At 36.9% G+C, this 144,179-nt stretch overlaps 1 long non-coding RNA gene across 1 annotated transcript; it reads left to right on the forward strand.

Annotated features, from left to right (window-relative positions):
* The first annotated feature begins 13,791 nt into the window (after positions 1–13,791).
* On the forward strand, positions 13,792–73,640 carry LOC103661720. The gene is made up of 3 exons (XR_568222.2): positions 13,792–14,076; positions 18,367–18,476; positions 73,596–73,640. It is a non-coding gene; the product is annotated as an uncharacterized LOC103661720 (long non-coding RNA).
* The last annotated feature ends 70,539 nt before the right edge of the window (positions 73,641–144,179 follow it).

The following is a 144,179-nucleotide window of genomic DNA, read 5'->3' on the forward strand; positions in this document are numbered from 1 at the left end:
TCCTTTGCAGAACATATCTATCTATTGACTTTTGTCAATTTGTTCTGAAATGTGATTAAAATAAATCAAACAATGGATACTGTGCTCTTGGCCCTGCCTCAGTTGCTTGGAGCAGCTTGCAGACTTGGAATTGGTTCTGTGAGCTGCAATCAGGAGAGGGTTGGCCAGGAAGGGCATCTTCCTGTGACTCCTTACCCCAAACTCATAAAACTCTCAATGATACGAAGGTTTATACTTCAAAATACTTTGCAACTGTGACTTGGTTACTCACATCTTCATCCCCAAGGGCTCTGAGTAACTTGAAGTTTTGTTTTCCCTTTGTAGTTTGTGGTATTCATTATAGCACTATTTATTTTGAGCTCCTGATCTCGGTTTTATTTGGATATATTTCTCTTGGATATGTTTGTAGTTATTTTTCTTTTTCCTAATTTTGTTGGATGCCCAAGGGGCTTGGGACATGGCTGCCTATAAATTAATCTAAAAATGAACTATATTTGTATTCTTTGTCATCTGCCAGAATGCCATTTGGAAGCTTCTCTTGGAATATGAGTCTCCCAAATACTCACCACAGTGGAATTCAGGTGCAAAGTAAACAGCAGTTCTAGTATCAGCATCCATTTAGCTGGGGGGTGGGGGGAAGTGGGGAATTTTTATGTCTATTATTATTGCAAACAGATTGTTCACTATATGCTATTTGAAACCGAGAGGGAGTGAGTGATTTAAGAATCTGTATTTTAAGTAATCAAATAACTTGCACACCCACAGTCTGCCTTCAAGCCTCGCAAACCACAGCCAAAACAGAAAGGAAACATTTGCCAGGCCAAAAAGCAGTCCAAGGTGCAATAGGTGGTTCTTTTTTTTCTAATTGGCCAAGATCTTTCTCTTACTGGTTTGCACCTACACGAATATTGTGAGAAGATGGCTTCTTGGTGAGTGCTGTGACTACTTAAAAATAATGAAAATAAAACAGAACAAAACTTTTACTCTAACACTGCAAATGATATATGTGTGTGTGTGTGTGTGTGTGTGTGTATTAGCACTAATCGGTGGTATAAAGATGACCAGATGGCCTCTGGATCTCTCAGCAGTCAGGTCGCAGTGAGCCCCGGCCCCCCGCCCCCCCTCGCCCAGGCTCCAAATCCTCTCCTGCCTGTAGTGTGGGTCTGGCTGTAGCAGCATTTCCACATCTGCTGTGTTCACACACATGATCTGTGTTCAACAAATAGCTCTTCCAGTTTCTGGGCCTGGATTTTAAATGTGTGTTGTAAGCTAAAAGGAGGCCTTGTTCCAGCTGGCAATGGTGGGTGAATTGCCAGTGCAGAATTTCATCTGAACTGGGACTAACATTATCCGAAGCACATGTATGTTGGTGCGGGAAGACTGGAGTCACAACAGATAAATTGAAAGATTGTTTCATGATGGATTATACAAGACACTGTTTTTCCAAAAAATGGTTTCTATCACACAAAGGCCAGAGATCACATAACTCCTGTTCAGGACCATCCATCAAACAGGCTTACTCTCACCAAAAGGCTAAATTGCCAAAAAATGGAGCATTGGAAGGGCTTCAGCATTTGGGATTATATGTAATACTTATCATAATCCATTGACACTGAAGATGGCTGAGTGCCCCGCACCTCAGACTGAGATCTTGTTTTATCGAAATCAAGTATAAAGACACCAGAATGAGTTGACCGAATTCAACCAACAGTTGTTTAATGGCCATCTCAGAATAGAAACCTCTTTAAAAGGTGATTTGGGATAAATGAAAGAAAGAAGTGTTCAACCTCCAGGGTACTTAGATTTAGTTGAATAAGGATATTGACAATGATATATATGAATTGCAGTTAAATGTGCTTGATTAATAAGCTCAGGGCCCTGTGGTAGTTGTGGCGATAGTGGAAACTTGAGAATGCAAACTTTTATCAGAGCTGGCGGGAGCTTAATTAGAGGGTCTCATTTTTCTGTGTATTCTCGGTTATTAATAATGTTACACTATAATTATAATGTTACTAAGCACTAAAATAAACTAGTCAGTAATGTTACTGAGTCCACTGCAAGCCGATTTAAACAGTTGACACAATAATTTGGAAAGAAAGAAGAAAATAAGGTCACCTCAATTATAAAGCTAGCTTCTGATGATAAGCAATATATGCTTAATTTGAAATGTTCAAAAAATGTTTTTCCTCCATATTCTATGTGTTTTCAATGACTGTGAAAATTTTATCTTTACATATATACATGTTCTAACAGACATTATAGACAAAATTAATAAATATGAACTTGCTCATTTGCTGAAATTACAAAAGGCAAATTTTAAAAGGGCCATTTACAAGCTGGGGTGGCATTTTATTTTATCAAACTGACTAAATTGGGAAGAAGGAAACACAAATGATGACTGAAAAAGAATGTTCATAGCCCTGCCAGACCAAAATACAAATTCTCTCACTAAATTGCCTAAATATCCTGGTGTAACCCACTTACCAACACTATTTTAAGTAATCTCAAATGCTCTATTCCAAATCAGCTAGAGTTTCACATTTATGTAAATATACTTGGGGGCTCAAACACAGATTACCAAAATTACTTTCTATGATGAAGAATAAATAATTATTAGAGTGGCAAAATGTCATCTGGTTTGACAATGAGGTGTTTTTGGCTTGTTTGTTTCTGGATACCTATCTAGTTATCTTCTGACCTTGTGCTTGGTTTTAATTTAATTAATGGGAATTTAAACAATTGATCTATCTAAATATCCTCAATAATTATGTAAAGGAACCCACTAACTATTTTCTTCTTAAAAGTTCAGTTCTTTATATTGAATGATTTTAATACCAGGAACCAGATTATCCCCAGAGCTTAACAAAAGCCCCTAGACCTTCTGTCTCAAACAGGCAAGGCCTCGTTTCTCATTCCAATCTTCTGGTTTCCACTGACTGAGAGAGATCTTATTTCAAGATTTTGGGACATTCTGTATGACTCAAACTGGGAGATTTAAAGCAAGATGAGGGAGTCTCTATTATTAATAAATCAATTCATTAGTGGCTTCAGGATCTTAGAGGACCATTTTTAATACCTAGTTTTAAAAATCATTAGGGTCTCACAAATTCTAACCCCTTAATTCATTCTCTGTAACTTTCACCACATTTTCATTTTGGGACTAAGTGACTTAGGAGATAGCTGTGGCATAAATAGGATGTAACTGAACTGAAACATTGAAGACCTGGATTCTAGCTCCAGTTCCCTCACTTAAAAGCTGCTTGTTCTTGGGCAGGTCTCTGAACCTCTCTGTGACTCAATTTTACCATATAAAGCAAAAATATTACTATCTACTCTATATGGCAATTGCAAGGGTTAAATATGTAGAGTGTTCAAAATGAAGTGCTAGGCAGATACTAGGTTTTATTTTCTTTGTAGAATGATTGGGAAATAAAACGATATAACTTCAGTTCAAACTAAAGCAATAGATACTTTTTTTTTTTTTAGCATCTACCATAAGTAGTCAATATATAAAAGTCTAGCTCCTATTAAGCCTTGAGATTCGTATTCTTAAGTCATTTCTTTTCTTTTTTTAAGATTTTATTTATTTATTTGACAGAGAGCACACAAGTAGGGGGAGCAGCAAGCAGAGGGAGAGGAAGAAGTAGGCTCCTCACTGAGCAGGGGGCCCGATGTGGGGCTCAATCCCAGGACCTGGTATCATGACCAGAGCCTAAGGCAGATGCTTAACTGACTGAGCCACCCAGGTGCCCCTCTGAAGTCATTTCTTAAATGGAATCCGCTGCCCAAATTGAGACATACTATCTTCTCTCCTCAGATATTCTAATCTCTAACCCATTCTTTTGTAGCTAGGGATAAAATGATGAAACCATAAAAATTTTAACAAAGACACTCAACTTTGTGTTCCTCAGTCCACCTGCTCTACCAGCTTTTAGGGTAGAGTTGTTGAAGAGGGTCAGATGGAGGGAAATCCGCTCTATTTCACTGAGCTGTTCACGCTCAATGGCTGGATGCTGGAGTTCTCTGACGATGACTGAAATATTGGCATTAATATTCAACAAGTGCAGTTCCCTCTTTGACTGTAACATCTGGGCTAGACCTCCAAAACTTCTAGTCCACTTGGTGGTGTTTTGTGGAATGTTATATTTCTGAAATAAATCCTTGGCTCTAGAAGCAAAGGAATGAAATTAGTTTTTCTTAGGTGTTGTGTTGGACTTAATTTGACAGAAAAACAGTTAAAATAGCTGGGTAAACATCTTGAGTGAAAGAAACAGTCTCCACCTTCATAAAGGTTTACCTGCAATGGAACTGCTGCAGTCTTGCTATCATCCTGGTGAGAGCACATTATACACCCCCTCTTTAGAGCACATGCTGGCAATGTAGTACTCAGAGTCTTTGGCTCTCAAGTACCTCTTAAAAAGAACGTGTTTTGGAACAGTATCCTTGTACTTTCCTATCAGGCACTTCCAAAATATCATCCTGCAGTTGACCCATGAGCCTCAGGCTCTGTCATCCCTTTCAGGAATCTCCAGGTGATATGTCTGCCAGCAGATTATACTTGGTTAAGTCCACAAGTTTAATTATAACAAGTACAACAGGGGTTTTTAGTCAGATAGCCTAATTTTCTGTAGAGTGGTATTCTACTAAATGCAATCCATACAGAGAAAGTGCAGGCATTTTGCTTCTGTCTTTTCAATACACAACAAGGCAATTCCATGAAAACCAGCTGCTGGCTTGGTTACAATTTATCAACTTGTTAATCAATAACTTCAGCTTTCTTTCTTTGCATGTGTGAATAAATGCAGCTTATGGATTCCTTTGGGCACATTCCAGTTTGCCAAAAAAATTAATCTGGAGGGAAAACATGTACTTGTTCTTTGGAATCTTGTAGAAGCTTATGAAATGCTAAACGAGAATATTAAATCTGATATTTGAGGGTCATGGTTGCACTGTGCTGAAGAAAGTATTCAAAACTTCTTCCGTTTTTGGCATCAGAAACCTACGAAGAAGAAAATCCTCCACCACCCCCCCACCCCTTTGTCCAAGTCCTTTGTCTTCTGGCTGTTCTCTTAGTATTTGCAGACCTGGCCTCTTGGCCGAAGAGCAGGCCCTGAGAAACTCTGCAATTCATTTTTACAATGTCATCCACAAGAAGTTTATTTATGTAGTTTTTAAGCTGTGCAAAATAGTTTACAGTGTTTTTGATGTTTCTTTCCTTTTCCACTCCTTTCCATTAATTTTCATTAATTTTCTTTTCAGCAAGCTGAAGGAAGGCAAATTGATAGCTGTTATTTCTTCCTAATGCTTGGTAATCCTTTTGGAGAAAAGTTGTGTGGTCCATACTGCTCTTGTTTAGCATTTGCTATAGATTTTGAAATTGAAGAATATAAAATGGCTATTGTATAAATCTATTCTGTAACCCTATCTCCAATGTACCATGCAAAAACAGGAAACATAAGTCACAGTTTATCGAATACAGATTATATTTTATAAAATCACTGAAATTTATTCCACTATAACCACTCCCATAGAATAATTTCCAGAATATATTGTTAGGTATCATAGACAGCAGATCAATGGTTGCCATGGCCTAGAGGTGGGGGAAAAGCTGACTTCAAAGTGGCCTAAGGGAACTTTTTGGCATGATGGAAATACTCTATATTTTTACTGTAGTGATGATTATACAACAGTAGACTAAATTCATAGACATCTACCATTAAATAGTTCTATTGTTTTATAACTAGTTTATACTTCAATAAACAAGAATTAAGGGAAAGCAATCCCTGAATAATGCAGAGAATTGTCCTATTAATGTAAGAAAGACAGAAAATAACACAAATCATCTTGAGTTACACCTATGTCTATGCTTTTAGTCTGTAGCTATGCCCACTTCTGCATGCTTGCTGACCTCTGTCTCTACTACCAAATCCATACACGACCGTATTGCTATCCCTGCCTCTACCTCCACCTGCACTCTAGCTCTGTCATTTGGTCTATTGGGGGACAGTATTACACGGTATTTAAACATGAAATCTGGAATAAAAGTGCTCGGATTCAAATTTCAGCTGGGCCTCTTACTAGCTGTGTAACTTGGACAAATCACTTATTTTTTCTGTGGCTTAGTTTTATTATCTGTAAAATATAGATAAGAATAGCTCCTATTGGGAAGCCTGGGTGGCTCAGTCCATTAGGCATCTGCCTTTGGCTCAGGTCATGATCCCAGGGTCCTGGGATGGAGTCCTCCACCGGACTCCTTGCTCAGCAGGGAGGCTGCTTCTCCCTCTGCCTGCCGCTTGCCCTGCTTGTGCTTTCTCTTTCTCTCTCTCTCTAACAAATTAATAAATGAATAAAATCTTAAAAAAAAAGAATAGTTCCTATTGGTTTACTATAAGACTAAGTGACTTAGCATTTATACAAGAGGCTGGCACAAATCTTGGCACATGGCAACTATTATATAAATTTTGACTCTTACTGTTATCAATATAAATGCATAAAAATGGTTTGTGAGAGTCATCTCTGGTGAGGGCTGGGGTATTAGGGAAAGGTGAATGCATCTATATCTATCTATATTTTAAATAATCAGCATATATTACTTTTGAATTAGAATAAAAGAAGTGAGCAAGCCATTTGTACTACTCGGTTGGGGAACTTGTATTTATCTTTTGGTAACGGGAACTTTTTGGTTTTGCGCTTTGGCCAGATTAATTTCCGTCTTCCTGGAGGGCTGAAAGCCAGCTTACTTTTGTCCTCACATGATGCCAGTGGGACCAGGAGCTTGGGTGTTGTGGACGCTCCCAGTCAGTATAGTTCTCCTGGGGTGCTGCCTCTAGCAAGGTTGCCACTGCTGCCTGTACTCTTTTTGGAGGTACCGCTCGTGAGGCCTTTGCAGTTTTAACCAGAAAGCTCTGTCCATGTACACATTTGGATATACAGGGCACTAAAGTCTGAGAGGCCCTGAGGATAATGATTTTCAGACATAAAGTGGGCTAGATCGGGCTCATGTCCTAGACACATTATAGGAAAAATTGGCCATAGAAAGAAACTTCTTGAAAACACCAGGTTGGAGGAAAGCCTTTTTGGAACAAGGTGGGAGACATTCCCTTTGGTCTAATGCTGATGTGCTTGATAAGCCACAGAGATGGACGGTTGAGCTGTACTTCTTAAGTAATTTGATGATTTTATGTTTTAATCATCTTATTACATATGTATGCATACAATCCATTTATATTATATAGCTCCTCGTCGAAAATGCTTGAAAATGCTTCTTCTCCATTTTAAGAAGAGTTGCATAGCCATGTATACTTCTCAGTTTCATAATTCAATGGGAATTCCTAAGAAAGAGGAATACAAAGAAATGACAGTATTCCACAAACAAAGGAACAAGAACGATGTAAAGACAACATGTGATCCAGCTAAACTTTCACAAAAGACTGTCTAATAATTAATCTTTTCATTTGCTTAAAATGGAAAATAAGCATTTTCAACTAGTAGATATATAATGCCCCAAACATGAAATTCTTGTGGCAAAATGTTTGACAGTTTGATATAACAGACAATGATTAAAATGTGAACGCAGTTGATCAGAGAACTTGATGATGACGACGGTATGGTTTTAAACCCTACGTGCACAGAATGAGTCCAGAAGATGCACACGTCTAATTGGGTGCCATTTGTGTCTTCCAGGGAGGCTGTAGGTCCACAGATTAATATTGCTGTAAAGTCCAGTGAGGAAGGAAAGAGGGCTTGCTTCTTGACATTGTGTCTCTTGCATAGTAACTAGGATCTGGATCAGACAGCACAAAGGATAAAGTGTGGAGTAGGTGACCTCCAGGAATTCTCATATCTTCCACATTCAAAGTCGGGGTGTCTTCAAGGGCTTTGAAACAAATCATCTTAATTTCTAGACATAATTTCATATATTCATTAAATGCTCCGTACTTTGCCTGAGTGTGGGAAATGTAATGTGTTCTGGATGAGCTGAAAGCATTCTATGGCCCTAAGATTATATATATTTTTAACTTTCTGATGGGCTGAGTTTTATCCTGTTTTAGCCAATTGGTGGCTGGACATGTCAGCTGAGAAGGAACTGAATGGAAGTGGATGGATTAAATAGTTGACTTTCAGCAATAAAAACTATCTTAGAAAATATATAACATTTAAGTAAGTCTAATGTAATTATGTATTCAAGGGGCACTCGTAAGTACCAAAGATTAATTTTCATTAAAAGGACTGATATCTCATATTTAAGTGCTTCTACATTTTCATTGAGGCGTTAATGATGAGTCCTAAAATCTCTGTTTTTGGCTGCTTCTAAGCCATTCAGACATTACTTAGGATTGTCAATTACTAATCAACACCACCAGGTGAATGACTCCTAAGTTTCTATGAAGATTATATTGAACAGTTCAGTCTTTGTCAACACAGACTGAATTTTTATAACAGTCTCAGAATGTATTTATACATTTGCAAATTCATGGGAAACTTACACGTTAGAGACAATCCTAGCTTTTAAGGTAATCGCCTAGATTGATAATGCAAAACTGTTTTTTCTTTAAAGTGATTTACTTGATGTGTTTATTCTGTTCTTATTTTTGGCGGATCATGTACAATATAGCAGATTGTCAAGAACTCAAAAGGATGTGTTTTCTGTCGATTCACAGCTAGTGGGGAATTGGTTGAAATTTGAGCTCCTTCATTTGACCTTAATGTAACCCTGACCTGGGAGGACAGTATGTCTCTAGGGGTGGAAGATAATCTAATTTCCATGCATGTCAAGTCCTCAGTTTCTTCTGTGTGGAGGCTGCTGAGAAGTGTCAAATTTTGCAGAATCAGGTGTTCTGTGTTGGAGATGTAGAATACATTCTCCAGGGGTTAGAGTTGAGACCACCAAGTAGACTTCATTTTAAAGCCTTAGGGGAGCCCTGAAATCATAGATTGTGAAGATGGAAAATATTTCTTTACCCTGTAAACTATTCATCTTCCATCTCACTTTTAATACGTGCGCCCATGATAGCGTCAATAAAGAAAGTTCCAAAGGCCACACAGAACATCTAAGTTTATTATTTTATACTTTTCCAGCTGAAAACAATGGTTGAAAATTCCAGTGTGTCAAGCAGTGGAATTTCAGTTTCTAATGCGTTCCCTGTGTTCTTCATCCCCAAAGGGTTGTAACACACTGCTTACAAAGATTAAATGTAGGAAACTCTGCAATATCTACAAGATAAGGCTAATTCCACTCAGCTACTTGAATTTCCTTCTTTTCCCACATATCTCTGGCTTGTGGAATAGTTTATTATACTGTAGAGCAATGAAAATTTCCAGCAAGACCAAAGTTAGTGGCATACCATGATTTAACACTTCTGTGATTCTGAAATCATAGTTATGTACTACAGTATAAGGTGACCTCATCTCTGTTTCATAATGTTAGCCTCTCTGTGGAACTCTAAGGTCATTATCCTCTTGTAAAGACTTCTCCATCCTTGCAAGTGAATTATAGTAGCAAAGAAGAAATGGTTTTAAAATGGACATTAGACCATATGCACCCCAATGTTCATAGCAGCATTGTCCACAATAGCTAAATTGTGGAAGGAGCCAAGATGCCCTTCGGCAGATGACTGGATTAAGAAGTTGTGGTCCATATATACAATGGAATATTACTCAGCCATCAGAAAGAACGATTACACAACATTTGCAGCAACATGGATGGGACTGGAGGAGATTATGCTAAGTGAAATAAGTCAAGCAGAGAAAGACAATTATCATATGGTTTCACTCATTTATGGGGCATAAGAAATAGGAAGATAGGTAGGAGAAGGAAGGGAAGAATGAAGGGGGGTTAACAGAAGGGGGAATGAACCGCGAGAGACTATGGACTCCAGGAAATAAACTGAGGGCTTCAGAGGGGAGGAGGTGGGGGATTGGGATAGGCCGGTGATGGCTATTAAGGAGGGCACATATTGCATGGTGCTCTGGGTGTTATATGCAAATAATGAATCATGGAACATTGCATCAAAAACTGGGGATGTACTGTATGGTGACTAATATAACAAAATAAAAATTATGAAAAAAATAAAAAATAAAATAAAATGGACATTGGATGAACAATGAGTTAGAAAGAAGCAAAGAATAACTCCAGTTGAGAGACATTTTATAAACTTCCTACTGATTTGACCATGGTAGATATCCTTCCACAACAACAAAATAATTTTTTCTTAGAAACTCAAAGGGTAAGATTATATACTTGACTTTATGGGAGAAGTTGTTTAATCACGGTATGCTAAGTGCTATAACAAATGAACCCCAAACTGAGGAAACTTAACAGATTAAGAGTATATTTTCTGCTTTTGTTGAAGTTCAGTGCAGGCAGAGGGACAGAGACTCTGTTGCATGTGGTCACTCAGGGACTTAGGCTCTTTTATACTGTAGCTCTATATCTCTCATCTACAAACTTACAGGAGTTGCTGGGTTTCTTCCAACTCAGTGGTCAAAGAGAAGAGAAGGCATGAAGAAGACACACTTGTCTTAACAGGGAGTGAGGGGGTGGAAAACATTGCAAGAGTTCTAGAGAACTGAAGGGTAGATTTAGTACCTAGGCAAAGGGAAAGCATCGGTGAGCATATACCAATCTCTGTCACAGCTGGCATGTAGCATGGGAAGAAAGTATTTTGGAAAGGGTGAGATTTTTCCCATAGATGTAGGATGGGTGGATGGTGCTGGGAAAATATTGTGTATTTGTGTTCCATTTTTCTCCAAAACCATGACAGCGTTACAAACTTTATCTCTCAGCCAGGGGGGGTGGCAGTGCTTTTTCTGTGGTAAACGTTTCAAACTGTCGCCAGTATTTTCTGGTTAGATTCACGTGAACTCCTGTTCCCTTATGTGATCCCCGACTAAAAGTTGATGAAGACTCTGCTATTTGTTTGGTAAACTTATCTTTTCAAATATCGTTACGTACTGACTTAAAAGACCAAGACCTGTGGACGGATAGAGATTAAGCCTCTGTATACATACCATGGGTTGGTATGGCCTGAAGTAAGACATTTTGGTGACACCATCTTTTTCTGAATGTACATATATTCACATTAGGCCCGAGGTTCAGCTGAGCCCTTTCTGAAGAAGAGCCCTGGAGGAGGACAAAGGCATTTACCAAGGATTTACTAAGAATTTACTAAGGATTTACTAAGGACTTTAAGTTCAAAATAGCAAAATTCAGAGATGAGAAGAGGCTGGATCCAGACTTAGTTCTTTCAAAGGATCCCGAAGCTAAAATGAGTGAAAATGTTACAATGTATTCTGATTTCAAACAGGAAATAGTAACTTTCCCATTTCTACATAGAAGTTATCTTCCTCATGAAACAAAATTGCACATTCTTTCTTTCATCACTTTCTAATTTAATGTACTTATAGAAGACTCTTAGTGACATTCATCCGGTGTCACTGGAGAAGCATTTTGATCCTTTAGTTTTTGCTTGTTAAGTCATTGCCATTTGACCCTAGACATTAAGAATTTGAATGATTCATTTGTAAGGTACTGGGGACATTAGGATCTGTTTAAAAGCACCAGAATGTCTACTTATTTTGATTGCAGTTTTCAAACATCAGGATAAATGTCCTGAAGTTGTTGATACTATGGAAAAGTTACCTTCAGTCAAAATCTTAGGTTTTGGGAAACTAATCTGATTACTATTTTTTCATCATACACATGTGATTTAGCAAGCAGCTGTGTGCCTTCATGTGGTCTCTAGCACATGGTTTTGGGTAACGAATTTACTTTTGCTTTTTGGAATGTGCATTTACTTGTTACATGTTGACAGTAAACCAGTATTGAATATTAAATTAAAAACACTCTTTTTAAGAAAAAAAAGTCTCACTTTGTCAGCCATAGTATTCTTTTTTTTTTTTTAAGATTTTTTATTTACTTATTTGACAGAGAGAGAGACAGCCAGCGAGAAAGGGAACACAAGCAGGGGGAGTGGGATTGGAAGAAGCAGGCTCCCAGCGGAGGAGCCTGACGTGGGGCTCGATCCCAGAACACCAGGATCACGCCCTGAGCTGAAGGCAGACGCTCAACGACTGTGCTACCCAGGCGCCTCTGTCAGCCATGGTATTCTCAAAGCCATATATATTATCATTTGAGGGGAAATGTATTTCCAGTAATGTGATATAAAAATATTAGACCAAAGAATTTTTTAAGTAATTAATTTTTAAAAATCAGAGAAGATTAAGGGTTATGTCTACAATGCAGTCATTTTTACTTACTAGAATTGTTTAATATTAACTTCCTGAGTGTGAAAGCATGGCTCATGGAAAAGAGCACATAATTCAGGTACTAGCTGGTATATTTGTTACAGCTATGTACACTTTTTCCATTCTTAGCAAGCGACAGTGACTGAACAAATCACTGTTAAAATTTGGCTTATAAAATTTAGTGCTGATAATTGTGTTTATAGCATTGCTCACTTTACCGCTCCACATTTTTTATTTTTATATTTTTACTTCTATTGGAGTCTGTGAATAAGTGACTAATGTGAAGATTATCCATAATGTGTGCCATTTCAGAAAACAGGTCTGGACCTGCTATTCTAAGATAGATGTTAGATCTCTGGGAATGTGACTTCCAGAATTGCAGCTGAACTTTTAATGGACAAAACTCTATTATGCTTCTGTGATTTACATTTAAATTATAGTCCTCAATAAAAAATGGTTGATTTCCACTTTCTTTTCATCATCCTTTGTTTGCTATGTTGGTTATAAACAAAAATATTTATATTCATGTGAAACCAAAACAGAGGAAGTATAACACCTTTGAAATATGTTAAAATTGTCCTTCCTTTTGAATTTAATTTAGAGACCTACCTCTACATACATTTCCTCTTTAAAAAAAATTATATATAGCTGAATAACAGAAAACATTTATATTTAAGGGAAAAATGCAAAAATTCAAAGTGAAAGACAATGAAAGTACTTAGTATTAAAAAAAAACTTCTATATATTTAGCCTATTTTCAGACCCCATTTGATTATTTAAAAACATAATATTTATAAAGGTAAAATTTCCTAATAAGGTTAAAAATGTTATCAGTTAGGGAAGCTTATTCAGAAAAACCAGCAGCTATAAAAACTAAAAATGCATTTTTAAAAAAGCATTTTTGGAAATATCTTTGTTAAATTTGAGTCAACTCCTCAAACAGTAATAATTTAGTTGCAGAAGTAAATTTTCATTTCTGGGATTTTTATATTTGTCTTACCAATCTTCTCCAATTACCATCATTTTATACCTTATGTGAAATACATCCATGCTTATAAAATAGATTGTATTTTATCCATGATTATAAAATAGAAACCTTTTTAGTTGCTGGGTTGCTGCATGGCAGATAGATAAATAATGCCACGCCCACCCTTTCCCCCACATGGATATAAGGCTCCACAGGGCATGAGGTATTACAGGGTATTTAAATGTAATTAAATATGTCTATGTGAATAACGTTTGGATGAAAATGTTTCTATTATTTTCAGCCGTGACAAAGCATAATACCTAGAGAGGGAGCATGTGCTGGGGAACTCTATAAACTTTTGTAGCAACCATTCCGTTTCCTTCTATTGTTGTTCAGGACAATGAAGAACTTGGTGCCAAAGCCCATTTTCTAAATAGCAAAATGGAACTTTGATTTATACAGTGTAACTTACTTGGTTTCACATGTTGTCTTTTGGTCTCCTCCGGAGCTCTTCTGGCAGAGCTAACATTTCTTTCCCATTTTTCAGGCTTTCTTCCTGAGGCAGATACCCTTGTAAAAGTGGTGTGACTCACATTTTCTATTGTGAAAAGCACTCATCATCAAATGCCGTGAAGTGTTCATCCAAACACTTACAATTTTACAACCACCATCTAGAGGCCGGAGGTGCACTTTAATGTGATGCAGTGACTCTATTGGCCTCTCCACAGGCCTTGAGATGAAGTAACTCTTCTGCATTATCTGGAATATGGAAATGAAGGGTCTGTGGTCTCTTTGCTGCTGATGAGACTTAAATCCAGAAAAGCATTCTCTCGTGTCTGGCGACTCCATCAGTATTAAAGCAGGTATGCTTAAGTAAATTACTACCTTAGCTAGACCCGCAAAAAAAGTAATTGTGTTCCTCAACTTGTGCCCTTGAGGTATTTCCTTATTCTTTTGTTCAATCATTCTAAATTTTAAGTGGTCATACTCTAGGTCTTCCTTAAATCACATTTATTATTTTCAGAGAAGTCAGGCATTGTGTTGTAGACTAGAGAAGTGAATGGACTGACAGGTGAACAGGCTACGGATACCAAGGGCTTCCTGGCGTAGGCTCTGCGAGATGTGAGGGTGGCTGATCTTGAGATACACAGAGCTTCGTATTTTGGTAAAAGATGAGGGTAATATTCATGGTGTTGATGCTATAGGACTGATGTGGAGAAGGACAGGCACTTGTCATGTAAGATAATTGAGGTATAGGCTTGCATGAAACCAAAGAAATGGGGTTTTGAGTTAGTTCTTTACTAGTTCTCTACCCTTGGGGCTTGGTAAATGTGACACAAATTAGATGAACTACNTCTTTCCCTGGAATTTCACCTCCTTAGAGAACTGGACACCGTTTCAGATGTCCCAACATAGCTGTTCTCCCCGCTGGTTTTCTGGTAAGCTCTCACCCAGTTTCATTTAGGCCAGACAGATTCTTTGCTTAACCAGAGCTTTTTGAACATTAACTGAATCAGATGCTTGCTATTATTCAGCACTATGAAATCTTCAAATTATATGCCACAGAATCAAGAACAGGGTGATCGTCTTGCCCCAGCAATGTAATTTCTCCGGTGCCAAAATATAGAACTTACAAAAACAGAAATAGACTGCTGATTCGGAGTATTTTTCTATCTTTTTTAAATATTAAATTTTGGCCTCTGTTGTGCCTCTTGAAGTGCCATTGAAATAAAATAAAGTCACATGTCTTTGCCAAGCAGGATTTGGCATTTTTCTTCTGAAAACATTCAAAAGCACTTGGTTCTCATTGTATATATTCTGTTACATGCGTATTTTCCATTATGTTTTATAAAAGCCGTCTAACACTCTTGAATCATTTAATCAGAAAGTGCAAAAGTATTCTCAGCAGCCACCACATGAATTAAACAGATGGGTGCGTGGCATTGAAAAGCATACAGAGGGTCGCCTGGGTGGCTCAGCAGGTTAAGCCTCCAACTCTTGATTTCAACTCAGGTCATGATCTCAGGGTTGTAAAATCGAGCCCCGTGTCAGGCTGTGCACTGGGTGTGGAGCCTGCTTAAGCTGCTTTCTCTCCCTCTCCCTCTGCCCTTCCCACCACTCCACCCCCACTCTCTCTCTCTCTCAAAAAAAAAAAAAAAAAAAGAAAAGAAAAGCATACACGGTTCCTGCTTTCCAGAGCCTTACAGTTTAAAGGGGTGGTATTTAAAAAAAAGAAAGAAAGAAAAAGCAGAAAGAGAACCATCATCCATCATCCAACCTCTTTCTTTTTTATCTATTATCTATTATCTATCTATCATCTATCTATCTATCTATCTATCTATCTATCCATCCGTCTATCTATCTATCTATGGAACAAAAACAAGTGAGACAGAGGAGAAGGGAAGAGAGGATGGGAGGAAAGGAGATGCGCAGAGAGAAATACAACAGAACATTTGCACAGATAATGTAGAGAGCACAAAGAGCGTGTCGGTGGGTTGGAGCATGGGAAGGATGCATTTGAATCCGTGCTGATTACTGATTCCCAACTTTCGGACATGCCTTTCTAAGGAGCCCAGTGGAGTGACATGCTTAGTTTCCTAAGAATGTCTACCTCCTGCAATTCCTTTGTGGGTCCACAGCTGATCCTGGTTAAAATGAGGCGCTTTTGACACTTTGAATGCACTCTGGTTCTGAGACAGGACCTTGAGCCTGTCTTGAGCTTCCTCCCTGGAGCTGCCACTCCACTTTGTCCTATTCTGTCATCCACTGACTCCCTCATGAATGATTTATTTTGAAGTTTTTATTTTAATTTTCTCCTCTCACTTTAGCTTTAGATTGATAGTCCTCCTCTCTTGACATCTGTTTTGCCTCACTGAGAAGGCTGTCCAAATGCAGCACGTTACAGTGTTTCTTTATTATCTTTATAGAACAACAGGGTGTAGATGTGTGACTATAACTCAAAAGCTTGCCGGAGGGTGCTAGGAACTGGATGGGGAAAAGGGCAGTACATCAAGGACACTGGAAAGCAGCAGACTGCATGGTGTGGCAGACAGAGAAAATCCAGTACTCTTAGCAATCATTTCCGAGCAAACCCCCCGCCCCCCCAGTTGTCTGAGTCTACCAACAGTGTGGAGAAGTTTCCTGAGTCCTCGCTCTATGTAAAGGGAGAAGCATCTCATGCTAACCATGGTGGGCACATCCAGCAGAGATCAAAGTCCCTTCCCAGACATTTCCTTTGTGACTTTTCTATTGGCCAACAAAGCTACTCTTTAGCTACCACTGTCTCATTTTTGTTTGGTGGTTGAAACTTACATTTTTTCTTTTAATGTGGCAGAGAAAAGTTTCATCGCATTTTATGCTGAATAAAAGTTTAATAGCTCTTTTTATTTTTTAACTGTGTGGCTAATGTTGGATAGAGTTGTAACAGGCATTTACCAAAGGACACTGAAAGGACAGTATATGAAAGACACTATCAAAATACTTGTATGGAGCTTCAGTCCTTGAACGATAGGCCATATGGAAGCATTTGTTAGATATATGCCAATCCCACTGGAAAGTGCTGGGGATTATGAAAGAAACACTTACGTAGTCTGATGGAGTATTTCTTTGGCAATAGCTTTTAAAACTAAATTCCTTGCAGGTATAACATTTTGAAAGGTTTCAGATAATGTTGGCATAATTAAAACCAAGTTACGCATCATATAGTACAACTTCTTGTATTAAAACATAAGCCAGTATTTATATATACCCATATATTTATATGTACTCAAATATTTCAATTTTTCTTGATTATGAAGAATGATAGTATATAATCTTGGTGGTTATAGACTTAACATTCTTGGTTTCAATTTTTTATGTTGATCCTAAAAGTTATGTTATGTTATCATCAGTGATTTTGCTGAGGCCTTCATTGAAATTGTATGCTTAGAGATGCTTCAGATGTAGGAAAGAGACATTGGACTTCTGAGTGAATCTGGTTGACCGCCTACCTTCTTTATTGCTTTGTGGTATTATGTTGTCTCTACTCAGCACCCTATGTGAAATAACCAAAGTTGAAGTGAGAACACTGTCATAAATTTGTGGAGTAATGTGTGTGTAATAAGTCCCTGTGTATAAAAAATGGTCTTGAAAAGAAAGCCAGTTATTAGTCCTTATAGTGGACAAGAATAAAGGGGAGGCGGTCTAAGAAAATGTTCTTTGTTTTTTTTTTCTTAACCAGAAAGCAGAAATTTTAAAAAATGGAATGTTAAGTTTGGTAGTAACCCTAATCTGGACTATGAACAGTGAAGCATATTTTATTTTATGGAAAAAATTATATAGTTATATTCATGAATTCAGGGACTTTTGAAAGACTTCGAATGCATCCATCTAAGTTTTAATTGAATATGAATTTAAATTGATAATTTAAAAAGATATAATTCAACTTTTCTGATTTTCAATTATAATGGAAATTACATTAACATGCCTATGTCATATGTCACATAGGACATACCTAACCTGGTCTAGCATTGAAAATGCACCAACTAACCAACAAATAAATGAGCTGTGGTAGATGGAAAAAGTGGCTATAAATAATCTTTCTCCTGTTATCCATACTTACTGGCAGCACCTCCTGTAGACTCCAGGCTGGCCTTACGACTTGCTTTGTCTAACTGGACATTAACAAGCTTCATGCAGTCAGGGGTTTGAAAAGAGATTGCACACTGGGACTTGTACCCTTTTGCTTCTCTTCAGAATCTTGTGACTGCCACCATGTGAAGAAGCTAAGCTAGCCAGCTGATTGAAATAGACACATTTTCCAGTTGCCCTAGTTGTTCCAGAAAACGAAACAAAACAAAACAAAAACAGCCAACGTTAGGCAACTTCTCAGTTATCCATAAATTCAGTAGTGACCCCAGCTGAGACCAGTACTAGAACCATCCAGGTAAGCCCAGCCCAAACTACCGACCCACAGAAACTTCAGATAAACAATTGGTTGTTGCTTTAAGCCATTAAGTTCTGGGGTACTACTTTGTTATTCAGCAACAGATAGCTGATACAATAAAGTAAACTAATTGTATAATTTTAAAAGCAGTTATATGAATACTTTAAGGGCAAAAAATAAATTTTATCAGTAAGAAAGTAGTCATTAAAATGTTGCAAATACATTTCAGGCCTGGAGTTTTCAGTGTGTCTTCCAGCTGTGTGTTCTGAGTCTCAACTACATTTCAACCTGATCACTTTAAAGCAGAAGAAATATCTGAAGGAGTGTCAAGGGCTTCTGGTGAGTTCTGATATTACTACTCTTGCATTAAAAACAATTTTTTAACATGTATATTTTTCCCGAACTTAGATGAGACCAACTCAGACTAGTTTCATCTCCAGCGAATAGACAGTATGTAGAAGCTTGTTAATCCTTTGTTATTTACTACCACTTAATATTACATCTTTGAGAAAAATGTATGAGATTCTATTAAAAAAAGCAAGTTGGAAATCAGGTAGTATCTACAGCATTCCTAATTTAATACAAATTTGTTTCTATTCATTGCTATATAAACTCTGTAAATCCAGGGAATTGGCCTGGGTTTTATTTGATTCACTGCTATATCCACACTCACATAATAATGCTTCTGCTCTGAGATTAACAAGATTCCTTTCCAAGGCACATTGGTGAGACTGGTGAGAATCAGTGTACCTTATAGGTGCAGGCTGAGAGGTCTTAATGCCGTCTCAGAAAAACAAAATAGAAAAAATATGCAATATTCCTGTGAGATTTTGTAGGATTATTAGACTCAAACATCTATCCCGTATCTTTAATCATCCTTCTGAGATTTAGGTTTTTAAACAGAAATTTATTATGCATTATAGACACAATTGCATCTTGTGTCTTGATTGAATTTTGGCTGCCTAAGTCCTATGTATCTGAGGTATATCTATTAACTCTTCAGTATGGGGTCTTTCCTGAATGACACATTAAGAACACCATTTTTGTAACATTTACTAGGAGATCCTGTAGACAGAGCCTGTTAACGATATAAAGAAGTGAACTTTGGACTGTGAATTAGAAAAACTTGCGTCTGCTCCCAGCTCTTGCATTTGCCAGCTGTATGTCAGGGAAATCCATTTAACCTCCGTCAGCTGCAGTTTCCTCACCTATGTGATATCAACAACAGAGTAATTGATATATTCACCATTTTCTTATATAATATGAAGTGTTGTAAAATGGAAGGCATTATTATTACGATGTCTCTTGACTCAACAAAATTTAATATTTATAATGGCCAAAACAATTCTCTTGCAAGTGAAACTATATCACCACATGTAAGAAAAGCAAGGAGGGCATTTTCTAATATAAAGTTGTTTGTAGTGTAGAAGGAGAGCAGAATAGTTCCAGATGAACTACAGGTTGATTCATGTATTTCAACACCGGCTCAGGCAGTTAATAGTCCTTCAAACTCACGGATATGATTCCATTCAAATGTACGTGGGCAATGCAGTTCAAAAGACTGTCATGTTTATGACAGTCCTCATAAATGTCCAGGAATGAAATCCATGTTGATTTATTATTGCATATTGTGTCAGTTGGAGTTCTTTGGCTAAGTAAGTTAAAAAAAAAATTCCGGGAAGCATATGGGGTAGTCCTTGGAATCTAAGGAAGAGGAACAGTGAGGCCTTGGGGCAGATAGGATCCGGGTCACTCCCTCTCAGATGGGACAGAAAAGAGAAAGGACAGTAGAGATACACTTATTATTTTACTAAAGTCATTTGAATTGGGGGAAGATGGCTTCTAAAAGATAAATTAGACTGCTATTTCCTCCAGAAATGAACGGTTGCTGGACAGGCAAAAACAAAAGGTATTAGATATACTTGTCACGATTAATAAGGATGACTTTAAAAATTTTTTGAGACCTACATCACAGTTATTTAAGCCACTATGTGCTATTTGTTTCAAAAATGATACAGTCAGTACTGGATTTTCCAAAGGCATGTTCAGAGGGAATGGGAACTTTTTCAGGAAATTCTGTGTCATTCCACCTGGATCCAGGTAGTGCACTAGGTTTACTTGAAAGCTTGGTGTTTTCCATTCATATAAAAAATTCAAATTAAAAATAGTTTAAACAAATAAACAACAAGGAATTTTCAGTTTGGTGTGGATTTCATGATAACTGGCCCAGTATTGTAGTCCAATGTAATAAGACACTTTGTGCAGACTACAAAAGTACTCTGAACAAGAGCACTAGAGTTGTGCCCATTTTCCTGCATAAATAAAGCATATTTCTTACTCTCCTTTATTATGAAGGCCTTTGAAAAATTTGATGTTGTTCAGGTTTGTCCACAGCTGATTGTCAATGGTATCACTGCAGAGGGTCAAATACTAATCTGTCCTTTAAATACTTTCCATGTTAACCACCTTTAGTTTGGAAGCTGTAAGGTCCCTGGAATTTTTCATGTCCTTTTGGAGATATTGTGTTTTATGATTTCATGTTTGATTCTACATTTTGATATGAAAATGGATCATGAACTCAACAAAACACAAACTCATAAAACAATTACAAACTCATAAAAAAATCCTAGGAATCACATATCATCTGATACAAAAAAATAATTGAAGAAAGAGCCATGAGGAGACACAACTTCTGATGTCATCCTATGCTTTTAGGTCATTTTTGAACAATTCATCAAATTTATAATTCTTGAGTAAAAGTCTTAAGCATTTCTATATGCAAATTTAATTCTACCATATTTTTATACTAAAGAATTACAAAGCATAATTCTATATTATTGTACATCAAAATGAGAGTATCTCCCCCTAGGATATAATTAACATCTGAATTTATGTTCATTTTTTTATAATGAACAGATAAATGGAAATGTGGTTTTGAGTAAACTGGCCAAAAATACTCTGTGACCCACTGGACTACTTAAGAACAGTGTGACATATAGCATATGATTATATACATTTACAAAGAAATCTTTGTTATTGTGCCACGTTATCAACACAAACAGGAGTGAACCTGGTTGAGATAACATTTAGTAAGTGATACTCCTTGCCTGAGCTACATTTTCTAGGCCTCAACATTGTGACGGCAATTGTCACTTGGGGTGTGCCCAATGCTCAAGGCGTGACATGACATAGCTGGAGATTTTTTTTAACCTGTGATCGCATAAAGCAAATGAATTAATTAGAAATAACCAAACCAGGGCACCTAAGTGGCTCAGTTGGTTAAGCGGCCAACTCCTGGTTTCGGCTCAGGTCATGATCTCAGGGTGCTGGGATCAAGCCCCCTGTCAGGCTCCGTGCTTCAGGATTCTTTCTTTCCCTCTGCCCTCCCCTCCCCCTTACCCTCTCACGTGTCTGCTCTGTCTCTCAAATCAATCAATCAATCAATCTTTACTGTTACATTGTTTGCTATATTGTTCACTTTAAATTGAATATTTAAAAAATTATCTTGAAATATTTTATGTAGTCCTGATATTAATTCAGTTCATTTACTCTAGTGATTTGCAATGGCTTTTAATCTCTATAGAAATTGCTGGTCAAACATGATGAAGCAACATGTCTTCGCTTAGCTCTCATGGACTTCAGGTACTTCAGTGATTCTTCTTTTTTGTTCTGGCTCTCCAAAGTCCATACCAATTATTTTTTTTTAATAAAGGCTTTATTTATTTAGGAAGGCAGAGGGAGAGAGAAAGAGATCATGAGCAGAGGGGAGGGGTAGAGAGAGAAGCAGACTCCCTGCTGAGCAGGGAGCCCAGTGCCGGGCTCCATCCCATGGGAACATGACCTGAGCTGAAGGCAGACGCTTAACCGACTGAGCCACCCAGCTACCCGAAATCCATGCCAATTAGACCTAGAATCGTTACTGCCCTACATAGAAGATATAAATTCAAGTCCACAAGCTTAGAAATACAATGGGGCTAATCTTTATTTTTCATTTAACTGTTGTAACAAGCCTCTATTCAGTTGCAAAATGAAATTAATCTTTTCTTGGGTCTTTTTACATGATCTCAAAATTTTTTCCAGGTTTTCCAGTGGGAGCGGGGTGGAGTATTGGGGAATGCCTCATTTCAGGTGTTGATAAATGGGTAAATGAGGTGAAGTAAATATCATGTCTTGTCTAAGCCAGAATCATTGATTTGTTCTGGCTTTTACTGAGATACCTTTTTCAGAAAGGGTTTAGCTATCTTCCCACAGACTGTGGCTATGTTTTCCCTTATTACCATCACCAAGATTGAGATCTTCAATTTTCTGTGCCAAGCTAATGTTGTCCTTGGGCTTAGGGAATATACTTAACTGCTCCAACACCACATTTGGCTTTGGACAACTCTGTGGGGCTTTCTTAGGCCTCTTTGCCAACAAGTGAAAACCACGTCTACTCTACCACCCTGCCACGCTGGGCACAGGGAATCCTGGTCTGGCCGCCTCCCCTGGTCCTACTCAAAAGTGGAAGGCAGAAATCCCCTCTGAATATTTACAGTGACATATACTTCTTGGTATTCCCCATCTCAGTAAATGCCATCATCATTTGCACAATTATCCAGACGAAAACTTAGATTTATCCTTGATTCTTCTTTTTTTCTTACCCCCATCCAATTTGTTAGGAAGTCCTCTTAAATCTACCTTAAATTATATCCCTAAGCCACTTCTCAACACTCCATCACTACCACTGTTAATTTAGGCCAACACATGGCTTACCTGGCTTACAGTAATAACCCCTTCACTGGTTTTTATTAATTTCCCGCTTCTACAATTGCTGCCATCCTGCCACCCCCCAGAGTAACCTGTTAAAAACTTAAATCAAATCATGCTACTCTTCCGCTCAAAACTCTCCAGTGACTTAGCATCATGGTTGGAATCAAAGCCACATTTCTTACAAAGGTCTACAAAGTGCTGGTCACTCTGCATCTTCAGGTGTGGACTTCTTGTCATTTCTTAAATATGTCAAACTCATTCCTTCCCCAAGACTTTAAAATTTCTGATTCCCTGCTCTCCCCCATATTATTCTTAAATCCTTCAAATATCATCTTAAATGCCAGTTTTTCAGGACTTCATCTCCCCATTCCCTTACCTGACATTTTTTTTAAACAACATCTATTACTATCCCAGATTAATTAGTGTTTATGAATTTCCTGCCTGCCTTCACTGCTGATCTGAACTTTATCCTCCCAACTGCAATCTATAACATCTTATACTTCCTAGTCCATAGTAGGCCATCAGTAAATATTATTTTCAGGGGATAAATGCACTTGGTATTGGAAATACAGTGAGAATAAGACAGTGCTTTATATCACTATATTTATTTTTGAGATGAAAACAGTTTCTAGATTAAAACTGAACTCAAGGAGATTCCTTTACTCACTTGGTAAAAGATATAGAAACAGATACCTCTTATGTGTGATTATATGATTTTACCTCTGACTTTAGCAGAATGTGATTTTTTTACTATTTAACCATGTTATGTCCACAATTGAATAATATCCAGGAGACAAGAAGATATGCATCACCCTAAATCCAGCACCCATGATCCAGAATACTGTTTAAAATAGTAGAAAATCAAGAAATCAGTGACTTGGAAATCTTTCTATAAACCATGGTAGCTGATACGTTCACCAACCTTGCTGAGCATGTGCAATAATACTGGCATGGGGCATCAAGAATTTCTGGGAAATGTGAACAACATACATTACTCATTTATCATTAAGCTGGGGAGGCTTTGTATTACTATTGCCTGTGTCCTGTTAATAATGTTTGACATTTATATACCCCAGGGTTCTTTCAGCTGTAAGTGACTGGAACCCAATTTAAACTAGCTTAAGCAAAGAACAATATTTGTTGGCTGATGTAACCGGCAGGTCAAGGCTGGAATCTGGTCTCAAATGATATTTTCATGGCTTCAGTTCTCTCCTTCTCTTGGTTCTGCTTTTCACAGCTTCTACATGCATTGTTGGCATCTTCTACATGGATAGTCTCACACCCTGAGGCAGAAAAGTAATCCCAGGGTTACATCATTAAGACTTGCGAACCAACTTTTGCAGCAGCTATAGCTAAAGTATCCGTAAGAGGTCAAGTTTAGGCCAGGTCTATAACTCTCTATCATTGTGTTGGGGAGATGCTGTATTATGATTGGATCAAATTTAATCATGTGCCCACCCCTTTGGTAAGGAAAGGAAGGTTGAGGCACATGATTGACAGCTCCTCCAGGAACACATGGAGTAGGAGAAATGTTTCTTAGAAGCCACAGAAGGGGAATGGGAAATCATGTTGAGCAGATAAAACGTTAAAACTATCACCGTCCATACACTCACATTGCTTTATACTTCTTTAGGCCAAAAAAAAGACAATGCATTTGTGAAAGAAAAAAAAAAAGCTTACATACTTTGCCTTACTGATCTCCTTCAGTAACTGGAGATAACGCACTGGAAATGTCAGATATATAACGCTGGCTAATTCTAAGAATCCCAACATCATCATCATCATCATCCTCATCACCTATAATCAAGCTCTCATAGAATTAAGAATGGTTAAAAAGATAAAATAGTGAGATGAAAAAGCAATAGAAATGGAGGGGAGAAAGAGTAATCAGTATTTCTGAAGGAAAGAAAGTAGCAAAGAGAAGAATAATAATCATAAATCTAGGATAAGGAACATGTCTTGAGTTATAGCTCTTAAATTAGGCAAATCATATTTGCATCATATTTTATGTATGAGAAAATATAACCGCCACTTTCCAGCAACCCCTTCACATTTATTCATTGGCTCTCCACATGGGCTTGTTTATATCTTGATTTTCTATCTGTAGTCTACCTAGTTACCTTGTCTTTTGCCATATTTCCCTGTGGAATTGGTGTCCAGCCCTAAAACTAAAATAGAATAATAGAGGCTATATTTTTCCAGTTTTCTTCCCGAGTCTGGATCTTGATCCCTGTTTCTTATTCCTCTCATGCTCTTCATTGTCTTTGTGACCATCCTGCTACATAAAGACAGATCCTATTGAACTCAAAACAGCTGAAGTGGTTTCTGTAATATTCTGGAGTCTAGCTCATGAGAATAACTTTACGGCAACAAAGATGTTTAGAATAATATTGGAGTAATTGGCTCTCCCAGCTGTGTTCCCAGAACCATCTCTATAGCTGCTCGTTCTCTCTGCCTAGTAGCAGGGCTGATGATAAGCAGGTGTACTTCATTGCAACAAACAAGATGGAGTCTGCTCTGATTGGCTTGGGGGGGAGCTGGGGCGTTCCCCTCTGGAAGTTCCTGTGTCTTCCTGCTTCTTCCTAGAACGATGGGGACCTTAGGGAACTGGCCTATATCCAATCTTTTTAAAAATTTTCCTCTTTATCACCATTAGCACAATTTGTGAAGGCTCAGAATGCTTTGCAAGCTAATGGGGGTCACTACAGGTCATTCCAGAGCCTTTTTCTTTACTCAAAAAACAAGAGAAATATTCAGCTTCTTCCTATTTGGTAAGATGATCTTCTGACTTTGGAAGGGGAGTATTCCCGGTAGGTCCCATCTTAGCATCAGACCAATCTGCTGGGCCTGTTTCTGCAGGCCAAAGAAATGGCCAGGACAATGAGCTGAGTGTGACTCCTGCTGATGGCTCTTTCTGGAAATGGGCCAGCTTTGTTGGCTCTGTCTTGATTCAGGCGGTGATAACCAAGTCCCAGACTGGGGAAAACTTCTTAAAGGGTGAGTTTGGATTTGCATGTGATTTTCCAAACTTTTTTTATTTCAAAATGAGGGATTTGGAAAATGCTCGCTGACTTTTGGCCCATTTTACTTGTTTACAGCCTAAGAGGTACATGAAATCTCTTATTACTTAAGTTATGGTAAAGCTGAATACTGGAACAATTAATTGAAAATATATTCCATAAATCAAATAATGTTTCCTATGTCACAGACTGAGTTCATTTTTCCTTTTTCTGTTAGGTTTTATGGATAAGCCTCCTTAGTTACACATTTCCCATCTAACCCCTCTAGCTACAACTCCTACTTTTTTTTTTTTTCAAGTGTAAATGGTAATTTATAGTGTTACAGTTGTCAGGGTTCCGAGGACTTGGGACTGAGGGGCAGGCTAGATTCATCTATCCTCAGGAGACTGGAAATGCACCATGTACTTGACAAGATTTTGAAATTTTTTTTCCCATAAGGCAAGTTCCAACAGACATGTGGTAATGAGCCATGACCAAATACAGACAACATAATCCATAGTTAACTTTATATACACAGCACCAAGTAGGAACTTACAACCCTTGCCTCCAACACTCCTCCCACTGCTAATTGTTTTGTGTTTTGTTCTTTAAGTGTATCAGTTTAAAAGGATGACACCTCCTATGTGTTGACAGGGTTTATTTCTTCCTTCAAGGCAAATAACTGGGATAGTGGTCTCCATTGGAATTCTCCTTCCAGTTAAATATGTGAAAAGGAGGGTCACAAAAATCCACGTTACCCACATACTATAACTTTTCAATTGTCAAATGAAAATTGTAGCATTGCTCTGCACAGTGAGGATCTTTTCAGATTTCGTATTTCTTCTCATTCTCTTCCCAAATTACTAACTTAGCGTGGTTAAAGGAAAATGCATACATGGTAATAAGTTGATCAAATAAGTAATTGAAAAGGGAAAACCGGGTATTATGTTCTCTGTGGAACCTTTGTTAGGCGTGTGGCCTTCAAGGATAAGACAGCTGTGTTAGAGTTAGTCTGACAGTTTGCTCCACAGTTTATATTAATGGATTCATATGCATACACTTAATATGTTGTTTGTGTATTAGCCTGCACCGCTGACAGTTATATTCCGTAAAGTTCAGCATAGGACCCAAGTGTAGAACTCCAAACCAGTATTTTAGAGCAAAGGCTATATATTCAATTAGAAGAAAATTATCCAGTACCACCCTTTATCCTATAAAATAGCAAAATCAAACAAAAAAGGCAGGTTGATACCCACGATGCTTTGCTGTTGCCTGATTCATTGATTCTCTAGATAGCTATAAACTGAGATCTTGCTCATAATGCTTCTCTGACCATGTGTTCCCTAGCAGCCCGAATGAAAAAAAAATTCAAATGTTAGAGGGCTAAAGGTCAGTTCTTGTAAGTAGTGGACTCCAGATCCAAGAGTACACTTTGATTCGGAAAGCTCATGCAATGGATTCCAAAGGGATTCTTTGCAGATGTTATTATGCTGTTTATGACATAATGTCTTTCCAGTATAGTCAGATAACTGAAAGTGACCGACAAAAGGAGGGTGATGTTAGGTGAAGAGGGAGGGTTCATTGTGTGCACGGTTTCAGGAGCAGAGTAATTGGAGCATCACATATTACAGAGTGAGGGCCAAATAATACACATTGGGCAAAACCACTTCTTACTTGCTTTTCCAAGAGAACCTGAAATACAGATGTGACCAGTGCCTTTGCAATGAAAATATTCCTTGCTTGAAAATGAGATGAAAGCTGGACCACTGAGATCCATGAAGCTCAAGTTCTTTGTGGTCCAGTTTCTTTGAGCAATTTTTATAAAGACTTCCTAAGCATTTTATGAGCTATGAAAATAGTGGGGGAAGCCGTGCAGCCAGCTGTAGGGCACAGGCTAAGTACATTGCTAGGTAATATACAGCAACGATGAGGAAGCAGTGCAACTTCCTGACAAATACCGTGGACCTTAGGCAGAGTTCCGCCTCAAGTCGTGCTTGTTAGCCAGCAGGACCACTTTTAGCGTTTCTCTTGTCACTTGCAATAAAATTATGAAGTTACAGAGACACAGGCAAGAGTGTTGCATTCATGCAGTATCATTTTGTTGTCCTTGTAATGTTGAAAGTAAGGAAGAAAGGTATTTTAACTTCTGAAGAGGATTTTTTTTTCTTCTGTTTCTAAAATATGGGTCTTAGTTTAATTTCAGAGATGAATTATTTGGAAGCAAATTATGCAGTAGCTTTTTTCCTTTGTCTTTATGATTTATCTTCTGTAACACTATGTGTTTTGATCCACAGTTAATTTGATTTTGAAGTATTTTGTAACTGGAAGACCTCTACATGTCTTTTTTTTTTTTTTTAAGATTTTATTTATTTATGAGAGACAGCCAGCGAGACAGGGAACACAGGCAGGGGGAGTGGGAGAGGAAGAAGCAGGCTCATAGCGGAGGAGCCCGATGTGGGGCTCGATCCCGGAACACCGGGATCACGCCCTGAGCCGAAGGCAGACGCTTAACGACTGCGCTACCCCAGGCGCCCCATCTATATGTCTTTCCTGTTTTTATCTCCAGACTAGACTGCTGTGGTGTTATTTTAGGGTTCAGAAGCTTCAGTGAAGCAAAGCAAGTGAAAGTACGTGAAGAATGCTTACCTTCGTGACTGTCAGCAGCTTATATTTCAAGTTTGCTTGGCATCACAAATATGCCAGAGAATGTATTTTGATTTGGATATTAAAGCACAGTTGAGGGAGTTAAAACATTAAAAAAAAAAAAAAAAACTAGTTTAGGATTCTCATATCCAACTCCTGTGCTTGGATGCTTCTCTTGAATCCAGGAATCCTGAGCTGGAAAGATCTAATAGACTTTTAGGGCCCTTAGAGATAAGTTCGTCCAACCCTGTCATTTTACAGATGTGAGAACTGAGGGTCTGAGAAGTTAAGTGACTTGTGCAAGCATTACTTCTCACAGATGTTTTGAGATATGGTTAATCTTTTAAATGGACTTTGAAAAAGATCCAATATTGCATACAGTTTTTCATAATAACTGGATACTTAAGTTCTCTATTAAAGTCAGCCTGAATAGAAGAAACAATTTTGGAAATTAGAACCTTAGCACTTTCAAAGTTCACATTAAAAAAAAAAAACAGTAAGATTAAACAACACAGCTATACCATTATAAGAAGCAGAGGTATATATGAAGTTAACCTGCAATGAAAAAATGCCCCAACCCAGTTCTTTGATCAGAGCAGTACAAAGCTAATCTGTAGTAAATGTTATTGTTCTTTCTAGGCATAGGGCTTAGTCTGCTTTAAAAGGACATTTGTTCCCTGTTAGTCTTTTCTGTAGACTTGTTATTCCAAAAAACTGTTCAAGATGTAAATAATAAGGAAAAGAGGAAAAATTAAATATTGTGGAAAGAAAGCAAATTAATTCTGAAAAAGAGTCATAATGGGTGAATAATTTCAAAAGGAACAGTTAAAGAAGATGTTAAAATTGGAGATGATTTCTTTATGAACTCATAGTGCTAAAGAGACCAAGATACACGTGAGCTTTACAGAGATACTGTCCAGTGGCCACAACATGAAAACCTATTCTAAGCAGAAACTCACAGATATTTACCCTTAGTTTAAAATAGAACCTAATGAGGGAACATTAGTGACAACGTGAAGCCTGTCATTGGCAAAACTGGCAAAAAAGTTTTAAAAGCACACATTCTACCGATTATGTTCTTCTACTCACCAAGGAAGGAAACCCAAGACTGAGAGATGGATGGGGAACAAAAATAGGGAGAATTTTTAGTTTTTTTCACAAGCTTTATAGCAGACTGGTGGTGTCAATGTTCTGAAAAAGCTTAAACCTAGTTTTAAAGTCTTTCTTTCTGTCTCTTCAGGCCAGGAAACTTAGCTATGGTGAAAGCTCTCTTTGGAAAACATGTCTGAGCTTGTGACCTGCTCATTTCTTGGAATCCAGTTATCTTTTTCCCCTAAATTTCCAGAAAATTTATGTACATAAATAATGGGTCTTACACTATAGAAGGAAGGCAGTATTTTAGCAAATAAAAGGAGTTTCCTTTATATAAGTGTGAAGGAATACTGGCGGCCGTGAACTGGCTTTTAGTACAACGAAAATGATCCTACTCTACAGGTCATTTATTCTGATGTTTGAATGCTTCTTTATGAATATTCTTCTGTCAGTGTCCTGATATCTCTGAGATCTGGATCCAGAACTCCTGTTGGTTCAAAAAGAAGTCATTTTTTCTCTCTGCAGTAAATTAAGACGAATAAAAATTTGAGACAATCCTTTAGTTTTCATGTATCTTAACAAAAATCATTTTCTGTATAGATGCCTAATCTTGTCCCCATTTACCCAACTGAATCCTTGGGTAAAAGAACTCCATTTATAGGATACTATTATAAACTGGTGATTGTCTAAAGTGATTTTCCAGTGATGCAAATATCAGATAAAATGGCAAAAAGCAGACTCGTGCAGTTTAAAATTAATATGGTAATGTTGTCTAATTTCCCTTGATATCCTTTAGGAGAGCCCAGAAACAGATCTCCTACAAGGGATGTTAAACACCTGATGATAAACGACTTTGCAAGTGATGCTCAGGGATCAAAGCTTCTAGCCAGAGAGGAGTGATGGAAAAACTGCACACTGGTGGGAGAGCCAGAGCTGTTTGGGTCTTGGCCACCACACTTATGCAACTAAAAAGCAAATAAGTTGAAATGGCTCATTCTGGCTGACTTTCCTACCACCTCCCATTCCCTCCAACCTCCCAAACTCACTTTCTGGAATATGGACACAACTGACTCTCTCTGAAAGAAAGAAGACATGGTTATACATGTCTTGCAAATGAAATAAAAAGGGAATCTGGCATTTCTGGAAATCAATGACATTGTACTAATACCTCCTTGAATGAAATCTAACAAACTAAGAAAAAGGTGGAGAACATATATTATAACACATGTGTTATTCTAAGTGGCTCTAGGCCTGTAAAATCATCTTTATTATTTGCATAGATTCTTTTTTTAAAAGATTTATTTATTTAGAGAGAGTGCATGCACGTGAGTGTGGGGGGGGGGCAGAGGGAAAAAATTTCAAGCAGACTCCCTCTGAGTGCAGAGCCTGAAGCGGGGCTCTATCTCATGACCCATGAAATCATGACCTGAGTCGAAACTGAGAGTCCCACACTTAACCGACTGAGCCGCTATGCAAACAGGGATTTGCGTAGATTCTCATGAGGTGGATCCATCTTCAGCAATATCAGGGCTCATCTCTCCAAAAAAATTATCAATAATAATAATAATATTATATACTTTAAATTATTGTGGACATAAGTCAATATATTTGTCTTCTACTGTATTATAATACATTTTATTCTATCTTGCAATGAGATGTGAACTAATACAATACTAGTGGAGATGGCATTGACTAACTTGTCAGACTTAAAACTCAGTTTGAGTTCAAACAGTACCAGTACATTAGTCTCCATGATGCATCTGTCTTCTCAGGTCAGCCATGGGATAACATGGCTGTATCATTCATTTATCTGTTTTTATATGCAAGACCCATGCCAGCATATAAGTATACCAGGGTCAATAAGATGCCTAAATTCTTTGCCCTCACAGAGCCTAGTATTGAATGAGTTTCCTAAACTCTTTGGACATCTGTAAACAAAGGAATTGAATTAGATGGTTTTGAATGAATTTCTAAAGCTCTAAAATGGATGTTCCTAATCCCTCCCATTGATATAGAAAGGAGATGGGAACTATGGTTTCTACACTTGCTCTGATTCCTTCTTTTTCCAAGGTCATGAGGAGGCTGAGGGAGAAACTTGAATGAAAGGTCAGAGGAAGCATTTCTTTTCAGACAGAAAGAACTGCTAGGGAAGAGAATTTTAAAAAGGGAGGAAGAAATCCTAAGCCATAGGATTTTAAAACCTGTGGTTTCAATTTGGAAAGTTTTAAAAATCAGGAACATATTTCTTGGTGTACCTCTTCATGCTGTCTTCAACTAATATTAATCCCATGCTCTATTTGCATAACTGTGTTCTCTTAAGCTATGATTAAGAGGTTCATGAATAATCACTAGCACTTCCTGAGTTTCAGGCACTGCTGAAGTATTCTACTCGCATTAATTCCTACCACCAGCTTAGGAAGTGAATACCATTATTACCTTCATTTTCCAGAGGAGAGTCGGAGAAGTCAAATAACTTGCCCAAGGGCACCTAGTTAGTACATGGTCGATCTGAATGCCGATGCTTGGCGTCTCTGCCTCACACTGCCTGAGCCATCCATTACCTAGCCAAACAGCTACTTCCATTGCCTCATGATTTTCATTACTGTTCATTGAGAGATGTTATAGTGAAAGCTTCTGTTTTAGTCTCTTTTCATCATACACTGATGAATGGCCAGTTGAGATCATGTCTTTCCTTCCTCTTTGCCATTATAAGAAAGAGTAAGTTAAATAATGATGATTTCCATTTGTTCCTGCTTTAGTTTTCTAGGGCTGATGCAACAAATTAAATTACCATACACTTGGTGGCTTAAAACAACAGAAATTCATTCTCTCTCAGTTCTGGAAAGCGGAATTACAAAATCAAGGTGTTGTCTGGGTTAGTTCTTTCTGGAGCCTTTGGGCGGGGTAAGGCATCCATTCCCTGTCTCTCCCTTAGCTTCCGGAGGTTATCAGGAAACTTCGGTGTTCCTTGACTTGCAGATGCGTCACTTCAATCTCCACATCCATCTTCATATGAAATTCTCTCAAGTGATCCTTGTGTCTCAAAACTGCCAATTCTTTCTTTTATAAGAGCACCAGTCATCAAATTTAGAGCCCACCTTACATCCAGAATTATTTTTAACTTAGTCTGCAAAGACCCTATTTCCCAATAAGGTGGCATTCACAGGTACTAGAGATTAGGACTTGGATGGCTTTTGAGGGGACTCTGTCCAACCCAATTTAGCTCTATTGAATGAAATAGTTTAATGGTCAAGATGTTTTTCTCATGCTGTCGATCAATGCTCATTGCATTCTACTGAATTCATTAATTCAACAAATATTGATTGAAAACTTCAGCTATGTCTAGGTTACAGCAGGTAACAGGACAAACTCCCTGTGCTCTTGGGGCTAGTGCTGTGATTAAGAGGGAGGTAGATTGAAAGATACAGCAGGCAGGACAAGTAGCTCATAAATAAACAAGTGCATTTCAGATAATGAAAAATGATATGAGGGAAATTAAACAGGACAATAGATTTTGTTTGATTTACGAGTCCTAAGTATCTCTGTGAATATCAGTTCTAGCTCTTGATACTGTCAATAGTGGTATGATTTATTTTCTAAATCAAATTCTGCTTTGCGTTTTATTTATATTACATAATATTCATCTTGGTATGATAAAGTGGTCAAAAGAAATAACAGACTTATTTGTCATTACTCATCTAACATGTCAAAAAAGTATTTACTTGTGAAAGGAATAACATACTACAGTTTCTGATTTCCCTAGGGAATTGGAGGAAATTGAAGTGGGAAAACATAACTAAAGCATCAATTCACCAGGCATCAATTTCTTCAACTCCCAAGCAGTATAGCATTGTACAGTTCCTACCAAAAATGTCCTCGGGGATCTTTTCTATAGGCATATAAAATTATTGGAAAAAAATCAACTTGCTGTAACTGCTCATATTTTACTTATCAGTTACAATTGCAAGATTTTCACAAAACGTATTGCCAAATGGGTTGGATGTTGTTATTCAGGAAGTAATTCACTGAGTCTAAGATGGCTTCTTAAAACTCAGTCTGAGTTCAAACAGTACCAATATGTTAGTCTTCATGATGCATCTGTCTTCCTCAGGACGGCCTTGTCCCATGGCTGTATAATCAGTGGTTCTAAGAAAAACCTTTGGTGATGTTTTGTAAACTACTGAGAATTGTTCTGACATACTTTTCAGATTTGGGGTTGTTATATGTTCATTTTGTTTCTCCACAAATTATATTTCTTCTTGTTCAATTTCAGTAATTGGGTACAAGCAGCTGGAGTTATTTAATTTAGTTCATGAACCCTTTTATAATGCTAGAAATTAAAAAGGTACAAACGATCTTTCTAACTTGAAATACGAATTCAAGTGAAGGCCTAGTTTATTCTGGTGAAAGAGATTTGGCTGTGCTTAAGATTAAACCAATGCTTGTTTCAGCAAATACTTCAACTCTACACCTTGCTGATTTGCTGGAGAACTCATTTTTCATCATATGCGCAGGAAAGAAAGAGGTTGAAGTCTATCCTTTTATTAGGAGTTTAGACGTCCACTCTCCCATAGGTAGTGAGAAAATGCTTTTTTGGAAGTCAGTTAGCAATAAGTATAACAAAAACTATTGCATGAGACACTACCATTCCAGTTGTTGTTTTTTTTTTTAATCTGCAATAATAAAAGAAGGTAAAAGAAGCAATTAGGAGCAAAAAAAAGTAAAAAAATAGTAGAATACAAAAGGGAAATAGAACGAAAACTGTATTTAATGTTTGTGCTGCTATTCCTTTGGCCAACAATAAGACATGATGTCTGTAAAGATTGTGATGTTTGCAAATTTGGCTAGGTCTACCTCTTGCAGAACTTTTATCCATGTTAAGGTGATCTACAAAGATTGCTTGCTGTGTGCTTGGTGCTGTAGTATATACTTGATGTATGGAGGTGAATTAAACACATATGGTACCCATGCTCATAGAGTTGGGTGGAAGACATTAAACGAAACCATACATGAATAAATAAGCAAATATGTTCATATAGTGATAAGTGCTCTGAAGCAATGAACAGGTTGCAGTGATGTACATTAACCAGCATAGACCTACTCACATAAGGTATTGAAGGAATATTTTCCTGGGAAGGGGTCATTTAAGCTAAGCACCAAGTGCTAAGGCTAGGTGCCAATTCAATTTTTGCATTAGAAGGTCAACTGGATTTTCCTATAACTACTCAGGTATAAGTACAGGTTATTAACCTGTAACCTTGGAACCAAAGGAGGGTAAATCTTCTGTTCTACGGTAGGGGTAAATATGTGATTTTTTTCATCACTTCCTTAGTAGACTGTTTCTATGAAATGGATTGTAATGGCATTCCAGCTGGGTTCACTCACATTATTTGCCTTTGATCTGCTCTTTTTTTGCCTTCCTGATCATAAGAATTCTAATTGGACTGGAAATTTTGCACTGTTTAAACTTTGAGAGTTAATCCATGGATCCATGTGTTAAATCACACTGGTTGAACCAAATCCTTTTTTGAGGGTGGGAGGGTGTTTTCAAGAGTATTGATAGCATTAATGGATGGAATTTTCTGCTTTGAGGTGTCCATTTAGTACAAAACACTTTTCCGTGAAATCTTAAATCATTCTCGGTATCCTCTTCTTTTGTTTTTCATCTTTTTTATCTGCACTATGGATATGAGAAGACTACATACTTACTATTAAGTTATAAAATGCTACTTGCATTCCTAAGAACTCTTGAATTGAGTTGACAAACTGTATTATAAACAATTATTTCAGTGCAAAAAGGGGAATTAGAACTGGAGTTTTAGTCTTGTAGTTGCCTATTATTTTTCTTTGAGGAATTCTTATAATAATTTTGTATTTTTATAATTTTATACCTATTTATACATAGCTACATATCAAAACAGCACTGAGCAAAAACAGTCTTTGAGTACATAAAGCTTATCCTTTTCTTTCCTACCACTCTTCCAACACTATTGTTGGCACACTACTTCCTACACACTCTAATTGCCTGCACTGTTATAATATTGGCCAACATTTGTTAAGCACCAACAATGTGCCAAGCATTGTTGTAAGCACATAATAAATATTTTCTTGTTTAATCTTCATAGTGACCCTATGAGGTAGACATTTTTATTAACCTCATTTTCCAGATATGGACATTCAGGCCTAGGGAGGTTAAATATCTTGCTCAAGTTCACAAAATTGGCAAATGTGACTCTAGAATGTAAGCGCCAAAGCTCTCTAGCCTGCAACTACTACACTTCTGGTTCTTGATTAAAGGATGGAGATCTCCTTATAATTGATTAAGGCACGGGTGTCAGTACAATGCAAAGAATGTTTCCCCAGAAGCTCCGTCATATTGTATCCTTATGCTTTATGAGAAGCAGACTGGGAAAAATTCCTGTAAAGAAGAAGTCATTGGTATTAATAAGATATGTTTATAAGGTGCTAACAAACCCATTTACAAATACATAAAAAATACCAATTGGGTCTCTTTTCACTGAAATCCATTCATAAAAGGACATGACCTTTTTGATAGGTCTTTCCTGTAGATAAACCTCAGAGTGGGGTCAGGTGGTGTAGATTGGATGAAAGGCACATAATAATTATGATGGAAAGGGTCTGTAGACAGGTCAAAAGAGGCCTAGCTCATTTTTATTTAAATAAAACCATAAAACTTAAAATATGACTCTAATTAGATGGATTATTATTCATAATTCTGATATGCAGGAAGTGATTATTCTGAAACACTCATTGTGCAGAATCAGTATTCCAAGGGTGATGGTTTCGCTTCTGGCAGCTTAACTATGAAATTCCTCATCCTTTTAAGATTATATACTCCTGATATAGAGTTTAAAAATACATAATGGAAGGAAATATCACATATTGTTTATACAATTTGAAAAATATGCCCCTGAAAGTTCTGCCAATAAAGCTTGCATTAGATGTTTCTCTGTTTATAATTTAAAAAATTCACCTAGGGATCAGAAACCATTTTAACACTTGGGGAGTTTTCTTTCCCTAGGCCCTTGAAAAATTGAGTTCTGCTGTGTCAATGTGTCTAAGTCTGCCCTGGGCTACTCTTGATGATAGAATTCCTAGAATAAACATCAAAGATGATGAAAGGTAACCCGAACTGAATTTCTTCTGAACTTGAATGAGGTTGAGAGATCATTCTGTAAATTTGTTCCAAGCTGAAAATTTATTTCAGTTGGTGCTATTGCTGTGATCCATCTGTGCATTAAATGGGAGGAAAATTAATGGTAAAAAGTGACTACTTCATAAAAATGTAAGGAATATGAACATTTGGGGAGAGCATTATCAAAATCTATGGAAACACTATGAGACATGTTACAAACATACACACAACATTGATTTGTATTAGTGATATCCACATCTGAGAACTTCATTAGTAGAAGCCATCTCATGAAAAGGCATATCTATCACTTGAAACACCCCAGGGTAAATCAGAAAAAAGCTAAAGGAAGGAAATGCTGTAGCTGAACATTTAAGAGTATGTCTGTAGAGGTAGGCACTAGAGGAAATGTCGATCACTGGAATTCTCTCTTCTTATTTGTATTCAATCTATTTGAAGGTTTTATTAATAGAATATTAATAGATTTTGTTGAAGTCACTGTTTATTACATTGCCTTATGTAGCTCTTCCTGAATTTTTTATTTATTCATTCTTTATTTAATTATAATCCATTTTCCTCTATTAGAATATAATTCTGTAAGAGCAAAGCTTTCAAATTCACTCAGCCCAGTATCCCAAGTGTCCTGGGAACCATGGTAGGAGCAAGATCATTTCTTTCCAGAACCTCCTAGAATATCTGCACAGTGCTTTGTATGCAGAAAGTCAATAAGCATCTGTCAGGCAAATAAAATAAATAGGGATTATAGCATTTCTGTGACCATCAGAGTTAACTGCATGCTGATGATAGGAAAATAACCCCAAATGAGAAATGCATCTCAGAAGGAATCATGGATATTCAGGCTTGAGTTTGTCCTTTAGATTATAAGTCACTGTACAATAGAGTATAGTGGGTGCTTATCAATGAATAACAATGACCAGCAACTTCTTCAAACAAAAAGTATTTGAGGGGCTACTCTATATTGCATGGCCATGGGAGGCATTTATGAATAAATGGTGTTCAGTCTGAAATCTAAAAAAAAAAAAAGAGAGAGAGAGAGAGAGAGAGACATTGGTAAATATATTATGTGAAAGAACATTCTCTATAGGGACAGCAGCTAGTGTGAAGGCCTGGTGACAATGTGAGAGGTACATTTGGAGAAAACAAAGAAGTGTTGCCTTGGATTTTATTACAGTTGTGATCAGAAGCCACCAGAAAAATTTAATAACCTGAATCAGGTGATATAATTTAGGTTTATAAGATCACCGGTTGAGTGGACTAGAGGTTTTAGAGGGTTAAGAATAGAAGCAGGGAGTGCTCGCTTTGGCAGCACATATACGAAAATTGGAATGAGTAGAAGCAGGGAGAGCATTCTGGAGGCTACTTTGATAATGGAAGTGAGATAAGATGGTAGCTTGGACATGAGTCTTAGTGGTGTAGCCAGGACAAAGTAGACAGATTCAGGATAGGTGTGGAGTTGCTCGATTGGATGTGGGAAATGAGGGAAGGAGGAACGCACGAGAATTCTTAGGAATGTGGGATTGGAGGTTGAGTAGGAACTCTACAAGTGGCTGTAAAAGATCTAGGAAAATTTGAGAACAGAAGAAGGATCAACATGGATATTATGGAGACTACTAAATGAGATACTAAAATACTAATGGTAGGGGCACCTGGGTGGCTCAGTCATTAAGCGTCTGCCTTCAGCTCAGGGTGTGATCCTGGCGTTCTGGGATCGAGCCCCACATCAGGCTCCTCCGCTGGAAGCCTGCTTCTTCCTCTCCCACGCCCCCTGCTTGTGTTCCCTCTCTCACTGGCTGTCTCTATCTCTCTATCTCTGCCAAATAAATAAATAAAATCTTAAAAAAAATAAACAAAAATAAAATACTAATGGTAAATATCTATTGAGTTCTTACTGGTCATAGAGCCAAGAACTTCATGTACATTATCTCATTTATTCTAAAAAAATCATGTGGAGCAGATCATTACCTTCATTTTACAGAAGAAAGAACAGATGCTTGGATAAGTTAATTAACTTGCCCAGATCATATGATGAAGAGCAGAGAGGTATAAAATCCTTCAGGACCCTAACTGCACACCTTTCCAGACGCTCTTGGACACCTCCATAGGGAAACATATAAATGAGTCCTTAGAGAACGAATGAGAAATCTCACAAAAGAAGCTCAGGGAAAGTTGCTGTAGCCAGGCTCACACATAAGTCACACACATAAATTTATTCTATTCTCAATAATAATGTTTTAGAGTATTACGGAATTACTAGTATGTACACTGTGCACACAGCAAGACAGTGGCAGTGTGATTGAAAGGGATGGAAAGATGAAAAAGATACTACTTCCAAGGGCTTATAAGCAAATGTGAAGGTTCTTCACAACAGCCTGGTGTATAGAAGGCATTCAACAAATATGTGTTGAATAATCACGAATCCCCCCATCAAAAAAGACTAAGATTGTAAGTAAGGCAATCAACAGAGATCAGTGAGGACTTGAAAGCATGGATAAAAGCTTACAAGATAGATGTGAATTGCTCTAATATAAATGGCAAGGGAAGCATGCAGATAGCTGTGGGAGCTATTACTTTTATAGCCCTTGCCCAGTTACCATGGATGGTGGCTCTAAGGGTAGACTATCATTCCCTGATCCTATTTCCTAGGCATAAACTTCATATTCTTGAACTAATAATATTTTGCACTGTTCCTATCTTGGCTTTACCTAATGGTGCCAGCTTGTCTAAAATGCTAAGCAAATTGAAAGTAAAAAAACAAAGAGGAGTTTGAAAAGCAAATTGAGACTGGGTAAAGTTACATGACTGTGCAGGTTCCCAGCTTTCTCTTACCTGAGATGTTGCAGGTCTTTCTCTGGCCCCATCAGCCGGGGATTCCCTTCTCTCCCTGGTTCAGGTAAATATCTCTATATCAAGGTTAGGGATGCTTCTTCCTGTTTTAGGAAAGAGATGGTAGGTGTAATCCAAGGCTATTGGTTTTCCTCTCTGGTTTTGCCAAGATTTCATTATACTCACTTTTCAAAAGCAAGGCCCTTTCAGTAGGCATCAATGGCAGTATCCTATCAAGGGAACAGCTTCTTTCACAACATTTTATTATTTCATTTATGATCTTCATCAGCAATCGTGAGCTTCCCATTTTCTGTAGTGAGAGAGGCAAGTCAGAAGAGAAATTGGCAAAGAGGAAATTTGGTATGACCCAGTGACTCACAAGTTCATCCCTAACTTCTATTGTCAGATAATGTTTAAACACTTCTTGCTTTTGCTTTCTCTCTGGAATTATCTATAATTTTTGTTCTAAAATCCTTTCACCCTTTACCTCCCTGTGCATTCAACATTTTCTTCTCTAACTTCTGTTGGGAATGAAGATGTCAAAACATACTATTTAGATGAAACTCTGTTATCTTTCCCTGTATTGAATTTCTTTTTTCCTGTTGTCTGTCCATACAAATAGCCATGACTATAAGGCTTTGATCTACTTTCAGTTCAGGCTGAAATCACATTATTGCTTTCCTCTTTTACCTCTTGTCCCCAAATCAATAAATCTGGACAGACTTGTCAGTGATATTATGCAAGCCGGTTTGTAAGATAACCTGGATTTTCCAATAGTTTTTGACATTTGTCTAGTTTGCTTTCTCATCATTTTAAAGACAAGACTTTTTATTAGTTTAAGGTCTACTTATCTAATCTCAAAATACAAAGTGTACGATTTGCTATTACCTGGAACTCCTGTACATTTAATGATATTAAAATTTTATTTCCTATCTGTACAAGAGATTTCTTTTTTTCTTCCAGTAGAGAGAGACTTCCAATCTTCTTCATTTGCTTTTGAAATTTAGCACTTCTATGGTTTTCGAGCTGTAATTTTGGTTTATTACTGTGATCAGACTTCCTTTATTGGAGTCAGTTGAAGATTACTGTCTCAAGCCAATTATGGTAAAATTGAGAAGTAATCTCAGAAACAAGATAATAAGGACAAAGATTTGCTTTATGGAGAGAGAAAACACATAAGACAGTGCTCACTCTCTCATCTCATGGCTCATAAGAAATTGTTCAATATAAGTAAGCAGTAATTTTCTAAACCACACAGACTTAATCCAATTATCAATTATAACCTGCCTTAAGGTGAAAAATAAGCATATGTCACACTCTCTTAAGTCATTTTACTGCCTTCTAATGAACCAGTACATACACCAATAAGTCCATTCTTGTTTTGTTGATGAAATTGGGTCAAAAACACAAAGAAACTCATTCATCTAACCACTCTTTAAAATAGGGGGTCCTCCATCTTTCATCTCTGGATTCTGCTGATTAGACTTGTTGGTGTATAACAAAGCATCACTAACATAAGTAAAGACTCTTGCTTACAATCCTGACTTTCTCTGATTTTGACTGGTCAAATGCTGTGGCAGCTGCAAGAAGCAAATTTTTAAAAAATCTAAGTACAACTCTGGCTTTTCCACTTAAGCTGTGGTACTGTAATAGAAGAGTAATTCACAAGGGTACCTTGAAAACCATAACTGCTGCTGTGGACCGAATTGTGTTCCCCCAAATTCACGTGTTGAAGCCCTAAAACCGAATGTGACGTTGGGATGGGTTTTTGGAGGCAGTTAGGGTTAAATGAGGTCATAAGGGTAGAGTCCTAATCCAATAAGATTGGTGGTCTTACTAGAAGAGGAAGAGAGTGAGGTCTTTTCTCTCTTTCCATGCCCATACACCATGAAAAGGCCATGTGAGGACACAGCAAGAAAGTAGCTGTCTACAAATCAGGAAGAGAGATCGCTCCAGAAACTGACCTTGCCGACCTTGGTCTGAGACTTCTAGTCTCTGGAATTGTGAGAAAATTAATTACTATTGCTTAATCCACCCAGTCTACAGTACTTTGATATGGCAGCATGAGCAAACTAATAAAACTACTCTTAGGAAAAAACCATGTGCAAAAGAAGATACAAATCTTCTAGGAATGAGAAATGTAATTATAATGAAAATCTTCCTGTAAGTTTTTAAGGACCTCTTTCTTCTATCCTTTCTCACAATATGTATAATTGATCTTTCTGATGAATATATGTTCATAAAACTTATTACCTAAAGCACTTCAGTTTTTACAACTATAATCTGGGACCATCTAGCAGATGTTGAGATCCCTCTCTGCTCATTCCCAAGGCTAACAAAAGAGGACTATCCCATGTTAAGTGCCCAGTGATGGCTTTGGTTGGTAATATTGGGTCATTGTCCATGGGTTACTATCAATCTTCATTTTTCTGCAGGTATTCATATGTTCAGCTGTTACTCCATGTTCACTACTTTCCTTCATCACCACCTAAGCACATACAGAGCCAATTTTCCTTCAATGCTGTATTAATTTTTACAGAATCTTTAATTTATTCTAATCTCCAACTATAAGACAAGTTCTCTGAATTTCACTATAATTTCTTTAAAGATATCTGATATATTAGTTCAAAGATACTTAGGCCATTTTTAGAGGCAATGATCAGGAAAGAAGCATGATATTCACTATATAAATGAATGATTTATGTAAAGAGTAATTTGTAGCCTTGCTATTCCTATTTCTTCATTATTTCTAAGGAGCATGGGTAGAAGATGAGGGAGGAAAAATCTCATTTAACGAGCTCAAGGTCCTTAACAATGCCTGTAGCTAGACTGTGATCTCTATATTCCAGTCTTGAAAGATAAGACAGTTATATGGGGTTCTTTATGGCAGAAGTAGTGTTTTTTAAAAGATATTACATAGTCTCCTCATTTCCTCCTAAAAAATAAAAATTCTTTCATTTGATCGACAGGTAATTGGGATATATTTTTATTATTAATGTATTTGTGAATTTTCTATTTCTTTTACCTTAAGTGATTTATTTTTAAAATATGTTAGAGGATATTGAGTGGAAAATTCACTGTGTCCCAGAGTTGTGGTTAAGGCCTCAAATTGTGGACAAGAGGCGCTAAGTATCCTACTTCGAAAGCCAGTATGTAATAGAAGCCAGCCATATTCCCACAGGGCTTGTTAAGAGGTGAAAAGTACACACCACCCTCTGCCAACAGTGACTAAGAAGAGAACTGGGGAGAGAAAAGGGAATCATCAGCCTTGTAGGGTGTACTAGTTGAGAGTGATGCTAACTGCTATAACTGACAAACCTTTATACCTCAGAATAAAATGAAATTTTATTTTTCACTTATGTAATTGAACAATGTGGGTGTTCCTGGTTGGATAGTTTTTCTTAAAACACTCTCTCCAGCTTGTAACTTTGCCATTTTTAGCACATGTCTTCCATACTAGTTCCTGGGGGGAGGGGGGATCATCTCGCTTCCAGCCAGCCAGAAAGGGAGAACATGGAAGATCGCACATGGGAGGATTTCATGGGTTGTGTTAGTTTGCTAGGGCAGCCACAAAAAATTCCACCACAGACTGGGTGGCTTAAACAACAGAAATTTATTTTGTCACAGTTCTGGTGGCTACAAGTCCATGATCAAGATGTCAGCAGGTTTAGTTTCATCTGAGGCCTCTCTTTTACTTATAAATGGCTGCCTTCTGGCTGTGTCCTCACAGAGTCTTTCCTCTGTGTGTATGCATCCCTGATGTCTGTATATCCAAATCTCTGCCTCTGATATGGACACCAGATTGAATTACAGCCCACCCTACTGATCTCATTTTAACTTAATCATCTCTTTAAAGGTCCTATCTCCAAATATAGTCATATTCCAAGGTACTGGGAGCTAGAGCTCCAACATATGAATTTGGGGAGGATGTAATTCAGTAACATGGGCCAAACACTGAAGTGATGATATATATCACTTCCAGTCAATGGAACCTTTGGCTAGAACTCTGACTTACGAGTCTGCCTAATTGCAAAGGGATATAGGAACTGTAACCTACCTGCATACTCAGGAAGAAGAAGGAAAAATAATGGATTTGATCAGGTAACAATCTCTTCCAGATCTGCTCATCCCTGCCTCCATATTTAATATATAATAATGAGGTAGGGACAGAATAACAGCAATAACTTGTCCAAATAAGGAAGAATGAGAGATACACAGCTGTGTCTACCAAGTAGTAATAATGAACGCCTGCAGGGCAGGCATTATAAGGGTCCTCTGCTGTGGCAATTCTTGAGTAGCCCCTTATTCTGCCCTCTGGGGGGACCACTACTGACCACTGTTCGATAAGGCCCCTTTCTCTCCTCTTTGGGTGGGCACTTCTTGTTTCCCATCCTTCATGGCCATGTCTCAAGTGGTCTTTGGGTATATGTTCATTGGGAGTTGTGCAGATTTTGCAACCCACTTCCTGTTCAGATAAATCTGAGCACCCCTGGGTTGTCTGAAGACTTGAGAAGCCAAAGGCATATATGGTTTCTTTGGTAGTACAAGGCCCTCAACACCTTAAGAAGATTTTGATCCACTTGCTTCTAAGCAGTTCCCTATGCCAATAAGCACCACCCTAAATTCTTTCCCAAATATAACTCTCAAATCTGATTTGTGCCTTTGCTGCCTCCCCTCCATGATTCTCTCAGCTTGGAGTTTAAGAGAAACTGTATTGAGGCCACAGGAAACAACTATTTGGAGTAGAAATGAACTATCTCTTTAATTCAATCTCAAAGACAGAGCTGAGTTCCTTGTTCAATTAAATTTTATTGGGCCTCTGTTACTCGAAGGCCCTATCAATTATTTTTATTTTTTTATATTTAGAGTCTAGAAAGAATTAGATTTTCTGAATTTTTGAGAGCCAGGAATTCTGGATTCTTTCTATTCCCTTTCATTTCTGTATGCAGACTATGCAAGCCTTTCCTGATCTCATTTCTCTCTCGCAATACCTTGTTAAAGACAGTAAGTAAAAGCCAAGATATGGTACTATTCTCACTCTTCCAAACCACTTCTAGAATCTAGAATGACTGGGTCAGGTGCCATGGTTCTTCCAGATTATTTTGCCACTGCATACCTACCGTGAGTCTCCAGCTTTCTAGCTTCAATACTGTTTCTTACCACTCTCTGCCTGATTAGATGATGTCTTTGTTTAAGGCAATAGTACACTCTAATACCAATTTTGTATTAGTTATCATAGGTTAACTACTGTAACAGACAGATATAAAACTTCAGCGTTTTAAAAGAATAAAAGTTTATTTCTGCTGACTTAACAGTTATGTGGATTAAGTTTGGGGAAAGGGGAGTTGGCTGTATGTGTTCAGTTAGAGACCCAGGTCCCTGGAGACTCTGCTGTCTTCTGTGCTCTTCCTGGGCATTGATATCCAGCTTAAAGGTGGGGAAAAGATATAGAAAATTATTTCTTAGACATTTTCCTGGGCTATAGCTAAAAGTAGTTCACTTCACATCTGCTCATTGCAAAGAACTCAGTCTCATGGCCACACATAAATGCTAACAAGTCTGGAAAATAAAAAATAGCTTTGTGCCCAAGAAAAATTGAGAACAGATCTGTTAATCAGCCTGTTGTCGGTGCTACTGTAGAATAAAATACTTGTGGGCAAAAGATCTTTCTTCACTTCCTTACTGAAGCTAAGTGAAGAGGAACCCAAGAAGATAACTTATGAAAATTGGTGGTATCTTTAAGAAGGGGGAATGGAGTTCTCTTACCTTCATAGGTGCTTTCTGAGCTTAGAATTCTCCAGAGCATAGAGCATGGTGAGGGCTCTGGGGAGAAATTTAGGGGGCCCAGGAATATAACATGTAGTCTTAAATTGCTCTACTTCCACTCTGGGAAGGGGAGAGTTTAACGACCTAGATAATGAAAGACTGGAGGGCTCAGGGCACCGGGGTGGCTCAGTCATTTAAGCGTCTGCCTTTGGCTCAGGTCATGATCTCAGGGTCCTGGGATCAAGTCCTTCCTTGGGTTCTCTGCTCAGTGGGGAGTCTGGTTTACCCTCTCCCTCTGTCCTTCATTCCCCCACCCCTTCATTCCCCCACCCCTCCCCCCACTTGTGCTTGTTCTCTCTCTCTCAAATGAATTAATTCTCTCTCTCTCAAATGAATAAATAAAATATTTAATAAAATAAAGACTGGAGGCTCTCAGGAATATAAGGGATTGAGGGATAAGTATCATATAATTGTTTGGAGAAGAAAATCAAGACAATTGCTTCTTTTTTTTTTTTTTAAGATTTTATTTATTTATTTGACAGAGATAGAGACAGCCAGCGAGAGAGGGAGCACAAGCAGGGGGAGCTGGAAAGGAAGAAGCAGGCTCATAGCGGAGGAGCCTGATGTGGGGCTTGATCCCATGAGGCTGGGATCACGCCCTGAGCCAAAGGCAGACGCTTAACCGCTGTGCCACCCAGGCGCCCCCAAGACAATTGCTTCTTAATCTCAGGTCTGCAAGGCTTTTGAGAGGTGGCTTCACATGGAAGAATATAGAGGGCAGTGAACGTATATTGCATAGGTAGTGACTGAGAAAAGTGAAAATGCCCAACCTAGAGTTGTTGGGACATATGTATTATTACCAGTAGATGCCAAAACAGACATGGCTTCTCCTCCAACAAGGTCTCTTGAGCAATGGAAAAAGATGCAAATGAAAGCACCCCAAGGAAGCCATGCACACCACCCACATGGGGATACTGATAGCAAAGTCTCCAGTGGCAGATGAAGCCAGAATCAAGCAGAACGGAGGCAGGAATAACGATCAACTATCAACAAGAGTTAAGTCCTACAAAAAGACCACGGCTTCTTTCTTCCTTATCTTTTTCCCACACTAGAGGAATTAGAAATTTTTCCCAAACCTCATCTACTCCATGCAGCTGAGGCTTCCGGTTTAGTTTACACAGGAGGAGGAGAGAAAATTAATTCTGGATCAAGTTCAAGTTTAAAGTTTCAAAATAAGTAAGATTAATTATTTGTTGTTGTTAACAGCTTTATTGATATATAATTAATACACAATAAGCTGTATGTATTTAACATATACATTGTGAGATCTATCTATCTGTTTATCTAAGAAATCACTACAATCAGTCTATCACCTGCACAATTTTTCTCATGTCCCTTTGTAAAGCTTTTTCTTCTGTTTTTTTTTGTTTGTTTGTTTTTCATTTAGCATAGATTCATCCATTTTGTTGTGTCGATAGTTCATTCCTCTTTATTGCTGAGTGGTATTCCACTGTTTGGATATTCCATGATTTGCTTATCCATTCACCTGTTGATAGACAATTGTATTGTTTTCAGTTTTTGGCTATTAAAAATAAAACTGCTATAAACATTTGTGTACAAATCTTTTTATAGATATATGTTTCCATTTCTCATGTGGGATCCTGAAGAGTGAAATAGATGGTATGGTAGGTGTGTGATTAGCTGACTCAGAAATGGCAGAAGTATTCTCCAACATGGTTGTATCATTAAATATTCTTATCAGCATTGCATGAGAGTTCTAGTTCCTTCATGCCCTTGTCATCTTTAATTACATTCCTTCTAAGAATGCATGGTTATGCTCTTTGTGATTTTAATTTATATCTTCTTAACAACTAATGAGGTTCGGCATCTTTTCAAGTATTTGTTAGTCATTTGTATATCTCTGATGAAGTGTTCCAATATTTGTTAATTATTTATTCTTGAGTTTTTGAAATTCTTTATATATTCTGGATATAAGCTTTTTGTCAAGTATATGATTTACAAATGTTTTCCCCCAGTCTGTGATTTGTCTTTTTATTCTCCTAACAGAGTCTTTTAAAAATAGAAATTTTAAATTTTAATGAAGTCCAATTTTTCCTGTCATGGATATGCTTTCTGTGTTATAATTAAGAAATCTTCACCTAATCCAAGATTTTAAAAATTTTCCCCATTTTTTTTCTAAATTTAGTTTTTCAATTTAAATTTCTAATTCATCTGTTAATTTTTGTACATGGCAGAAAGTATACACCAAAGTTGTTTTTGTTTTTTTTTTCTTGCATGTGGTTTTCTAATAGTTTCAATATAATTTGTTAAAAAGGCTATATCTTCTCTTCAAAATTACCTTTGAACCTTTTGCTCATATTAGTTGTCTATATGTATATACAATCATTGATTTATTTAAACCAATATCACATTGCTTTAATTATGTAGCTTTATAATACGACTTGAAGCCTCAGGTAGTGTAAATTCTCTAACATTCTTCTTTTTTAAAGTTGTTTTGACTCTTCTAGAGCCTCTGCATTTCCTTTGCAACATATAACTTCCTACAGATAAGCCTGCTGGGATTTTGCTTGGGATTGCATTAAATCTATACATCAAATTAGGGAGAATTGACATTTTGACATCACCGAGTCTTCCAATCTATGTACACATATATTTCTCCATGTTTTTGGCTTTGCTTTAATTTTCCCCAGAAGTATGTTGTATTTTCCAGTGTACAGGTCCTTCACATCTTTTAAAAATCTATCCCTAAATGTTTTATACTTATGATGGTATCATGGATCATTTAAAAATTTTAAATTTATGATAGTTTCCATTATATGGAAGTAAAACTGATTTTTGTATATTGATCTTTTATCCCACAGCCTGCTACACTCACTTACTAGTCCCAGTAGCTGTTTTACATTTTCCATCAGATTTTTTTTCGTAGACAATTACTTCATCCGTGAGTAAATACAATTTTACTTTTATTTTTCAATCTGGATGTCATATATTTCTTTTTCATGCTTTATTGGAGAAGCCAGAACCTCCAGTACAATGATGAATAAAAGTGATGAGAGATGATATCCTTGCTTTGTTCTTTATCTTCAAGGGAAAACTTCAGTCTTTCACCATACATGTGATGTCAACTGAAGGTTTTTCATAGGCGATCTTTATAAAGTTGAGGAAATTCCCTTCTATTTCTGATTTGCCGATGTTTTTTTTTTTTCTAAATTAAGAATAGACGTGGGATTCTGTCAAAGGATTTTTCTGCACAAGTGATGCAGTAATTGCATCACAAGTGATGATGAAGTGATTTTAATTTTTTAACCTCTTAATATGGTGAATTGTACTGATTGATATTTGAGAAAAATTACATTTTTCCTTACATTTCCTGAGATAAATACCATTTGATTGTGATGTGTTACAATTTGTATATATTTTTAGATTTGATTTTCTAAAGTTTTGTTTAGAATTTTTGCATATTAGATCATGAGAAATATTATTCTATAGCTTTATTATGATGTCCTTGTCTAGTTTTGATATCAGAACAATGCTGGCCTCACTGAATGATTTAGAAAATGTTTCTCCTATTCAATTCTTGGAAGTGTTTGCGTAGAATTGGTATTATCTGTTCCTTAAAAATTTGTAAGAATTCACCATTGAAGCCATCTGGACTGGGTTTTTCTTTGTGGGAAAGTTATCAATCACAAATTCAATTACTTTAATACAGATAAAGCTGTTCCGATTATCTGTTTCTTTTTGGATGAGCTGTTGCAGTATCTTTCAAGGAACTTGTCCATTCCATTTGTGATGCTAAGTTCATTGGCATAAAGTTGTTCATAATACCTCCCTGTTATTCTCTTAATATATGGGGACATTCTAATTGTTACCTCTCCCATTTTTGAGAGTTGCGATTTGTGGCTTCTGTACCCTTTTTTTGCTAATTAGTCTGGGCTAGAAGTATATCAGTTTTATTGATCTCAACAAACCAGCTTGTTTCACTGATTTTCTCTATTGTTTTTAATTTTAAGTTTTAACTGTGAAAAATAACCATAACTTACAGACAAATGTAGTTTGGGCAAGATGTTATGAAGGGACCTGCTACTCAATGGGAAGGTCAGATTTGACATTTGAGAACAGTAATTGGAAAAAATTAAATCATCTCATAGTAAGACTCCTAAACTGGTTACATATATATAATATAATTACATATTAATACTATCATTCAAATATAATTAGATTGTTAGCATGCACTCATGTATTTTAAATATCAAATAATGTAGTACAGAATTTCCCAAAGTGCATGTCACTGAACATTACTTCCTTGAATATTAATGTATATTATGTGAGAAAGGATTTAATCTTCAAATAATAGGAAATACTGGATAAAATGAAGTTGGATAAATTTCTGTTTTTTGTAGGATTTTTCATATTTTTAAATATTACAGTGTGCATATTCAATTTCCATGAGAGGCATATAAAACACAGTATTTCCCAAATTTGTTTGATCTTCTTTTAAATGGAGCATCTAGCAGGACAAGAAGTTAGCAAAACACCATTTGGAGAGTGTTAGCAGGTTGAAAACCTTTAAAGTGAAACAAACCTAGGTTTAAATTCTTACGCCAGAACCAATTTGATTCAGGCAAGTGACTTTAAGCCTGTGGGCCTCAGTTCACCTTCAAAAAGGGAATATTAAGAGTTCTTTTTTGGGGTGTTGAGAAAATTAGCGATAATGACCCTTAAGGACCTGACATGATGCTTGGCACAGAGTACATTATCAATTATTGATATCAATATTATTAATAATAACCTAGTTTCCTATAATACACAAGATATTAAAGTAGAAAAGAGCTACTTCATTTGCCTTGCTAGTGCTGGCATAGATCATTTTGTATAATGTGGAATGATTTATTTCTTAAAAAAATCATAACTGACTCCTCTTTATACCTAGAAATGACACCCAGTGAGGAATGTAACATGCTGTTGGGGCAGAATTGAAATGAATGGTGGTATTTAGGAAGAGTATCGTGAATTTTAGCATATCTTCCTGGTGCTGATTTCTTACGTGATCTCGAACAACTTAAACTCGTTTAGGCTTTGGTTTCCTCATTTATAAACTGGAGCAATTGGACTGGAGTTTTCATAATTGTTTACTTTTTAATATGATATATAAATATTCTTGAAAGATGTATTGCCTTTGATTTAATCTCATTTATTGGGTATTTTAAAAAATTGTGTTATCTTAATTTAATTTAGATTCTCAATCTCTGATCCTTACCACTCAACACTCTACTCACCTCTACCCCAAAATTTTAGCCTTTACAGCTCTAATACAGTTACAGTTGCTGTAAAGACAACTCTTTTAGTTGTCTAGCTGTTTTCCACTTTCCTCTTCTTCTTACTAAAACCTGGATTTATTTAGGTTTATAGCACTTTCCTATGCAGCCATGTGTCTCCAAGATAAGATGACCCCCTCCCAGCTACAGTAGTGTAACTAGTTCCTCTAAGGGTAAGCTAGTTATCCTTGTTAGTGATTGGTCCAAGAATAGAAATGTGACCCAATCTTAGCTAATGAACTGAAGTGAAATCTGTTGGTTCATTTTCTGAGAAATGACCTCAATCCTAAGAAATATCTACATCATAGGATGGTTGATCTCTTTTTGTTGTCTGGATTGGGGATTTGATTCTGCTTCAGTCACCTATCAAACAGTCTGTGAATGAGGTAAAACCTAGGAGGGAAGAAAGAAGAGATGGCAAGAACCTGGGCTTTGATGACAAGTTGGGAGTGCTTAAGTAATTTGCCCTGAAACCTGAACTTTCTCTGAGTTTCTATTATGTGAGATAAGAAGTTTTCTTGGTATTTAAATTTCCTTAAGGTTTCTGTTACTTGTGGCCAAAACCATACTAACTGGCAAATGTTTAGAGTCATAACCTGACAGTTCTAAATTTCATTTTAAAAACCCTTGTTTTCATTCTTCTGCTAATAAAATTCATAAAAGCTGAGCATTTCAAAATGCAAAATGTAACTCTGAAAAGGGAATCTCCATGGTAAACAATTGAAGTTAAATCCCATGGGGTGTTATCATATCTCCAGGTAGTATGTGTTCTCTGTAATGCTGCAACAAAGTAATATTTATGATGACAGGCAGATAGGCTAGGAAATACAATCTGTTTAATGAGTACTTTATTAAAGAATCTTATTATCTGACCCTAGAAATGTTTTTATTTGGTAAAATTTTATTACAAACCCACTTTTGTCACTAGTTTTAATACACTTTTTTTCTTCTTCTAAATGATAGATAGATAGATAGATAGATAGATAGATAGATAGATAGATAGATAGACAGACAATAGATGGGTGGAAGACTATGGGACAATTAACTTCACGTATTTGGCTAACATGAGTATTTCCACAAAAATCTTCTTACCTCCAAGAAAAAAAAAGTCATTTCATGTTTGAAAATACTCTTCATTGTTTATAGAATCAGTGAACAACTCTTGTAAAATGAGTAAATTTTAGAATCTAGGACTTAGGTCTGACATTGATTAACTATGAGGAAAGAGGTGGATCAAACAGATAATTACAATGAAAATGAATTTTATGGACACACTATATTTCACAGGAACAATAGTGTAAAACTCAATTTTAGCAATATTTAAGGTATATTGGATCACTATTTAAATGTATTGGTATAAGACAATTTTGCCATAATCTTGCTATGGAAGAGTTAGCTTCTGACATTCCCACAGCCATTGAACAGTGATTTTACTTACTTGAGAAGGTTCCAATGGCATATTCCTCAAGGATGGAATGTTTCATGCCACTAACTTACTGCATGTGGAGTTGGATTGTTTAAGCACTTAAATGATTCTTGCTTAATGCCTTTTTATAAGTTACTTGGTGTAAACTGTGTAATAATAGTGCTTTGCCAGTCATTGGTGAGAACTCACTTACTCTTTGGGTAAGGCTTCTGTTATAACAAAATATCTTTCATTGTCAGATGATGTTGAATAGTTGCCATGCCAAAGATGAACATGATGCCTTAATAATAATTGTGGGCTTGTGTTGTAGTTCACTCAAACACTGTAAGCTAATCCACCAAGAAACACGATTTGATCCTCATCATTAGGATGGGTGAGTCATGCAGGAGGTCTGAGGTACTTTATGATTAAATCCAAGAAGGTTTGGAAATATAATTCCATGTTTTTCCATGATAGACACAGCCAGATTTCTTAAGAATTTTTGGACTTTTTCAAGACGCGGGTAGCTATCCACGTTTCAATGCTTTTTCTGTTAGAAGATTGGGATTTAGTTAGCTGATCCTTTTTTCATTTTCTCTTTCTCTTTCTACACTGAAAGGAGAAGAAATATCCCACAGAGTCAAGGTTTAATGTCTAGTTGGGGATCTAGATTATCTCCATGACTGCTGTTGACAGAGAGTGTTTCCTAAATTAAGGTCCTTTCTTTCCCTCTAGGGACCCAGACTGATACACAGAATTTGAGATGAGCAATAGCTTCTTTTGGAATACACTGTTGGCCTTCTTTCTTTTGGAGCAGCTTGAGTTTTGGTTTTTTTTTGTTTTTTTTTTTTTCATTTCAAAATCTCAATTGGGGTATAATTTCCTTTTTGGACTCTTGACCAATCACTTTGCAATGCTGAGAACATTTGCCTATGTCTAATTGACTTGTTTTGAGGGATTGTGTCAGAAACCACATAGAATCTGAACTGTAACAAACACATCTGTATTATTTAGGAACACATCATTCTGTGGTACTTCATCTTTCTTTTTGCACATGCATTTCTCTTTTCTCTCTTTACCTCCTTTGGCACTATCTCCCATCACCTTCCCAAGGTGGCAGTCCACTCCAGTGTTGGCAGGAAACGATGGTGCCTGAGAGCTACCCCAAGCCATGTCTGAAACAGAGGAACTACATCAGCTCAGAACTTGGTGTGCTACGTTTACAGAATTAACCGAGGACTATTTTGGCAACTTTTCCAAAGTATATACTGGACTTCATCTTATAACTGATAATCACATTTGAAGGCTATACAATAATTATTTTTTGCTTATAACTATAACTTTGTGAATCTATGCTTATTTAATCTGTGGGATAACCTTTCTGCTACTTGGTAACTTCTGTCTTTGAAACACCTAATATTTATATCTATTTCCTCAATAGCGTGCTATTAATGTTGCTAGTATTGCTTATCATGTTATGTATTTTTTTCTTACTTCCACTAGGTTCTGACCTAGTGAACAAAGATGGTGTCTTATTCTTTAATTTCCAAATGCTAGCAAAGTAATTGGTACAGAGTAGGTCTTCAATAAAGGTTGAATGAGTTAATGTGGTTATGTTCCAAAAATGTATGCAGCCTCACTCAGAAATGGCCTTGAAAAATAGTAGTGATCAAAAATCTCCCAATAGAGTCTTAAGAAGTGCACCCGGCTAAAATATATATGAATCATGGGCAGAGGAAAATGGCCTAACAGGAGCTTGGAAAGAAAAGGATTGGAAGATTGGAGACAAGGTGTTTTGGGGTAGAAACATGCGAATAAACACAGGAGGGGCACCAAGTGGAAAGTTCTTTATATCGGTAGTTCATGCCCACCAGAGAACATTAAGTACAGAAGAGGAATTAAAGAAGCAAGTAGACAATATGCCCTGACCAGTTTTGATGTTAGCCAGCTTCTATCATTGCCTGCTCAGTGCTGGTAGGTTGGGCACATAAGTGCCAGTGACAGAGATAGAGGTCACAGATGGGCCTAATGTCACCAGAAGCTATTGCCTCTGATGAATGTTTCTAATCTGCCAGCAATGAGATAAGAACTGAGCTCCCAATATGGCATCATTTCTCAAGGAGATAAATCATCCCTTGCTGGCAAGCTAATGATGTTATTAGGCTCTTTCCATCCTGGAAGATCCAGTAGTTCATTCTCACAAGACCATATGTATATTCCAGGTATGCCACGCTCCAGGACATAGTGTATACATGGACTCAAAGACCTTGTGCTCCCAATAGGTAAGGAAAACAAGAGGTAGAAGAAGTAGTGATGTACCATCACTTCCAATAACCCACTGAGGCCTTCGTGATTTATATTCTTGCAACTTTGGGCTCTGAATGATTAGAGGTCCTAGGCTTCCAAAAGGGCACACTCTTAGCAGGGAACATAGCAAGAGTGCACTGAATTTTAAGCTACATACTTTGGGCTTCTTGTATCTTAGGACCAGCATGCAAGAAAAGATGTCAACATCTTGGCAGGAGTGACTGACTCTTAATTATGAGGAGGAGGTGGACCTGCTCTTACATAATGAGATAGGAAGGAATATATGTAGAGCCCAGGTGATCCACATGAGTGCTTCTCAGTAGTCCCTCTCCCAAATATTACTGCAAGTAGATAGATACAACAACCCCAGGCTGAGGAATGCATGGTGACCAGGGAACCAGAGTGCTCAAGCATGAGGATTTGGGTTATGGCACTAGGTAAACCACCAAGGCCAGAAGAAATAGAAGCTAAGTGTGAAGGAAATCTAGAATATATCATGGAGGAGAGAAGCCATGAGTTATCAGTTGTGGTCTTGAGACAGCTATAAAGCAAAGACTATTGTTCATCTCACAAAACTCTCTGTTTTAAGATTTCCCTCTGGAAGAGAGGCCCACTAAAATCCTGAAAGAGGATTTTGCTCCCCAAATGTACATGGAGGATTATAGCTGAGTGCTGCAGGGGCTGGGCTGTTGTAGATAAGGGCCCGCACCATCCAGTTCCTCATCCAGGAAAGTTCTTTATGGCAAATGTGGGGAGTACAGTTAGCAGACAGCCTGCAGGTCCCAGCTTCTCAAGATCTGCTTCAGCTGCATTGAGTTGTTTGACTTGTGATCACTCTCTTCCCGGGACAGCTTGCATCCAGTGACTGACTGAAGTGAGTTCATAAAGTCTTGTTCCAATTTAGCTTGATGAAGGATGGCTCTAATGGGAAATATTTTCTTCATGTGTCCCCTTCAGGTTGACCAAAGTTTCATGAGACCTGCATCACAGTTCAACTTTTCCCTCTGCCCAGTCTTAATTTTCCCTCCTTTCTTTCATAGTTGTAGATCCTTTTCATAAGCCTCCCTAGCACAAAATGAGGTTGAAAGGGTATAAAGAGATTTGATTGAGGAGAGTCTTTCTAGTTCATATTGAGGAATTTGGGTTTCATCCAAGGGCCATAAGAACTATTGAAGGATTTTAAGCAGAGGAGTGACGTGATTAAATTTATATTTTTAACAATCACTTTATCTGTGGAAGGGAGTGGATAGGAGTGGGAACATCATTAATGTCCCAGAGTGGAGTCAATGAAATGTGTACAGAGAACAGCTATGATGCTCCTGCAGAAATTTAAGCAAGAGATGTTTGGCTTGGACTAATACTGTGACAGTAGCTATAGATTTGTTATTTTTTGGTTGAAAATGAAGGAAAGTCAAGATCCCTGGCTTGAGCAACTAAGGAAATTCAGTAAGATTCTTCTGCAAAAAGGATACAATTGAATGGCTACATCTACAGCCCACAGGACAATTTCTAGAAAGTCTTTATTACTAAGATGAATACCAGGATTACTGTGTTTTGATGTCGGGGTTTTTGTTTTTTTGTGTCCCTGTTACTGACTTAACACTACTGAGTTCTAACTTACAAGATTTATGGTAAAGAGATCTTGCCCCCAGAAGGACTGTGCCTGACGATCTGCTTCCTTTCCCAGTCCTGTTTTGCTTCCATATCACACTGTCTTGGCTCTGGGCTTCAAAGTGATAAAATAAAAAGGTCATTTGTATTAGGATCTATCCCTAACCAGCTTTATATGATTCAGAAGAGGTAGTTTCTTTTTAATCTTAATAAAGACATTATATCTGAATTTTATTTTTTTTTATTTTTTTATTAAAAAAATTTTTTTTTATTATATTGTGTTAGTCACCATACAGTAGTACATCCCCGGTTTTTGTTTAAAGTTCGATGATTCATTACTTGCGTATAACACCCAGTGCACCATGCAATACATGCCCTCCTTACTACCCATCACCAGTCTATCCCATTCCCCCACCCCCCTCCCCTCTGAAGCTCTCAGTTTGTTTCTCATAGTCCATAGTCTCTCATGCTTCATTCCCCGTTCTGATTACCCCCCCTTTCTTTATCCGAATTTTAATTCTACATCTGACCCATTACCTCTCAGATCAAACTTTGATGAAGTTGAAGACAAAATTGCCATAGCAAATTATATTACCTCCTCCAAGTATCGACTGATGATGAACAGACCACCTCTTTAATGAAATGTCAAGAATTTTTGTTTTATAATTTCTATCTTGGAATGCCTTCATCATATTCATTTTTTTAAATTTATTTTAGAGGCAATTAGATGGAAAAAAGAGAAAGTGCTAGAGGCGGCAGCCAATGATGTATATAGAAAAACAAAACAAAACTGCTGTAAGCTCTCTGAATAGGGAACTAGTTGGTAACGGGCTGGAGTGAGATGCAGAGAGGGATGGGTGTCTTTGATTCAGCATGAATTTCCAAAAGAGAAAAGCTGATAATTTCTTTAGAGGTTAGAAGCCAAGAAGCATTATCTTGTAGTCATGAGGAAAGACTAAGTGATCCATTAAAAAACAGTATGTTCCATACAATTGGAATAAACACCTAATATTTTAGGTATGTGTGGAATGAAATGATCCATGTAAATGTTTTTTCCACATAGCTTATCTGCATTAAGTGCTAAAATTTAAATTTTGAGGGAATCTTTTTAAAATGTGTTAAGCATTTCTCTAGCTTTTCAAAAGAAGAAGTATTTGGTATTATTTAAACATTTTCTTACTGTCTCAGGATTATCATTATAAATGAAAATTAACGAACCATAATGGGACACAATAATATCATCAATCATTATCTTATTTGGGTTGTTTTATACTGACTAGGTATAAAACAGGTTGCTATGTTTTTTTAAAAATTTTTTGCACCTACTACTTTTAATTTTTCTCACTTTTTAAAATTATATTTCATAACAATGAACAGAGTTCTCGTAAGAAATTATAGATTGAAATTATAGATTTATTCTTTCTCTTTGGCTATTTATTTGTTTGCTATGTATTCATTTTATTTGTTTCTTTGTTTAACTTTTTTTTTTTCATTTGCCAATTCCTCATAACATTACTGGTATAGGTTGTGAGATAAGAGATCCAAAGTGGTTTCTTGATGGGATCATACATTGTTCTAGCTAAGCTGAGGAAAATTTTTTTAAATGTTAGAAATGTTCTGGCATCAGATATTGTCTTCATTTATATTGCGAAACTACACAAGAATCAGCATTGGGTTAACATTGTTTCAGGTGTGAATTCTTACATGTTCCAGGGGTTACTTCAGCCTGCTGCTCTTGTGCTCATAAATTCCCTAAGTAGTTAATTGGCCTTCTTAAACCTGAGTTTTCTCTATGAAGTTCAATTCCTGAGGAGCAGAGAAGGAAGCCGATGGCGAAGATCACCATCATAGCAGTCGATGACGGATGCCACATATTTGCCAGGGAAGTGAGTGTATTTTGGGGTAGAACAGCTGGAGCTCAGGGGAGTTGGAAGGTAGCAGAAATAAGCATCACAAATGACACCTGGGGTCTCGCTAATTTTCAGTCTTGCTGGGGAAAGGCTTTGTAGGGGATCCTTTCTTTCCCTTTTTGGAGGAGGGGAGCATCAGGGTCAGGAGATATCTTTTGCTATAAACTTTTGTTTTCTCTCATCTATTTTTTCAAAAGAATTTAGAAAAGCAAACAAAACCTTGTGGTTATGAAGATATAATGGCCAAAAGCTTTGAAAAAGAATGCCCTAGGGATTGTGAAGTTGTTGCAGCTTAGAACACTATGCTTTGAGTATACTGGTCATGAGGGTCCAACAGATTTGGGCTTTAGTACTGCTTCTGTTCTTCCAAACTATATAACCTCAGGAAACAGCCACTTTAAATTGCAATATTCTTATCTGTGAAACGTAGCTAACAATATCTACCTTATAGATTTGAGGAATACAAAGCACATGATTCAATAAGATCATGTGCTTGTTACACCTAGGATAAGCATTCAAAGACTTGTAGCATTTATTAATAATGTACTAATAATATTCAACTTACTGTCTTGGTTTGAAAGCTCAGGTTCCTTTGTAACACCAATAGATCAATAATTGTTACGGACTGCCTTCTCTAAAAGAAAGCTTTCAGTTTTATCTGGGCTTCAGTGGCCCAGAGATCATCACACTACCATTTTATCCTCCTTTTAGAGGCTGAAAATGTGTTTGAGATATCCTCTGTGGTTGCAAGGCAGGGAATTGAGAGAGGGACAGAAGATAATCAAATTTCTTATTTTTGCTATAGTAAAATTTGCTACAAATGGATTTGCAATAAATACTTCGCTTGGAAAAAAATTATTTTTGGACAGTTTTAGCAAGGCCAAAGCAAGTCCTCCGGATACTACATTTCTATTAGTATCTTAAAATTTTTACTTTTATTTGTTATAATAATTCATATTTACATATTTGGCATGTATTCACATATATACATTTTCTTTACTATCTTACAGAATAGTAAGAATAAGAAGTCAAGGCCCATCACCTCAGAGGATCTAAATCTAAGATGTTATTTAACTTTTATACGTGCTAAGGACTGTAATAGGTACCGGGCATAGTCCGTGCAAAGGTTTTAGTACATTGGTCAACATACAATAGACATTTACCAAGGTCAGACATTTGAAAATGAAAGAAGAAACAAGTTCAATGTCTCAATAGAGAAATGATTAAATAATATTATTTCCATACATGGAATGCTGCACAGCTATTAAAAAGAATGAAGAAAAGCCATATGTTCAGAGTTGGAAACATGTCTAAGACATACTAAAAAGTCAAGTCTGAGAACTAAGTATATGGCATGACCCATTTAGGTTAAAAGAAATCTGTATATAGTGTATATGTTAAACATTATCTATCTATCATCTCTCTATCTCTCTATCTAGATTTATATCTACCCCATAGACAATAGAAACTGGAAAAATACACATGACCTGTGACTCTGGGGAAGGGAGAAGTTGAGTATAAGTCAAGGAATAATTTATTGTTTTGCTCTATCAAATTCTGCCTTGTCTGAATTTCTTAGAAGGAAATATCCTTGTTTTACTTCTATATATATTTAAAAAATGAATGGACAACAAACAAATGGGGTAAGATCAAGAAAACATAAATCTCTAAAAAGTATTTTTTAATTGTAGTAAAATTTAAATAACATAAATTTAACACCGTAAGCCTTTTTAAGTGTACCATGGCACTAAGTAGTTCCCAATATTGTGCTACCATCACCACCATCCATCTCCAGAACACTTTTCATCTTACAAAACTGCAACTCTGTACCCATTAAATGGTAACTCCCCATTTCCTCTCTTCCACAACCACTGGCAAGCACCATTCTTCTTGCTGCTCCTGTGGACTTTTTTTTTTTTTTTTTAAAGGAAACAATATGTTTCAATTGTATTTTTCTTTCTATACCGTAACGCCACTTCCCAAGAAAATGATACAGTTTTGCAATTATTTCACAGCCGAAGGAACTACATCTGTCTCTGCTCCTGCTTTGGGTTCATTTTGTACGAGATGAGCTGCTGCCCTCACCTCTTCACTAGGCACAATCCTTGAAGCGCTTTGTGCTGACGCACTGGGTCTGGAATCCCAAGCATAGCGCAGGTGTAGCATGAGGAGACTGGAGAGCAGTGAGGCCCCTGCCTTGCTGCACTTTGCACAAATTGGAACTACTTCGGGAGGGGGTCCCTGCAGGAGCGTGGAGAGTGTGCAGAGGTTAGTTGTACAATTGACTCAGATGTAGGAGAGGGTTCATAGCAGAAGCCATCATTTTCTTTACAAAAGTAGTTGCAGTGTTTTGGTTGAATCTGGAAAGAAGGAACCCAACCCCACCAGGAGACCACTGCCTGGGCACCCATGCCTGCCTCCTTGCCATAAGCTGCACAGTGGAGCTCCGAGACTGAGCGAGGAGTGTCTGCTAAGCACTCCTGTGAATCTGACTACTCGAGGTACCTCGTGTAAGCGGGATCATACGGAATTTGCCTTTTTGTGACTGGCTTATTGCACTCAGAATGTCCTGAGTCTCTGTTATGTCCTCGAGGTCCATGCACATTCTACCACGTGTCCGAATTTACTTCCTTTTCAAGGCTGAATACTACTGCACGGTGTTGAGGTATGTATGCATACACACACCTATATACACCTCACATTTTGTTTATGTGTTACCTAAATCTTTTTAAAGTGATATTTCAGTTGGCTTTAATACACGATATAAATGTGGATTGGGGTGACATTCTGATATAAAATTTAAAGAAGATTGAACACCAGAAAATAAGAACTTAACAAGAATTTGTAAATCTACTGTCATCCCATAGAGGGTAGAATAGTCGCTCTGAGAGTTACAAAAAGCCTTCATTTGGGAGTCATTAGGAATATGAATCAAGAAAGAACTGGAAAACTAAATACTTGCCCCTGTAGATCAGAGAGTGATCTAAGCAAGACCAGACAGGTATGATATAAGTTCACTATTTCAGAGTCTCATGTCAAGCATTTTGTCACATGTAAATGTTTTAGTGTCCTTCTATTTAAACTCCTGAAGGAACCAATTAAATGGACATTTAGGATATTTTACAAGAAGAGTAATTAGGACGACAGGGCTTTAAACTTTGCCTAATTTGCCCTGTATCCGGAGGCATAACTAACATTTTATTATATAAAAGAATGGAGGAAATTGAAAACAGGGTATTGCAGAATGTTAACAAAATATCGTCCCCTTACACATAATATTTATATTGCCAAATGCCAGTAGGAATTTCTTTTGCATTTTATTTTTGCCTAATTAATTGTGTCAGGAATTCTAAAACAATTAGGAGCCCAAAAGGGAAGAAGAGGAAAAAAAGGCAAAACTTTTCCAGTGTTCTTCTTTGTTAAGTACTTGCAGGCTGAGTATCTATGATCCACCGTGAGTTTTCAAAGGATACGTTCAAAGTATTCTTCAAAACTAGTTAAAATCTTTTGTTTTCTTTTTGTATTAATATGAAGCACCTATAATAACTTACTTCCACATATCAGAATAGTATGTAATGTCAGACAAGAATTGCATTCTCTTGGGGCGCCTGGGTGGCACAGCGGTTAAGCATCTGCCTTCGGCTCAGGGCGTGATCCGGGCGCTATGGGATCGAGCCCCACATCAGGCTCTTCTGCTATGAGCCTGCTTCTTCCTCTCCCACTCCCCTGCTGTGTTCCCTCTCTCGCTGGCTGTCTCTATCTCTGTCGAATAAATAAATAAAATCTTAAAAAAAAAAAAAAAAAGAATTGCATTCTCTTTACCAAGGTCACTGCCAGAGTTCATGTCTTTATTCTTTGTGGCATATGCCTCCTCTCTTTTTCCTTTGCCCCGTTTCCCTTCTTATTGTGCTCTCTTCTTTCTGTTTTTCTCATTCAGCCGTGCAGTTACATAGTTTTAGGCTGTGATTTTCCCTGGCAGCAATAGTGTAATTTTTCACTTGTTTTGGCTCAGAGTTCATTCTGTTCTTCAGACTCACTTATCATTTTATCATTAATAATTGTAGCCTTTTCCACTCTCAGAGAGAGGATATGAGAAAAGACAGAAAAAAGTACTCAGAAAAGGAAAATGGCAGCACTGCAAAATGCAAGGAAAACAGTGAAGGCATTGTATAAAAATTTTTATGATGATGAGTTTTCTGATTAAAACACTTTTTTTTCATATTTGCACTTTATTATATGATAGTCTTAATGAAAAGTGGAAATATGGATACATATATAATAAATATATAAATTTCTTGTCATTTAGTAATATGAACCTCAAGTGGAACTTGTTTCTCAAATTTCAGTACTGAGCTGATGAAAGAGATATTCACTAGATATTTAATAAATGTATATTAAGTTAAGTTGATTTGGAAGTCAGAGATTATTGCTTTATAATATACCTAATAACTCCATATGAAACAGATAAGATTAGCTGTGTATGGTGTATGTTCTGGGTCTTAAAAGTTCTCGACACAAGAAAAAAACATAACTATGTATGGTGCAGATATTTAGACTTGTGGTTATTTTACTATATACACAAATATTGAATCATTACATTGTATACCTGAAACTAATATAATGTTCTATGTCAATTATAACTCAATAATATTAATACTGATAAAAGAGTGTGTTCTGAATTCTTCATGAAGGACTTCGAGGGACTTTTTCACATCTTTCTAAGGTACATTGGGATGCATACCAGACTCACTCACCAAACCTTCATTGGTGCAAGTTGTTCTTTATTTCACCTTAGTCTCATCGGTGGACCTGCCTCATGTCCATCAGTTATCACATGTCTTAATTCTGTAGGTCAAATCACTCACAAAACAGCCTACTCCACTCTATTCTTACTACTACTTCCTGACTCGGGGCCCTAATCATCTCTTGGCTAAGTTACTCCAATAGCCTCTGAGCTCAACGTTTTGCCTGTATTTTATTTCACTCTCAGCTTTCCAAGTGAAAATATGGCCATGCTGCTGCCCTGTTGGAAGTAGTTGGAATGGTTCTGTAAGGCTTATGCCACTATCTTCCATTCTTTTCTGATTGCACAGTCCTGTTTATCAGTGAGATAAAACATATTTCCATATAGAAAATAGGAGGATAAAAAATTAAATGTAAAAACAAATTTAAATGCTTTGCCACTCTCATAAACTAATATCTCAAGAGCAAAACTAACCACTAATGATAGTGGATATAAATCCATATTTCAAATAACCTTATTTCAGTTTATTTGCTTGACTTTGTGTCAAATCTTTTTTAATTGAACACATTTGACAGATTACATTGTGTAAGTTTAAGGTGTACCTGTTACTTTGATATATTTATATATGGTAATATGGTTGCCATTGTAGCAATATTTATCACAGTGCATAATTATAGCACAATATTCTTGTTTGTGGGCATTATACTGTGCAGTATATCTCTATGGCTTATTTACTACTCATTTCAAGTGTGTATCCTTAAACATCATCCTTATTCCTCCCCATCCTCCATCACCTCGTAACCACCATTTTACCTTGTTTTTTATGGATTTGATTTATTTAGATTCCACAAATAAGGCATATCTGTCAGTTGTCTTTCTCTGTCTGACTTACCTCCCTTAGCATAATATACTGAAGGTCCATCCATGTTGTAACAAACAGCAGGATAGTCTCCTTTCTCCTGACTGAATAATATTCCATTGTATATATATACACCACATCTTTTTTTATCCATTTATCTGTTGTCGGGCAGTTAGGTTGTTTCCCTATCTTGGCTATTGTGAATAATGCTGCGATAAACATGGGAGCACAGATAGACATCTTGCCCTGTTTCTCTGTTTTCATTTTCTTTGGGTATAATCCCATAAATAGAATTGCTGGATCATGTGGTAGATCTACTTTTACATTTTTGAGGCGCCTCCATATTGTTTTTGATAGTGGTTGGACCAATTTACATTCTCACCAGCAGTGTATAAAGGTTCCCTTTTAACCACATCCTTGCCAGCACCTGTTGTCTCTTGCTTCTTGATGATAGCCATTCTAATATGTGTGAGGTGATATCACATTGTGGTTTTCATTTACATCTCCCTGATGGTTAGTGATGTTGAACATCTTTACATGTACCTGTTGGCCATTTTGATGTTCTCTTTGGAAACCTCTATTTAGTTTTCTCCCCATTTTTAAAGTTTGATTCTTTATTTGTTATTAAGTTGACTGAGTTCTTAATATATTTTGGATATTAACCCCTTATCTGATTCATGGTTTGCAAAATTTTCTCCCATTAGGTAGGTTGTCTTTTGTTTTAATTGTTCCTTTCACTGGACAGAAACTTTTGAATTTGACAAAGACACTTTTTTTGTTGTGTGTTTGTTTTTGTTGTCTGTACTTTTGGCATCATGTCTAAAAGAAGTCATTGCCAATACTGAGAGATCACTCCCTGTTTTCCTCCAGGGATTTTATGGTATAAGGTCTTATGTTTGAGTCTTTGATCCATTTTGAGTTACTTTTTTCTGAGTAGTGTGAGCTAGGGGTTCAATTTAATTGTTCTGCTTGTATTTCCCCAGTTTACCCAGTACCATTTGTTGAAGACTGTCTTTTCACCTTTGCGTGTTCTTGGCTCCTTTGTTGAATATTAGTTGACTGTTTATGCTCTATTCTGTTCTGTTGACCTATGTGTGTATTTTTGTGCCAGTACCATACTGATTTTGTTAGTATGGCTTTGTAGTATAGTTTGAAATCAGGAAGTGTGATATCTCTAGCTTTGCTATTTTTTCCCAAGATTACTTTGGCTATTTGGGGTCTTTTGTGGTTCCACACAAATTTTAGAATTGTTTCTTCTATTTCTGTGAAGAATGCTTTTGGTATTTTGATGGAGATTGCATTGAATCTGTAGATAGTTTCGAATACTATGGGTATTTTAACATTAATTCTTCCAATTCATGAACATGGGCTGTCTTTCCATTTGTTTGCATCTTTGATTTCTTTTAGCGAACTCATGTAGTTTTCAGATCTTTCACTTCCTTGTTAAATTTATTCCTATGTATTCTATTGTTTATGATGCTATTGTGAATGTGATCACTTTTCGGATTTCTTTTCCAGATGTTTCATCATTAGTGTAAAGGAATGCAACTAATTTCTGTGCTCTGATTTTGTATCCTGCAACTTTACTGAAACTGTTGATTAATTCCAACAGTTTTTTGGTTGACTCTTTGGGATTTTCTATATAAAAATATCACAAGCAAATAGCAACAATTTTACTTCTTCCTTTCTGATTTGGATTCCTTTTATTTCTTTGTCTTACCTAATTGCTATAGGTAGGACTTCCAGTACTATATTGAACAGGAATGGTGACATCGGATATCCTTAACGTGTTTCTGATCTTCGAGGAAAAGCTTTTAATTTTTCATCATTGAGTATAATGTTAGCTGTGGGTTTGTTATATATGGCCTTTATTATGTTGAATGAAGTATATTCCTTCCCTGCCCAATCTGTTAAGGGTTTTTATCAAGAAAGGATGTTGTTTTTTTCATCAAATGGTTTTTCTGCCCCTTAAGATGATTGTGTTTTCATTTTATTGATATGATGTATTACATTTATTGATTTGTGTATATTGAACTGTCTTTGCCTCCCAGTGGTAAATCCCACTTGGTAATAGTGTATATACCTTTTAATGCATTCTTGAATTTGGTTTGCTAATATTTTGTTGAGAATTTTCACCTCTACGTTCATCAGGGATGTTGGTCTATGGTTTTCTTTTCTTGTGGTATCCTTATGTGGTTTTGGTATCAAGGTAATGAACACCTCATAGAATTAGTTTGAAGCTGTTCCCTCCTCCTCAATATTTTGGAATAGTTTGAGGAGGATGGGTGTTAATCTCTCATTCACCAGTGAAGCCATTTGGCCCTGAAGTTTTCTGTGTTGGAGGTTTTTAATCATTTATACAATCTCTTTATTGTTATTATTCTATTCAGATTTTCTGTTTCTCCTTGATTCAGTCTTGGTAGGTTGTGTGTTCTGGAAACATATCTATTTTTTCTAGGGTATGTAATTTGTTGCCATGTAATTGTTTGTAGTTGTCTGGTGTAATTCTCTGTGTTTCTATAGTATCAGTTGTAATGTCTCCTCTTTCATTTCTAATTTTATTTATTTGAGTCTTTTCTTTTTTCTTTTTCTTAGTCTAGCTAAGTGTTTTTCAGTTTTGTTTGTTTTCAAGAATCAGCTCCTAGTTTCATTGATCCTTTCTATTTGTTTTTCTGGTCTCTATTTCATTTGTTTCTGTTCTGATTTTTATTAATTTCCTTTTTTCTGCTAATTTGGGCTTAATTTGTTTTTCCTTTTCTATTTCCTTGAAGGGTAAAGTACATTGTTTCTTTGAGATCTTTCTAATTTCTTAATATGTGCATTTATTGCTATAAACTTTCCTTTCAGAATTGCTTTTGCTGCATCCTACAAGATTTGATATGTTGTTTCTTCCATTTTCATTTGTTCTGAGATCATTTATTTTTGTATTTATGCTGTATGTGTCATAAACACTATAATACATTTTATAGTTTTAGTATTTTCAGCATTATTCCTTCTTTTGTAGAGTGCTAAAATTCCATTCCTTCTTTTGTAGAGAGCATTACTCTGCCTAAAAAGTTTTCTGTAGCATCTCTCTTATAGTACAAAATTGCAGGTGACAAATTCTTTGTTTTTATTTACCATAAAAGGGAGTTTTTTTAGTTTGCCTTTTGCTTTTATTTTTAAGGATTTTTTCCTGTATATAAAAACTGTTTCAGTACTTCAGAGATATTATTTCATTTTCATTTGGACTAAATATTTTGTGATGAGAAATCTATGATCATTCTTCTCTTTTTTGTAGCATATTATTCCGGGTTCACCAGAGAAACAGAACCTATAAGATAGATTGATAATTAGATAGATAGAAAAAGATATTTATTATAGGATTTGGCTCACATGATTATGGAGGCCAAGAAGTCCCACAATTTGTTGTCTGCAAACCGGAGGGCCAAGAAAGCAGTTGGTGTAGTTTCAGTGTATATCTAAAGGCCTGAGAACCAGGGGAGCCAATGATTTAAGTCCCAGTTTGAGTCCAAGGATCTAAGAACCAAGAACACCTATATCTGATGGCAGGAAAGGATGGATATTCCAACTCAAGCAAAGGACAAATTCTTCCTCTCTCCACCTTGTTCCATTCAGACCCTCGATCAATTGTATGATGTCCACCCACATTGGTGAGGGGGATCTTTACTCAGTCTACCAATTCAAATTTCATCTGAAAACACCCTTACAGACACACTCAGATATAATTTTTTACCAGGTATCGGTGCATCCCTTAGCTCTGTCAAGTTGACAGATAAATTAACCATCACATGCAGGTAAGATGTTTATTTTCTTTAGCATTTTTTTCTTTTTTCTCTTTATTGCTGGTTCACCATAATTTGATTATGACATGTCTTAGCATAGTTTTCTTTGTGTTTATCCTGCACTGGTTTCATTTAGTGTCTTGATTTTGTGAAATTATAAAATTCATCCACTATGAATTTTATATCTTCAGCATTATTTTTTCAGCATTTTCAGCATTATTCTTCAAATAGTTTTTTTGTCCTGCATCCCCTCACATGTATACATTTTGCAGCTCCAATTACACATATTTTAGGCCTGTTGTCATTGTCCCAAGGCCCTGAGAATCTTTTTATTTTGTTTTCAGTTTTTTTTCCCTCTTTGTTATTCAGTTGGACAGTTTCTGTTGCTATGGCCCAAGGTCACTAATCATTTCTTCTTCAAAGTTTAAGCTCTTATTAGTGCCATCCAGTAAATTTTTTACTTGATATGTTTTATTTTTCATCTCTAGAAGTTCCTCTTATTTTCCATATCCCATGTCTCTTCTGTCCACGTTTTACTTCAAATTTTTAAGCACATGGAACATATTTATAATGGCTCTTTCAAGGTCCTTTACAGCTAATTCTATCATTTTTTCCATCATTTGTGAGAATGTTTTTATTTTCTGATTTTTCTCCTGGCATGCTTATTGGCATATATTATTTTTTCATTGAGTTTGGGACATAGGGAATGTTACATTGTTGAATGTCTGGATTTCGTTCTGGCATATTAAGTTGTAAATAAATTTACTTGCAGATTAACTAAAACTCTTTAAGGTTTATTTTTAAGATTTCTTTTAGAGCATGCTTAGAATGGCCTATTACTAGTTTCATTAATAATTTAATTAATAATTTGAAACACATGTACCACAACGAAATAAAACTATTTACTGAATAAATTTCCATTCTATATTAGATTATATACACTTTTTAGCCAGGGCTCATTTTTAAAAATTTTTATGTCTGTGCTTAAGATAGTATAGGATACAGAGTAGATATTAACAAATGTGTTGAGTGAATGGATATTACTTCAATATAATTGAAATAAAGAAAGAGTACTGTTATACATCTGAGGAAATAATGTATACCAAGATTAGTTAGGGTCTCAATGAGTCCTAGAAAAGGGAGTGTCAAAGATTAATAATTTGTCAGCAGGGGAAAGTTTCCCTAATTCTAATTTATTTCTTATATATGTAATCTGATAACCTTAGGTATTAAAGACAATCAGTTACCTACTGAGGATAATGTTATTCTACCTACTAAGCAATATTCTGGTAGAAATTTGGCTATCTATGTGAATTTTCTACCAACTGGGGAAAAAAAAGAGTCTAGCGGACACTATGGCTGTACATTTTTGAAATTCATATATTATGTGTAAAACAATTCATTAGTATTCTAAATTTGCCTATCCTGATAAAATGGGTCAACTGATAATCAAATTTCTGAATGTGCAAAGTTGAAAATCACACCCTATACTTGAGGTAACCTCAGAAAACTATTCTTTTAGTCTTTACAAAACAGGACACAATGTAATCAGGTAGTGAAATTCCAAGTTCTAGAGCCAGGGCATATTTTCTAATGTAAAAAATGAAATAACATAGAGATCATGGCTTTTCCACAAAGAGGAAGACTTTTTCCAGTTAGTATTTGAGCCATGTGGAAGCTACCTTGTTTTAATTACAAACAGCAGCTAGAATACCTATAAAATGTGTCCCATTGTTGGTGCACAATTCAGAGACAGGGTTCAGATACCTAGACAGAATATGAGAGAGCATTCAAAGGTGAGAGCCCACGTCGTGACTGCGCTTGTACAGAATGTTTGGTGTGGTGGAGACAATTAACCAAAGGACCTGTAGTTAAAAACAGAGATAATTAACACCAGATAAATTATTAGGATATTTATTTATTTAAGATGTATTATTTATTTTAGTGAGAGAAAGTGGGAGGAAGGGCAGGAGGAGAGGGAGAGAATCTCAATGTGGGGCTATATCCCAGGACCCCAAGGTCACGACCTGAGCTGAAATCAAGAGTTGGATGCTTAACCAACTGAGCCATCCAGGCAACTCAGGATCTCTATTTAAAGCCTAACACTTGAGCACATACAAACAGAAAGACAAAAATAGCTTTGAAATCGGTTTTAAAAAATCATGAAAGATAGAAATGTCTATTTTGGCTCAGAATGCTATAGTTCACAGCAGAGGTTTGTGAAAAGACACTGGGGAGCTAGAAGGTGACAGAGACATTTTCCTTAGCTATCACTGGCTAATGTTTCAAAATTTCCCAGTGGGGAAGTTTGAAAATCAGTGCCAAAACCATATTAGCATGGTAGTTTATTAAACACATACATGTATCCACACACACATACACACTTGAATATTTGTGCTGAAGTTAAAAGCTATATACCTAACCATTAAAAACAATCTTTCTTTAAATATAGTTCTGAGTCAGAAGACACCTTCAGATATTGTTAACTAAGTTATCTTAATAAGAAAAGAACTCAAATGAAAATTTCAAACAAAAAATAAGATGTTTTTAGTTGATAGACCTGGGAAGCCTCACATCTCGTGTTTAAATAGTTCTCTCTTGAACTCCAGACCTTACATCCAGTGTCACTTGGGTATGTGGTGGAGACATCAAATTTTCTTTTCCATCAAGACTGCTTCGCCCACGTTCTAACCTCCTTCAGTGTATTTAAATTGCATCTTTACGGTTCCTCATGTCAAAACTTTGGAGTTCTACTCTTTATTTTTTTTACATGCTACCTGTAAACTATCAGGAAATCCTGTTGGTTCTATTAAAATAAAACTAGTATCAGATGACTCACCTCCTCTGCTACCACCCTGTCAAAGCCACCATCATCTCCCACCCGAATTATTGCAAGAGTCTTTTAGCTGTTCTTCGTTCCATCTCATTTTAGTAATAGTTTCACAAGCACTTACAACAATGGTACATGATAAGTGCTCAATAAATGTGTATGGATGAATGAAAGAATAAGTGAAATATCCATATTTGCTGGGCCTATTGTAACATGGGCACTCATGTTATTGCTAAGATCCTCTCAATCATCACTCAGCTGTGATGTCGACAGTTAACTCTAAATTTTTGATGTTAAAAATTATAATAAAATATTTCATACACAGAAGAATATAAAATAATGTCTGTATAGTTTACAGAAAGTAACAAAATAAATATTTAGAAAATAAAACATTACCAATAGCTTTGAAGTCTCCTGTTTAGCCTTCCATAACTATATCCCCTTTTTTCTTCAAAAGGTAGGTACTGCCCTGAATTTTTGTTTATCATTTCCTTACTTCTCTTGTTTAACCACAGACATATGCAACTCTGAAAATATAGAATTTAATTTGTAATTTTTACTTTGCATAAATAGGATCATCTTCAATTATTTCTCTGTAATTCGATTTTTTTCACTAGCTCTAGTTTAAATGTCCTGTGGTATGCAAATTGCTAAATGCACAGACTTTCCAAAGAGTATACTGTCACTTGTTAAAATTGATCTGCCTATAGTAGAGTTTTAGATATTACTTTTTCACCTCTACTTTTATAATAGCCCTTCTTCTACATCTGTCTTTACTATACATTGTAGTGTCAAAATCTTCAAGGATTCAAAGCAGGAACAGTTGGAAATATTGGACTGGAGAAAGTGACTTACTATGTTGAGTCTGAAACTCTGAAGGGTCTACATTGCACAGCTTTGTATATCTCTATATCTACACGCATGTGCATGTGTACACACACACACACACACACACACACAGAATCACGAGACCTCAGGACCAGAGATAGACTTTAAATTACTCGTGGAAAATTCTGCATCATCAGTTCCTCCTGCAGCAATGCCCCATGAGGAGATAAGGATGATTTCAGGTATCACCTGAGCCCACAGGGGCGTTTGTACAATGGAAGAAAGTCCTTGATGGTATAAACCTAGAAGCTTATATAGGGCAGCTGGCACAGTTGACCTGCCTTTCAGAGATAGAGACCTTTGCTCTAGATTGTAAACAAATCCTCTCTAGGAAGCAGACGGGATGTTCTTTAGGTTTACAACCCCTGAAATGTAAACAAATGTCTCCAAGGGAGAGGTCACTATATCTCACTGGAGGTCTCTCACTCAAGGTTTGTCTGCCATTCACTCGTTTTTAATCCAGGTTGCTGGTAGGGTAATATTGTTCAGAAAGCCCTTTATAGGCAAAAATATGAAATATTTATAGGGCATTGTTTTCTGGCAATGTAGTGACTCAATATCAATTGGTCTAAATCTGGTGGGAATATTTTAAGGGAAAGGAGCTGCAGTAGTACCAGCTAAGTCAAAGCTGCCCCATTTTTACCCAGCCCCAAAACAAGCATTTGACTGAAACTTGTTCTTTCATTCTTCTTGTCTTAAAAAAAAAATGTATTATGGGTCACTTAAATTGATCTTTATTAGAAGCACACATGGAAATGGATTGTCCTTTAAAAATAAATTGAACTTCATTGAAACCATGGGTTCAGTAGTAGGCATGAAATAATGAACCAAAAAGCTCAAAAGGCCAGAAAACCACTAGCTGAACCAGCAAATTATTAAAATGGCATCATGCTCATGGCTCCAATTAGTAGTTTACCTACATCTGTGTTCAATTAAACTAGATCCTCAAATTAAATCCCCATCATATTTGTTTATTTCTCTTTTAAGGGGTGGTCTGTAAAGTCCAACTTGCAGGACAGACATTTTTTTCCTAGAGACTTCAGCAATCATTTAAATTAAACAACATTTGGTTATTTGATAATAATGATTAAATGCCCCCTTATTTTACTTATTTTTATCATTCTTTAAGCTCCATTCTAGGTATATAGAAAATAGCATGTACAAAGTGGCTTAAACTTTTTTTTATATGGCTTTTGATGTCAGGACCTTTTTATTTTAGTTCCTAAGATAATGGTCCCCAGAGAATGAACTGTAGGGATGTTATCATTGTATCAAAGATACAGATATGCCTTCAATAGTGCCAAGAGACAGGAGTATACAAACTCATGGAGAAGCAAATACTCTGTAGAAATATTAAAGATTTTTTTATCAATCATCTGTACTTTCTCTTCTTGTGAGCCTTCTGGCTAAGCTAACAAGAACTTAAGGAAAAAGAAGGAAAATGTCAGCTATTATTACCGTTGTTAGGATGTGTTAACACTTAGTAAAAGAGTCAGATAATCATATCAAATAGTGTACATTTTCAGATATAAATGTAATTAGCAAAGCTTGTGCAACCTGGATATTTATTATCTATAATTAACATCAACTCAGTAAATGTTTTACTCATTTATTTACTTATTCAGTAAACAGTGAGCACCCATTTTTTGCCTGGCATTTTACATCTTCTAAGTATAGGATACTTGCTTGGCCCTTTTAGTACATATATGAGACAAATTTCTACCATCAAGGGAGCTACCATTATAGGCACATATAGCAAAAGCATGAAATAACTGAATTATAATAAGGCAGAATTAGATTTGCGTTGAGCGAGATATACTAGCATCTCTTATTCGTGTTATGAGAAATCGCTGTGTGGAGAATTTTCATCAGATTATGGTAATCAGGGAAGACTTAGAACCATACTGCTGAGCTTTAGCACCATCTGACTGCTGACAACAATTTATGTGAATGTCCCGGAAGCATTTTAAACTAAAAACAAAACAAAACAAAACAAATCAATGTTAAATCCACAACCTCCCATTTAAAACTATTTCCTTCTTCAATATTTTTTGGTGGCATAATCTTGTACTCATTTCCTTGAGCTGAAAATGTGGAAATTATCGTTGACATTCAGTCTTCTTATGCCTGCATCCAACCAACTGATTTATCTTCTAACATTTCTTGAATCTCTTCTCACTAATCTTACTACCAATGCTGTGTTGGATACAGCAATCTTCTCATTGAACTTCTTGCCTCATATCTTTGATTCTTGATCCATGTGACAGGCAGCCATCAGATGGATCTAGTTAAAATGCAAGAAAGAAAGAAATAAAATGCAGGAAGAGTTATGTATTTCCCTTTTTGAAATTGTACGGTGACTTAACATCTGCAGAATAAAGTCCCATTCCTTCACATTCTGTGTTGTTTCTTTATAATCTTGTTTTTGTCTAACTCTCCAGCCTCAACTCTTAACAACCATTACACAAAAATTTATGCTTAGCAACACCAGATTGTTTGTCGTATGATTTTACTCAAAATTCCTTTATTCTTTTCAGGGCTCACCAACTCCAAAAGCCTTCCTGTGGCCACTGCCAATCAGGTAAGTGATGTTATTTTCCTGTTCCATCAGAGTACTCTGTCCCACTGTGTTTCTACGTTGTTTCATTATAACGTAGTAGTTGACTACCATGTCTGCCTCACCCCCCAGATTACGAGATATTGAAGTCAGGGCTGCCTTGGTCAGCTCTGTGCTCCCAGTATCTAGTACAGTATCTGACACAGAGTAAGCGCTCAATGAAGTGAGACTTGAAGAATGGGAAGGATTTTAATGAAAGCAGCCTTTCCACTTTCTGTCTTATAATTAGCAAGACAGGATGATGTGCCCTGGAATGGATTAAAGGATAAACATTCTTCCTTTGTTCCTATAAAACAAGGGAAACATTCTCTAAAAATAGCTTTTAAACCACTAGAAGGACTCAGTGAGACTCGTAGTCTAACCTAGATTAGAGAACCAGGTTGATGGAAAGCAGTAAGAATTCCCTTACACTATTATGATTTAATATCATGTTTATCATGGTATTAATATGTTTATCATCGTATTACTTGTTAATTCATTAATTAATTATTAATGCATAGTGGCTAATAAAGTACCTTGTAGGATGCCCCTCTGTTAGAATCTGCCTGATGTTTTTTCTCATGAGTAGACAGTAGTTATGAGTATTGAGGAAGAACACTAAACAGGTAAAATGCTAGTCTCTTTACATCATATTAAGGGCGTGTGCTATCAACATGATTTATCACTGTTGATGTTTACCTTTATCAGTGGGCTGAAGTAGTGTGGGGCTGTTTCTCCACTGTAAAGTCCCTATATTTTCTTCCCCTTTTCATACCATACTCACTGAAAGGAGGTCACTATGTACAACCCATACTTAAGGAGTGGGGAGTTAGAACTCCCCTCTTGAGAATGGAGTATCTACATAAATTTTTAAGAATTTTTCTGTTTGAGTGAATTTTTCTTATCCCTCATATCCTCATTTATTCAACCATTTATTAATGTATGTATGAGTTATGAATGTTTATTGTATATTTTGGGTGGTTATCCAGCACTTCTTTGTGTTGCTCAAATTCTTCCAGCTTTGGCCACTGGGATCTCTTTTATTTGGCTCCTGTTCCTCTTTAACATACCCCAATCAATGTGAGTTTTTCTTTTTCTTATTTAAAGCCCATTCTTACTCTGCGGCACCATGAGATATTCTAGGTTTATCTTGTATATTTCCTGTCCCAATCCTAGAATAAGCTATTTAACCTAGGAGCCCTGCTTCCTTTTATTGAAGGATGGTATTAGAAACCAAGATTTGGATTCTATGCATGCTTTTTGTCCTGGAAACATTTCTTTTAGGCCCTCTGAGAACCTAAAAGCAAAGAAATATATGTGTATATCCTAGCCCCTCTACATATACATACTTATAAATATTTCTATATGTAATCATCTGCATATATATTATGCTAAACATGAGTTCCTATTGATGTCTCCAATTCCAATACATTGCACATGTATCATTCAAAACTCTCCACTTTGCTTATATGTAATTTCCTACTCCCAACAGTGAGAAACCTGGCTACCATCCATCATCCACAAACATCAATCCAATGTTTGATTTAGTAACTAGGGAATAGTGCTTATGTTCAACTCATTTTGTCTAAAGTTTTACAGATACCATGCATTTCCAAAGTTACTTAGGTACAAATCCCCAACCCTTTCAATGAGTTCCTTTTTCCCCATATATTTGGAATACAATTAGATTCTCTTTTCACAGTTGTCACTCCTTCCTGGGATTCTGTGACTTCTTAATTTATTTATTTTTCATTTGTATACATTAAGTTCACTTTTTGTGCTGAAGTTCTGCTGGTTCTCACAAATGCATTATGCCATGTATTCACCATGACAGTATCATACAGAATAGTTTCATCACCACCAATAACCACATTTAAAAAATTATCTTGTTTTTGGTCACACAACATCATTTATAGCCATATTTATGTACTTAACTTAAGGTTCTATAAGTCTAGAGGATACAAATCTAGGCAAAATTAGAAAAAAAAATCAAATGGGAAAAAATTCCTAGAGGCATCCAGAATGCAATTATTTTAACTACTGGTCTTAATTCACAAAATAAAAAATTTTCACTATCAAAATTTTGTTCCCAACTCTTCATGTAAAACTTCCTTGTTTTTCCTGGTAAATTGTAAACCCCAGGGACCATTTTTTTAATTTTACCACCCTCAAATCCAACATGCCCAGAGGTCAGCAAACCAAAATGGAAACAAAGGTACATCCTGTACAAGTTCAAGTTGTTTCTTCACATTGTAAAAACACACCCAGATGGTGCAATACAAATGTTCTATAGTGCTTAACATTTCTTTCTAATTCTGGAAAACAATAGATGATATATTTACTGCAAAGTTTTTTTTAACAATAGATCTCAACAACAGAATAAAATGGAGATGTCACAGATTCAGTCACTGGTCTATGCTCTACATACATTAATGGTCATAACAACTTACTTAATATTTCTAACAACCATATGATGTGGGTACCATTTTTTTTATGTTTTTTTATTATATTATGTTAGTCACCATACAGTACATCCCTCGTTTCTGATGTAAAGTTTGATGATTCATTAGTTGCGTATAACACCCAGTGCACCATGCAATATGCGCCCTCCTTACTACCCATCACCGGTATATCCCATTCCCCCACCCCCTCCACTCTGAAGCCCTCAGTTTGTTTCTCAGAGTCCATAGTCTCTCATGCTTCATTCCCCCTTCTGATTACCGCCCCCCTTTCTTTATCCCTTTCTTCCCCTACCGATCTTCCTAGTTCTTATGTTCCATAGATGAGAGAAATCATATGATAATTGTCTTTCTCTGCTTGACTTATTTCACTTAGCACTATCTCCTCCAGTGCCATCCATGTTGCAGCAAATGTTGAGAACTCGTTCTTTCTGATAGCTGAGTAATATTCCATTGTATATATGGACCACAACTTCTTAATCCAGTCATTTGTTGAAGGGCATCTCGGCTCCTTCCATGATTTAGCTATTGTGGGCAATGCTGTTATGAACATTGGGGTGCATATGGCCCTTCTCTTCACTACGTCTGTATCTTTGGGGTAAATACCCAGTAGTGCTATGGCGGGATCATAGGGTAGCTCAATCTTTAACTTTTTAAAGGAACCTCCACACTGTTTTCCAGAGTGGCTGTACCAACTTGCATTCCCACCAACAATGTAGGAGGGATCCCCTTTCTCCACATCCTCTCCAGCAATTGTTGTTTCTTGCCTTGTCAATTTTTGCCATTCTAACTGGCGTAAGGTGGTATCTCAGTGTGGTTTTGATTTGAATTTCCTTGATGGCTAATGATTTTGAACATTTTTTCATGTGTCTGTTAGCCATTTGTATGTCTTCATTGGAAAAGTGTTCATATCTTCTGCCCATTTTATGATTTGTTTATTTGTTTCTCACGTATTGAGTTTGAGAAGTTCTTTGTAGATCTTGGATACCAGTCTTTTATCTGTAGTGTCATTTGCAAATATATTCTCCCATTCCGTGGGCTGCCGACTGAAAGCAGCTAAACAGGACGGCAAAGGCCTGCCTTGGCTGTGCAGAACCTTTCTATCTTGATGAAGTCCCACAAGTTCATTTTATCTTTTGTTTCTCTTGCCTTTGGAGACGTGTCATGAAAGAGTTTGCTTTGGCCAATGTCGTACAGGTTGCTGCTTATGCTCTCCTCTAGGATTTTCATGGATTCCTGTCTCACATCGAGGTCTTTCATCCATTTGGGGTTAATCTTTGTGTATGGTGTGAGAGAGTGGTCAAGTTTCATTCTTTTGCATGTAGCTGTCCAATTTTCCCAGCACCATTTATTGAAGAGACTGTCTTTTTTCCACCGGATGTTTTTTCCTGCTTTATCAAATATTAGTTGCCCAAAGAGCCGAGGGTCCATTTCTGGGCTCTCTATTCTGTTCCATTGGTCTATGTGTCTGTTTTTGTGCCAGTACCATGCTGTCTTTGTGATCACAGCTTTGTAGTACAGCTCGAAATCCGGCAATGTGATGCCCCCAGCTTTGTTTTTCCTTTTCAACAGTTCCTTGGAGATTCGGGGCCTTTTCTGTTTCCATACAAATTTAAGGACTATTTGTTCCAGTTCTTTGAAAAATGTCCTCGGTATTTTGATCGGGATAGCATTGAAAGTGTAGATTGCTCTGGGTAGCATGGACATTTTAACTATATTAAATCTTCCGATCCATGACCACGGAATATTTTTCCATCTTTTTGTGTCTTCTTCAATGTCTTTATAGTTTCTAGAATATACATCCTTTACATCTCTAGTTAAATTAATTCCAAGGTAACGTATGGTTTTTGGTGCTATTGTAAATGGGATGGATTCCCTAATTTCTCTTTCTTCAGTCTCGCTATTTGTGTATAGAAATGCAACTGATTTCTGAGCATTGATTTTGTATCCCGCCATTACTGAAAATTGCTCTATAACTTCTAATAGTTTGGGAGTGGCTTCTTTTGGGTTTTCCATATAGAGTATCATGTCATCTGCGAAGAGAGACATTTTGACTTCTTCTTTGCCAATTTGAATACCTTTGATCCCTTTTTGTCGTCTGATTGCTGTTGCAAGGACTTCTAGTACTATGTTGAATAATAGTGGCGAGAGTGGGCATCCTTGTCGTGTTCCTGATCTTAAGGGAAAGGCTTCCAGCTTTTCCCCATTGAGAATAATATTTGCAGTAGGCTTTTCATAGATGGCTTTTATGAGATTGAGAAATGTACCTTCTATTCCTACACTCTGAAGGGTTTTAATCAGGAAAGGATGCTGTATTTTGTCAAATGCTTTTTCGGCATCGATTGAGAGGATCATATGGTTCCTGAGTCTTTTCTTGTTGATATGATGTATCACGCTGATTGATTTGCGAATATTGAACCACGCTTGCATCCCAGGTATGAATCCCACTTGATCGTGATGGATAATCCTTTTAATGTACTGTTGGATTCTATTAGCAAGTATCTTGTTGAGGATTTTGGCGTCCATATTCATTAGGGAAATCGGTCTGTAATTCTCCTTTTTGAGGGGGTCTTTGCCTGGTTTGGGGATCAAGGTAATATTGGCCTCATAGAATGAGTTTGGTAGCTTTCCTTCTGTTTCTATTTTTTGAAATAGCTTTAGGAGAATAGGTATTATTTCTTCTTTGAATGTTTGGTAGAATTCCCCAGGAAAACCGTCCGGGCCTGGAGTTTTGTTATTTGGAAGGTTGTTTATCACTGACTCAATCTCTTCATAATTAATTGGCCTGTTTAAGGAATCAATTTCTTCCGGTTTCAATCTTGGTAGTTTATAGGTTTCCAGGAAGGATTCCATCTCTTCCAGATTGCTTAGTTTATTGGCATATAGCTGTTGATAAAAATTTCTAATAATCCTTCCAATTTCAATGGTGTTCGTCGTGACCTCTCCTTTTTCATTCATAATTTTAATAATCTGGGTCCTTTCTTCAATCTCTTCATAATTAATTGGCCTGTTTAAAAAATCAATTTCTTCCTGTTTCAGTCTTGGTAGTTTATAGGTTTCCAGGAAGGCCTCCATCTCTTCCAGATTGCTTAATTTATTGGCATAAAGCTGTTGATAAAAGTTTCTAATAATCCTTCCAATTTCATTGGTGTTGGTGGTGACCTCTCCTTTTTCATTCATAATTTTATTAATTTGGGTCCTTTATTCTTTTGGATAAGTCTTGTCAGTGGTCTGTCAATTTTATTAATTCTCTCAAAGAACCAGCTTCTAGTTCTGTTGATCTGCTCTACTGTACTACTGGTTTAAATTCATTGATTTCTGCTCTAATGTTGGCCAACTGCTTCCTCGTGAGTGGATTAGGCCTGTCCCTCTGTTGCCGTTCCAGCTTCTTGAGGTGAGAACATAAAAACTGCATTTTAGATTTTTCTATTTTTTTGAGTGAGGCTTGGATAGCTATGTATTTCCCCCTTAGGACTGCCTTTGCAGTATCCCATAGGTTTTGGACCGTTGTGTTTTCATTCTCGTGGTCTCCATAAAATGTTTAAATTGATTTTTGATTTCCTGGTTTATCGAGTCATTCCTGAGCAGGATGGTTCTTAGTCTCCAAGTGTTTGAGTTTCTTCCAAATTTTTCGTTGTGGTTGAGTTCCAATTTCAAAGTCTGTGGTCTGAGGATATGCAGGGAATAATTTCAGTCTTTTGGTATCAGTTGAGACCTGTTTTGTGACCCAGAACATGGTCTATTCTTGAGAATGTTCCATGGGCATTAGAATAGAATGAGTATTCTTTGGTTCTGGGGTCTAGTGTTCTATATATATCTATGAGGTCCAACACGTCGAGTATGGCATTCAAAGCCCTTGTTTCTTTGTCGATTTTCTGCATGGGTGCTCTGTCTATTGCTGATAGTGGAGTGTTGAGGTCCCCTACTATTAACATATTTTTATCTATATGTCTCTTTATTGTGGTTAAGAGTTGGCTTGTGTATCTTGCTGCTCCCCTGTTGGGGGCATAGATATTTACAATTGTCATACCCACTTGTTGGATACATCCTTTAAGGATAATATAGTGCCATTCTGTGTCTCTAACTATAGTCTTTAGTTTAAAATCCAATCTCTCTGATATGAGAATTGCTACCGCAGCTTTCTTTTGAGGTCCATTGGTGTGAAAGATGGTATTCCATCCCTTTACTTTCAGTCTGGATGTATCTTTAGGTTCAGAATGAGTCTCTTGTAGACAGCAAATGGATGGGTCACGTCTTTTTATCCAATCTGTAACCCTGTGGCACTTTATGGGAGCATTTAGGCCATTTACATTGAGACTGATTATTGAGAGAGATGATTTTAATGATGCCATGTTGCCAGTAAAGTCTTTGTTTCTATAGATTGTGACTTTCTGTTCTGTATCAGTCTTGGGGCCTTTTTACTTTTATAGAACCCCCTTTAATATCTCCTGTAGAGCTGGTGTCATGGTTATGAAATTGGTCAATGACTGGCGATTCTGGAAGGTCTTTATTTCTCCATCAATTCTGAATGACAGCCTTGCTGGATAAAGGATCCTTGGCTGCATGGTTTTCTCTGAAAGAGCTTTAAAAATGCCCCCAACCCTTTCTCTCATTCCAGGTCTGTGTAGACAGGTCTGACGTAATTCTGATACCTTTGCCTTGGTACATGAGAAATTTCTTTGCCCTGGCCGCTTTCAATACTGTATCCTTGGATCTAATATTTGCAAAATGCACTATGACGTGACGCGGCGTAGGTTTGTCGTGGTTGAGCTTGGGAGTGGTCCTCTCTGCCTCTTGGACACAAATGCTTGTTTCCCTTGCTAGATTAGGGAAGTTTTCAGCTACGATTTGTTCAAATATCTCTTCTAAACCTCTTTTTTTCTCCACCCCCTCGGGGATGCCGATGATTCTGACATTGGATCGTTTCATTGAGTCAATAATCTCCCGTAACCTACGTTCTTAAGCCTGGATTTTTTTGAGTCCAGATTCTACTTTAGCTTTCTCTTCTACTAACCCATCCTCCAAATCGCTGATACGTTCTTCTGCCTCATTCACCCTGGCCGTCAGAGCCTCTAGTTTTGACTGCATTTGGCTCATAGAATTTTTAATTTCTGCCAGATTTGCTCTCATTTCCGCCCTTAGAGATTCTATATTCTCATTAACATTTTCGTTAATACTTTTTTCAAGTCTACACATCATCTTGACCATTGTTACTCTGAATTCCATTTCTGATAATTTGCTTATATCCATATCCATTAGTTCTGTGGCAGAGGCCACAGACTCATTGTCTTTTCTTTGCTGGGGGGGTGGACTTCTCCTTCTCGTCATTCTGATGAGGAGAGTTTGCGGGGTTGTCCAGAGCCCAAATTATTGACCAGGACCCTGGCTGTGCACCCTTTGTTTTATAGGGATCTTAGGGATGTGGGCTTCTTGATTTTTCAGCCTGCCTTCTGGGGGAGGGGCCTGCCCCACCGATACTCAGGCAACCCTGTTTGGGTAGAGTCTCCGTGTCCCCTGCAAGGGGGATCGGGATGGGCACACTGCGAGCCAGTATTTCCAGGCTTTTGTTCTCTGGCGGCTTTCCCTGGCAGTTTGCTGTGCCTCTTCTGAGAGTCAGAGCAGCAGTGGCCAAATCTCAGCCTCTGCCTCAGAAGAGAGGGATCGCGGACCATTCTCCACTGATGTTCTGGCCACTTTAACTCTGTTACTGTTGGTGCTGCTCAACCCTGCAGCGTCCCAGGATGTGCGCCCCACATCTGGCGTCCCAGCCCTCACTTCCAGGGCCAGCGGGTCTCTGTCCTTTGTGTTTCTAACACCACCAGCCGCCAGCCACCCCCGTGCGCTCCCGGAGCTCCTGGTCTCAGTCTGGTTCCAGTGAGCACACCGGAGTTCCGGAGTTCCGTGAGAAGTCTGGTGGCGTGCGTTCCCGGCTCACGGTCTCAGTCTGCTCTCTCCCGGGTGCCGGTCCGTGAGTCTGTCTGCTCCCCCGTGCAGCTGGCTACTGCTTCCCAGTGCCCGAAGGCGGCGGCTCCCTCCCCCTTCCGTTTATCTTCCGATATCTGTGCGAGTTTTCACGGCTCCCCGCTTTGTACCTCAATACTCAGCGCTGGAGATGTTCATTTGTAGAGATCCAGATGTATCTTCCTGCATCTCAGGCTGATTCTGTGGATGTTCAGGCTGGTCTGGTACCTATCCAGCTTGACTCAGGGGACCGGCTGAAAAAGGGGTCCCCTACTCCTCCACCATCTTAACTCCAACCAAATGTGGGTACCATTTCTATCCTCATCTTATCGATAGGGAAACTAAGGCACAGCAAGGTTGAGTACCTTGCTCAAAGTCACTGATATTTATTTACTCAAGTAAGCAACGGGTATGACTACTAGAAATTCCAGTGATGCTTTTCTCTTTTCACCAGAAAAATAGTACCCTGGAAATATTTTCTGGACTAAGAAATGTCTCAACTTTTGTTTCAAGTAGGATTGTGAGTATAGGAGAGAATATTTGGGGCAAACATAATGGCTCTATTGGAACATTGACAATGACCTTCTTTGTGTGCCAGATGTGGTTATGGTCTGGAGAAGATTGCACAACGTCTGTCAGACAAAGATTTTGTTTGAGAGAGTGGAACCGGAGCGTGGATATCTACTAATAACCAGATATCCGGCTTCCCAAAAAATTATACTTCATTGCACAGGAAAGACAAGCAGCTGGGTTTTTCATTGTGCAATGTGCTTATACTGCACTCCAAAACAACCACAAAGCATTAGATTGTGACAGCTCTTGAAATTTAACTGTCTCTACTAATAAACATCAATTTTTACAACCAATACAGATTCCTTTTTAAGAAGTGCTAGTATCAAACAAGCGTGAGCATTGTTGCATGCACTGTGGATCCATCCATGCTTAATAGTGTATATATAATCCAACCACCAAGCAAAGGCTATTCCTCAGATTCGTTCTACAAAGCGAGTTAAGATTAAGTGAATATGAGAACGAGTATTAAAGACAGTAAGGAAGTTGTAATAGATGTGGTAAAGATAGTAGAAACAGATGTAAAAATAGAACTTCCTTGAATGGAGTACCAGGGAATGATGTTTAGAGAAACACAGAAATGAGAAGATACTTAAAATAATAGCAAAAGTAGTTTAATTTGTCTGAGCCTCAATTTCATTATCTATAAAATGGGAATATCATCACCTTCTTGTGTTTACAGATATGAGAGATACTATGCTAGGCAAACAGTAGATGGTAAAACCATTATGTCATTTATTAATAATGTGCCATTGGGGCTTTATATAGTTTTCAAGAAAAAAGTCTTATAAGAACCTATACTAATGGATGAATGATTTTGCAATCTTTTTTAAATATACAAAATATAAAATCGTAAATGGAAAAGAATGATGAATTCAACATCTGTATAGCAGAAACTCCATAAATAAATCCAATAGACTAAAGTATTAGCATTATACTAGTCACATTTTGTAAGAATAACTGTGTATCCCTTAGAGTAGTCTGTATGTCTCCTAGAATAAAGCCTGTGTCCCCTAAAAGACCAGTGCTTAGCAATGAACCAACTGCATGAGATAATCTACAGGTAGTCGTTGAATGAATAGATAAAAAGAGAAATAACCCATGATGCTGATTCTCGATTTGATTCCATTCATCACAGAGTCTTGAAAAAAATTATTTAGTGTCTTTTGGAAATTCATGGAAAATCACCTTTGCTTTGGCATTTGCTACCATTTCCATTTATATATGCTTAAATGTCAAAACATGCACCTTAATCTTATCTTTTTTTCTATTCCAACCCCTTCATGACACCTTGGAATTTCTGAAGGGGATTCATAGGAGTTTGCTCTAAGTTAACTGCCTGTAAGGTAGTTGACACAAAACAGTGCTCAAATGGAGGTGATAAGTTGGGAACTGAGATGCTAGATAACACTGCTATGTCTCTTCTTGTTTTAAAATTCTAATGTGAGATAACCCACAGAATACTGGGAATATAATTCAACATTATAAACGTTCCACCAGCTTGTATAGGAGTTAATAAAAGAAGACATCTACTTTTTTTTTTTTGCTAAACTCATAATACTAGAATTTTCAGCTAAAATGATAATAAACAACTAGAAACTTTATGCGAAGAGCTTTATTTGTTTTTTTTCTAACAAGGAAGATTATGCAAGGCCTTCAGTTTGGGGTGGGCGTTTGAAGATGCAGTCCTTCCCTTGAGCTTTAGAGTCTTCTTTACAAAAAGCCTTTCCTTTTACTATATTTTTTGGTTTTTCTCTGGGAAACTGATCACCATTATAAAGACATAGTCTGTTTTTAACTTCTTGAGGAACCTCCATACTGTTTTCTAGAGTAGCTGTTCCAGCTTGCATTCTACCAGCAATGTAAGAGGGTTCCCCTTTCTCTGCGTCCTTGCCAACATTTGTTGTTTCCTGTCTTGTTAATTTTAGCCGTTCTGACAGGTGTGAGGCGGTATCACGTTGTGGTTTGATTCTGATGACAAGTGATGTGGGGCAATTTTTCATGTGTCTGTTAGCCATTTGTATGTCTTCTTTGGAGAAATGTCTGTTTATGTCTTCTGCCCATTTCTTGACTAGATTTTTTTGTTTTTTGGTTGTTGAGTTTGATAAGTTCTTTACAGATCTCGGATACTAGCCCTTTTTCTGTTATGTCATTTGCAAATATCTTCTCCCATTCTGTAGGTTGCTTTTTAGTTTTGTTGACTATTTCCTTTGCTGTGCAGAAGCTTTTTATCTTGATGAAGTCACAAAAGTTCATTTTTGCTTTTGTTTCTCTTGCCTTTAGAGACGTGTTTTGCAAGAACTTGCTGTGCCTGAGGTTGAAGAGGTTACTCTTCCTTGCCAGAACAAACAAGCAAACAATAAAAACGTTTTGATTAGGATATTTAGGATGGTTAATTTTATGTGCCAACTTGACTGGGCTAAGGGATACACTTATTTCTGGGTGTGTCTGTTGAGAGTGCTTTGGGAAGAGATTAGCATTTGAATGAGTAGACTGGGTAAAGAAGACCTGCCCTCACCAACGTGAGGAGGCAATGTGGACAGGCATCTTCCAACCCAGTGTAGGCCTAAATAGAACAACAACAACAATGACGACAACAACAAAAGAGGAAGGGTAAATTCTCTCTCTTCTTAGGCTGGGACATCCAGCTTCTCCTGTCCTGGAGCACCATTGGAGCTCCTGGTTCTCAGGCCTTCAGATCAGTGTGTGTGTGTGTGTGTGTGTGTGTATTCCTCTAGTAACCCTCTCTCTGTACCCATATATCTACCTAGATATAAATCTGTATATGCTCTATTGATTCTGTTCCTCTAGAGAACTGTGACTAACACACGTACTAGGCAACTGTACATTTTTTTCTGTAACAATTCATATTTTTCTCATTCCTTATTGTTAAAAGCATATTTATAAGCACACTGACTTGAGTCTGAATGCCAGTGTTCAAATCCCACTTACCTCTAGTAAGTCACTTAACTTCTCTGGGCCTCAGTTACGTCATCTGTAGGACGGGTTAGTAATACTTATCATCTACAGTTATTTTGAAAATTAAACAAATTGTTATGTGTTAAAATATTGGAAAAATGCTTGATACATAGAAACTTTTGGTGTTAGCTATTAAAATTGAAGACTACCAAAAAACTCACATTCACAGAAAGATGATCCTGAAAAAATTTGTAAAATAAGGAATTTTCCCTCTTTTTTTAAACATATAATGAACCAGATAACTATTATATTTTGCAGAAGTGTACATTTTGGAAACAGACATTCCCATTACAGTGAGGGAAAGTGTTTCAGGGATAAAAAGCAAGAAAGTAGAGAGATGTGAGCATGAAAGAAAGTAAGAGGGTTTTGGAGAGAGATTTTTTCCTAAGGGAGAAACAAAATATGTAATGTTTTAAAATGTGTAGATATTAGATGATATTTTTATTATGTAACCATCCTATCTTGAAACTAGAATAAACTGCTTTGGTTTCTCATCTATTTGTGAAAGAATCATAACAATATCACCTATGAAATATCTTCAAGTGTGTCCAAAGTACATCATTCTGTGAAGATTCTAAGAATGGCTCTATATTATGTGACATTTGGAAAAGGAGGAAGGGACCCTCAGGATCAACCAACTGATCTGAAAGTACCTCTTGAGCATTTGACCGTTTGAACATTTCTTTCTTTTTGGCATAATTTAATCCAAAAACCCCAGCTCTTATGGCCCCTCAATTATCAATATTTCCTTCTCATTTTAAAAGAAAAAAACAATTGGTTCAAGTGCTTGCAAAATAAAAAATAGTTCAGTTGGTGTTTTGACTTAGTTTTTGTTTGGATTCTTCAGTTTTGGTTTTTTAATCCTTTCATATATTTGCCAAATGACCTTGGAAACTCATCCCCACCCCCTATCAATGCAACTGCATTTTCTGCTACTTTTTATTATCGCACTGATTTTTGACAGCCATAGATCATGGAGTTCTGAGACATCCTGGATCAATTATTAAGTCTGAATTTTATTTTAATGATCTTTTCATGTGATGGAGACTAATTTTTCTGTCTTTAATGCAGATGTTTTCCTTGGTTGCTAAAGTGGGCTTTTGTTTTGTTAGTCTTGGTTTTCTATTATTTCAGTTTTCGTTAAAAACTAGGTCACTGACAGGTGGCTAAGACAAAACTTAGGTGATACACAAAAAAAGAAGCAAAGATCTAATTCATCTAATATATTCTCATTCGTGATGGATAGAAAACCACATACTGTAACACTGATATTTATGGAGGAGTGAAGTAAACTAAGTGTTTAGTGAAATCTATAAAATGAGATACCCATACTCATGGACGAGTTGCATCAGAATGTCACTGAAACACGAGTTCGGCTACCCATTGTTCTAAAAACCAATACGTGAGATGAGTTTTAACTGGAAAGGAATATGGGCTTTATTCAGGAGGACCACTACCTGGGGAAAAGATGGACTCTTGTCCAAAGGCCAACTCCAAGTTTTCTGTCTGGCCCAGGGACTTTTAAAAGGGTTTAGGTCAGTTAATCAGTAAAGGGAGTATAGTGGTCTGTAACATTTCTTGATGATGTGCAGACTGGATGGTGCCAGCTACAGACAGTATCACAGTGTGCAGGGGTTGCACAAGGGGTCTGGTTTCTGTTTTGTGATGTGCAGAGGTGCTCTGTTCTTTCTAGGAAAGAATGCATGATCTATAGATGGACAAAGAAAGGTTAGCTAATCAATCATGCCGGCTAAGGGTGTTTGCTAAAGTTTAAAGACTGCTAGGTTGGCCAGAGGGGCAGAGGTGGCTTCAAGAAGATAACTGAAAATAAATCTTTCCGCTTCTATGTATTATGGAGTAAGTCATATTCATATAATTCTCATGAATAATTTTAGTTTTTTTCAAATGGGTACATGAATATTGAGTTTGCATGGAATCACAGATGAAAGAGAATATGCTTGAGTTACTGTAAGCTTTTTTAAGTAGTTTATAGCCCGTGTTAAAATATTTGGAGACAGAATTCCAAAGAGCAAGGCAGAATCTGTTCCTTTAAATGTGTCTCCCGTAGGCTCTTTAGTATTACCAATCCTGCCTTAGCTTTATACCACTATCAGTATGCATGGTGTCTATCACACTGTACATTCTCAGTAAATGTAAAAGAAAATAATTAATGATATAATGAATATAACTTGAAGATAGGTAGCCAAAAACCCTCTTTTTGTGCCTTTACACTTAGCTGGTTCTGCCTCTAAACGGCAGATCTGGATTAAAGATAATCAATTAATTCAGCAGTTTTGATGAGGGAGAGAAGCAGAAAAATGTTCACCTTTAGTCCAGAAGGCTGACCCATAGCCTGCATAGATTTGATAAGGATCAAATCCACGCTGATCGCTACTTTCTTAAAGGGTCTCATGACTGCTGGTACATCTCACTGATAGTGTCAGACTGAATGATGAGTACCAGAGAAATCTTGGGAAAGTAGTCGTACGAGTAGAAGTTTGGAGAAAACACTTATTATCTAATATTCTCTGCACATCCCTCTGCATGTAACCAGCAGCTTCCTACAGCACAAGTGCCGCTCTTTCTGCCCATGGGCCCTGTCCTCATGCTATAAATGAACTTACTAAGTTGCACTGCACAATGTCTCAGGAATTTTTTCTTGGCCATGCCTTGACGATCCAACACTTCCCTATGATATGTTTTTGCCTTTTATTTGCTAGCATGAATACTGCACATAACTCTGTATTTACTAAGCAAAAAAATTAAAAGAGAAAATAAAACCAATGAGATATACATAGCTAAGATGATCTCTACATGGGGAAAATGCTGGGTTTTGTTTGTTTGTTTGTTTAGAATGTTTAGATGTAAAACTTTATACTTTTCTTTCTTTGAGAACTCGTGGGTATGTCAGTCACGTATTCCAGTGTGACATTGTGACTTTATAATAAGAGATACATACTTCATCCCCATTTCTGCCACAGAGATGCTAAAACCTTTGAATTTCCTACGATTAAAGAGATAAAGGTGGCTTTATTATGTTAATATAGTGACTTTGGACTCCCTTCACCCAAGGAGAGGCACTGGTTGCCAGGAGAACCAACCATGTGACTGGATTTCAATCCCATCCGCCCTAACCTCCTGGGTTGGTAAGGGGCCAGGAGATTGAGTTCAAGTGGCCGGTGGTTTCATCAATCATGCCTACTACATGAAGCGTCCATAAAAACCTAAAAGGAGGGGGTTCAGAGAGCTTCCAGGTTGAGGAAGCAGAAAGTTTCCATATGCCACCATGCTGGGTCCCAAACTCCACAAGGACAGAAGCTTCAGTGTTGGTTTTTTGTTTCTTGTTTTTTTTTTTTTTTTTTTTTTTAAGATTTTTATGTATTTATTTGACAGAGAGACAGCGAGAGAGGGAACACAAGTAGGGGGAGTGGGAGAGGGAGAAGCAGGCTTCCCGCCAAGCAGGGAGCCCAATACGGGGCTCCGTGAGGGGCTCGATCCCAGGACCCTGGGATCATGACCTGAGCCGAAGGCAGATGCTTAACAACTGAGCCACCTAGGCGCCCCAAGACAGAAGCTTCTTTATTTGGGATCTTTTCCTGTGTATTTCTTTATCTGGCTGTTGATTTGTATCCCTTAATATCCTGTGTAATAAATCTGTAATCTACTGATTACACAGGTTTCCTGACTTCTAAAAGTAGCTCTAACAAATTAATGAAACCCAAGAAGGGTGTTGTGGTGAAGGGGAAAATTGCCCAGAGCAGACCCAGGCCAGGAGGCCCCAGAAGATTGAAAGTTACTAACAGTATACTAGGGATAACCAGAAGCCCTACTGGGAGCAAGAGATAATCAGCTGTTTCTGCTTCTTTAAACAGGTTTCCTGACGCAGGCTCCCTGTACTACTGTTCCCACCTAAAGCAGCCCCCACGTCCCCAGTTTAAACCCACCTATCAGCAGTTAGCCTAGCCCTCGGAACTGGACTGACAGCAGTCCCCTATAAAAGCCCTATAACCCCCGTTGCCCAGGGCCCAAAATTTTGAGCACGCCCTCATCTGGGTCTGCCGGTGTAAAATAAATCCAAGTTCTCCTACTTCTCCGAATGTCACTGGGTCTCTCACTGGTCTGATTTCTATTTTTCCGCGACAGTGGGACCCTCTGATTTTTAGCCAGTCAGTCAGAAGCACAGGTGGTAATTTAGGCTTGCGATTGCCATCTGTAGCAGAGGGCAATCTTCTGGGACTGAACCCCTTTACCTGTGGAATATGTTGCTATTCTATCTGGGGTAGATAGTGTCAGAATTGAGTTAAATCGTAGGATACCCAGCAGGTATCTAGAGTGGTGTTTGAATGTGGGAACCGTCACCTCCCCCACCCCCACCAACACTGAAACTGGTACTAGAATACGTCCACTGAGAAAAAATACATCATTAGATGTGAGAACTGGGTGACCTAAACAAAATAATAATCAGCTCATAATTCCTCCTTTAAAAAAAACCAGATTGATCTATTTATTTGAGAGCTAGAGAGCAGGCGTGTGAGCCTGAGCAGGGGTAGGGGCAAAGGGGGAGGGGAAGAGAAGGGAGAGCATCTCCAGCAGACTCCCCACTGAGCATGGAGCCCCAGGAGAGACTCCATCTCATGACCCTGTGATCCTGACCTGAGCCGAAGTCAAGAGTCTGATGCTTAATGGACTGAGCCGCCCAGGCACCCTATAATTCATCTTTTTATAAAACGATTTGACCATTTCCATATTAACTGCAGGTCAGTAAATTCCAGAATTCCAATCTATTTGGGATGTAATTTGTGAGTTCTCATAAACAGAAAAAAAAAAATACGTACACACACAGATACTTATATAAATATTTGATTACATAACTACATTATAGCTTTATTTCAGTCTACATTTACTTCCTGAATGGATTGAACCCTATTATCTATGCCTTAATTTTCTGTGACACAATATTAATAATCCCTCTTTATAAAAATGACCCAATACACCACTATATTGAAAAAGGAATTTGGGATTATAGAGAAACTTTCAATTAGCACAACTACAGTATAAAATTTACCATATTGCCTTCTAATTCATTGAATGTAAAAGAATAGGGATCATATATATGGCAGCACTTGGTTAAGTATTAAACTTAACTTCCTCCTATTTTCCAGATGTTTTAAATAATCATTCATTAGGTATACAGATCTGGTCTCTTAAAATGTATCCTAAGTCAGGGGCACCTGGCTGGCTCAGCTGGTAGAGCTTGCAACTCTTGATCTTAGGGTTATGAGCTCAAGTCCCACAGAGCTTACTTTAAAAAATATATTTTAAATTGGTTTTATTGGGGTATAATTTACATATAATAGAATATACCTGTTTTTATATCTGTGTACCCACCACCACAATCAAGTATAGAAAATTTCCATGATCCTCAAAAATTCCCTTGGGCCCCTACCCTAGTTAATGTCCCAGGCCACTCCTGACCTAGACAACCATTGATAGACTTCCTTTCTATCACTATAAATTAGATTTGCTTTTTCTAAACTTTTATATAAATGGAATGATAAGGTATATGTTCTTTTGGGTTTGGCTACTCTCACTTAGCACAGTGATTTTGAGTCATTCGTGTTGTGTATATCAGTAAATGGTTCCTTCTCATTGCTGAGAAGCATTGCATTGTGTGGATGATACTACAGTCTATTAATGCATTCATCTCTTGTACGTACTTGTATTATTTCTAGAGTTTGCCTGTTATAAACTAAGCCGCTCTGAGAATTCATGTATAATATCTTTGTGTGGCTGTATGTTTACATTGCTCTTGGATAAATATTTAAAGTTGTAATAGGTGGGGTACCTGGGTGGCTCAGTTGGTTAAGTGTCCAGCTCTTGGTTTTGACTCAGGTCATGATCTCAGGGGTTATGGGATCGAGCCCCAAGTCGGGGCTTGAGATTCTCTTCCTCTCCCTCTCTCTCTCTGCCCTCCCCCTCTCTAAAATAAATAAATAAATAAATCTTAAAAAAGAGTAACGTTGTAATTGGTAGACTGGTACATGTATGCTTTACTTTTTGAAGACACTTCGAACTATTCTCCAAAGATTTTGTGACATTTTACAATGCCAACAGCAATCTATGAAAGCTCCAGGTACTTCACATTCTCATCAACACTTGTTATTATCAATCTTCCAAACATTAGTCTCATGGTGGTTTTTAACTGGCATTTCCCTAATGAGTAATGATAATGGCATTTTTTCACATACCTGCTTGTCATTTATATATCTTCATTTGTGAAGTTGTTGTTCAAATCTTTTGCTCATTTTAAATTTGTTGCTTAATTTCATATTGAGTTTTATAAGTTGTTTATATATTCTGGATAGAAGTCCTTTGTCAGATACATGCATAGCAAATATTTTCTCCTACTATATGATTTTCTCTGTATTTTCTTAATGGTTTCTTTGGAAGAGAAGAATTTTTAAATTATACTCACACTAATCATTTTTACTCTTTGATTGGTGCTTTATGTTGATGTATTTCTGGAAACTTTGCTTTCCTGAAGATTATTTCCTATATTTTCTTCTAAAACCTTTGGAGTTTTAGATTTCATTTTTAGATCAATGATCAAGTTATTTTTATCTATGGTATGAGATAAAGTCTCTAGTCTATTTTTTTGCATGCTGATATCCAATTGTTCTAGCACTATTTGTTGTGAAATATATCCTTGGCTCCTCTGAATTACCTTGCTACATTTGTTAACACACACACACACACACACACACACACACAACAAAAAAAACCAACAACAACAAAAAACAGTTGAACTTATAAGGATATGTCTCATCAGGACTCTTTAGTTTGTTACACTGATATCTCTATTAATACCATATTGTCTTTATTACTGTGGTCTCATAGTAAGCTTTGAAAGTTGATAGTAGAAGTCCTGTGACTTTTTTTTGGAATTGGATTTCTGCATACATTTTAGAATCAACTCACTAATTTCTCTAAAATGTCTGATAAGATTTGATTGGGATTACATTGAATCTATAGATTAAGATGATTTTCCACTTTAACAATAATAAATCTTTAAGCCCATGGATATATTATTTTAGATCTTTAAGTCCTATTATCAATACTAGGTAGTTTTCAGTTTATAGGTCTTGCACCTGTTTTATTAAGTTCATCATATTTAATTATTTTCAGAAAAAATTGAATTGAGAAAACTGTATTTTCTAATTTTGTGTTGATAATGAAGAGAAATACAATTGATTTTTACATATTGACCATGTATACTGCAATCTTTCTGAACTCATTTATTAGTTCTAATAGTGTTTTGTAGATTCCTTAGGATTTTCTACATACTTAATCATGTTGTTTGAGAATAAAGACTGCTTTACTTTTTCCTTTCTAATTGGCATTCATTTAAAGATGCAGTTCCACTGTGTTGTAGCTTGAAAAGTTCCTGACAAAAATTCTTAGATCATTCTTCTCTTTGTATATAACATCTTTCTTTTTTCTAGCTTCTTTTAAGATTTTTTTCTTTTTTATTTAAGATTTTTAAAATTTATTTATTTGAGAGAGAGAGAGAGAGAGAGAGCCAGCATGTGGGGGGTGGGGGGCAGAGGGAGGGAATCTTCAAGCAGACTCCCCAGTGAGTGAGGAGCCCAAAGTGGAGCTCAATATCATTACCCATAAGATCATGACCTGAGCTGAAATCAAGAGTCAAACTCTTAACTGTCTGAACCACCCCAGCACCCCAAGACCTTCTCGTTTATATCTGTTTGTAGTAATTTGATTATGATGTATCTTATTTGGGTGTTCTTTATGCATATCCTTTTTGGGGTTTACTGAGTATTTTGAATCTCTAGGTTTATAGTTTTCATCAAATTAAAAAAATTTTGGCCATGTTTATTTCTTTGTTCAACAAGTTACTGCATCTCTGTTCAATCTTTTTTTTTTCCTCTTTGTGCTTCTGTTTTTATTGTTTACTTGCTGTAACTTCAAGTTCACTTCTATAGTGTCTGATCTGCTTTTAAACTCATTCAACGAAACTGTTATTTCAACTGAATTCTTCTTGTTTTAAAAAATTATGGTAGTCACCATACAGTACTTCTTTAGTTCCTGTTGTAGTGTTCCATGATGCATCGTTTGCACACAACACTCAGTGCTCCTTGCAATATGTGCCCTCCTTAATACCCACCACCAGGCTAACCCAACCCCCACCCCCCTCCCCTCTGAAACCTTCAGTTTGTTTCCCAGAGTCCATAGACTCTCCTGGTTCACCTCCTCCTCTGATCTCCCCCCTTCATTTTTCCCTTCCTTTTCTTAATGTCCTCCATGCTATTCCTTATGTTCCACATATAAGTGAAAACCATATGATAATTGTCTTTCTCTGCTTGACTTATTTCACTTAGCGTAATCCCCTCCAGTTCCATCCATGCTGATGCAAATGCTGGGTAATCATTCTTTCTGATGGCTGAGTAATATTGCATTGTATATATGGACCACATCTTCTTTATCCATTCGTCTGTTGAAGGGCATCTCGGCTCCTTCCCCAGTTTGGCAATTGTGGATTTTGCTGCTATGAACATTGGGGTGCAGGTGCCCCTTCTTTTCACTACATCTGTATCTTTGGGATAAATACCCAGTAGTGTAATTGCTGGTCATAGGGTAGCCCTATTTTTAACTTTTTGAGGAACCTCCACACTGTTTTCCAGAGTGGCTGTACCAACTTGCATTCCCACCAACAGTGTAAGAGGGTTCCCCTTTCTCCACATCCTCTCCGAAATTTGTTGTTTCCTGCCTTATTAATTTTTGCCATTCTAACTGGTGTAAGGTGGTATCTCAATGTGGTTTTGATTTGAATTTCCCTGATAGCTAATGATATTGAACATTTTTTCATGTGTCTGGTAGATTGAATTTTTCATTGCTAGAATTTTAATTTTGTTTGTTTTTATAACTTGTGTTTCTTTCATCACTATTTTATGCTTTCCTTTAGATCCTTGAATATGCAGAGCATATTTGTAATAGCTTATTTTTAGAGATCTTGTCTGCTAATTTTATAATTTCTGAATCTGTTTTTATTGACTAAATTTTCTCCTAGTTTATGGGTCACATTTGCTTGCTTCTTGGCATATTTAGGATTTTTTATTGGACACCGGACATTATTAATGTTACATTATTGTCCTGATCTTCTTGTCTTTCTTTAGAGAGTATCGGGCTTTGCTCTGGCAAGCACTTAAGCTACATGCAAATTAACTTGATTATTTCACTATTTGTGTTTAAATTGTGTTAAAATAAGCCTTTAGACTTTAATGTAAGGATAGCTTAGCTGCACTGCTAATGTTTGATCCTTTTTGAGACTCTACTGATTTTCATGGGTGACCAAAAAAGACTCTCTACTCTGGTAGATTGTAGCTCAAATACATTCCTTATATGAGCTCTGGGAGTCATACAACTCCTCATTGGTTCTTTGTGAAGCCTCATGGAGTTTCACTCAAGGTATGCAAAAGTTAGTACTCAGCAAAGCCTCAGTGGGACCCCATGCAGACTTACAGAATTCTTTTTCTGTGTTGTTCCCTTTTCTCTGGAACCTTTTCTGCAACTTCCAATTGCCTCTGCCTCCTTTCCTGAACTGAAGTATGTGCTTCATCAATTTGGTGAAAAGTCCGTGTTCTGCTTTTTTGCACTTTTTGCTAGAATGTGTTTCCAGACAAAAACTGAGATGATTTTAGGATTTACCTTGTTTATTTCTTTTCTTACAGGGATCTCAGTCCTATGCTGTCCTCTGATGTCTGAAGATAAGGTGGTTGGTTTTTTTTCTTTCATATATTTTGTTCAATTTCATAGTTTGCTTACAGCTGGAGGTTAAGCCTGGGGCTATTTATCTGTCATAGCCATATGCCAATATCCTGCCTATTAGATTCTATTGGAAAAACATTTGACATATTTTGGTGTGTTTTTTTCCCTTTTAAATAGACTCCATGCTGGTTATTGTTCGATTATAATAACTCTTTCATAAAAACCAGATTATTGATTAGACTTGTTCTTTAGGAGGGGAGTAATGGTTTAGATTTCACCTTTTCTAGTTACAATCACATTTCAGTTTTGCATCATTAAATCACTGGAATTAAAATTTCGAGTATTCTAAATTCCTCAGTCACTCATTTACAGTCATTTTATTTTCTTCTTTAGGTAGCCAATTTTATCATTTAAACAATTCTTGTCAGTTTAGTTTTTGGAAGGTAACAGTGTTCCCCCCCCTCCCAAGTTATTTTCTAAGTGACAGTGTTCCCCCCCTCCCAAGTTATTTTCTAAGCAACGAAAATGGTGACTTTTCAACTGCTTTCAAGTATAGTTTGTTGAAATCTCTCTTTTTTTTTTAAAGATTTTATTTATTAATTTGACAGAGAGAGACAGCCAGCGAGAGAGGGAACACAAGCAAGGGGAGTGGGAGAGGAAGAAGCAGGCTCCTAGTGGAGGAGCCTGATGTGGGGCTCAATCCCAGAACGCCGGGATCACGCCCTGAGCTGAAGGCAGATGCTTAACGACTGCGCCACCCAGGCACCCCATTTTGTTGAAATCTCTTGACAGCAAGCCTTCTTCAGCCATGATAAAGTCTCCCTTTTCTTGAAATGTTTACGAGTGCTGCCCTAGAAACTATTTTTAATGCTTGAGAAGAGGTAATTTTGCATAAGGGCCTTTGGTTTTAGATTTTTATTTTCAGCATTTCTGGAAGCAGAATATTTTAATTCAAGATTATCAGGAAGTTCTTCTTGGTACCCCACTATGTGTAAGGTAAATGTCATTTTAGGATGTGTTCATTTTCTCTTTTGTCTTACCTTCCAGGAGAGCATCTTGCACTCATTGATGAGTGACTTAGACTACAAATGTGGTCCTTATTTTCTCTGCCAGGAGTGCATATTAAGCCTGGTTGGTCTCAGAAGATCAGGAAAAAGGGCCATATGTGATAATACATCTTATACATAAAGAGGTGAATTTTGGAGGAAAACAGCCTTATTGCTGACTGAAATGCCTGGTTGACTATGACAAACACTGGGAATTTGAAGTTTAGACAACTTTGACTTTCACTGGAGAGGCTTGCTCTAACAGGACACTCAATATTTGGTGGTAGCGGAGATGAAGATAATACTATTTCTTGATCCATTTTTTGAAAATATTTGTTTAAAGTTGTATCAAATTTCAGTTAATGTAAGTCCAATTCCTTGAATTTTCTCAAACCCCATTATATGTGTCTTAGATCCCTGTGGCTAGAACTATATTAGTCTGAATTTATATTCACTATAATTTTGCCTGTGGGTAGAATGTTTTTTGTTTGGTTTACAGTATTTGAGCTGATTATTTCCAACCATTTGTGAATTATTTTCTTGATAAGACCTTAGCCGTAGATTTTTTCAGGGACACAAATGAAATGATTTACTGTATTTTTCACAGGGAACATAGCAAAGAATTTAGGTCCCATCATCATTTTAAGTAGAATTTAACCATTTTTTTCCCATTGTGCTACCTTATCTTGCCCACTTTCAGTGTTATCTGTGACTGCTTGATGTACCTGAGTTCCTTCATAGCTGTTTCACAATTTCAAAGAGCTGAGCACCGTCTGTAAATATGGAAATTACTAGTAACTTTTCTTTCTTCTTCTTATCCATTATCTTTTTAAGATTTTACTTAAGATTATTAGAAGAAATTCTCTATAAATCTCTATGCAAAGAAGGGCCTATTTTGTTCTATTCTTGTTTTCCTTTTAGCTATTTCACTAGGACAAATTATTTTTTCTACTTCTACAGAGACAGAAAATTTTCCTATAGTTTTTGGCAGAATCTCATATAAATCTAGATAAATCACCTCTAGTGGCTTTTTATTGTCCTACTGCCTTTTTACTTCCTTAGAAAACTCCAAATATTTGTCACATACTTACAGAGTAGTTGGAAATGGTTTCTGTAGAGTGCCAATTGCTTTTTCCCCATAAGATTTTGCTTGCTTAAATGTTCAAAAGGCCTATGCCTTCATTTCTATCTTATTGTGTTCCTTGGCATGGAAATAAAACATCTTGCAGTTTTCAAGGTCATATCCCGAGTCGCTTTTGTAAATGGCATTTTGTAAATATCACAAAAACTATTTACTAGTAGACATTAGTTCTACAATTTTATGCTTGAGTTGCTTGAAGATTGGACAAACCTATAATCTTGGTATTTGTCTATATCAGATTTTATTTCTTAAGTCTACTATCATTTGTGTACTTTTTAAATTTTACTATTAAATTTAGAATCTTCTACCTTTGCCCCATTAATTATGGGTCAGGAATTTTGTGGAAGGGGTACTTGCATAAGACGAAAAGTTGGGCCTAGATACCTTTAACTTTTTAAACTATAACATATGGTGAGAACTGTATTTTACATCAAAACTCAGTACATAAACACATGCATACACACACAACTGAAGCATGGCTCTATTAAACTATACTTGCCCTTACTATGTGTGACACACTCGATGTTCTCTCTTCTATTTGATTATTTTATTAAAAAATGCTGGTCTCATGTAAATTGATTCATGACCCACAAAATAGTTACTGCCAAGAGCTTAAAAAATATTTGCCTAGACAACTTTTAAGGTTTTTTATAATTGCAAGATGCTATGAGTCTGTCTTAAAGGACTTTTTTTTTTTTTTAACATGGACCTTTGTGTGTGTGTGTGTGTGTGTGTGTGTATGTGTGTGTGTGTGTGTGTGGCAAAATCCACATAACATAACATTTACCATTTTAACCATTAAAGCACACAATTCACAATGTAGTGAAACTTTCACCACTGACAAGGTATCTCTGTTCAACTTTTTTCAAGTATCTCTTTCTAAAAATAGCTTCCAATTTTCTCTCATGATTTATTCTTCAGACCTTCCTCCAAACTTTTTCACTTAAATTTAACTGCTTTTATCAGGGCTTGAAATGATTCCAAATAAGCTTGTAAGTACATCTTGGAAAGAGAACAGAGTAACATATAGGCCTCTGGATAAACTTGTGGCTAAACAAACAAGGAAAGCTGAAAATGTAAGACTGGACACAGTATGTCCACAGAGATTCTGTGGACAGCGCCACAGTGCGCTCTTCACGCAGCTGAAGAAGCATGAAGAAATGTGTCTGAGGAAAGGAATGCTTCCTTAATTATAATTCATTCCTTATAAATGAAAAGAATTAAGACATCTTTTAGCATTTATGATGGATCTCTTCTTCATAGAGAAAAACTGAATCCACTTTTCTTTATAATAGATAGTTTTCAGTAACCATGCCTGATATTTGAATAAAACCTTCCTAGGAACTGAAGACACCTCTTAGGGGCTTGTTGGTTGTCAAAACAAAGCCACATTCTAGTTTATTGATGGCAAATGCTGGTGGATTAGGCCATCTGATGAGGGGATAGAGATGCACTGTTTTACATCGTCCTCAGTGGTATACCTTATGTCTTTACTTTTTCTATTGCTATGTGTAAATATTGTGTTAAATACAGGCATGGTATGTAAAGTACCTGATGATTTTTCTTTTCTTTTTTTTTTTTGGCAAATATAGGCAAAAGAGTTTATTATTTTTCTTCCATCTGTAGGCTGCTGTTGTGTACTAGAAGTTCAATGTTTGGTTTCCATAGCTTTCTTTTTATTGAAGTGTCATCATTCATTTTAACTTGGAAACTGATGTTGTGCTGTGTCTCAAAAGAAAAAAAGGCTTGAACAAATGGGCAGTGACTTTTATTCTAATAAGTCTGAGAAAACCCATAGAAATTGCAACTTTTTCTTTGCTTTTGCTTTGTATTATTGGTAATGTATGACAGCAGAGTCCAAACAACTATTATCAAGCCATTCCATTTCCATAATGTAACATGAATGCATATGCTTGAAAACAAAAGTAAAGAACTCTTTCCATGATATGGGCATTGAAACTGCCCTTCACTTTCTTCTACTTGTGAAGTAGTCCTTAGCTTGTCTCCTCTAGATAGACTCAAAGTTCGTGGCTTATGAGACTGACATAATGTCATAAATTTAACTTGCCTTCTGAAAATTACTTCTGCAGAGGATGGACTTGTTTTTGCTGCCTGCAGAAGTCATTAGATGAATAATTCCTGTTTTGAAGGTTATGTTTGTTACAAGCTCTTCTGGGAGGTCTACACCATTTTTCATAAGCCAAAAACAGGACCTTGAGAGCTCTTGCTAGTTGATGATGTTCCCTGCTTTAGTCTTCTCCATCCATCCAGTAATTCTGAGCTGAGCATATCCCACTGTGATTTTTATGAAACCCCCTTTCAATTGACTATGCCAGAGCCTTTGGCCCATCTGAAAGCTTTTGCCAGACCGACTTCATTAAAATTTTTTCTGATTATTAAAGCAATGAACATTTATTATGACTTTTTAAAATATGGAAAAATAGAAAAAACTGGGGAAAAAATCACTCATAATCCCTCTACCCAAAAGGAATAGTACTAAACTTTTGACCTAGTTCCTTCTCAGTTTCGCTTTCTCCTGGATTAGTCCACTGATCCACCACTGTTGGAAATTTTGGATGAGATAAAGAAGAATCTTCAGAAATGTTGAGGGAATATCTTCCTTTATCAGGAGTCAAAGAATTTATTTTCTTGTCAAGCACATGGTATGTGATATTCGAATGATACTCCCATTTATTAACTCAAGAATATAGGAGAGAAATAGTGCACAGAGCTGGGGTAAGAGAGTGCTCAAAAAGACCAGTTCATTCTTGGCAAGAATTTAGGATGAATTAATGAGAATGAAGTACTATGGACAGGGAGAAATCTTTGAAGATGACTCTGTTTCAGCATTCCTATTATACACTGCAGTGGAAGTCAAGAAAGAAGCAGAGACAAGGTCTCCTGGCTACTCTTATCTATTACTATTCCCATTGCTTTATCTCCCTTATATATAGTACAGATTTGCAATTAACAGTGCCAAATTTCCATGAGTTTCAGAATTGTATACCCAATTATACCAAAACAATATGTTATCTCTCCATTTCTGCCTCCTCCAAGGCGGGGGGAGAACAAAACAAGCATCCATTCATTCTGTTCTGCTTATGTCAGTGAATCATCTCCTTATCTACCCTGTCACCCAAACCAGGAATCCAGAAATTACCCTAGAATCTCTTCTCCTTCATATCCCCAAGTACACGTCATCTTCAACCTTGATACAATATTCACTTCTAATTGTTTCTTCACTTTATTTCTTTCACCATCACTATGTCCTTGTCTAAATATTCATTGGAGATCGGTTTTGTGTCTAGTAGCCAACACAGTACCTGCCACATTAGTCATGCAGGAAATATTTGTAGACATAATTATTCTTTTGAACGTCATGATTGAGAATGTAAACACTGAGATCCATCCATCTCTTTTGATTTCATTTAATTGGCCCAAAGAATCATGACACTTGAATCTGAGAGTGCCATTCTGGAATGGCAATGTCAAAGGACTGGTTGGAAACTGGAAGAAAGTAGTTCAACTGGTAAGAAAGTAAAGGGGTGGAGAGTTACATAATTTCTGGCAGAGGTCATCTAATGATGCTTTTGAAAATTCTGCTCTTTCTCTCTTGGAAAAATACCCTCTTTTGCCTCTAACAGGGCAAACCAGGTTATTTTATGTAAAACTCCAGTGCTTACCTTGGGTGAGATTACTCTGCTTCTAGGTACTAAGAGATATTTGTAACAACAAGGAAAGATTGGTGCTTATAGAGTTTCCTCTCTGCTTAGAGATGCTTGTCTCTTGGATGAGTACAAGTTATATCAGATACTTGTCTGTACTTGGTGCTATGCTCTGAAAAATAAGCAACCAGTAAAGGGAGTGCCATCCTTGGAAAGCTATCCCTGTTTCACAATTGATGGTGAAAAGAGAGAAGGAAGGAAATGAACATTTATGATGTGCCTAGTATGTGTTAACCATTTGCATATTCACTACCAAATTTAATCTCTCATCGTGCTCATGGGTAAATAAATGAAGTAAACAGAGTTGCCTGGCATGGTGCTTTGTCAATGGTGGTCAAACAATAGCTTTTTTTTTTCTTTCCATTTTATTTTATTGATTTATTTCATCACGATAACTGTATTCTTTAATCCCTTTCCCCTATTTCCTCCGTTCCCCCACCGACCTCCCCTCTCATAACCATAAGTTTGTTGTCTATAGTTAAGAGACTGTTTCTTGGTTTGTCTCTCTCTCTCTTTTTTCCTTTGCTCATTTGTTTTGTTTCTTATATTCCACATATGAGTGAGCTCATATGGTATTTATCTTCTCTGACTGATTTATTTTGCTTAACATTTACTCTCTAGCTCTATCCATGTTGTTGCAAATTGCAAGATTTCATTATTTTTTTAATTGCTAAATAATATTCCATTGTATATATACACTAAAACTTCTTTATCCATCCATCTATTGACAGACACTTGGGATGCTTCCATAGTATGACTATTTGTAAATAATCCTGCTATTAACAAAGAGGAGCATGTATCCCTTTGAATTAGTGTTTTTGTATATTTGAGGGTAAATACCCACTAGTACCATTCATGGATCATAAGATCGTTCTATTTTTAGCTTTTTGAGGAACCTCCTTACTGTTTTCCACAATGGCTGCACAAGCTTGCATTCCCACCAATAGTGCAAGAGGATTCTTTTTTCTTCACATTCAAGCCAACACTTGTCATTTCTTGTGTTTTTTTATTTTAACCATTCTGATAGGTGTGAGGTTATATCTCATTGTCAATTTGATTTGCATCTCCGTGATGATGAGAGATGTTGAGCACTTTTTTGTGTGTCTGTTGTCCATCTGGATGTTTTTGAGAAATGCCTGTTCATGTCTCCTGCCCATTTTTTAATTGGATTAATTGTTTTTTGGGTATCAAGTTGTATCTGTTCTTTATATATTTTTAATGCTAACCCTTTATCTGCTATGTCTTTTGCAAATAGCTTCTCCCATTCAGTATGTTGACTTTTAGTTTTATTTAATGGTTCCTTTGCTGTTCAGAATCTTTTTATTTTAATGAGTCACAATAGTTTATTTTTGCTTTTATTTCTCTTGCCTCAGGAGACATATCTAGAAAGAAGTTGCTGTGGCTGATGTCAGGGAAATTACTGCCTGTGCTCTACTCAAGTATTTTTATAGTTTGGAGTCACATTTAGGTCTTTAATCTATTTTGAGTTTATTTATTCCAGAAAAAAATCTGGAAAGAGTACAATACATGGAGTTTAAATAACATACTACTAAACAATGAATGATTTAACCAAGAAATCACAGAAAGAATCAAGAATTACATGAAAACAAATGAAAATGAAAACACAATAGTCCAAAATCTTTGGGATACAGCAAAAGAAGTTCAAAGAGGGAAATTTGTAGCAATTCAGCCCTACCTCAAGAAGCAAGAAAAAAAATGTCAAATAAACAACCAAAAATTATAACTGAAGAAGCTAAGAAAGAAGAACAAACAAAAGCCAAAACCAGAAAAAGGAAGGAAATAATAAAGATCAGAGCAGAAATAAATGCTATAGAACCTAAAAAACAAACAAAATAGAACAGATCAATAAAACCAAGAGCTGTTTCTTTGAAAAGCTCAATGAAAAGCTCAGTGAAAAGCTCAATGAAAAGATCAATGACATTAACAAACCTCTAACAAAATTAATTAAAAAAGAAAGAGGACTGAATAAACAAAATTACCAATGAAAGAAGAGAAATAACAATCAATATCATAGAAATACAAGCAATTCTAACAATATTATGAAAACCTGAATGTCAACAAATTGGACAAGTTAGAAGAAACAGATAAATTCCTAGAAACATATAATCTGTCAAAACTGAAGCAGAAAGAAATAGAAAATTTGAAAATTTGAACCAACAATGAAATTGAATTGGTAATCAAAAAAAATCCCAACAAACGAAAGTCCAGGACCAAGCGGCTTCATAGGCGAATTCTACCAAATATTTAAAGAAGAGTTAATATCCATTCTTCTCAAACCATTACAAAAAACACAAGAGGAAGGAAGACTTCCAAATTTATTCAGTGAGGCCAGTATCACTTGGATATAAAACCAGATATAAAGACACCACAAAAAAGGAGTACTACTGACCAATATCTCCCATGAATATAGATGCAAAAATCCTCAACAAAATGCTAGCGATTAGAATGCAACAATATATTTTAAAAAGTCATACACCACAATCAAATGGGATTTATTCCTGGGAGCGAGGGTGGTTCAATATTTGCAAAACAATCAATGTCATATGTCGTATCAATGAGAGAAATGATAAAAGCCATATGAGCATTTCAATAGATGCAGAAAAAGCATTTGACAAATTACAGCATCCATTCATGATAAAACCCTCTGCAAAATAACTCTAGAGGGAATATATCTCAACATAATGAAGGCCTTATATGAAAAACTCACAGCCAATATCATACTCAATGGTGAAAAACTGAGAGCTTTCCTGTTAAGGCTAAGAACAATACAAGGATGTCCACCCTCACCACTTTTATAGTGCTAGAAGTGCTAGAAGTCCTAGCCACAGCAATTAGACAACATGAAGAAATAAAAGGCACCCAAATTGGTAAGGAAGAAGTAAAACTCTCACTATATGTAGATGACATGATACTATATATAGAAAACCCTAAAGACACCACCAAAAAAACTAGAATTGATAAATGAATTCAGTAAAGTCACCAGATATACAATTAATGTACAGAAATCTGTTGCATTCCTATACTCAATAATGAAGCAGCAGAGAGTGAAAATAAGAAAACAATCCTATTTACAATTGCAACAAAAACAATAAACATCTAGAAATAAACCTAACCAAGAGATGAAAGACCTATACTCTGAAAATTATAAAACATTGATGAAAGAAATTCAAGACAATACCAAGAAATGGAAAGACATTCTATGCTCATGGGTTGGAAGAACAAATATTGTTAAAATGTCTAGACTATCCAAAGCAATCTACACATATAATGCAGTTTGAAGAGATCCTGGGGAATATGGAAGGGAGATTTATTTACTAATCTCAGAATGTGTGCTGGAGGGGCAGGTATCTTTAGGAGAGTTCTCCAAAAACAAAACAGGCTGTGGATGCATTTCTTTCCCATGCCCCTCAGCTTGGATAACTGGACACCTGTGGGAACTAGCACAAACAGTTGCCATCTAGCTTGCGAACACTGCATGTCCCACCCCCAAGTTCTCATGTGGATTTGCACCATCCAACCTGCCCCATTCAGCAGGAGCCTCCTTCCAAAGTGTCTCTATCTAGGTCTCATTCAGCAAAAAGCCCTGACAGTGGCAAAACACAGTGCCAGGGTTGCCTGGGTGGCTCAGTCACTTAAGTGTCTGCCTTCAGCTCAGGTCATGGTCTCAGGGTCCTGGGTCAAGCCCCATATCAGGCTCTCTGCTCAAAAGGGAGCTTGCTTCTCCCTCTCCCTCTGCCTGTCACTGCCCCTGCTTGTGCTCTCTCTCTCTCTTTCTCTCTCTGTCAAATAAATAAATAAAATCTTAAAAAAAAAAGAAAGGCCTTCACACTCTGATTCTATAAACAGTTTCTCCCATGTTAAAACAAAAAACAAAAAACCAAAGCAAAACAAAACAAAGAAAAACAAAAACCACCATGCTGAGGTGACTCTCACTCTAGAGAGAGGACATGATACACACACATACCGGTTCTGCTGTAATCGCATTAGTACCCTGGGGACAGACATATGATCTGACTGCCGGCCCCGCCCACCAACAGAAACCTCACAGGGGGCAGCATAAAGAGAGCCCTGTAGTTCAGGGTCACTGTGACCCCAACAGACAGATATCTGGTCTGACTGTAGGCCCACCCACCAACAAAAGCCTCTCAGGGGACAGCAAGAAGCTTATGGAAACAGAGCTAAGCAAAATGTCTGATAAAGAATTCAAAGTAATAATCATAAAGTTAGTGGACTTGAGAAGAGTGGAGGATCTATCTCAGTGAGAACTTCAAGAAAGAGATAGAAAACATAAAAAAGAACCAATTAGAGATGAAGAACTCAATAACTGAAATAAAAAAAAACATACTAGAGGGAATAAATAGTAGACTAGAAGTAGAACAGATCAGCAAGCTGCAAGATAGAACAGTGGAAAGAAACCAAACTGAACAACAGAAGAAAAAAGAATAATAAAAAAATGAGACAAAACTAAGGGAACTCAGTATCATCATCAAGCATAATAACATTCACATAATAGGGATCCCAGAAGGAGAAGAGAGAGAAAAGGGAGGAGAAAATGTATTTGAGGAAATAATAGCTGAAAACTTCCCATATTTGGTGAAGAAAACAGACATCTAGAAATAGGAGACACAGAGAGCCCCCAACAAAATCAACCCAAGGAGGTGCATACCATGACACATGGTAAGTAAAATGACAAAGAGAGAATTTTAAAAGCAGCAAGAGAAAGAAAACAGTTACATACAAGGGAAACCTCATAAGGCTATCAGCTGATTTTTCAACAGAAACTTTGCAGTCCAGAAGAAAGTGGCATGATACATTCAAAGTGCTGAAAGGAAGAAAACCTGTGAACAAAAATATTCTATCCATCAAGGCTGTCATTCAGAATAGAAGGAGAGATAGAGTTTCCCAGACAAATAAAAGTTGAAAGAATTCATCACTATTTAACCAGCCTTACAAGAAATGTTAAAGGGAGTCCCTTGAGTGGAAAGAAAAGGCCATAATAAGGAGTAAGAAAATTAGAAGGAAAAAATTCACAGGTATATATAAATATAATAAAAGTAGTAGATTAAACATTTATAAAATCATAGCAAAGCACAAACATAGCAAAATAAATTATATCTATAAAACCAATCAAAGAAGTCACAAAATAAAAGGATATAAAGTATGACATCATATACATAAAACTTGGGGGGGGTGAGAATGAAAATTTCATGGTTTTAGAATGGGTTCAAACTTAAATGACCACCATTCTTATATAGACTGCTATATGCATAGAATGTTATATATAAATCTAATGGTAACCACAAATCAAAAGCCTGTAATAAATATGCAAAAAATAAAGAAAATGAATCCAAGCATAGATTGGATTCTAAAGAAAGCCATCAAACCATAAAGGAAAAGAGCAAGAGAAGAAAGTAGCAAGAAGAACCACAAAATAACCATAAAATAAGTAACAAAAAACCAATAAGTACATACCTGTCAATAATTACTTTGAATGTAAATAGACTAAATGCTCCAGTCAATCAAAAGATACGGGATGACTGAATGGATAAAAAAGCAAGACCCATCTATCTGCTGCCTATAATAGAATCATTTCAGACCTAAAGATACATGCAGATTGAAAGTGAAGGGATAGAAAAACATCTATCCTACAAATAGAAAGGAAAGAAAGCTGGGGTAGCAATATGTATATCAGACAAAATAGACTTTAAAACAAAAACTATAACAAGAGACAAAGAAGGATATTACCTAATGATAAAAAGAACAGTCAAACAAGAAGATGTAACAATTGTAAATATATCTGCAGCCAACATGGGAACACCAAAATACATAAAGCAAATATTAACAGACATAAAGGAAGAAATCAATAATAATACAGTAATAGGAGACTTTAACAACCCCCTCCCTTACACCAATGAATCATCCAAACAGAAAATCAATAAGGAAACAGTGATTTTTGAGTGGCGCATTGGACCTGATGGATCTAACAGATATATTCAGAACATTCCATCCTAAAACAGTGGAATACACATTCTTTTCAAGTGCACATGGAACATTCTCCGGAATGGATCACATGTTAGGCCACAAAACAAATCTCAACAGTTTCAAAAAGATTGAAATCATAGCATGCAACTTTTCCAGCCACAATGGTATGAAACTAGAAATCAAGCACAAGAAAAAATCTAGAAAGACCACAAACTCATGAAATTAAATAACATGCTACTAAACAATGAATGGGTCAACCATAAAAATCAAAGAGGAAATTAAAAAATACATGGAAACAAATGAAAATGGAAACCTATTTGGTCCAAAATTTTGTGATGGAGCAAAATTTGTTCTAAGAGGGAAGATTATAGCAATATAGGCCTACCTCAAGAACCAGGGAAAATCTCAAATAAACAATATAACTTTACTCCTAAAGGAGCTGGAAAAAGAAGAACAAGCAAAGTGTGAAGCCAGCAGAAGAAAATAAATAATAAAGATTAGAGCAGAAATACATGAAAAGGACTAAGAACACACGGAATGGATTCAAAAGTTGAGCAATTGATAAAACTCTAACCAGACTTATAAAAAAAAATAATAATAAAGAGATAAAGGCAATGAGAGAGGACTCAAATAAAATTGAAAATAGGAGGAATAACGATCAATACTGCAGAAATACAAACTTTTCTAAAAGAGTGTTATGAAAAGTTATATGCCAACAAATTGGACAAGCTAGAAGAAATGGACAAATTCCTAGAAACATATAACCTCCCAAAACTGAATCAGGAAGAAATAGAAAATTTGAACAAACCAATTACTAGCAATGAAATTGAATCAGTAATCAAAATTCCCAACAAACAAAAGTCTAGGACCAGATGGCTTCACAGGTGAATTCTACCAAACACTTAAAGAAGAGTTAATACCTATTTTTCCTCAAACTACTCCAAAAAATACAAGATGAAGGAAAGCTTCCAAATTCATTCTATGAGGCCAGCATTACCCTGATACCAAAACCAGATAAAGGCAAAACCAAAAAAGAGAACTCCAGGCCAATATCTCTGATGAACACAGATGCAAAAATTCTCAAGAAAACATTACCAAACCCATTTCCAATGATACATTTAAAAAAAAATCATTCATCATAATCAAGTGGGATTTATTCCAGGAATGCAAGGGTGATTCAATATTTGTAAATAAGTCAATGTGAGAGAAAGAAATGATTAAAACCATGTGATCATTTCAATAGATGTGGAGAAAGCATTTGACAAAGTACATGCATTCATGATAAAAACTTTCAAGACTACTAGAACTGATAAATGAATTCAGTAAAGTCAGAAGATACAAAATTAATATATGTAAGTCTATTGTATCTCTATACACTGTTAATGAAGTAGCAGAAAGAGAAATTAAGAAAATAATCCCAGTTCCAATTGAACCAAAAATAATAACATATCTAGGGATATAACCAAGGAAGGGAAAGACCTGTCGTCCAAAAACTATAAAACAATGATGAAAAAAATTGAAAATGACACAAACAAATGGAGAAATAGTCCATGCTCATGAACTGGGAGAACTAATATTGTTAAAATTTCCATACCACCCAATGCAATCTATAAATTTAATGCAATCCCTACCAAAATACCAATAGAATGTTTTTACAGAAATAGAATAAATAATCCTAAAATTCACAGAACCACAAAAAAACCCTGAAGAGCCAAAGCAAATCTTGAAAAAGAACAAAACTGGAGGTATCACAATCCCAGATTTCAAGATATATTACAGGGGCACCTGAATGGCTCAATCAGTAGAGTATGTAACTTTTGATCTTAGGGTCAAGAGTTGGAGCCCCGCATTGGGTGTAGAGATTACCTTAAAACAAAACAAAACAAAACAAAACAAAACAGAGCTGTAGTAAACAAGACAGTGTAGTACTGACACAAAAATAAAACCATAGACCAATGGAACAGAGTGGGGAGCCCAGAAATAAACCCATCCTTTTATGGTCAATTCATCTATAACAAAGGAGGCAAGAATATACAGTGGGAAAAATACTTTTCAATAAATGGTGCTAGGAGAACTGGACAGCTACGTGCAAAAGAATGAAACTGAATCACTTTCTTATACCATACGCAAAAATAAACTTGAAATGGATTAAGGAACTAAATGTGAGATATGAAACTATAAAACTCCTAGAAGAAAACATAGGCAGTAATTTCTTTGATCATGGTTATAGAAATATTTTTCTAAATATGTCTCCTTAACAAGGGAAATCAAAGCAAAATTAAGCTATTGGGACTACACCAAAGTATATAGTATATATAGTATATATAACCATATATATATATACTATAGCATATAGTATATATAGCAGAATATAAAGGAAATATTCATGAAAGAAAATGAGGTTATATACACAATGAAAAGTTTTCAGAAAATAGAAGTAGGGTTAGGAAAAGGGATATACAGAACCATATCAGGGATGACCTGGTTCTATGGCAGATAATAGTGGTAAAGTTGTGGTGTTAAGGGAAACACAGGTAGGCTGGAAAAAACTCATGTTCTGGGCTCTTACTTGAATTGTGGTGACAGAGGCCTAGAGTTCTGCATAGAAAGATCTTTGTCATTGCCTGGGCACTATTGTAACTCTTGTCAAAGGCTGACCTGCAGGGGATACCCTTACTCTGAACATTCAGGCTGACATTCAAAGTATGAATTTTTATTTGCTGCTAGTTCCTGTTTCACTTAGAAAATTGGAGTAATCAAAAGAAATTTCCACTAACTTCCATCACCATTAAAATTTACATGCATCTGTGCCCTCCATGTCCCTACTTTTCCTCCTATTGCTGTAAAGAATTCTCTGTGCTCCTTGTTAAGGTCAGTCCCTCTCTCTGTGCATCAAATTCCATCCCTTCTATCTATTGAAGAATATTGGGTATTCATTTCTCTTTCTTCTACACTATTTTTTTCCTTATACTTGATCTGTCCTTTCAGTATATAATTACGCTTTGATTTCTGCCATCCCAAAAACTTTTTTTTTCTTGTTCTCAGTTCTTATGAAAGGTAATATATCATTTTTCTCCTTCCCATTTGTGAAGGTTAATTTTATATGTCAACTTGCATGGGCAGTAGTTTAAACAGATATTTGGCTAAACATTATTCTACATTTTTCTTTAAAGTATTTTGAGATGAGATTTACATTTAAGTATATAGACTTTGAGTAAAGCAAATTGTCCTCCATAATGTGGATGGGCCTCCTCCAATCAAACAGAGGCCAGATCAGAACAAGGGCAACCTCCACTGAGCAAGAGAGAGTTCTGCCAACAGGCTGCTTTAAAACTTCGGGGGCAACGTCAGCTCTTTCTGGTCTCCAGCTTGATTGGCTGTGGACTCTAAGTGCAACGCTTTCTCTTTTCACATAGTCTAATTAGTTTTTCATCCTATCACTCAGCTAAAATTGCTCTGGTCAGTGACACTAATGACCTCCACATTGTTAATCCAATGGTCAATTGCCATCCTTTATATTATTTGATCTACAGCACTGTGGTAGGCTGAATAATGTTCCCACCCCAACCCAGGTCACATCCATGTCTTAGTCCTGGAACTAGTAAATAGTTCCCTTATGTGGCAAAAGTAACCTTGCAAAGTGATCTTGGATCTTGAGGTAAGGGGATTATCATAGAATATTTAGGTGGACTCAACATAATTGTAGATGTCCTTATAAGGGAGAGGCAAGAGAGTAAGAGTCAGAGAATGAGATGTGATGACAGAAGCAGTGGAGAGAGAGGATTTTTTTTTTTTAATTTTTCCATTTGGGTGTAGTTGACACACAATGTTATATTAGTGTCAGGTGTATAACACAGTGATTCACCAACTTTAAACATTATGCTATGCTCATCACAAGTGTAGCTCTGTCCATTTGTGCTGTCACCATATAATGCCATTACAGTATCACTGACTGTATTCTTTACGCTGTGCCCTTTTATTCCCAGGATTTATTTATTTATTCATTTAACGTTTTTTAAAAAAGATTTTATTTATTTATTTGACAGAGAGAGAGAGGGAGAGAGAGCAAAAGAGCACAAGTAGGGGGAGCAGCAGACAGAGGGAGAAGCAGGCACCCTGCTGTGCAGGGAGCCCAATGTGGGGCTTGATCCCAGGACCCTAGGATCATGACCTGAGATGAAGGCAGACAAGTAACCAACTGAGCCATCCAGGAGCCCCCCATGACTTATTTATTCTGAAACTGGAAGCCTGTATCTTCCATTCCCTTTCACCCATTTTGCCCATCAAAATGGGTTGTACCTGGAGCTTTCAAAAGAAACACTATTCTGTCCGCCAACATGTTGCAACAAACAGGGCCTCAAAAACTTTAAGCTGACATGGTCCTTCATGCTTAAGGTCTCTGAAGATAACAAAGGGATTTTTTTTTTTAAATTCCTGCTCATATAAAAACTTCAAAAGGATTTTGATTGACCCTTTTGGGTCTTGTGCTCACTTGTGGCCTAATAACTGTCTAATAAGATGGGATATTTTGACTGGTCCGGGGGATGTAGGGGCATGTGATTGACATCTGTACCAGATGAGAGGGGGCTAGTTCCTGAAAGGAAAACTCTAAACAGGAAAAAACAAAACAAAACAAATTACAACACTAAAATGTTTTACTATAGCTCTCAATCTTATAGCACAAACTGACCGTGTAGTCCGATTCTTACAGCATTTTTGCCAGTATAGTGGAAATATCAAGGCATACTGAGAAGCAAAACTATCTTGGAGAAGTTCATAAGAATGGTGATAAGGTACATGAGAAGACAGAAAAAAAATAATGCAGATTTTCTATTAAATATTTAGCTCATTGCCTTCAATTAGTTCAAACACATTAAAATTATTCATAATAACTGTAACAAAAATAATACTGTTATTGATGGCAGTGTCATGGGTCACAATGTCAATTTCAGCATCAGAAAGTTTAAAAACAATATGGCTGAGCTGTTGGTTGAATCTTTATTTTTTCTTTCAGATTTTATTTATTTATTTGTCAGAGAGAGAGAGAGAGCACAAGCAGGGACAGTTGCAGGCAGAAGGAGAAGTAGGTTCCCCACTGGGCAAGGAGCCTGATGCAGGACTTGATCGCAGGACTCTAGGATCATGACCTGAGCTGGAGGCAGACACTTAACTGACTGAGCCACCCAGGCATCCCTGAATCTTTAATTTAATTTAAGGTTTTTGGCTGCAATTTTATTTGTACCTATAGGACTTTGGTAAGATGCTGTCTCTGGTTCTTTTGATAATTCACGTGCTCTCACTTATCCTGAATAACATAATCTTTCTCCTTTACATACAAGATAAAACAATGCTGGAAGATATATTCCTCTATTTTACATAGGAGAGTACATTGCTAGAATTATGGGCTGCGTGGATGTCACTCTTCCCTATTCCTTCCTCTCTCTTGTGCACACTATAACTAAGCGTAACAAATTAAGGTCTAAAAACTACCACTCCATGGGAAGAACCTACACTGCTCTCTGATTGTTTTTTCTCAGCTACAGCTGCATTTGTGTGTGTAATCTCAGTGAGGGACTCAAGCAGGCTGTTGAACGAGGAAGATTCTTTGGCATAACTTGGCTGCTTTCCATTCCAGGTCACAAGTCCTGAAGTACAGTAGGCACCCTTAAATATAGGCAAATGACCCCCCTGTAGCTATCTCCGTGCATTTCCTATGCTTGCCTTCAATGCATTTTTATCCTTTTGCTGGAGTGAAACTCAGTCATAGTCATGCCTTGTTTGCTTATGATTCTTTCCTTTTGTGTTAATATATGAAGTTTTTTTCCTTCTTTTAAAGAGATAGGACTAGTACTGCAGTTGTCAAGCATTTAATATATATAATTGGAATCCATTAAATTGGATTCTTATTGTAGCTAAGGAAAGACAACATGTTTTGTACACCACTCACCATCCCCCCATGTTAGCGCTGCCATCAAAATGGTGGCTGCTACTCTTCTATGTTGAGTTACGGCCACAAATCTGCATAAGGAGAGAACCCTCCTTTGCTTCTGTAGTCTTTTCCTTATCCTCAGGTTTGGCTGAACTGAGCTGGACTAAAGATACGGAGGGAAAGAACAGAGAAGTATTGGTCCCTAAGTACACACAATCGTTATCCTATGGCAAGTTAAAGGCTTATCTTCTGCTATCATTTACTTTCTTTTTTTATTTTAATTTTTTAAATTTAAATTCAATTAGCCAACATATAGTACATCATTAGTTTTTGATATAGTGTTCAATGATTCATTAGTTGCGTGTAACACCCAGTGTTCATCACATCACACACCCTCCTTAATGTCCCTCACCCAGTTACCCCTTCCTCCTACCCACCTCCCTTTCACAACCCTCAAGTTTGTTTCCCAGAGTCAAGAGTCTCTCATGGTTTGTCTCCCTCTCTGATTTCTTCCCATTCAGTTTTCCCTCCCTTCCCCCAACATCCTCTGTGCTATTTCTTATATTCTACATATGAGTGAAATCATATGATAATTATCTTTCTCTGATTGACTTATTTCACTTAGCATGATATCCTCCAGTTCTGTCCATGTCAAAGTAAATGGTAAGTATTCATCCTTTCTGATGGCTGAGTAATATTCCATTGTATATATGAACCATATCTTCATTATCCATTCATTTGTTGAAGGATGTCTCAGCTCTTTCCACAGTTTGGCTATTGTGGACATTGCTGCTATGCACATTGGGTTGCAGGTGCCCCTTTTTTTCCCTACTTCTGTATCTTTGGGGTAAATACCCAGTAGTGCAATTGCTGGGTCATAGGGTAGCTCTACTTTTAACTTCTTGAGGAACCTCCATACTCTTTTCCAACATGGCTGTACCTGCTTGCATTCCCACCAACAGTTTAAGAGGGTTCCTCTTTCTCCATATCCTTGCAAACATTTGTTGTTCCCTGCCTTATTAATTTAAGCTCTTCTAACTGGTGTAAGGTGGTATCTCATTGTGGTTTTGATTTGTATTTCCTTGATGACAAGTGATGTGGAGCGTTTTTTCATGTGTCATTGGCCATTCATATGTCTTCTTTGGAGAAGTGTCTGTTCATGTCTTCTATCCATTCCTTGACTAGATTTTTGTGTGTGTGTGTGTTGAGTTTGAGAAGTTCTTTATAGATCTTGGATACCAGCCCTTTATCTGTAACATCATTTGCACATATCTTCTCCCATCCCATAGGTTGCCTTTTAGTTTTGTTGACTGTTTCCTTTGCTGTGCAGAAGCTTTTTATTTTGATGAAGTCCCAATTGTTCATTTTTGCTTTTGTTTCTCTTGCCTTTAGAGACGTGTCTTGCAAGAACTTGCTGTGGCTGAGGTTGAAGAGGTTATTGCCCATGTTCTCCTCTAGGATTTTGATGGATTCCTGTCTCACATTGAGGTCTTTCATCCATTTTGAGATTATCTTTGTGTATTGTGTAAGAGAATGGTCCAGTTTCATTCTTCTGCAGGTAGCTGTCCAGTTTTCCCAGCACCATTTATTGAAGAGACTGTCTTTTTTCCATCGGATATTCTTTTCTGCTTTGTTGAAGATTCGTTGACCATAGAGTTGAGGGTCCATTTCTTGGCTCTCTATTCTGTTCCATTGATTGATGTGTCCGTTTTTGTGCCAATATCATGCTGTCCTGATCATGGTTTCATTTAGCTTCCTTTTGTCTATGACAATCTTTTTCATGCCTATGATGAAACTATGAGAGGAAGGTTTAAATTACGTGTGTGTGCATACACACATATACACTAAAAGTAAGCAGTTTATCATAATTATATGAGGGCTGCTGCCCTTCATTTCATCATTTGAAAAATAGCACATTTTTTTGTGTTGTCATCCCTTAAATTCAAAGCGGTTTCCCAGTTGTATCATCAGCTGCTCCACTGAGTTTCCATTCCATTTTGGGCTCTGTGTATTCTTCTGTGACATCATCTCTGGAAAATGACATTCATTGATATATTTAAAAGTCAAATATTTTAACACATATACATTATAACCTTCTCCGTCAAATAATCATCATTGATATGGACTCATCTAAAAAGTATGTTATTTGATAGTTTACATGATTTAGGAGGAAGAAGTAATAGAGTATTGTTGACTTCTAGAAATATCTATTATTAACCATTAATTGAGACTAGTCCTCAATTTTATGTATACAGGAGAGGAATGGTATGGACAGTCCAAAATAATACATAGATACTGACAAAGTGATATAATGACGTTACATCTTATACTGAATTAGATAAAAAGTGTTGAAATTAAAAATTACCTACTGCCAGGGGCGCCTGGGTGGCACAGCGGTTAAGCGCCTGCCTTCAGCTCAGGGCGTGATCCCGGCATTATGGGATCGAGCCCCACATCAGGCTCCTCCGCTATGAGCCTGCTTCTTCCTCTCCCACTCCCCCTGCCTGTGTTCCCTCTCTTGCTGGCTGTCTCTATCTCTGTCAAATAAATAAAATCTTTAAAAAAAAATACCTGCTGCCAAAGTTACATGAATAAATCTTTTGGAATTTTTAGTTTATTCCACATGTATGATTTTATGTATACAAATTTATTCTGATATATAGTTTTTCATTAAGTCCAACACAGGCAAGTCTTCCAGCAGTGCTGGAGCAGATGATTTTTTTTCTCCATTTGAGCACCAGATACAGTGGTTAGCTTGTGTTCTGGGCCCTGCTTTGGCCTGTTATGGCAAGATCTCAGCACAGCAGAAAGCATAGAGGTTCATGTTTTAGTGCAGGGTATGAACTCACTGAATTATTGAATGGAGTGAAGGGTACAGTAGCCTCTGCTATTTCAGTTATTTTTTTTTTCTTTCTCACCAAACATGTCTGATTAATTAACAGAAATGAAAAGATGTGTATATACATATATATTGATTAACTTACAATTGTCTATCCATTTGGATATTTATAAAAACACTGAAGGGCAAAGAACATTTTAAAATGTAGGTTTAGTATTTTTATTTGTCATTTGAGAACCCACGTTTTTCAAAGAAAACAGTGAAGCCACATGGCTCTTCCTGTGGATTCTTTGTTCCATTTTGTTCCTTAGCTGAACTCCTTGATCTCCATTTTAGTATCAGTAAATCATTATTTAACAGAATGACTCTTATCAACTTGAACCCATTGTATTTCAGGCCACTATAATACAGTGTGTATATGTGTATGTGTGTGCATGTGCATTTTAAATGGTTTTCTGTAGTAACTCTTAGGAAATAGAAATAGTTTCATTTACTACAACGAATGCTCCCCTGCAGCATAGACTTCAAATTTCCTTCCTTGCCTGGAGTCTGCATATGGAATAAGTTGACAAAGGAGTGAGAAAGCAAGTAGGAATTGAAAGTCAATCAGCCATTCTATAGGCAGTTGACAAAGCTGACCAGAGTTTGACAGTGTCCTCGTAGTCAATCAACAACATCTATAGGTGTTTTCCATATTGATCTATGACTTGGTGTGGACCTTTATATGTAAGGTTCCCACATCAGGAAAAGAAGTTTCTGATAGCTGTTTTGCTCTTAACTCTTGCTGTCTCAGAACCGCCCATTTGAGGCAGCTGGGACTACACGGACAGATAGTTTAGTTACATGTGGATTCTTTTCTTTTTATTTTTTCTTCTTCCCGTTCCTTCAATTTCACAGTATTGTTTCTTTTGGCTAATCTGGTGGATTCCTGGAAAGTTTATGGGACTAGCGGGAGTGTGCTGCCCCAAAGCAAATCTAGTCCAGCTTCCTTGTTAAGGCACATTGGTCCTGGCTTCTTGTGGAGTGGGTCTATTTTGGCCCCTTGAGGAAGGGAGTATCCTGTCTTTCTTAATAATGAGGCAAAAAGATGACTCCAAAAAAGAACTGGCAGCCACCAAAGGGGATGCTGTCCAGTTCTCCTCCAGTACATACACCTCCTCCTGGGCAGATTTGTGAAATCTCTCATCAGTCTTCCATATGGTTAATCACATGTTTTGCTTTACTCTGTTTTATTTTATAGCAATATCGTGAGCAGTTAACCAAAGGTAAAAGGTTAGCGTAAGTTGTATTAATCCTGCAGAACTGGAGTGTACCATATACATACATTTACCAACACCATATAATTGCCTTTCAAATCATTGTGTCCCATCTTATCAAGAAGCTTCATAAACCAAAGATTCTATGATCAGCAACTGTATAGTTTTCCCAGGGATCTGGACCTCTAGAGACCGAAACTAGATTAGCTAGGAGGAGAGGCTAAATAGATAAAAATTAATACACGTCTACTGATGGTGTTTGTTTTTTGTATAAATCACAGTAATGTATTTTTCCATACTAGGTATAGTGAACACATTTTTTTCAAAGCTTTCTTTACTGTTTGTTGTGAAAGTCCTGAAGAAAGTTATATTCAGGTAATTGCTCTCAAGCACCTCATATTGTTATTGACAAATGAAGGAATACTTTGTATTTCAGTACCATTGACTGTTTATTCATTCCCTCATTCAGCAGATCCCTATTTTATGCTTACTTTTTGCTCTGTGCTAGGCATCAGGCACACAAAAATTAATAAACAAACAAGGCTCTCCTTGTTTGTTTTCTCAGGTGGCAGGGAAGGTAGTATAAATTTGGCTTTGCAGAGTATGACGAGAATATATAGAAAAGAGCTGTCATTTCATTGGGGTTGAAGGGTATAACTGGGGATGAGGATGGAGTCAGAAGGGTTTACAGAGTGAGGGTTGTGTAGAAGGAAGAGTGGGTATTATGTGGTCGCAGGACCTGAGTGCGATGTCAGGTCCAGTTGTGGGGCTAGGACTAAGGTCTAAACCTGTTGGAGCCAAGTTTCCTCAGTAACAAAAAAAAAGACAATACTTAGGCCAATCATGGAGTATTTCAAGGACTAAATGTGATACTGTCTATGAAAAACATTTGCTAAAATGCTATACCAATGCATAAGTGAGCCTTCTTGTCATCTTTTGGAAATTATGAATCAAGACTACCAGTGCTTTGGGAACAAGACTGAGGACCCATGATGGCATGCTGAAAAGCAGGGGTAGTAGGACGGCTTGGGATAATGCACATAGCAGAGCATGGCAGATGGGTACATAGACTCTGGAGTCAAACTGGGCATGTTCCAATCCCAGGTGACCCTTTGGCAAGTTGCCTAAACTCACTATGCCTCAGTTTCCTCATCAGTAAAACAGAGATAATAGTACTTGGCATAATTAGGCTGTTATGGTGATTAAATGAGTTTGCATCGTGTACAGCATTTAGAACACATCTTGGGACATCATGAGCATGATTTAATGTTTGATTGTATAAGTACTTGTATTAGTTACCTAGGGCTCCTATAACAAAATATAAAACTGGGTGTCTTAAAACAACAGAAATTCATGCTGTCACAGTTCTAGAGGCTAGAAGTCTCAACCGAAGTGTCAGTAGGGTTGGTTCCTTCTGAGTGCTCTGGGAGAGGATCTGTTCCATGCCTTTCTTCTTAACTTTCGGTGTTGCTGGCAAGCCTTAGTGTTTTCTGGCTTAAGGATGCATCACTCCAGCCTCTGCTTCTATAATCGCATGGCATCTCCTGGTGAGGTTCTGCATCTCTTCTTCTTATAAGAAAGAAGGGCCCACCCTTCTCCAATATGACCTCGTTTTAACTGATTACATCTGCAATGATCCTATTTTTAAATAAGGTCACATTCAGAGGTGCTGGGGATTAGGATATCAACAAATCTTTTTGGGGGGACACAATTCAACCCAGAATGGTACTTATTTAAAATATAAATAATGGACTTATCTAGTCTGTGTGAATTGAAAAACTTAATATATCATTAATATCTTTATTATTATGAGACCTGTGAGTTTCTGTTTTGAATTTCAGAGGTGGGATGGGCCACCTCATACCTGCAACATCTTTTTTTTTTTTTTTTTTTTGTCCTGGAGACCAGAAAATCCAGTGGCAGTTTTACCTGATTTAATTAACCTTAGATCTTCCATACTTTTAACCAAGGTCAGTGCCCTTAATGAGGTACTCAGGTTATAAGGCTGTTTCTCCCTTTTATAATATGCACCCACCCACCTTCCACCACACAGACACACACATGTGACTCCTACTGTCTTGGTCCCTTCCTCATTCAGCTATTTCCACTAGGCTTTTGGCTTTCCAGTATTTTTTTTTTTTTTTTTTTTGGTTAGTTGCCACCATTTGAACTCAACAAATCCCAAACTAAAACTCACAGCAGTTTAATAGTGTAATTATGGTGAAATTGGAATCCTTCAGACCTGGGTTTGCATTCCAGCTCTGCCATTTACTGGCTATGGCACCTTGATCAAGTTACTTTAACTGTCTGAATTTCAGATTCCTTATGTATAAAAATAGAAACAACAGGGATATTGGTCTGTAATTCTCCTTTTTGATGGGGTCTTTCCTGGTTTGGGGATCAAGGTAATGCTGGCCTCATAGAACGAGTTTGGAAGTTTTCCTTCTGTTTCTATTTTTTGAAACAGCTTCAGGAGAATAGATATTAATTATTCTTTAAATGTTTGGTAGAATTCCCCTGGGAATCCATCAGGCCCAGGACTCTTGTTTTTTGGGAGGTTTTTGATCACTGCTTCAATTTTATTACTAGTTATTGGTCTATTCAGATTGTCAATTTCTTCCTGTTTCAGTCTTGGTAGTTTATAGGTTTCCAGGAAGGCATCCATTTCTTCCAGGTTGCTTAAGCAAAAATGAACTTTTGAGACTTCATCAAGATAAAAAGCTTTTCTGCACAGCAAAGGAAACAGTCAACAAAACAAAGGGCAACCCACGGAATGGGAGAAGGTATTTGCAAATGGCATTACAGATAAAGGGCTGGTATCCAAGATCTATAAAGAACTTCTCAAACTCAACACCAACAAATAAATAAATAATAATAATCAAGTAAAATAATGGGCAGAAGACATGAACAGACACTTCTCCAAAGAAGACATACGAATGGCTAACAGACACATGAAAAAATGTTCAACATCACTAGCCATCAGGGGAATTCAAATCAAAACCACATTGAGATACCACCTTACACCAGTTAGAATGGCAAAAATTAATAAGGCAGGAAACAACAAATTTCGGAGAGGATGTGGAGAAAGGGGAACCCTCTTACACTGTTGGTGGGAATGCAAGTTGGTACAGCCACTCTGGAAAACAGTATGGAGGTTCCTCAAAAAGTTAAAAATAGAGCTACCCTATGACCAGCAATTACACTACTGGGTATTTATCCCAAAGATACAGATGTAGTGAAAAGAAGGGGCACCTGCATCCCAATGTTCATAGCAGCAAAGTCCACAATTGCCAAACTGGGGAAGGAGCCGAGATGCCCTTCAACAGACAAATGGATAAAGAAGATATGGTCCATATATACAATGGACTATTACTCAGCCATCAGAAAGGATGAATACCTACCATTTGCATCGACATGGATGGAACTGGAGGGGTTTATGCTAAGTGAAGTAAGTCAAGCAGAGAAGGACAATTATCATATGGTTTCACTTAAATGTGGAACATAAGGAATACCATGGAGGACATCAGCAGAAGGAAGGGAAAAATGAAGGGGGGGCAATCAGAAGGGGAGTGAGCCGTGAGAGACTATGGACTCTGGGAAACAAACTGAAGGTTTCAGAGGGGAGGGGGGTGGGGGTTGGGTTAGCCTGGTGGTGGGTATTAAGGAGGGCACATATTGCAAGGAGCACTGGGTGTTATACACAAACAGTGAAGCATGGAACACTACATCAGAAACTAATGATGTACTGTATGGTGATTAGTGTAACATAATAAAAAATATTAAAAATTTAAAAAAACAATAATGTTTATATAGGCCAATGTGTGCTTTACAATAAACACTTCATAAATGTGAATGAATAAGTATATGAATCACGCAACAAATAAATGGGGTTGTTGAGAGGATTAAATGAAATAATGAATGCACAGGGCTTAGAACTGGGAAGTAGTCAATAAATGACAGCTTTTATTTTTATTCTTTTTTCCTCAATCCAAATTCCTTTTTTTAACTGCCTACATCTGTCAGTGGTTCTACTCTAACGGTCTAGATTTAAGGTACTGTATTGATCTAACTAACCACCAGTTTTATCAGTTTTCCATTTGAAATCCCTACAGAGACCAATTTTTCTGTTGTAGTTATGTTGACTTTGGAATCAACCCCTCACAACATCCTTGTGGCATTGTGTCTCGATGACAGTAGCTTCCATGGGGTCCTCCTTTCTCTAGTATTTTCTTCCTATAATCCATCCTGCAATCCTTAATCATATTTTCCACTAATTGAATTGCAGCAGTCCTACCTCTAAATTTTGACAATTTAGTTTTATTGATAAGACCTGTTTGGGAATACTAACCACTTTTCTCTCTCTTCTTTTTAAACTGGAAGACAAAAGACTGTGTGGATACTTAATTATCTATTTCATACTCTGATTCATTTCAAGCCTTTACTGCATGCCTTGATGTGGTTTTGGTGGCAACGTTCAAAAGACTGACATATCCCTGGGGTTTTGGCAGTGCTTCTTTAACTCAGAATTTGTTTGGGCTTTTAAATTTTTCTTGGGCTTATTTTTAGTGATACTTGCTCCTTGAGTGCCTTAAGTTTTAAAACTGTACATTGCTTTAGCACAATGAAAGGTACTCAGATTCTCCGTGGATAAGAATTTGTTCAAATTGAGTTTTCATCTATGTGCGCAAAACTCAGGCTGCAGGAAGATAACAACCCCCTCTATGAAGAGAAGGATGGCATCTTTGAAGAACATGTAGTTTCTTGCACTAGAAGTCAACCAAACCATGCCTCAAAGGCACCCCATACTTTGGGCTAGATAAAAAGGAACACGTTCCATAAGGAAACTCTATTTGCTTTAGATGGTGTAACTTAAAAAACCATAAGGTTATATTCAGGTGCATGACCATATGAATAACTTGAAGGTGGTCATGGCCTATACACTCAAATGTTACTCAGTGAAACAGCTGTCTAAAATGAGCTCTTAGTCCTGCTAAAGCCTTTTCTATTTAGCCAATGTGATTTTTATCAATCCTAGAGTCATGTCTCCTTATCTGGTGTATGATCAAATTAGTCCTTTCTACTCCATGGCAAACCTTTACCTCAGTTCCCAGTTTCACTGAAAGTGATGAATATCTAGAACATGGCAACACCCAAAAGACATCATTCTCACTGGGATTACTAAAAATGAATAAAGATTTAAGCTATGACTCCATAAAATTACCAAATCCAGTAGAAACAAATTGTGATTAGATCTGGTCAGTTAGTCCTCTACATATGGACTCTTCCAAAATAAATCAGTGTATTTCCTTGTTTTGAATAACAGAACTCTTCACCTCTGTTTCAAGTCTACTCCAGATTGAAAAATTTTGGCTCAACCACCAACTCCTGGCATAACCCTGGGAAAGCCACTCACCATGACTGGACTTTAATTTCATCACTGAAAAAAGAGGAATTTGGAGTTCAATTTAGATCAAGATTTAGTTCAGTTTAGATGAAGATTTTTAAAATGCAAATATTTTTGGAACTAACCGTTGTAACCATCCATGGCCTGGCTAGCAGTCTTCTTGAAAGATCCTGTTATAAAGCATGAAGAAAAGAATGAATGAAGGATAGACATGTGTTCTGTTGGAAGTCACACCAGAGTCTATTGGAGCTCTTGATTCTGATTTAGGCTGGTAGCCACTTGTGGACAAAGCTTCTGTTCTTCCTTGACCACTGAACAATTATTCACATGAGAAGATAAAACATCTCATGTGGGTTTCGATTCTGGGAACTGGAAATCTTCTTTTATCCCTGAGTAAATGAAAGCCAATCATCTGTTATTCAATAACAGCTAATGAGGTATATATAGATGCGAACCATTCCCAGTTAATAAAAGTAGCACTTTGCTTCTTCTCAAAATCATCTCTCTCTCTCTCTCTCTCTCTCTCTCTCTCTCTCTCTGCTATTATATCTCAAATAGATTTCTGCTACAGTGTTTGGGGGAAAATCTTTAACTACTTTAAATCCGCTGTCCTAAAAACATTATCTGAAGCAAAGATCCTCAAGAACTTAAAGTAATCTGTTTAGTTTAAGCAAATTTAATTAGTTAAGGTCCATAGAATATTGCAGCCAACTTTAGGATAAAATGATGAGGTTGTTTATTTCTGATTTCATGTGCCTTACGGATAGGATCTGTCAGTCACTGTATGTAACTCTATCTAATACAAGTCAATAAAACAGTCACTTTGGTGATGTTATACTCTACTGAAAATATGGACCACTTATGAAAATCCCATGGGGTCAACAAAAAGACTGGAGTTGTATTTATATGAGACCATGTCAGTCTCATTTTTTCCCTTTAAAATGCAAATCTGCTATAAAAGATGTTGAGTCTAATTTGTTGTACACTGGACTTGCCCCTTTCAAAAAGTTCCTTTGAACAACTGATGTCCAGTCTTCAGGATCCCATCCAGCAAAGGCATGCCAGCTGTTCTGTGTCAACAGAGATGATTTGTGGCCTTCTTAAACAGGCTTCAGAGGAATTGCTGGTTTTAGACACTGGTTGATTAGCTTGATGAAGTGAGTTTCAAAATGTTTGTTCCTTCTGTTCATTTTCATTTTTTAAGGCTTATGTATTCTTGGTATTCTCTTTCTTTCCCTGTGATGTTCAGTTCAAAAATGTTTGAGATCCCAGGGCATGTATTGGTGCAGCCTGACTCATTATGTTCTCAGACATGCGTGGAGTTTGACAAATCATTTGGGTTTTTAAGGCAAACTTGGAGATGTCTAGGATTGGTTAGACCCTATTAACAGGTGGTAAGCACATTGCTGAGAAGTGTCTTTTGCTGCACTCAATTAATTCCCATCAAACGCTGACTGATCCCTGACTACAGATCCAGTCATCAACCTGCTTGCTTTTGAGCCAACATATTAATCTATGCAAACCACAATACTGTCCCTGCTCGATCCCATCACTAACCTCTTCCCCGTGCATGGCAAGGGTATGGGAATGATCTGGTTTCTTCAACCTGCAAAATTAAGGGTCACAGTTCGGTTCCCTTCCACATCTGTTCCTCTTATTTTCCATGGACCATTTCTCAGTTGCCACCCAAAGAGATGAAGGCAAAACCCCAGCTCCAAGTGTTTGGACACCAACACAAAGCTGCCTGGGTCTGTGGTGAGGCCTATGTGGTTTAGAAAACTATACTGCTTGTTTGAGCTTTTCCAATACTGTAAAGTAGAGGAATAAAATAGACAAGGATTTCTATTTATTTTCCAGACCCGTGGTCATTTTAAAGATTTTACTTATTTGACAGGGACAGCCAGCGAGAGAGGGAACACAAGCAGGGCGAGTGGGAGAGGAAGAAGCAGGCTCCTAGCAGAGGAGCCTGATGTGGGGCTCTATCCCAGAAAGCTGGGATCACACCCTGAGCCGAAGGCAGACGCTTAACAACTGCGCCCCCCAGGCGCCCCAAGACCCGTGGTCATTTTATTTTGTGATTCATACACCTAGAAAGTGCTTTAACTTTGCCACCTCTTATGGTCTGGTGTCATGTACAACCATTTGAGACGAGGCGCTATGCTTGAGGTTTATAGATTTAGAGTTATTTATTTCCCTTCAAGGTCTATCTAACTGATATGCAACCAGATGCCATGAGGAGCCAGTTATGAACATTGCCTTTTTATCAAGTTAGACAGCCTTTGACATAAAGCAGCGAGATATTGTTTATGTTGGATTTTCATTCCCTTATACTTCTTCTAAACACCTATCCATTTTTCAAGATTCAAACCAAGTGTTGCTTATCTCAAGCCTTTCCTTACCAACATGTTCTCTCCAGATACAAATGGCTTCTTTTGACTTTGAGCCCCAAAATAGACTAAGACTTTTCTCTTAACACTCAGTCTAATTTGCTTACACTTAAGTCTTATTGGCTTTCCTAATTAGACTGTGAACTCCCTCAGACTTGAAGACATCAACATTTTTATCATTCATCTTTGAAATGCCATTGCCTGGCACATAGTAGGCTCTCGACAAATGTTAGTTGAGTAAAAAAAAAATTAATGAATAGACTTAAGTGCATGGTGTTCACTGGACATGCTATGCTGCCTCAGAACTTGAGTCTGTCTCGTGGGCAGTCTTTTACCCATAATGTCCTGTCCTCTCCTCTGTCTGGCAAAATTTTTCTTGTTCTTATATTGATACTTAAAAGTGAATGATGAGTAGAACATTGTCTGTCTTTCCCAAAGACTGTTAATCAATCCTTTCTCTTTGTCCAGAGGCCCATTAGCACTTACCTCATACTACAGTGTGTGTGTTATTCGTGTATTGATTGTCTTTTCCTTTCAGTGATGATCTCCTGTTGGGTCAGGTTCCTGTTTAATTTCGATTTTATCCCAAGTGCTCAGTGCAGGCCTGGCTCAGAGACTCAGAGATAGTACCCAGTGAGAATGTACATCTGAGGCCTGCTCTAATCCCTGATGTTAATCAGCTGTGGAAGTTTGAACACAACCCTTGATCTTGCTTGGCCACGATATTTGATCTGAAAACCAAGAAGCTAAAATAGAACTCCAAGTTCACTTCCAGCTTCAGGACTTTATTCAGCATGTCATCCTGTTCTTCACAGCCGTGCGTTTTGTTCCTAACTTCTTTTGGGTCTCTCTTACTTACAACTCTGCTTCTCTTCTCTTTGCCTTATCTTCTCATTCAAAAATTGGTTTTTTCCTTATGTCACCTGAATGTGTTCCAACAGTCAAATACAATATTATTTGCTGAACTGAGAAAGATATTTGTTAGATGTATGATCTGGACAAATTATTTAATCTCTCTATAGCTCTGCTTCCTCATCTGTAAAATGGGGATAATATAATAGTTCACACACTTCATAGGTTTGTTATGAGGATTCAATTATTGACTACTTGTAAAGCTTTTAAAACATTGCCTGGTGCAGGGCGCCTGGGTGGCTCAAACGGTTAAACATCTGCCTTTGGCTTAGATCATGATCCCAGAGTCCTGGGATCGAGGCCTGAATCGGGCTCCCTGTCTCCTTCTCCTCCCTGCTCGTGCTCTCACTACCTCTAGCTCTCTCAAACAAATAAATAGAATCTTTAAAAAATAAATATATTGCCTGGTACCTAGTAAGTGAACAGAGTGTTTTAAATTACTAACACATCCCCATCCTCCACTGTCACAATCAATCAGGAGTTGAATGTATCTACTACTTCCTAGATTATAATACCTTAGATTTGACTGCTATAATTATCATCAAAAATTTCAGGAAATTACACCAAGGTTTTAACACAAAATCTAAATTAAAATCTTATTACTCATTTATTTTAAATATTGCATTCTTATGCTTTCATAAATGTCACTCAGAATTTATTTACAAGTGGGGTATCATGCAGTTAATTCCCTAGTAGTCCAAAAAGTAGAGTATAGCTATTATTAAATAGTTGTCTAATATGAAGCTTTTGTTTTGCAAGTTTCATTACATTTTATAGTTAGAATACACACCAAGTTATAATGGCCATCGTGAAATGTATTAGAGTCTAGAAGAGGAGAGATCTTTAGAACTGGGTTTAGCCAGATTAACACAGTAGTCTAAAATACTGTTTTCCAAATAAGATACAGATTTGCTAAGTAACCTGAGGACAACAGCACCCAAAAAATATAAGAAATGTTGGTGAAAGATTATTATGTCTCAACATTTTCCAATTTGTGCTAAATTTAGCTCTCCTGGGCATGAGATAGAAATATATTTAAAGACCAAACCCCCTATTCATGTGCAATATGTCACATTTGAGAGACACTATGACTGGTGTTCATCACCTGATGAGATGGTGTGTGTTTGTTTATGTTTGGGTATGAGGGACACTAGCAGCAAGGGTAAAATTCCTATGCAGTGATAGTCAAGGAGCATTTAATATTTGTAAACAAGTTTAGTAAGAAATTATGTTTTCTGTTTTCAGGAAATGAGCAGCATTTTTAAAAACAAGACAGAACATGAGGAGTAGTGGAAGAAATAGGAAAACCTACATTCTGGTGTCAGACCCAACAGCTGTATCAGTAGGTAAGTGATTTGACCTTGTCAAAGGATATGTGAACAATATTGCTGTGTGTGGATGAAAGATTGTAAGAGAAGGAGGGCTTCAATAAAGAGCTCTATTGAGAGGCTACTGTAGCAGTCCAGGTGAGATTTCACACATCAAGCATAATTCACAATTTTTTAAAAAAGATTTTATTTATTTGACAGAGAGCACAATCAGGGGGGAGGGGCAGAGGGAGAAGCAGACTCCCCGCTGAACAGGGAGCCCTATGTGGGGCTTGATCCCAGGACCCTGAGATCATGACCTGAGCTGAAGGCAGATTCTTAACTGACTGAGCCACCCTGGCGCCTCACAGTTCACAATTTTATGACGTACTTGCACTTGCCTATTGAATAGGGTGGATGGTTTTGTCAGCAAGTAGAGGGAGCACTCTGAAAGGACTTTCAGCTCCAGAACATCTGCTCATCTGTTGCCTTGAATTCTTCTTATAAAGATTATGTCTATGGTACTATGTGTATTTTGTGTTATAGGTGAAAGTGTAATTTGGATGAATCATCTTCTTAGTAAATATCACTCTCCTCTAGCAGAAGGAAATGTGAAATATATGAACTAATACGACAAGGAGAGGTGTAGTGGGGCTTGTGGTGAACAAGAGAATGTGAACCAGTCCCAGTTCTCCTGCAGCTCATCCTTTGCACAAACCAAGCAATCTCTGGACTTTTATAACAAAAGAGGAAAATACAGATTTTTGTGTTTAATTTCCCAAGTTTTAAAACACTCCAACAAAACATTTGCAGGGCACATCTGGCCAGTGGACCCCTCTTGGTCACCATCGCTCCATAGCTCATGCCAATCCTTCTGAGAGATTGAGGAGAATCTTGACCTCCTCAGACTGGTAGTTGTATATGAGCAGGAAAGAAATACTTTTGAGAACAGCAATTTGTCCAGTTAGAAAAATGTTTCCTGCCTTTGACGGCCATCCAGGCTGCCATGGCAGAGTAGTCACACGGAACAGCATGTTCCAGAGATAAGCCAGGGAGCACGTCAGTTGTGCTTCGGTGCCTGCCGTGGACTGCGGCCATCCTCCGCGGGACGCTCAGTCACACTGAGCCAAGCCTTCACTTGTTCTGTGCAGGGTCTTATTCCATTTCCCCACAGCGGCCCGTTCCCCTATTCCTGCTGAAAATCAGGGCTATCCATGATGAACTTCTTCATTTTGGTCTTGCACAGTACAGAGGAAGTGCCATTAGCCACTACTGTCACTTCCTTTTCTCCAGTCTCAGAAGAACGGAGTTTCTTTTTTCTGCTCTTAGCCCGTCCCACCACTGCTTTGAGGGACCCCTTTCATCTCCTTTAGCATCAGCATTGTCCTTCTCTTCTCTGTAGTTTCAGTCTCTCTCCCTCTTTTCCCCATTTCCGGTGCTTTATCAGTAAGCACCTCTTGTCTTTCTTGGGTAACAATATTTTCAAGAGGGCAAAACCAACACCTGCTTCCCATTGTTCTGACTCCATGTCCTCCCCTTGCTTCTGCCTTCTCTCTCTGGCTTCTTGCCTTCCCTCACAAGGAAAGTCTGCTTTCACGGAATCCAGTTCCTTGATCCTGCGTGTGCTGTAACCTCCTTCTATCAGGATGCCTCACACAGGTCTTCTGAGCAGACTCTCACAAAGTAAATATCTCATTGGTAATATATATTAAAAACATTTCTGATGTTATATGATATCTAGGATTTGCTTCTTAATAGGTAATCTAGGAAGTGGAGAGGTGGATGTAAATACAGGAGAAATGAGGTTGGCTGTGTGTTGATAATTGTTGAAGCTGGGTGATGACTTCTCTAGCAAAATCCCAGATCTTCTACTTCCAAAACCAAATAAATCTTTTTTATCTGTCAACTTATGTGACTTCTTATTGGCCTCTAACCTTTGCTACTACCTTCCCCAGGACAGTCTTCTCCCTTGGCACTTGTGGCTCTCTCCTGCAGCACCTCTTCTGTCTTCTCTCTGTCTTGGTCTCCTTGTGGCTTTATTTTCTTATTCCTCTTCTTTAAATGCTGGTATTCTGTGTGTTATGCCTTAGGCCTCTTCTCTTTGGTACATGTTCACAGAAGCTGAATGAATGATCTCTCTTGATTTCAACTACAATCTAAAATATATTGACCACTTAATCTGTATCTCAGTAAAGCTTGGGCTTCTGATCCCCAGTCCTACATTTTCAGTTGGATTGCCTCCAGAAACATTTCCCAAACTGAACTCATCATTATCCCCCAACTATGCCCCACCTGCTACTTATTCTCTAATATTACTTTAGAGGCTAGGAAATGCTTGCAGTCTTTCAAGATTTATCTTTCTAGTAAGCACCCCTTCAATAATCATGCCTTCTTGAGCGCCCCATAAGAGTGCACCCCTTCTGTGTGGAACTTTCCCTTTTCCTCTCACTTTATACACTACTTTCCCTTTCCCACACTATCACCTCCTACAGGGGTGGATAAGACATCAGATCCATCTTGGTATTCCTACCCCGCCCAGTACGGTGCTTGGCACGTTAACAGTAAATATTCGTCAAAATTGCTAATAATGTGATCTTGAAATTTTAATGTTAAAAGGGACCATCTGACTCAGAGACTCTCAAAAAACAATGTAATTGTCAAGAGCGTGCTCTCTAGAACCCCACGACCTGGGTTTGACTCTTGACACCGGCACTTAATAGCTTTGTGATACAGGGGAAATCATTAAGTTGTATGTCACTTAATGCTCTTGTCTTCGAGCTGTAACAAGATGGATGTCCAATTCTAAAGGAGCAGAGGAAAATTTAGAAACGTAATTTCTTTTTAAAATATTTTTATGATGTCAAGACCTGCATTTATATAGCTACGTCTTTTTTTCCTAGAAGTAAAATTGTTCTAAGTTTATATAATGGAAATAAATATAATATATAGTATACTATGTATACATACCATATAATACTATATAATTGATATTATGCAAGAATCCTACAACTACCAAGAGCCCTCCCATGCAAACAAGTTTAAGGATCATTTAATAGAAATGAAAAATGAGATGCAGAAAGTTTAAATGGCATGTCCAAGGTCATACTAGTCATTGCAGAGCTGGGATTTGAATGTGGTTGCCTGAACCCCTGTGCACACTTCTTACCACAAAGATATTTAAACACATAAAAAAAGGCTATCACTTTGTCAGTCTGTTAGATCTTAGAATAGTTTCCTTTCAATGATATTATTTTGATAGTAAAAGACTCTACACAGAAATGCAAGTAAAGTTTATAAAATTTAACTAGCTGAAAGTAAGAAATTAATGGCAAATAAGGTAATTTATGAAAACCATTCATTGAAAAGTATTCTGAGACTTGACAGAAAAAATAAAAAAGTATTCAAACCTCAAAAATACTGGCCACCTGCTTCGATTTGATATATAATTTAAATTTCTTTCCTCCTCAATTCATCCATCTTTTCTACAAGATCTCAAAGTTCACTGTCTTGCCCTAAAATTCTTTTTTGAAATCTGTTTTCATATCTGGAGTCCCTATATTCTGATTTCTGTCTTAAATGTATACTTAATAAAGTACACTTCTTAGTACAGACATCCCCAAACAGCACAATAAATGCAATCATGTCAATAAGTTATTTCAGATTATTCCTATAGCTGTGAAGGAAATCTGTAGACTGCATTACTGTGAATCTCTGTGCAGCTTTCTTTGTTGTACATACAATACTTCAGCATATCTGAGTGCTGCAGTTCTCAAGCTGATTGCATTTGACCAGCTCCTGAGCTTAGATCCTCCCCACTAGCATGACGAGTATGAATCATTGCTCTTTAGAAAGACTCCATAATGAATTTTGCAGAACAAAGAAATGAGAATGAAGAAAGATGAATGGCTTTAAAAACAATGATTTTTCAAAATAATGATCTTTTAACTTCCTATACAAAGACACATTTAAGTAAATGAACTGTATTACAAGGGAAATCAGTTGTCCATTAATTCATAGAAATGAACATATAGATGTTTATCCTATAGAGGAGACAGCTAGAGTGTCTACCTTCTTTGAGAAATAGCAAGCCTTTTATGCAGCTGTGTGTGCCACTATCTTGGCCTATCAAATTGGAATTTCCTTTACCTTCATGTGACCTTCCTACTTGGCTCTAATAGCAGCCAGTCCAATAACCCACCTAGTACTTGATTACATATATTATTGGTCATGTGATTTATAAATATTTGGGATGTTGATATCATACCTGGACTTTGGTTTTAAACAATGCAGGAAGGAAAGAGATGTGTGGATTAATGATGGAACAAGACTACCTATGTGGTGCTAATTGCTAAAGCTGGAGGATGAGTCAATGAGGATTCATCAGCCATCCTATATATTTGTATATGCTTGAAATTTTCTATAATAAAAAGCAATAATGCATATGCTTTTAGATTTGTGTGTTTAGAGGTGTGTGTGTGTGTGTGTGTGTCCATCTTTAGCTTTTAACTATGAACTTTTGAACCACACAGATGGTAAATTTTATTTTCAACTAAGCAGTTTGTGGGGTGTAGAGAAATTATATATATTCATTGCTAGGGAAACAAAAAGCATAAAACCTTGACCCCAAAGTCTTTACATTCTAGCTGGGAGAAACACCAAACAAACAAAAAATCTTGGAAGTGAAATATTAATACAAAATTTAAACAACATTTTGTGAGAATAATAAGAGATTTAGACACCATGAAAAATCTTAATAAATTATACAGCTTATAATTTCTGTATTTCAGTTAAGAAGGACATTATTATAATTTAGAGGAGTTTTATTTAGGTAAATGGATTTAAGCTGATTCGTAAAATGCAGGCCTTAGCTAGGTAGAGAAGAAAAGGAAAACCTTTAAGTTAAAGAAAAGGAAAGGGCAAAAGAAAAAAGGGAATAATTTGGGTACCTAAAAGCCTGATTTTTTAAATGAGTAAATGAGTCAATGGAAATTATAGAATTTTAGAGATTTATTTGACTTTGGAGGACTGAAGTTTAGATTAAAGAATTTAAACTTTATTCTTGGGCAGCAGAGAGCCACTAAAGGTGTTTTGCAAAGAAGTGATTGTTACCAAAAAAACACACAGTAAAATGACTACAGTGACAGGATTGATTGACTTAGAAACTTGTGAGAGAAAGAAGGAGAAGAATAAACAGGATTGTTGCAATCTTACAATATCTGCAGAGGAGGCAATAAGGGTCTTTTTTAGAAGGTAGCAGAGCAAAGTGAAACAAGAAACAATCGTGGAGGATACATTTGTCAGGCCTTCGAGATCAATCAGATATGAGGGTCTAGGAAAGTGGCTGTTTCTGAATCTCCTCTATTTCTAGTGTATCTTAACTTAATAAAATGGATATACTGTTTTAAAGTTTCCATTGGCAAGCATTTAACGACTTCCAAAATAAGTGGAGGACAGTGGGAATGACAATCAGGGATGCGAAGTGTCAAAACTGGTAAGTAAATGTTGGTTTTAGCCCCTTTGTTAATTATAATGTTATTAATAACATTTGTGAATGCGGAGAAGTTTCGTGTTGTGCTTAGTACTGGCACCTCGACTTGTTTGAAGCATTTAAATTCCACAGGGGTTATTTTATCTGGTTCTATGGAGACTGTATTTGGTATGAGGATAGGAATTTGAGCAACCACACACCAAATTTATGTGCTTATCCTGAGATATTCATTCCAGAGAAAGGCCTGCTGGGCTAATACATACTTTTTAGATTTTTCCACAGGTTTTAATGAGCCAACACCAATTCTGGCACTGTAATCTCCACAGTATACAAAATGTGTTATGGGAAACAGTTTTTCTAGGTCTGCCAGATTAGTGGGTAAAATGTACTACACATCTGTTGGGCCTACAGTTTTCCAAGTTCTGGGGATGTCAACTCGCAATCTAGATGTACATGCTGCAGAATCATAGCCTGCGGTGGGACAGGGACAGGGTTCGAATTCTGACCTCTAGGCAATGGATTCAAAGACAACTTCTCTTATATTCTCAACTTAAAGAGTCCGATGACGTAAACTTAAGTTCTTATAGAATCATGTTTAACTTTGTCCAGTATTATATCAGTGATAAACTTAAAAGGAAGGAAAGCTGTTTTCCCACGATTGTAAGGTTTTCAAAGTGTTCAATAAATACATGTTAACCAGTAAGTATATAACTTCTCATAAATAAAGAGTATCAGGGTTTGTTTGTTTGTTTTGGCAAGAAAGAAAAAATTATCATACTAAAATCTCTTTACCAATCCATAAGATTCTAGGAAAAGGAACTCTAATTTTCAATTTAAATATATAATCTTGGGCATCTGGGTGACTCAGTTGATTAAGCGTCTGCCTTTGGCTCGTGTCATGATCCCAGGATCCAAGATTGAGCCCCATGTCGGGCTTCTGCTCAATGGGAAGTCTGCTTCTCCTTCTCCCCCCAGCTCATGCTCAGTCTCTCTCTCTCCCAAATAAATAAATACATAATCTTATTCAGGATCTTGTATATAATTTCATATCTTTATTTGGTAGTTATATTTCATCCAAATTCTAGAATATGACCTGTGAATTCCGTCAAAATTATACAACTTACCTCTTAGTTTTCAGATTGCTTAATTCACCATTATTCTAATGTAAGAGATTATTTGGTAGTTGTTTTCTCTTTTTTATCATTAATTTTCCACAGGAAGGAGGCAGGATATGCAATAGTATAGAAGTAAACTTCAGTGGATCAGATGGGATTTGATTTGGAAAATTCAAGGGAAGGTAATGAGTAAATGTAGAGTCCTTAGCAGCTACTAACGTAGTTGTAGCAAGAGCCTTGGATGATTAATCAGCTTCTCCTCTGATAATTCACCGAAACAACTAAGAAAAATTTCTTATTAGCTAAATATTTCTTTATGTTTACTCAGCTTCTGATAAAGTTACTTTATCAGACTAGGTCAGATGTTGGACCCTGATTTGGGATTAAACAGACTGTGATTTTCTTCCTAAAATCAGACATTACTGGGTGGCTCAATCAGTTAAGTGACGGAGTCTTGTTTCTGCTCAGGTAATGGTCTCAGGGTTGTGAGATCGAGCTCTGCAATGGGCTCCATACTCAGCAGGGAGTCCACTTGAGTATCTCTCTCTCTCTGCCCCTCCCACCCACATGCACGCTCTCTCTTTCGCTCTCTCTAAAATAAATAAATAAATCTTTAACAAAAATCGGACATTACTTTTGTCACTTTTAGTTTTTTCTTCTGTTTTCTGGTGTAACAAATAGACTCAGTAAAGATAATGTGCCTGTTGTTAACTTGATTAGAGTTTGCCAAGTCATCTGTAAGGGAAAATGTTACCTGTTTGTCCTGCTTTCGTTCATCTATCCATCCACCCATTCATCCATCCATCCATCCATCCACAAACGTCTATTGAGTCTCTATTACATAAATGTCCAGAAATTTCATGGAGATATATGTGAGCAAAACATAGCACTTGTTTTCAAAGAGTTTACAGGACAGCTGAAGAAAATAAACCCATTCAGATTAACTAAAAAGAAGACTAAGTAAGGTATAAGTGAAACAACATGCTAGTTATTGTGACTATTGAAGGTTTTTGAGCAGAGAGATTTCCTGGTCTTATTTATGATTTAGGAAAATAACTTTAGTTGTGGTGTGAAGGATGTATTGGAATATTAGGAGGACTGAGAAAATAAAACAGTGAGATGCATTTTTATGTATTGTGTATCTTGCGTTTGGAAGGCAGACATGCTATCAATGTGTCTGGAAGAGAACTGAAATTTGGATCTAGAAGTCAAAATAGAAAAGGACTTGAAAAATGAAAGTAAAAGGAGAGGGAAGAATTTTAAGGGTGGGAGGAATAGAGCAGATGGATGTGGAAATTTTATCTTCAGGCCCTTTTCTTGGTACTTTCCATAACTTATTTAATTATATAGCAATAGAGATTCACATGGTGGTGTTTTCCAAAGTCAAAAGAGTGAGTTGATTCATCAGGAAGAGAGAAGTAGGTGAGAAGAGGACCAATGACAAACACATTAAATAGATGACTAGAGAAGAGGAACCTGCAAAGAAACATGAGGAAACCATTCTGCATAGAAGGAGACTCAAGAAAGAGTAGAGTCACTACAGGCAAAGAAGGGTGCTCGACAGCATTAATTTTGTAGCTCAGTCAATGAGCGCCGAGTCTGAGAAAAATCTGCTTGTTTGGACTAGTAAGAAGTTGGAGATGTTGAGGGAAATGGGACAATGGTGGGACAGAATATAAGTTACAGATGGCTAAGGAATAAGTATATAGTAAGGGAAGTAGAGTAGAAAACTAATTCTGTGAAAAGAAGAATCACTCATAGCTTAGTGTTGCAGGTGTAAAGGAATGAGTCGATAGAGAGGACTCATTGAAGATATGGGAAATAGAAGTGGGAATAAAATGATGGGAAAAGTACCAACAGAATTAAAGGCCAGCTGGAGGGTTAGCAGTGCAGAGACACTATTAAAAGAGAAAAGTTCAGAGTATTTACACTGCAGGAGCTCTGTCTTCTGAGAGAAGAGGCAAGAGCAACCACTGAGAATGAGGGTTACAGTACATCTTGTATTTCTGAAATAAAATTGGCTATGTGTTATATTACTTGAGAGACTGCTGGATTCAATTTGGTAAAATGTTATTTAGAATTTAGCACTTATATCCATCAGAGATTGGCTCATGTTAGTTTTTTTAAATATCTTGTTATGTTTGGGCATTACCATAATAATAGCTAATTTTTAATTAGAGTCAAAATCACAATGACATACTACTTCATACCCATTAGAATGGCTAAAAAAAAAAACAGGAAGTAAGTGTTGGATGAGGATGTGGAGAAATTAGAACACTTGCACATTGCTGGTGGGACTGTAAAATGGTACGTCCACTACGTAAGACTGTATGACAGTTCCTCAAAAACTTTAATGTAGAATTGCTATACGACCCTGAAGTTCCACTTCTGGGTATGCACTAAGAGAAATGAAAACAGAGACTCAAACAGGTATTTACATGTTCGTAGCAGCATTATTCACAAGAGCCAATAGGTAGAAGCAGCCCAAATGTCTGTCAGTGGATAAATAAAGTGTGGTACGTACATATAGTGGAATTACTCAGCCTTAGAAAGGAAGGAAGGTCTCACACATGTTGCAATATGTATGAACCTTGAGGACATTATGCTAAGTAAAATAAACCAGTCACAAAAAGACAAATACTGTATGGGGCTCCTAGAGTAGTCAAATTCATAAGAGACGGAAAGTGGAATGATGGTTGCCAGGGGCTAGAAAGAAGGGGATGTGGGGAGGTGGTATTTAATGGGTACAGAATTTCAGTGGGGATGATGAGAAAGCGCTGGAGATGAGTGGTGGGGATGATTGCACAACAATGTAAATGTACTTAATGCCACAGAATTGTACATTTAAAAATGGTTAAAGTGACAAATTTGGTTATATGTACTTTACCACAATAAAAAATGGTAAAAAAATTTTCAGAGGAAAAACAATAATACATTAGTTCAAAAAGTCTGCTGATACTAAAAGTAAAAAAATAAAAATAATAGTTCCCATATTGCATAAAGTAGAAAACAAAAACAGCAAAAAGGAATTAAAGACAGAAAACATAACAGGATGGCAAAGTGTGATGGAGAAAGAATGTGGTATATCTCGATAATATAATTAATAACAGTTTAAAATCCTAGCCTACTCTGTACCCTACAGTATATACATGTGAAAGACACATACTCTTTTTCAAGTGATGACTTTTTTTTATATATATTTCAGGGCATTCTCTGAAATATTCTTGAATTTCTTATAGGAAAACATTGTCAAAGAAATGTTTGTTTTCCCTTTGGATTTCAACATGATTCTCAGTAGTTACATGATTTTTTTTTCTCTTAAATGGAGTGGGATCACAAGCCTGTCTTTCAGCCCACTCATACCCTTTGATCTGGACAAGGAGGATTAACGTGCATATCCCACAGCTATGTTTTTAGTAAGCTTTTATGTAATGGAGTCTTCAGAGCTGATTCTGGATTTTCCTCTATTTTGACTACTCTAAAATCAGAAGGAAATCAAAGCTATTCTCTAAATGAGGTAATATATAAAGAAGTATATATTCCCAACATGCACTGGTCCTATAATTTTTCTGCCTTCGTCCTTGATATAGGTATCAAGGTAATACCTGGTGAACAGGTATCCCGGAATGCACCACACCCCTGCTAGGTACCTATACATTTCTTCTTGTAAGTTTTCTTTAAATAGATTTAGAGAGTTGTTTAAAGACATGTAGGTAATGTGACTAGTTTCACCTCTGCTTGGCTCAAAGCATAATTCAAATGTATTGTTTGATAACAATTACTTTTTCGGATCTGTACCGCTTTTTTAGGGACCACGCAAGTTCTTATTCAGAGAATGGTGCATAGGGTATGTAGCAGAAGGATATATTACTCAACTCAACCCCATAGGGAGAGATAACATGTCAGGAGGATTGCACCCTGGGCGGAAAGAATGAAAATCAGGATTAAATGAGATAAGGGGTCAGTGCAAATTTCTATGTAATTCCTTAGGGTATTATTTTTTAGGAATAGCCTTTCTTGCCTCACCTAATCACTGGTGCCTCTGCAATCTCATAGCACTTTGTGAAAACCTTTGCTTAGTACTTTTATGGCAATTTATTTGCTTGCTTATCTTTTCAATTAATAAGTAATATTTTTTGTTCGTTTGTTTGTTTCTCTTACAGCAGTAACCTACATTGAGTTGGGAGCTCAATAAATGTTTTCTGTCTGAGTGAATGAATGTTTTTTTCTTTAAGAGTGGAAATCAAACAGGAGAAAGAATAATTGTAGAGAAATTTGGCTTTTTTAAATGACTCAGCTTACCTATAACAAAATCAGTTTGATGAAATTATACCCTGCTTTATTAGTACTGTTGATTTGAAGGAAATAAATTAGATTAACAACTTTCCAACTTTTTTTGTACATTAGAATCATCTAAGGAGATTTTAAAAACCCCTATGTCCAGGTAGCTACTCGAAGTACGGCCTATAGACTAGCAGCCTCAGAGTTATCTGAGGACTTGTGAAGAAATGGTTCTCAGGCCCCCCAGATCTACTTAATCAGAATTGCCATTTGAATAAGATCCTCATGTGATTCATACACATATTAAAATTTAGAAAGGAATGATTTAGAACGTTTGCTAATGAGCACTTACCATATTATTTGAATAGTTTTTAGCACTGATGTAGAGCCTTTGCTGATAATCACCATACTATTTGAATAGTTTTAGCAATGTAAATTTTTTTGCCATTCTTCTAATCTTTCATAATAAATGTAATTTATCAGTGTTATTAACACAGTCTCTAAGAAGGGTCATTTAATGGAATTAGCTTTTTTTTTTTTTGTCTCTAGTGATATGATTTCTGTATGTAGTTAGGCATCTACTTAACAATAATATAATCCTTTCATTCTTGCATAATGAAGGAATATCTATTTGTATTCCTGACCCTAAGGTTTTTTTGCCCTTTGCAGTTGAAAAATTTATCTCTATTGGTTGGTTCATTTTTGCCTGAACCAGATCACTGATCACATATGGAATTCAGCCTTTCTGGTGTTCAACATTAAGTCTGCCTTGTTGAATATGGTATGTTGAACTAATTGTTATATTTTCATTTGGCTCTACTTCTTTCTGAAGCCTAAAATGATATTAAATGATAAAAAATGGCAAAAATTAGGATGATCAGGAAAACATTTTTGGAAGTTTGAAAGCAGATTGATCAGTGGTAACTAACTTAGACTTGAGAAAGTTAAAACCTGAGATTGCTGAAAAGAGTCCAAAGCATGCCAACTCACACTAGAGAACCCCAAAGTCTCAGAAATTGACAATACCAGTTACCTTTAAGTATAAGGGTAAGTATGGTGAATTTTTTGAAAATCAGATTAAGAATGAGTGGACCCTCTGATTTCCTCTTCTACTTTGTGCAATTAGGAGACTATCTTTCCCCAGAGACAACTGGAGCTTTATTCTTTTTATTAGGAAAACTAATTCCAGCTGGGAGGGGGCACTGTAGTGAAAACGTGGTTTAAGTGAAAGTTTATGTTGTAAATATTGAGATTCCCGAGGCCTCTTCCATATTCCTTTCACAGAATGCTCGGTAGCAGGGATATTCTTTCTGGGAAGCAGATGCATGGTGCAACTTCTGGGATTCTGAACAGCACAACAGAAAAGATCTAAGGATGATGTCAGTTTTTTTTTCCCTAATTAAAATGACCCAATAGGTTGTCTTACAGTCAACTGTAAGTGACTTACAGTCACTCATGCATATAGCTTTTTCAGGTTTCATACATAAATATGAATAAACAACAAAAGAACATTAGATATTTAAGGAAACAGAGGCCAAAGCAAAAGTAATTTGGAGGAAATGCACAATGAAGATAGAAAATGTATATACTCCATCTGCTAAATAATAACAAGATGCTAAAAAATAACCAACAAAAATAGTTAGAAAACAAAGAAAGTTTCATGAAAATTATAAATATGATAGCAGAATTGAAAAATTCATTAGAAGAAATGGAAGATAAAATTGAGGTACCTCCCAAGAAAGCAGAGCAAAATGGTAGCTAGATAGAAAATAGGAAAGAAAAGTAAATTAGGTGACTAGTACAGAAAATCCAACATTAAAATCATAGGAATTTGAGAAGGAAAGACAGAATAAAATGGAAGAGGGAAATATAGTCAAAGGCATAATTCAATAAAATTTTCTAGAACTGAAGGACATGATTTTCTTTAATGTTAAAGTGTGCCAGATATCCTTGCCAAGGACTCTGTGCTGTGCAAAAGTAGCTGCAAATATACAACACCGTGTAATTTCAGAACTGGTAACAAATAGCAGAGCCTCAGTTTGTTGTTTGCCTTTCATTTTTTAAAAGAGGTTTTATGTAATCAAACTTATCGTTTTTATGCTTTCTGTCTTTGGTGCTATGCTTAGAAGTACCTATTTCACACAAATATTATTTTAAAAAACACATCTATGTTTTCTTGCTCCTGGATTTATTGTTGTTTAAGATGTGAGGTAGCATATAGATTTATTTTTATTTTATTTTAATTTTTGCAAAATAAATAGAAGTATCCACATTATTTACTGAGTAATCTATTTCTTACTGATTTTACAGTCAAATTTACTGTAAACAAAAATTATGTGTATGCAATGTAATATAGAAATGCTCTATGTTTGGGTTTTGAATATTTCTTCTCTTCTATATATTGCTCTGTCTTTGAAGTGGTTATCATAGTTGGCTGCACAACTTTTTAATTTATTATTAACTCTTTAACTTTTTAAACTTTAACCATTCTTTTTAACTTTCTTTTTCAGAAATTCCCTGGCTATTCTCATCCAAAGTTATATCTTCAAAAGAATTCTAGAAATATTTTTTCAGTATTAAAATATACATACAAAATTCTCATTGGGTTTTGATTATTACACTTAAGTTTAAAGCTGAATTTAGACAGTGTGTTCACAATGCTGTTTTCTCTTTCATTATCATAAAATCTCATTTGTTCTTCCAAGATTTCTTAAATATCTCAATTTAGAATTATGAATTCATTTTTTTCATATAGTCATTTATATTCTTTTTATAATGCTACATATTTTATGTTAACTTTTTGTTCTTATACATGGGATTTTTTTTTTAAAGATTTTATTTATTTATTTGACAGAGAGAGAGACAGCCAGTGAGAGAGGGAACACAAGCAGGGACAGTGGGAGAGGAAGAAGCAGGCTCCCAGAGGAGGAGCCTGATGTGGGGCTCGATCCCAGAACGCTGGGATCACGCCCTGAGCCGAAGGCAGATGCTTAATGACTGCACCACCCAGGCGCCCCTATACATGGGATTTTTACTAGCTGTATGAACTAATTATTTGGAGAATGCAGGGAAACCGTGTGTTGGTGTGAGCATGCACATGCATATGCATGTATTTTTAAAGAATATATCTTATTTTATACTCATACACTCTAAGGTTCTTCGTGCATTCTTCTGGATTTTCCAGGTATATGGTCATATCAGCAGTAATAGTTTTGCTACTTCTTATGACTCTTGGGCTTCAACTGTTCTAAATTTGAAGATCCACAAGTACATTTCTTTGCCTTTCAGTGAAATCTCTTTCTCTTTCATTTTTATTTCTTTCAAGTTCTTTCCTCTCTTTTATTTTATTTTTTTAAAGATTTTATTTATTTATTTGAGAGAGAAAGAGACAATGGGGAGGTGGGCGAGGGGCAGAGGGAGAAGCAGACTCCCCACTGAGCAGGGAGCCCTACGCAGGGCTGATCCCCAGTGTAGGACCCTGAGATCATGACCTGAGCTGAAGGCAGACATTTAACCAACTGAGCATATTACATTTCATAGTCAAAATGGAGCAGTAAGCAAGATCTAATATCTCTTATTTAATAGATAAGGAAACTGAGGTTCAGGTAGATTAAGGTTAGCCAGGGTCAGTCAAGGTCACAGCTAATATGGTGAAGGTATGTTTTGAATTCATGTCCAGAAGACAAAGAATGAGAAACCAAACTACAGGATTATCGATAAGATAATAGGATAATAATAGTACCAATTAGATAAAAGAATAAATTTGAGATGGATTCATGAAGTAGAATTGGCAAAACCTGATGACTAATTGGCTACAGAAATTGCAGGAAAATTAGAAGTCAAGGATGATCAACACATTTCTTATTTTGGGATACCGGGTTTCCAGGAAGAGAAAGTAGGAGTATCAGAGCTTATACTGATTCAAGGAATTCTGTTTTGTATATCTTGAGTTTCAAGTATCTATGGGATGTCTAACTAGATGTCTCCAGAACACAGTTAATATATGGTTCTGTAGCTCAGTGGGGAAGATAGGTCAGAGGCTTGGGGTCTACACTAAAAGCAGTTTAAAATGCTCTTAGCACTGGAACAAAGTTATGTAAAGTAATACTTAGGGACCCATAACTTATATTTAGTGGTAAAACATCTTAACTCTAAATAGTGTTGAAAAGGACAATAAATTTAAAAACATAAAGTTATAATATAATTCAATAATTCCATGAATGCTGGTCAAGGGTTTAAAATGAATAGAACAGTATAATTCTTAAAGAATTAATAGGAGATAGTTGAAATAACTATAGAGAATAACTGAATAGAGAAAATACATCTTGGAATATGAAAAGTTAACTACTATAAAATGATAAAAAGTTCACTGACTGATGAACATTTCAAAGCTCAGCCCAGAAAATGAGCTGAATAAGACAGGATGCTATGTAGTTAACCCCTGACCAAGGGCAAGTCTAGTCAGCTATGCTGGTTCTGGGGAACCCTGTGTAAAGCAGACTTTTATTACTGCTGTTTCCAGATGCGTTTCCTCGTGGCTTGTTCATATCAGGTTGCAAATTCTGGGCAGAAATCCATTTTACCTTTTGATAAGTTTCACGGGCTTGCTCTTTGTACACCTGCTTTTCGTGTTGTAACAGTAAATGAAATTGTCCATTGCTGATACCCATCACCTCCCTTTCCCTAGGAATTTTAGCAAACTGAATCACATTTACCTATTAATTCACATAATTCTAAATGTGCCTCACCCTCTAATTATCTAGCTTCACTTTACAATGGAAATGTAAGCTTTGCTTTTCAAATTCTCATATCTCGGTTGATCCATGCCTTAAGAATACATTTCCCTATACTAGGGTAACCATGGTAGATTAATACTTCCTTGAGGTGGTAAACACTTATGCAATACATATCATTTTCTAAATAATCATCTGTATTGTAGGTGTGGATTTTAATATTGTAGTGTTTTGTTTTGTTTGTGTTTGACAGTGGGGTGCAATGATAAGGGAAAGTTAATAAATAAGAAGGGGTGGCCAAAAAATAACTTCCCCAGGCTTATCTGTTAGAGACTTATAGTCCTTTTGATTCCCAGCAAATTTGCAGAATGACCTGTAATCAAATCTTCACATATCAGCTTTCAAATATGTAATGATAAAGAGGCAGAAAAAAACATGGTCTTTGTACTGTTTCAGAAGAACACCAGCTGCACTTAGGTAACGTCCAATACAAAGATGGTGTAGTTAGAACAATGGGAGGAAATGTTCGTAACCAAATATTGGACCTCTCTGACTCTTAGGATAAATTGTTTTCAGTAGTTCACAAACTCTCCCTACCTCATTGATTGTTTTTGGCTGAAATACAGTGAAGCACTGTAATATACCTGCTTCCAGGTACAATTCCCCCATCCAAAAGTTATTATTAATTATTGTCATTATTTTTAATATTGAAATATACACTACACCAAGATATACTTAATGGGATATATTTTTACTCTTATATGTGTTTCTAGGTACTGTTTACAAGAATTTAACTTGGGATTTTTTTTCAATGATTCAGCATATGGCTCTTCCCATATGCTTTTTTTTTTTGTTCTTTCAAGTTTTTATTTGAATATTTTTTGAATACCAGATCCACTGAATGATGAAAGTAATGAATTCCATATCTTTTACCTTTTTGGTTATGTGCTGCCAAGTGAGCACATGTATCTTTTACTTTTTAAGACCAGCTCTTCTTTGAGGAAATGTAACATAATATTATAATACATAGTATATAATATGTCATTTAACATATTATAATAATATGTACATAATACTGTTATAATACAGCAATATTATGGCAAGACATGGGGATCAAAGATCTGGTTTAAAGCTCCCTTATAACTCTTACTGGTTGTGTGATTTTGGACAAAACATTTAACTTCTATAAACCTCAACTTCCTCGTCT

This window comes from Ursus maritimus, unplaced genomic scaffold (assembly GCF_017311325.1).
Source record: "Ursus maritimus isolate PB19 unplaced genomic scaffold, ASM1731132v1 scaffold_11, whole genome shotgun sequence".
In the NCBI taxonomy this organism is placed as follows: domain Eukaryota; kingdom Metazoa; phylum Chordata; class Mammalia; order Carnivora; family Ursidae; genus Ursus; species Ursus maritimus.